At 46.2% G+C, this 144,179-nt stretch overlaps 1 protein-coding gene and 1 pseudogene across 1 annotated transcript; both read right to left on the bottom strand.

Moving 5' to 3' along the window:
• Window positions 1-8,405: 8,405 nt before the first annotated feature.
• On the bottom strand, window positions 8,406-9,815 carry LOC149348161 (uncharacterized). Its single transcript, XM_089585753.1, has one exon. The coding sequence runs from the start codon at window positions 9,813-9,815 to the stop codon at window positions 8,406-8,408; it is 1,410 nt and encodes a 469-aa protein (XP_089441879.1).
• Window positions 9,816-40,313: 30,498 nt separating this feature from the next.
• On the bottom strand, window positions 40,314-126,002 carry LOC149348160 (uncharacterized; annotated as a pseudogene).
• Window positions 126,003-144,179: the final 18,177 nt, after the last annotated feature.

Genomic DNA, 144,179 nt, shown 5'->3' with positions numbered 1-144,179 from the left:
CTCGCAAAATTATCTGTACACTTCGTTCACTGTTGAACGTCCAATGCCGAAGACGTCAGCGACGGCTCTGTCCTCTGCGCACGAGCAGAGCTTGTACAAGGCGACTGCGACGCGTTTTTCTACGGGGATGGGCTCGCGCATGTTGGTAACTTGTCGCTCCATTGCTGGCCGGCAAACGTCGACATGATACCGAAAGCTGGTCTCCGACACGCGAAAAGACTGCCGGAAGTGCCGGCTACCTAAACCTGGCAGCGTGTCTTCGAACCAGCGCTCGTTACGTGGGTATGCCCAGACCTGTCGCCGCACTGTGCGCCGGGACGAGGCCAGTGCTATTAGCAAAGCGTTGTTCGCCAAGAGACGCCGTCTTATTGCGCGCACCCTTCGCCTTGCTAGCGCTAGGTCTGCGGTCGATGACGAAACCGCAGTCATTGCAAGAGCGATTTCAAACTTCCTCTCGACGTCGCGTGGGTCGTCACTCATCTTGACGGAGATCGCCGAACACAAGGCACAGAGAAAAACGTGAACAGAATCGCAACGATCGCAAGGCCAAAGAAAACAGAGGAAAAGAAGCAAAGGGAAGAGCCGAAGAACCAAGCCGAGCCAGTTGAGCTCAGTGTGGCCAGCGCTGTGATGTTATGCTCTGTGCTTGGCAGGTCATGCATGTCATTATTGCAGTTGAAATTGCGTTGATTCAACATAATCATGATATAAAACAAGTTTCTTTATGATAATATGTTACACTGCTGTATTTTCATGTGCATTGAAGTCTGCAATTTTAATCCAGTTTTTCACCGATGAGGGCGCTAAAATCGTTTTCCAAAGGTCGTTCCGCGACCGTGTAGCACGGGCGAACTCCCTTGAAGTAGTGCTCCTTTGGTAGCGTAATGGAGCTTTAGTTCAAAGTACCTTTACAGTGCCCGTGTGACAGGGATATTAGAAACTCTATGGTCGCGACGCCTCGCGCGACGGCGCGAGCTGGGCGCCCGTTTCTCATCTGCTGTGACGTCACGCACCACGTGGCCATCCTTGGTCACGACGCCTCGCGCGACGGCGCGAGTTGGGCCCCCGTTTTTCATCTGCTGTGACGTCACGCATCACGTGGTATGACATGGAGGTCACGAAAGGTCAATGGTAACGACACCGCCGCGCTCGAGGAGCTGGGTAGGGCTATTTTAGTATGCTTCGCATAAAAATTCAAGGGGTACTTTGGCTATCTACAGTGCATAGAGGCAAACACGTTTTTCGCACCACATTGACTGCCTCTGTGGCCCTGATGACGTCATCACGTCACATATAATCAAGTACTAATTACTAAATGACGGCAAATTACTAATTAATCACTAATTACTGATTAATCACTATATACTAATGAAATGGTATTAATGACGCTTATGCCTCGGTTTGGTTTGGTTTAAGGGGTTTAACGTCCCAAAGCGACCGAGGCTATGAGAGCCGCTGTAGTGGAGGGCTCCGGAAATTTCGACCACCTGGGGTTCATTAACGTGCACTGACATCGCACAGTACACAGGCCTCGAATTTCTCCTCCAAAGAAATTCAACCGCCGCGGCCGGGATCGAACCCGCGTCTTTCGGGCCAGCAGCCGAGCACCATAGCCACTGAGCCACCGCGGCGGTTCGTCTTTAGGAGTGGAACGCGACAGTGTGTTGTAGGGCTGCCACGGGGTCCACGGAACGCCACCATCCGTTCGGCGCGATGCCTTGCCCTTTGAACGCAAGGCTTTTTGGGGAAAAGAAATTCCGCAGTAAATCTCTGGCACCTCGGTGGACACCCGAACCGCACCTTACTGGAAGGGAGGAAGTCGGAGTGAAAGAAGAAAGAGATATAATAGCCGTAGCAAAGAAAATGAAAATTCTATTTGAGGAAAGGAAATCACGCAGTAACTGTCTCACATATATCGGTGGAAACCCTTCACAAGCGTGACACCTCTGCTGACAAGCTTCGGCTGACTACCTTCTCTCGACAACGATGAGCCATTAAAGGCTTTCGCCTTAATAAATGCGAAATTGCGACTTTCGTCGCCAAGTACGAACAGAAAAAATTCAGGGGGGCACTTTGTTGAACAAAAGTGCGGTGACACGAAAGCCTTAAGCGCGGAGTTGCCGCTTGTGGCACTGATGTGTGGTTAAGATGTTAAGCTTCGCCTCTAAGAGTGGAACGCGACAGCGTCATGCAACGCTTCAAGGCAGTCCACGGAATGCCATTGCCCGTTCGGCTCTGCGCATTGCTCGTCGGTAAATTGGTTTTTAAAGACAGGAAATGCATGTCTCGCATATTTCGTTGTACACCTGAACCTCGCCGTAACGGGAAGGGAGGAAAATGGCAGTGAACGAAGACACCGTATTCACTAGACGTGCCTTTGTTATTCCAAAACAAGGAGGTTATATAACCTCCTTGTTCCAAACCGTCGAGCTCGCATGGCGGAGTGGTTGGAGTTGTCTCGCACTCCGGAGAGCCTGGTTCGATTAACCAACTCGACCAATTTCCTACTCGGTTTTATTTATTAATGCGAAAGCAATACTGCTCCCAAGAACGGCCATTGGCGTAGCGGCGGCCACTTGGCACGTTTGACTTTTAGATTGACCCCTGACGTCATATCATGCCTAGTGACGTCACAGCGTGACGTCATACCAGGAGCGAGAGACGCGCTACCAACTCGGATCGTCGGGTAACGGCGGCCGCTTGGCACGGCACGCCGCGCTCCTCCCGCTAGAGGCGCTAGTGACGTTATAGCGTGACGTCATACCAGGAGCGAGAAACGGCCTACCAAGTCGGCTCGTCGGGTAGCGGCGGCCGCTTAGCACGGCGCACCGCGCTCCTCCCGCTAGAGGCACTAGTGACGTTATGGCGTGACGTCATACCAGGAGCGAGAGACGGGCTACCAACTCGGCACGTCCGGTAACGGCGGCCGCTTGGCATGGCGCACCACGCTCCTCCCGCTAGAGGCACTAGTGACGTTATAGCGTGACGTCATACCAGGAGCGAGAGACAGGCTACGAACTCGGCTCGTCTGGTAACGGCGGCCGCTTAGCACGGTGCACCGCGCTCCTCCCGCTAGAGGCACCAGTGACGTAATGGGGTGACGTCATACCAGGAGCGAGAGACGGGCTACCAACTCGGCTCGTCGGGTAACGGCGGCCGCTTGGCATGGCGCACCACGCTCCTCCCGCTAGAGGCACTAGTGACGGTATGGCGTGACGTCATACCAGGAGCGAGAGACGGGCTACCAACTCGGCTCGTCGGGTAACGGCGGCCGCTTAGCACGGCGCACCGCGCTCCTACCGCTAGGGCACTAGTGACGTTATGGCGTGACATCATACCAGGAGCGAGAGATGGGCTACCAACTCGGCTCGTCGGGTAACGGCGGCCGCTTGGCATGGCGCACCACGCTCCTCCCGCTAGAGGCACTAGTGACGTTATTGCGTGACGTCATACCAGGAGCGAGAGACGGGCTACCAACTCGGCTCGTCGGGTAACGGCGGCCGCTTAGCACGGCGCACCACGCTCCTCCCGCTAGAGGCACTAGTGACGTTATGGCGTGACGTCATACCAGGAGCGAGAGACGGGCTACCAACTCGGCTCGTCGGGTAACGGCGGCCGCTTGGCACGGCGCACCGCGCTCCTCCCGCTAGAGGCGCTAGTGACGTTATGGCGTGACGTCATACCAGGAGCGAGAGACGGGCTACCAACTCGGCTCGTCGGGTAACGGCGGCCGCTTGGCACGGCGCACCACGCTCCTCCCGCTAGAGGCACTAGTGACGTTATGGCGTGACGTCATACCAGGAGCGAGAGACGGGCTACCAACTCGGCTCGTCGGGTAACGGCGGCCGCTTGGCACAGCGCACCACGCTCCTCCCGCTAGAGGCACTAGTGACGTTATGGCGTGACGTCATACCAGGAGCGAGAGACGGGCTACCAACTCGGCTCGTCGGGTAACGGCGGCCGCTTGGCACAGCGCACCACGCTCCTCCCGCTAGAGGCGCTAGTGACTTTATAGCGTGACGTCATACCAGGTGCGAGAGATGGGCTACCAACTCGGCTCGTCGGGTAACGGCGGTGGTGGTGGTGAAAAACTTTTATCGTGCAATAAATTTTTAGGCGAAAGCCTTTAATGTCTCATCGTTGTAAGCAGCAGTTCTCGACAGAAATGTCACGCTTTTCAGTTGGTCGAAACGATCGTGACGTCACAATGCGCCAATTTCAAACGGGGCCAATTGTACTTTGGCTAGTAACCAATTCAAGGGATCATATAGTGATGCTCCAAGTAAGTCGGACTGAGCTTAGTTAATTCCTTAATTACCAAATTAGCGTAATTAACCTTTCTAGTCGGGCCATATAAATAAATAAAACCGAGTAGGAAATTGGTCGAGCTCGGGAATCGAACCCCGGTCTTCGGAGTGCGAGACGAGCATGCTATCCACTCCGCCATGCCAGCTCTTTTTTTTTTCTTTATTGCATGGAAGAACTTCCGTAGAAAGGAGGAAAACATCAATCAGATTGGTTCGCGACTCAAGTTACCGGGCTGCTTAATAGGAGCCCGCCATAGCCCTAACTCACCACTGCATCCCCATCAAAACATCAAAATTCAGGGAGGCACACACATGCATCTAGGCACGGCAGCCAGCTTGGAGGTTCTTCGCGTGCAGCATATACACTCCTCACCAAAGCACACTGTTCACGAAACACAGATTTGGACGATCTTGGTGGCTCGGCATGCCTGTCCATTATACGGCTTTTCCAAAGACTGAATAGTCCCATCAACACAAACAGATCATAAGGCACAACAGAGTTTTTGTCAACAGGCAGAAATCTAATAGTGTATGGTGTAATTTCAATGTCCTTCTTAAGAGTTCGTTGAAGTATGTCCCAAAAGAACATGGCATCACGGCACAGGATGAAGCAATGATCAATTGTCTCAGGCACGTTACACAAACGGCAATTCACATTCCAGGGTACAAACATCCCCTTGTCATTAAGAAATGTCTTGACAGGCAGCGTCGCTGTATGTAGTTTAAAAAAGAACGTTTTAGCGGCTGCCTGAATGCCCATCCGCCTAACACGCTTTAGAACACTGATGTCCAAAGACCCCAGATAAGGCTGCCGATACAATGGTGTTGGGAACAAAGACTCAGTGAGAGCCAGGGTCATCTGTTTTCTCGAGAGGCTATACAGGTAATCTAAAGAGAAGCGCACAGTGAGGAAATTGAAAGTGTCAGCAACCTCCTTAAGGAATCCCCATAAAGTCCCCTCACGAGCCTGCACAGTCGGTGCGAATAAGTAAGGCAAATGAAAACTAAGCCGCCTAATGAGCACAGCCACCAGAAACGGGTGGTTTGCCGATTTGAAAAAGAAAAAACGGGAAACAAGTTGATGCACGAACAGGTGAACAAGGCCCACTCCACCACCCTCTAAGGGAAGGAACAAGTTGTCACGCCTCATGGGCTCCCATTGAGAGCGCCAAACGAATGTTGCAAATATTCTGTGTATTGCTTGCACCTTCCTCCTCGCACAATGCAGGACTTGAAGGACATACGCGAGCTTTGCAAACAAAAATATGTTACAGACCTGCGCCCTCGCAAACACTGAGAGTTCCCTACCGCGTGTTCGCCAAATGCAGCCGGTACAGCCAGCGATGACAGCGCCGCCCACCGGCAGGTAGCAGCCACATTAAGGCTGGTTATAAATATTCATTCAGAACGACAGCTTGACAACGCTGCTATGGCGCAGTGGATTAGAGGCTCGTTTTGCGTATGGAAGGTCGGCCGTTCGACTCCGCTCTCTGTACTGTAGTTTTATTGTTTTTTTTAATTTCATTTTTTTCAATTATTTCCCTTTTAGGTCGCAAATCGTGATGCTTAGTGGCATATAACGCCGTTTAAGAGGATTTATTATCCCTTTTAGGTAAGGCTTAGTGACAATCTTCAGTCACCGTGATCAATTCACCGTGGTTTCAAGCCTTGTGGCTGTACAGGCTGCAGTTGGCGAATACGCTTCCCTACCCATCCAAGCCTGTGTTTGCCGCCGTAGAGAATACAATTTGTGAATCCCAGTAGGCTGTACTGTTGCGAACTTGATGCAGCGGAACGCCTAGGTACTCAAGAGGGCTACAGTCCCAGCATATGCCACCAAACTGCCTTGGCTTAGTTCCCCAATAACCCAACCAAAAGCCTTTGGATTTCTCTAAATTAAGAGCCGCGCCTGATACATCGCAGAACTGTTTAGTCAAGTTTAGAGCCTCAAGTACACTCTTTTTGTCAGAACAAAAGAGGGCGACATCATCAGCGTAGGCTAAAACTTTAACTTCACATTGAGCCAGAGAGAAACCGCGGATAGCTGCGCTGTTAATTATACTGAGACAGAGGGGTTCCAGATATAGGGCAAACAACAATGGAGACAGTGGACATCCTTGACGAACAGATGCTTCTAGTGGTATTGGTTTCGTTAGCTCCTGATTAACAATAACCCTTGTATAGGAGTTCTTATAGCACAGCCTTATGCCTTTGAGCAAGACGTCACCAATATTTGCATTCTCTAAGACCGCGAACAAGAAATCGTGCCGAACTTTATCAAACGCCTTCGCCAAGTCAATTTGAATCAGAGCTACTTGGCCTGTCTCATCTGATACTGTCTCTAATACTGAACGTGCAATGTGGATATGTGTTTGAATACTGCGGCCTCTAATACCACAGACCTGATGCGAACCTATCAAGTCCATAATGACGAGCTGCAGACGACTGCTAAGAACCTTGGCAAAAATTTTGTAATCAACATTGCAGAGGGAAATTGGACGATATCCCTCAACAGTTTTCAACCGATTAGTATCTTTGCTTTTGGGAATTAATATTGTGTGCCGAGAATAGAAAGTGGGAGGCAGGCCACCCACATCATAACATGCTTGGAAAACTTCCATCAAAACAGGCACTAGGCAAGGCGAAAATGTTTTATAGAATTCGCTAGTAATACCATCTGGCCCAGGAGATTTCTGGCTCTGCAGGGCAGAAATGGTTGATTGAATTTCATCCAAAGTGATAGGTCCCTTCACTATAGCACTCTTCTCATCGCCAAGTCGAGGGAAGTTTCCGAGTAAGGAACTGTAATCGAAACCCTGATTTGGATCTTCGCAACTGCCAAACAGCTTCCGATAATAGTCGAAGAAAGCAGCAAGAATACCAGGCGCATCGCTGTATGTGCAATCACCATACTGAATTTCCAATATTTCCTTCGCAAGAGCATTCTCTCTTTCATCACTCAGGGCCCGTCGAGAAGGTTGCTCATCAAGAAACCTTCGGGACCTAGATGGTATCAAGGCCCCCTTATATCTTTGTGTCGCAAACTGTTGAAGCTCTGCTTTTACGTTATTAATCTCATCGAGATAGGCACCCGGGCTTACCCTCTCTAGCTCATGTAGCTCCGTTAGGGTGCGCCCAAGCTCACGAAGGTGGTGTCTCTTCAGGAAAGCGATTCTTGCTGAGGCCTCAATTGCCAAGTTTTGATATCCTGTTTAAACAAGTCCCACTTTTGAAAAACGGACAGATCACGGCGTGACCATACGTCCTTCAAACAAGTAGGTACAGCACACTGATAGATTTCGTCTGAGAGCAGACAGTTATTCATCTTCTACAATTCCCATCGAGGGTGAAGTACATGCCGAGTGTACCTCCCTATCTGAAGAGACACCATACAGTGGTCACTGAAGAAGATGGGCCGCACCCAGTAGCTAAACACACTTGCTAACGCGTCTACAGAAACGTAAATTCTGTCAAGGCGAGCATTAGAGGAAAACTGAAAATGAGGGAAATGTATACTGTCGCCTTTTTCCTGTCCCACATCCACAAGACTATATTCAGAAACCAAGTCGGTAAGTAATGCAGCACTAGGGTCGTATCTCTTACATACCACTGATCGGTCCTCATCTCTACAAACGCAATTAAAATCTCCCAACAATATAATTTTGCGGTCCGTGCACAAATGTTCAACTAATGACAGAAAGAAAAGCCTTCTATCGCGCTGCTTTGTGGGGGCGTAAACACAAATAATCCGCCACTGTACACCTGAAATTGTGAGATCACAGCATATAAGTCGCCCCTCGTCATCTATGCAATAAGACATGGCTGTCATCTCTAGCGTGTTCGCCAGGAATAGCATACAACCTCCGGATAAGCCTCTCGCGTGGCTAACAATAATGTTGTATTCCGACAAAAAAGGCTCGAGAGCAGCTGCTGTCTCTTCATCAGAGGACAACTTTGTTTCCTGGATAGCGGCTACACACACACTCCATTTCTTTAAGAGATGCCGTACCTGCTGTTGCCTCCTACGATTACGCATACCCCTAACGTTAAGGGTAGCGACTTGATATGCGGCGACGCTCGCCATTTTTGGTGCCAGTCTTAACAAACGCCATCCCCTGGAATGGGGTGGCCCGCCTCCAAATTGGCGGCCTCTCGGGCAGACATCGCCCTCCTCTTTAACACCACCCTTCCCATGGCCTCTACACATTGTGCCTTGTGGTCAGCGCCATCGATACACACCTCGTCAGCATCTTCTGGACGTTTCAAAGGGGCGGTGCTGTCCATGTCTTCCTCTGAGACAGCCAAGGCCTCGGCCCACGAACCCGAGGGGAGCACATCACTCGCTGCCACACTGACAGCCGACAGAGAACCGGACACGCCAGACATCGACGCCACACACGGCTCACCGTTACCCTCCAACGACGGAGCAGAATCAGCAACAGAGGAGGATCGGCGAGCATTCACTGGCTGTATCGCCTCGACTGACTCCACAGGAGGCATATCCGGACGTTGACCTGTGGCGACGAGGTGTTCCTGTGTAGCAAGCACAGCAGTCTCTGTAGAACTCACAGGGGGGCCCGGGTCCGGCGGTTTTCGTTCTGGAGGCGCGGATGCTAGATGGCCAGTCGCTTCAGATTCCGTGTTGATTTGAGGTGTTGAAGTCTTCTGTTCCCCATCTATTCGATGCTCACGACTTAGATCTCCGGTCGCGTCGACAACCTCAGACACATCCATGATGTGTTCGGATGCCACGTCATCTTCCCGTGACCACTGGCCTTGACGCAGCCTGTCAGCGTAACTCAAGACACAGTTCTCTGCAGTATGGCCAAAGCGTCGGCACTGGGTGCATCGAGGCGTGCGACACTGGCGCCGTACATGCCCAACCCGGCTGCATCGGAGGCACAGTGGAGGTCTCCCTGGGATAAGGACTAATGCCTGCACTCCATAAATATTAAGTGTGTGTGGGATTGTGCTTGCTGACACTCCATCCTTGAGTGTGAGGGAGATTTCACGGTTCGCCGTTTCCATATGCTCCATCCCTGGGCACCGCCACTTTTCACGCTCCACAGACTGAACCGTGCCATAAGGATCTAATGCTTCCACAATCCTCCGGTGTTCCATATAGCGGGGAAGCCAAAGGAGCTTAACCTTGACGTTCTTAGTATCCGGGTCAAACACCATGCACCGCAGTCCTTTGACAGGAAACTCCGCTTTGTTAACAAGCTTCTGTTTGGAAGAACTACTCTCGCAGGTAACCATCCACACGTGGCTCATTTCGTATTGACCAATGCACAAAATTTCCCGGAGATCCAATATCTGTGCGAGTGCGTCACGGAAGTCAGGTGCTCGGTACGGGCGTCCCTTAAGGTCAGCATGCAGGAAAACGGTATTAAGGACAACATTACCGGTAGGCAATCGGGGAAGTACAACTTTGTACGAGTCCGTAGTGTCCTGAGACGTCGGTAGACCTCGGCCAACGGCCGATGCGCTGGTTCCAGCTAGGAGCATGTTGAAGCACAGCCGCACAGAACGGCTTCTTCCTCTTCTTCCGCCATGCCAGCTCGATGGTTTGGAATGAACCAAGGCGCGTCTAGTGAATACGGTGTCTTCGCTCACTGCCATCCTCCTCTCTTCCCTTCCGGCGAGGTTTAGGCGTCGACCGAGATATGAGAGACAGATTCATTTCCTTTCCTCAAAAACCAATTTACCGTCGAGCGAGGCGTAGAACCGAATGGGCGATGGTGTTCCATGGACTCCCTGGCAGCGTTGCAAGACGCTGTCGCGTTCCACTCTTAGAGGCGAAGCGTAACATCTTAACCACACATCAGTGACCGCACTTTACGTCAAAAAAAGTGCACCCCCCCCCCCTGAATTTTGACGGGTGTCCACCGAGATATGTGAGACAGTTACTGCGTAATTTCCTTTCCTCAAATACAATTTTCATTTCCTTCATTACGGGCCATCTTTGTCTTTCTTCTTTCACTACCACTTCCTCCCTTCCTGTACGGTGCGGTTCAGGTGTCCACCAAGACGACAGAGAATTACTGCGCCATTTCCTTTCCTCAAAAACCGTTGCGTTCAAACGGCAAGGCATCGCGCCGAACGGGTGGAGGCGTTCCGTGGACTGCCTCGCATCGCTACAACACGCTGTCGCGTACCACTCCTAAAGGCGAAAATTAAGCGTCATTAATTACCATTTAATCAGTGTTCAGGCATTAATCAGTAATTAACCATTAATTAGTGATTTGTCATCACTTAGTAATTAGTACTCAATTACATGTGACGCCACCAGTGCCACAGAAGCAGTCAAAGTGGTGCGGAAAACGCTTTCGCCTCTACGCACTTTAGACAGTCAAAGTGCCGCCTGGGTAGGCCCTATTGGCCCTTACCCCTAACAATACTAGGGGGAGCCCTTATTCCGGGGCCCCATTGGCAAGCAACGCCGCCCGCGTCCGGTGAACCAAGGCCTTTTGGGTCTTCAGGTCTTGACAGCCGAGCAGGGACGCCTCCCAGTCCTCTCTGGTGGGGTTGGGGTCGCTTGGGACGGCGCGCCGCGCTCTTCCCACTAGAGAGCCGGCAACGGCGAGCGGAGACCCGCGCCGAGTAAAGGCAGCCTCGTACAATTGGCCTCGTTTGAAATTCGCGCACTCTGACGTCACGACCATTTCGACCAATTGAAAAGCGTAACATTTCTGTCGACAACTTCTGCTTACAACGATGCGGAATGAAAGGCTCCGCCTTAAAAGCTCAGACATAAAGCAACAGTACAGAGAGCGAAGTCGAACACACAAAGAGAAATTTATTGTGTACAAACAAAACGCAAGCATACATGCTTAATTCCACGACGGCTGTCTAGAAACTTCACAACGCAGAAATTCGTGTCGTTTGGTCACTCTGCAGGAAACGCGCAAGTTCGCAGGTGTCATTGAGGGTTGTTGAGAGAAACAGCCTTTCCTGTGCGGTTAAACAGTGAGATTTGAAAGCGGAAAACCTCATTCTGCAGACTGCGTTGAAGCTTTAAACAAGTATTTTCCTTTCATTTATTGAGAGATTGCCGTCAACACAGCGTTCGTGTAACGAATAAGCTATTAAAGCCATTATGAGTGCAGAAACTCATGTCAGAAAAAGTGGTAAATTGGTAGCAACGGCATGTTTTCTATATTTTATTTGTCTCCACTACATTTAGCTTGCTGCGTGCGGGACACCTGAGAAAGAAAAAACGCAATCTGATTTATCAGCAATGGCCTAGAGTAAACACAAACTCCCTTTACTAGGCTATACAAAGTTTAGCGAGGGCGCCCGGAAAACATGTATATGCATCACATGGGAGGGGGACACCATGGCCACAGCATGTGTTCAATACAGGAAAACAACATTTGTTCTGCTCTAAGGAAATATGTTGCATGACAGTCCGGAAATCTCAACGAAAGATTGGGAAGTAGTTTAGAGCGAAAGCTGCAAAATCGATTCCAAAGGAAGGAATGGCTCTTGTTAGATGCATGTTTCTGTTTATGTCTCCAAAGCTTTATTAATATGATTCATAGATGATTAATATGATTCATAGATATGAAACACGCCACTACGGCGTCTCTCATAGCCTTAGTCGCTTTGGGACGTTAAACCCCATAAACTAAACCAAACCATCATAGATGATTTTGCGTGGTAAAAAAAAAATGGGGTAAAATCCTTCGCCGATTCCGTCAAAGCTAAGAAAGACTAATAGATTTATCGTCTCACCCTGCATGCGAAACCTAGTTCCTGGTATAAAATAGAAGGAAATCGGAAGAAATTGTTTTACGCAAATATCGCATGCACCTCGATCCTTAGGTTGGTTGGTTTATGGGTTTTAACGTCCCAAAGCGACTAAGGCTATGAGAGACGCCGTAGTAGAGGGCTCCGGAAATTTCGACCACCTGGGGTTCTTTAACGTGAACTGACATCGCACAGTACACGGGCCTCTAGAATTTCTCCTCCAAAGAAATTCAACCGCAGCGGCCGGGATCGAACCCGCGACTTTCGGGTCAGCAGCCGACCACCATAACCACTGAGCCACCGCGGAGGCGCGATCCTTAGGTACGTGGGCTAACAACTTATTGACTTATGAGAGAATCGAGTGAGGGCCGCCGCGGTGGCTCAGCGGCTATGGTGCTCGGCTGCTGACCCAAAAGACGCGGGTTCGATCCCGGCCGCGGCGGCTAGAATTTCTTTGGAGGAGAAATTCTAGAGGCCCGTGTACTGTGCGATGTCAGTGCACGTTAAAGAACCCCAGGTGGTCGAAATTTCCGGAGCCCTCCACTACGGCGTCTCTCATAGCCTTAGTCGCTTTGGGACGTTAAACCCCATAAACTAAACTAACTAGAATCGAGTGAGGCGGAGTGGGGAAGAGAAAGCAGGTCGACGGCGGAACATAGGGCAGCTCTAGATGACTGGGCACTTTTGTGCTTGGGCGACCAGTCAGGCACAGCCCCCTGTCGGAAGCTGTAGCTCCGGCTGCGAGCTGCATTGAGCAGCCCCCCTTCGCTCTTGATGCTCTGACCTTTGCCATGGCGGCTTTGGCTTGTCCGGGCAATTCAGAAAGCAGTAGTTAAAGTCACCTCTGGTGCTAGGACTCAAGTGACACCGTTAGTTATAATGGAGAGAAGGAAAGGGGTCGTGACTGTGCCCGTTTGAAGTATGCGCCACAAAACCTGTTCGCTTTCGAGAAAATATGTATATGGTTAAGGGTACATTAGGCGGGAATTTCTATAAAACAGGTAGGGGTCATGGCAGTTGAGACGTCGATACCTGTGAAAAACAGGTAGAGGTCGTGGCTGTTGAGACGTCGATACCTGTGAAAAACAGGTAGAGGTCGTGGCTGTTGAGACGTCGATACCTGTGAAAAACAGGTAGAGGTCGTGGCTGTTGAGACGTCGATACCTGTGAAAAACAGATAGAGGTCGTGACTGTTGAGACGTCGATACCTGTGAAAAACAGGTAGAGGTCGTGACTGTTGAGACGTCGATACCTGTGAAAAACAGGTAGAGGTCGTGGCTGTTGAGACGTCGATTCCTGTGAAAAACAGGTAGAGGTCGTGGCTGTTGAGACGTCGATACCTGTGAAAAACAGGTAGAGGTCGTGACTGTTGAGACGTCGATACCTGTGAAAAACAGGTAGAGGTCGTGACTGTTGAGACGTCGATACCCGTGAAAAACAGGTAGAGGTCGTGGCTGTTGAGACGTCGATACCTGTGAAAAACAGGTAGGGGTCGTGGCAGTTGAGACGTCGATACCTGTGAAAAACAGGTAGAGGTCGTGGCTGTTGAGACGTCGATACCTGTGAAAAACAGGTAGAGGTCGTGACTGTTGAGACGTCGATACCTGTGAAAAACAGGTAGACGTCGTGACTGTTGAGACGTCGATACCTGTGAAAAACAGGTAGAGGTCGTGACTGTTGAGACGTCGATACCTGTGAAAAACAGGTAGAGGTCGTGGCTGTTGAGACGTCGATACCTGTGAAAAACAGGTAGAGGTCGTGGCTGTTGAGACGTCGATACCTGTGAAAAACAGGTAGAGGTCGTGGCTGTTGAGACGTCGATACCTGTGAAAAACAGGTAGAGGTCGTGGCTGTTGAGACGTCGATACCTGTGAAAAACAGGTAGAGGTCGTGGCTGTTGAGACGTCGATACCTGTGAAAAACAGGTAGAGGTCGTGACTGTTGAGACGTCGATACCTGTGAAAAACAGGTAGAGGTCGTGGCAGTTGAGACGTCGATACCTGTGAAAAACAGGTAGAGGTCGTGGCAGTTGAGACGTCGATACCTGTGAAAAACAGGTAGAGGTCGTGGCTGTTGAGACGTCGATACCTGTGAAAAACAGGTAGAGGTCGTGGCTGTTGAGACTTCGATACCTGTGAAAAACAGGTAGAGGTCGTGGCTGTTGAGACGTCGATACCTGTGAAAAACAGGTAGAGGTCGTGGCTGTTGAGACGTCGATACCTGTGAAAAACAGGTAGAGGTCGTGGCTGTTGAGACGTCGATACCTGTGAAAAACAGGTAGAGGTCGTGCCTGTTGAGACGTCGATACCTGTGAAAAACAGGTAGAGGTCGTGGCTGTTGAGACGTCGATACCTCTGAAAAACAGGTAGAGGTCGTGGCTGTTGAGACGTCGATACCTGTGAAAAACAGGTAGAGGTCGTGACTGTTGAGATGTCGATACCTGTGAAAAACAGGTAGAGGTCGTGACTGTTGAGACGTCGATACCTGTGAAAAACAGGTAGAGGTCGTGGCTGTTGAGACGTCGATACCTGTGAAAAACAGGTAGAGGTCGTGGCTGTTGAGACGTCGATACCTGTGAAAAACAGGTAGAGGTCGTGGCTGTTGAGACGTCGATACCTGTGAAAAACAGGTAGAGGTCGTGGCTGTTGAGACGTCGATACCTGTGAAAAACAGGTAGAGGTCGTGGCTGTTGAGACGTCGATACCGGTGAAAAACAGGTAGAGGTCGTGGCTGTTGAGACGTCGATACCTGTGAAAAACAGGTAGAGGTCGTGGCTGTTGAGACGTCGATACCTGTGAAAAACAGGTAGGGGTCGTGGCTGTTGAGACGTCGATACCTGTGAAAAACAGGTAGAGGTCGTGACTGTTGAGACGTCGATACCTGTGAAAAACAGGTAGAGGTCGTGACTGTTGAGACGTCGATACCTGTGAAAAACAGGCAGAGGTCGTGACTGTTGAGACGTCGATACCTGTGAAAAACAGGCAGAGGTCGTGACTGTTGAGACGTCGATACCTGTGAAAAACAGGTAGAGGTCGTGGCTGTTGAGACGTCGATACCTGTGAAAAACAGGTAGAGGTCGTGGCTGTTGAGACGTCGATACCTGTGAAAAACAGGTAGAGGTCGTGGCTGTTGAGACGTCGATACCTGTGAAAAACAGGTAGAGGTCGTGGCTGTTGAGACGTCGATACCTGTGAAAAACAGGTAGAGGTCGTGACTGTTGAGACGTCGATACCTGTGAAAAACAGGTAGAGGTCGTGACTGTTGAGACGTCGATACCTGTTAAAAACAGGTAGAGGTCGTGGCAGTTGAGACGTCGATACCTGTGAAAAACAGGTAGAGGTCGTGGCTGTTGAGACGTCGATACCTGTGAAAAACAGGTAGAGGTCGTGGCTGTTGAGACGTCGATACCTGTGAAAAACAGGTAGAGGTCGTGGCTGTTGAGACGTCGATACCTGTGAAAAACAGGTAGAGGTCGTGGCTGTTGAGACGTCGATACCTGTGAAAAACAGGTAGAGGTCGTGGCTGTTGAGACGTCGATACCTGTGAAAAACAGGTAGAGGTCGTGGCTGTTGAGACGTCGATACCTGTGAAAAACAGGTAGAGGTCGTGGCTGTTGAGACGTCGATACCTCTGAAAAACAGGTAGAGGTCGTGACTGTTGAGACGTCGATACCTGTGAAAAACAGGTAGAGGTCGTGACTGTTGAGACGTCGATACCTGTGAAAAAATTCAGGGGGCACTTTGACTGTCTAAAGTGGGTAGAGGCGGAAGCGTTTTCCGCACCACCTTCGCTGTTTCTGTGGCACTGATGGCGTCACATATAATTGAGTACTAATTACTAAGTGATGACAAATCAAAATTAATGGTTAATTACTGATTAATGTCTGAATACTAATTAACTGCTAATTAATGACGCTTAAGCTTCGCCTTTAGGAGTGGAACGCGACAGCGCACTGTAGCGCTGCCAGGAAGTCCACGGAACGCCACCACCCGTTCAGCGCGACCCCTTGCCCTTTGAACACAACGCTTTTTGAGGAAAGGAAATTACGCAGTAACTGTCTCACAAATTCAGAGGGGCACTTTTTTGACCTAAAGTGTGGTCACTGATGTGTGGTTAAGATGTTAAGCTTCGCCGCTAAGAGTGGAACGCGACAGCGTCTTGTAACGCTGCCAAGGAGTCCATAGAACGCCATCGCCTATTGGGTTCTACGCCTCTCGTCGGTAAATTGGTTTTTGAGGAAAGGAAATGTATCTGTCCCTCATTTGTCGGTGGACACCCAAACCTCGCCGGAAGGGAATGGAGGAGGATGAGAGTGAGTGAAGACACCGTATTCACTAGATGCGCCTTTGTTCATTCCAAACCATCGAGCTGGCATGGCGGAGTGGATAGCATGCTCGTCTCTCACGCCGAAGACCGGGGTTCGATTCCTGAGCTCGACCAATTTCTTAATCGGTTTTATTTATTTATATGGCCTGACTAGTAAAACTAATTAGGTTAATTGGGCAATTAAGCAATTAACTAAGCTCCGTCCCACTTACTTGGAGCATCACTATATGATCCCTTCAATTGGTTGCATGGTTACTAGCCAAAGTACAATTGGCCCCGTTTGAAATTCGCGCACTGTGACGTCACGACCGTTTCCACCAATTGAAAAGCGTGACATTTTCTGTCGACAACTCCTGCTTACAACAATGAGACATTAAAGGCTTCCGCCTTAAAACAGGTAGAGGTCGTGGCTGTTGAGACGTCGATACTTGTGAAAAACAGGTAGAGGTCGTGACTGTTGAGACGTCGATACCTGTGAAAAACAGGTAGAGGTCGTGGCTGTTGAGACGTCGATACCTGTGAAAAACAGGTAGAGGTCGTGGCTGTTGAGACGTCGATACCTGTGAAAAACAGGTAGAGGTCGTGGCTGTTGAGACGTCGATACCTGTGAAAAACAGGTAGAGGTCGTGGCTGTCGAGACGTCGATACCTGTGAAAAACAGGTAGAGGTCGTGGCTGTCGAGACGTCGATACCTGTGAAAAACAGGTAGAGGTCGTGGCTGTCGAGACGTCGATACCTGTGAAAAACAGGTAGAGGTCGTGGCTGTCGAGACGTCGATACCTGTGAAAAACAGGTAGAGGTCGTGGCTGTCGAGACGTCGATACCTGTGAAAAACAGGTAGAGGTCGTGGCTGTCGAGACGTCGATACCTGTGAAAAACAGGTAGAGGTCGTGGCTGTTGAGACGTCGATACCTGTGAAAAACAGGTAGAGGTCGTGGCTGTTGAGACGTCGATACCTGTGAAAAACAGGTAGAGGTCGTGCCTGTTGAGACATCGATACCTGTGAAAAACAGGTAGAGGTCGTGGCTGTTGAGACGTCGATACCTCTGAAAAACAGGTAGAGGTCGTGGCTGTTGAGACGTCGATACCTGTGAAAAACAGGTAGAGGTCGTGGCTGTTGAGACGTCGATACCTGTGAAAAACAGGTAGAGGTCGTGGCTGTTGAGACGTCATACCTGTGAAAAACAGGTAGAGGTCGTGGCTGTCGAGACGTCGATACCTGTGAAAAACAGGTAGAGGTCGTGGCTGTTGAGACGTCGATACCTGTGAAAAACAGGTAGAGGTCGTGGCTGTGGAGACGTCGATACCTGTGAAAAACAGGTAGAGGTCGTGACTGTTGAGACGTCCATACATGTGAAAAACAGGTAGAGGTCGTGACTGTTGAGACGTCGATACCTGTGAAAAACAGGTAGAGGTCGTGGCTGTTGAGACGTCGATACCTCTGAAAAACAGGTAGAGGTCGTGGCTGTTGAGACGTCGATACCTGTGAAAAACAGGTAGAGGTCGTGGCTGTTGAGACGTCGATACCTGTGAAAAACAGGTAGAGGTCGTGGCTGTTGAGACGTCGATACCTGTGAAAAACAGGTAGAGGTCGTGGCTGTCGAGACGTCGATACCTGTGAAAAACAGGTAGAGGTCGTGGCTGTCGAGACGTCGATACCTGTGAAAAACAGGTAGAGGTCGTGGCTGTCGAGACGTCGATACCTGTGAAAAACAGGTAGAGGTCGTGGCTGTTGAGACGTCGATACCTGTGAAAAACAGGTAGAGGTCGTGGCTGTTGAGACGTCGATACCTGTGAAAAACAGGTAGAGGTCGTGCCTGTTGAGACGTCGATACCTGTGAAAAACAGGTAGAGGTCGTGGCTGTTGAGACGTCGATACCTCTGAAAAACAGGTAGAGGTCGTGGCTGTTGAGACGTCGATACCTGTGAAAAACAGGTAGAGGTCGTGGCTGTTGAGACGTCGATACCTGTGAAAAACAGGTAGAGGTCGTGGCTGTTGAGACGTCGATACCTGTGAAAAACAGGTAGAGGTCGTGACTGTTGAGACGTCGATACCTGTGAAAAACAGGTAGAGGTCGTGACTGTTGAGACGTCGATACCTGTGAAAAACAGGTAGAGGTCGTGGCTGTTGAGACGTCGATACCTGTGAAAAACAGGTAGAGGACGTGGCTGTTGAGACGTCGATACCTGTGAAAAACAGGTAGAGGTCGTGACTGTTGACACGTCGATACCTGTGAAAAACAGGTAGAGGTCGTGGCTGTTGAGACGTCGATACCTGTGAAAAACAGGTAGAGGTCGTGCCTGTTGAGACGTCGATACCTGTGAAAAACAGGTAGAGGTCGTGGCTGTTGAGACGTCGATACCTCTGAAAAACAGGTAGAGGTCGTGGCTGTTGAGACGTCGATACCTCTGAAAAACAGGTAGAGGTCGTGGCTGTTGAGACGTCGATACCTGTGAAAAACAGGTAGAGGTCGTGGCTGTTGAGACGTCGATACCTGTGAAAAACAGGTAGAGGTCGTGCCTGTTGAGACATCGATACCTGTGAAAAACAGGTAGAGGTCGTGGCTGTTGAGACGTCGATACCTCTGAAAAACAGGTAGAGGTCGTGGCTGTTGAGACGTCGATACCTGTGAAAAACAGGTAGAGATCGTGGCTGTTGAGACGTCGATACCTGTGAAAAACAGGTAGAGGTCGTGGCTGTTGAGACGTCGATACCTGTGAAAAACAGGTAGAGGTCGTGACTGTTGAGACGTCGATACCTGTGAAAAACAGGTAGAGGTCGTGACTGTTGAGACGTCGATACCTGTGAAAAACAGGTAGAGGTCGTGGCTGTTGAGACGTCGATACCTGTGAAAAACAGGTAGAGGTCGTGGCTGTTGAGACGTCGATACCTGTGAAAAACAGGTAGAGGTCGTGGCTGTTGAGACGTCGATACCTGTGAAAAACAGGTAGAGGTCGTGACTGTTGAGACGTCGATACCTGTGAAAAACAGGTAGAGGTCGTGGCTGTTGAGACGTCGATACCTGTGAAAAACAGGTAGAGGTCGTGGCTGTTGAGACGTCGATACCTGTGAAAAACAGGTAGAGGTCGTGGCTGTTGAGACGTCGATACCTGTGACTGTGAGACGAAGGCAGGTCTCTCTCAGCACAGTTGATGAGTGCTCGAGTTTGGATGTGAGCGGCCGTGTTGCCTGGGGGTGCTCAACGTGCAGCTACCCAGAGGAGGGCGATGAGGCGATTAGGTGTGCATGTTTGTGTGTGTGAGGGGGGTGCGGAATTATTTTGAAGCCTTTAGCAGCCGTGGAGTAGATTTTGGAATTGCCATTATTATTAATTGCTGTTTTAGAATCTGAGAAAATATATTCAGCCGAGGGGTGTGCAATCGCCAAGACAATGGCTGCCTCTTCCGCTTCCAGGAAATATGTCGAGTTTGAAATGTATGAACTGTCAATCGCGTTTTGGAATTCGTCTACGACGGCTAATTGTAAAGCTAGTCGGTTGGAATATTCGACCGCGTCTGCGTAAGCTCCCTTCAGCGGCGACGCCTTTAAGGAATCCATGACAGGAAAGCAATAATGCCAGGGATTCGAATGGGTCTAATCACTTCATGACTGTCATCCCCAGAATATTAGATGGGTGAGTACGGCGAAGAGCTGAATAGTCTCCTCAGAAGAAGGATATTTCGAGGTGCATCAGTTTCGACACGCAGTCGGTAATGAAATTGTACCGCCATTGCTTCGTTAGCCCACCAGCATTTCCGATGCTGTATACACTAATTGATGCCCGTACAAACGTGGACTTGTTTAAAACTTCTGATTTGAAAGAAATCTTTAAAAAAAGGCCATCCGGGCATTCGGCACACTGATGCAGCCATCCAACATGAAGTTCCCGTTTAGGCCTTGTCGGCGCTCGTCAGGCGTCTAATTATCGGCAAATGCGACGCCTTTCTGGTATGCGGGCAATGAATGCGGGAAAAACCCCGAGGTAAGCGTATTCTATGTATAATATGCGGCCCCAGCGTTTCATAAAAGCACTGTTGTCAGTGCCTTTCTTCTTCGGTAATGATGTTAATTCTTATCGGCAGTTTATTTATTAGCGATTACAGAAATCCACGATGCAAGCTCGTTCACAACGAGATGATTCAGCGATTCAGGTGGCGTCGAATTTCAAGCCTGCGCTTGGGTGTTCACTGCGGCGAAGAATGATAATTAGGTTAAACTAAAAAAAAAAACACCACTGGATGTTATGTCTTCCACCTGATCTAAAAAAAGCATTATAGTTGTAGAGGCAGTGAAATAAAGATAAACTGAGTAGTGAGATAAATAATTTTTGAACGCCGCCGGACTGCACTGTGAGCAAAGTAGAACTAAAATTACTGACTTAAAAAAAACGCAATTATTTCGTACATAATATATTTCATAGTCATCATCAGCCTGACTACGCCCACTGCAAGACAAAAACCTCTCCCATATCTCTCCAATTACCTCTCTCCTCTGCCAGCTGCGGCCACCCTATCCCCGCAGACTTCTCAATCTCATTCGCCCAACTCCGCTGCCCCCTACCACTCTTATTTACTTCATTTATTTTGAAAATAGCGCCGACCAGTATTGTGGCCCTAGCAGGAGTGACAAACATGAATAGATCGTACAAGCCATAGAAAAATAAAGTCCCCCGCAATAATTACAAACAGAGGCAATGCAATGGCATAATATACAGTAGCTCAAGTGGCGGTAAAGGACAAAATAGAAGTTTAAAGTGATCTATACATCAAGGTAGTAAAAACATCTCCAATACAGCATGAAAGAAAAGTCTAAACACACGAAGTCAATGGATTATACCATTAACCAAGTAGATATTGCTACAGTGCAGGTATTGCCCTCCCTTGAGGGATGTCTCATAGCTGTGTGCTACTGCCTATCTCATTAACGTGAGAGTGCAGGAATGCACAACCGGTGAGCGGTTATCGCGGAAACCATCGGAATGGTGGTTACCTTTGAACGAGGAAGGTAAAGTGAGAGCGTAGGATTGCGTAACCAAAGGGTGGTTTCCACGAGGGGCATCAGTATGGTGGCTTGGTGGTTACCGAAGGAGGCTACGGCTACAGTGCGTGGAAATCCGAAACCGGAAGGTGTTTAGCACGATAACCATGCTGAGGTAGTTACCATTGAAAGAGGGACATATGGTGAGAGTGCAAGAGGACCCAACCGGAGGGTAGTTGCCGAAAAAAGGAGAGGATGTGGCGTGAACAGACTTATACACAACTGCAAAAAAATACTGGGCCGGTTTAGTCTGCTTCTTACATGTTACAACATCCGCCTCAGAATGCACGCAATAAAAAAGCGCCTAATCTGAACATTTATTATCCCCACCGGGCTCCGTGTTTCAAGTCGCTCTTACCACTTTGTACCAATAAGGACGATACAAAGTGTCCTGTGTCCGACCACCCCTCTACTGACGAAGCTCCATTTTCCTTGCTCATAAATTGTCAACGTCAAAGCTACATTAAGACGCTGCTCAGTGTGGATGCGCAAAAAATAAGTAATCGGTTACTGTCATCTCAAACCTAGAAAGCTGTGTTAACACTTGCCTGTCGTCGACGGCTTATTCAGTGCGGGATTGCAGAATAACTAGTGAGAATAATGAGTACGCGAAAAGGTCTACAACTGCAACTTCCTTTTTTAGGACTTAGGACTTCCTTTTTTACGTTTATTGGTTTCTTCTCTTTTTTGTAGGCAATCCGGCGCTGAGGCCAGTTTCCATTGGATACGCACTCTCTGTAACTTCTGTTCTTATCTTTATCAGCTATTTGGTTCATTTTTCTGGCATCGATCTGTTCACATTTTCGGTTTGCCTGCACAGAGAAAATTTCGCCGACGATGTTTCGCAGTACCAATTCCTCACGCATTTTCGGATGTCAATGAAATGCGCCCGTGCTCAATTTCCCAAGATAGCATGCAGCTCTTATTCAACAAAAAATACTAGAAAAAATGACTTTGTTCCTTCAGGTAGCCCCCTCGTACAAAGAAACGCTGGCGGCAAAAACAAGTGGCCCGTGAGCAGAGACTCCTAGGAGATTGGCACAACGGTGTTGTCCCTGTTCGTGTTTTTTTTTTTATGTGTGGCGCGTTGAACTCCCCCCCCCCCCCCACTTCCCACCCTTGTTGCCAGTGCCCCCTTCGTTGCCATGGGCCCGATATTCCAAATCGCGTGTCATTCTATTCGAGCTCTCGTCGTCGCATCTCATCTTGTCACAATGGGATGGCGGCTTCCAACATAAGACATCAGCTTCCTTCACTCTGTTACTTTTTTTATGATTCAAATACGTCGGGAATTTTCTGCTAACATTGTTGCCGATATTCCGGGCTAGCACCTCCGTTCTTTATTTCCTTCCTTTCTTCACTTCCTCTACCGCCCTCATTTGTATTCGCCGCATTCTGCACACGACCATTACCCGCACCGCGATCATAAATGACGTGCTCAAAATACTGCTCTGCACGCGACCTACAATCTTGGCCTGAAGCCATTTGTTCTCGCTTTCGTCATCCGTTGCAGCGGAACAGCAAGGCTTTGCGGGGACACGGACCCCGTCGGCGAGGTTACTCGAAGCGTACTAACGCACCCCCCCCCCCTCCCCCCCTCAAATTCTTCATTGTTGGTCTCCCCGCCTTTCTTTCCTCCGCGTAACTCCCCTGCCGTGCCAATATCTACCATCTATCATGCGCTGTGTACCCAACAAGAATGTAGGTTTTGTTTATACCCCGCTTATCTAATTATTCAGCGGCTGCTTGGAGAAGTAATAAAGAAGGTATGTTGAAGAAAAAACAGTGCAAACTGGAGCAGCTGGAAAGTGCAGAACACGTTTAGTCTCGAATTACAAAAGACCACACGTAGAACCCCCATTTATGAATGAGGACAACAACAAATAAACGAGCAGTGAAATGATGGAACCCGTGCGCTTGAAACATGCGAAAGCAAGCGCGAATTCAAGAAAAAACAAAAACGAAACAAAAGTGCTTCAGGGGTCACCTATTAAACATACAAAACCCCTACAAGCAATAATTTCAGCTAGATTGAACACAACCAAACAGAAAGGTAGAACAGCTGTCAGATTCCTGAATAAGAAATGGACGACAAAAGAGCGGCCGGGTTAAACATATAAGATAAAACGCGAAACTCTCATTTCGCTTAAGAACAGCTGGGGTCTAAACCTCAAGTTCTTCTGCGTCAGTCACCTCCTTATACCGCGGAATTTCGCCTTCTATTCTAGTAGTGCTTCTTCGTTTGCTTTGCGTAAGTGTTTCGCAGTTTTGTTTGCAATGCGCCGTTGTTCGAGACGACACGAGTATTTTACGGATATTTTCTCTCTTTTCTAACCCGGGCAGCCTTAGCACGTTATGAGCAATAAATTCCAACATAACTGCTTTTTCCGCTTACTTTTACGCATGAGAGCCGTTCACTATTCGATAAGGTTATTGTGAAGATGAAAAGGCCGATGGAAGTTACGAGGATTGTTGTACATCAGTAAAAGGCCACTAATCTTATCTTCCTTCAATCCGGTTTAGAAGAACTTCAATCAAGGAACAGCAAAGGAACTTTAGCGGCTGTTTTTGCGCAAAAGGCACCTTTTGTTAACTATCAACGTCTTAACCAACTTCACGTATAGGTTGTACACAAAGCAGGACAAAGTACTCTCCCACTGACCTCTAACTAACCCTCTGCTTGACCACTTGCGGCCACCCTATCCTCACAAACTTTCACATCGCTTCCACCCATCTGGCACTTTCCCGCCCCATGTTACTCTTTCTCTTTCTTGGAATCTACTTCGTTACCTTACGGGATCATTGGTTATTTTTCACAGCGTTGCACATCCCGCACAACACCACTTTGTTGCCGCTACTTCAGCTATAGCATGTAATTAGCTAGCGTCTCTACCGTAATCCACGTTGCTATTTTCCATTTTCTTAACGATCATCTATTCATCATTCTTTCCTTACCTCACGGTACCATAGCGCACCCATCTCCCCACACTATTCTCTTCTCCGCCGCCAGGGGAGCTGCAGCTTAAGGGTGTAGGAATGCACCGAGACGAAGGCAGTGAGCGGAATGCACAAACAGCGCTGTCTCCTCTGGACACAGCATAATGACGCATGGGCTGCTATTCGCGGCCTCAGAAAGGCCTTGTAGCCCGTTTTTCCCCAGTGCAGATATGAAGCGGAGGCCTACACGGGAGGCGGGGGAGTGAAGCTGCAGCTGCCTGCTTGCCTGCCCAATGGCCCCTACGTTAACGGGCGACAGCGAATGGGCCCGGCGTAAAGCCCCGACCAAAACAATGTCACGCATCTCATCACCTGGTGTTTCCATGGCCGCATGCATCGTGAATTCTCTTTCTTCTCACCCAGCTCTGCTTTGTCATTTTCGTTGCCTGCATATCACTGCGGTGAATGTCCTTCACGTCGTCGTGGTGCGCGCTATTCGTTGTGCAGCAAAGCTGTGAGCCGTTGAGGAAGAAATTCAGTGAGAGAGTGAGTGACGGAGTTCGTGAGCGCTATGTTGAGGAAGGGTGAAGGATATTTTTTGTATGTTATTCCTTTTATATTTTCTTACTTTTGCATGAAATACGTTGCATCTTTACACCGGGCGTTTCACTTAAGATGTCCTGGAATTTTCATAAAGAGGCTAAGGCAATGTCAGCGGTGTAGCACGTCGTAATACAGCTAAAACGTAGTAACTGGTACCCTGGTTCCATTTTTTCGTTCATGTTTTAACTATTACCATTAATCTTCTTTACTGAGAAGCGGGTAAGCCAACGTGAGTAAAATTGATACCACTTTTTAGAATCTATGAAAAGCGGTTACCCTCGGAGCTGTGGCCCAACAAATTATGGCCATTAGGATCACTGACATACACTCGATGGGTTGCTTTACCCGCAAGCTTCTCGAAAGCACATATAACTATTTTGGCACGATGTTGCCAAACTTTGTTGGGCTGCACCGCCAAGGATAACTGAGTTTTCAAAACTCTACAAACCGATATGGGTATTACTTATTGTAGAGTGCACGTCGCTAAGTAACTAGACCGACGGTAAGGGTAAAAAAGTTTACTCAGTATTAGTTAACCAGCGTATTACTGGGTAGGTCTCAGCTGCCTTCTGTTGTGCCACACCACAGACATTTCCATGCCGAAAAGAGCTCTCCTCTAACTAAGAAAGCCTTTTTTCTTGAAGTTCAGATCTTAGGTGAACCATCCGGAGTTTATCCTACTTCTATGATATTAACCTCGCTCTTACTGCAGTGTAAATAAATAAGTTAACAAATAAATAAAATATATCTTACAGCTTTTTGCAGAAACACACAGTTTCGTTCTCTCTGTAGAGAAAGAGTGCCAGCTCTATGCAGCAGCTGGTATTAGCCCTCTAAATTCTACTTATTCTTGTTGCGCTGCCTTCGAAGGGACACTGACTTTCGCCAAAAGAAAACTGGGACTAGTAAGCTCTCACGTTGCACATATGATGAGGACGAATAACAGAAAACGTTCCAATGCTATTTTCAGTGCCGTTCCACTATCTTAAGCAGCACTTTTACGCGGGGGAATAAAATGAAGCTTCGCTTCCTCAAGAACTGCTGCTTCCGTCGTATCCAATTGCTACAGTCGGAATAAATTACACAAGTCCTAAAACCACAGCTTTTTTCAGAGGCTGGATTTCCAGATAAGTTCCTCTTTAGAATCTGAATTACTCTTTTTTTTTTACTTTCTCATTTCGCACCTCTTTCTTGTTTGCTGCGTTCAGAACTGCTGCTGCGACCACTCAGCTAAGTGCGCGTACCTTTACCAGTTCTGCACGGCCGAGTTTGTTCTTGTTCACCTCCATGGTCGCATAAAATTAACTAACAAAAACCGCAGCTTCTGCTGTGCGTTTTCAAAATAATTTTTGTTTCTTCGTTGCACATATCTTTCTTAGCGCGCTCTGGCAGCGGCTATAGAGAGGAAAACCAAACAGACTCTTTGCAGAGGGCACAGGGCCGCTCTTTTAGTCACGAAGTGAATGGCCACTTTGGAAAGAGCACTTTCATGTTCGGAGCCTAAATTTCCAAACAGCGGTTTTTAGACATTGGCCTTCGCACTCGCTGCCTTTCACCGAAATCAAATAAATGGAATTTTACGGCAACAGCCACTTGCAAGTCTCCGTTATCATTAGCATCCAGAGGCATAGCTGTCGTATAAAAAGAACGATTTTTCCAACTTCGAAGCTCCCAGAGTTTCAAAAGCCGTTCACTGGAAATTTATTTCTGTAGCTATTTTTTACATGCACACTTGAACACCACAGATCGCTTTTCACTTGTTTAAAAAATTCTGCAGAAGACTTTTATATACCTTATGCTTGGCGCATGATGGCCTTGGGTGCCTATGTGCCATTAAGCACAACGCAACACACACACATGCACACTTTGTTTCACGTTTCACGCTTTCTTTTAATTAGCGGGTGCGGGTTCGAGAAAGAATATTCCTCACATTAATTTACATTACCCTGTTGCACACTAGCATCAATTTGTCTTTCCCATTGCACAAGCTTTACATGAACAGATATATTCGATTTTTTTGTTCCTTATGAACGGCGCCCTTCAGAGCTACAGCGGGGAATGATGTGAGTCGTAAAAGTGTTCCCGGCTACGCTCCCTTCTTTTAGCATATTTTCATTCATTTCATTCGTGCAGCAGCATTTTTAGTGCGAAAGTACTACTTTGGTTGGGATAAAACCCAACCAAGAATCTCGTGTGAATCATCGGAGTAGCTAGATCGGAGGAGTGCCACGCCATCTGCCGCTGACTGGAGACATCATGAGAAGATCAAGAGCGAAAAACAGCGACACTAGTCGCGAACTGTACTCTTGTGTTTTTTGAGGGACTGTGGTCCCTTATCGTGTAACCATGGGGTCCAATAAAATTCTCTTGAGGAAGAGCGAAAAACACGGTTGCGTGCACATGCAGATGTCAGAAAGAATAGGCCAAGAATGAACACATGCTTTTGCACGTCTACTCGGTTTAACTACCTTCAAACCCTGCCATTTTTTTTTACTTTTTCTTTCGACATTACTTATTTCGTCGCCATAAAATGTGTGTACATCGTTTTCTTCTTCCTCACGCGAACCTAACTTTCACGAGTGTGCAAGCTTATCACCGAGTTGACCTCGCCGCAACGACGTTAGCAGAGCCGCCGGAGTGGAACAGGTGTATCCTTAAAAATTCAAGCTGACATCGAAAACAAACAAACGAGTAGAAAACTGGACAGGATGCAATATTTTAAAACTTATGGAAAGGTTTGCCTGCAAATGCGGCAGCCGATGAAAATTTATTGTCGCATAGAGTATGCGAATACCGAACCTCAGCTGAAATTAAATTCCTACTAATTTATCTATGTGCATTGTTGCATGCATGTTATGTTATTACGACCACGCGTGGGCCCGGTGCGTTCATTAATGTAGGGGATGTGTATCTCTGATTACCGTTTTCCTGATTTTTAGTATTATTTTATTTTTTATTTCTGAGCCTACTGTCTACCTCTGCTTGAGGGATCATCAAAAGATTGATCTATTCAATTATAGATAGGCACCCAGCAAACAGTGCCTAAAAGAAAACAGCGCAAACACAAGAAAAAGAGAGAATGTACAACGCAAGCGTTGAATTACAACTGAAGTTTATTGGAAAGGTGCACACACTTATAGTCTCCAAGCAAGCTGTCAACTGAGTCAACGTCACGGGCGGTGTAAAGGGCCGCGTAAAAGCAATAAATTCTTAACGCTATAAAAGATTTTAACAGGGAAAGATGCCTGTGGGAAAACTGATATGAGAAAATGAAAACAACAAAATGCAGGTGAAGGATGGATGATGGGCATGCGGTTGGGTACGTTCCTCTCTTTGTCCTGTGTTTATGCTGTTTCCTATTAACCGATGTTAAACCAACTAGCTCGCAACATCACCTAGCGAACACTACTGGATGCTTCAGGAAGACAATTTGTACCTACACGCTGTGGAAGAAAGTCCAGAGGACGTGGTGCTGGTGTAGTTGGTCCGTTCTTTGGAGTGAGACGGCGAGCGCAGGAAGACAAAAATTGCAACGGAGAGATGACACACCCGAGCCTGGCCGATGTCTGGCCGATGTGCATGTCGCACTAGTGTGTGCGTGTCCTCTCCTTTCCAGTGTTTGTCCTCCTGTGCTCGCCATACCGGCCCCTGTTTATATAACGCCAAGAAATGAAAGAAAGGAAGATGTCAGCGTGACCAACAATTATAGGGCTGGTATTGGGCTTTATGCAGTTCGCACTTAGATAAAGATTCTATTTAGCTACCCCTTTCTCCTCTATAAGCATTCATAGGATAGACTCAATATCTTTCTTTTTTGCATTGAGTTTATCTTTGCTCTTTATATACTATAGCATGCATATTTTAAGCCTAACCTTATGATAATCTGCATGCTTTTTCCGCTGTTTTTTTGTATATTCAAAATAAATGAGCGCAATGCTCGTTCTCTCGTAACGCATGCCCGCTCTGATATCGTTTACTGTTTTCTTAAGGTGCTTTTCCTATTTTTATGCGAAGCATATTACTAGAGCTACACTACAGCCCGTCGAGCGCGGCGGTGGAGCTACCATTGACCTTTAGCGTGAGCACGTGACACCACGTGACAACATGACGTCACAGCAGAGGAGAGATGGGCTGCCGGCTCGCGCGGTCGGCCGCGGCGGTGGAGGCTCCACATCAGAGGCGCAGCGGCTGACCACGTGACAACATGACGTCACAGCAGAGGAGAGATGGGCTGCCGGCTCGCGCGGTCGGCCGCGGCTGTGGAGGCTCCACATCAGAGGCGCTGCAGCTGACCACGTGACGCTACAGCAGCGGTATAAAGCTGAGCTTGCCTCGCTCTCCGGGCACTTACGAGGCGGCCAGGTGTTGGGATGCCGCCTAGAAGCAGGGCTGATTTGAACGAGAAGCGAAAGCTTCAGCGTGCCACAGAGACCGATGAAGAGCGGGATGAACGTCTGGCTAAGCGGCGTGCTCAATATGCGGCTCGGCGACAACGTTCTACAACAACTGAAGAACAAAGCGAGGAACTTTACCAAGCCTAGCCATCAATATGCTTCGCATATGACTAGGCTAAACCTTAGCTAAGCCTCAGCCATTTTTTTTAGTTGCTGCTCAGTTAACGTTCTCTTTAGCCTACGCGTCGTTGACACAAATAGATGCCTATGTTTAATTACTTTATTCTTGCTTCACGCTTCCGTCGTCCCTCTTCTCCATCTTTTTTTCTTGCACCCAGTGCAAAAGATGCAAAAGAAAGTTTTTTATGCTAAGCTCCACGTCTCTCTAGCTGTAGGCACAGAGTGCGCGAAAAGTTTTCAGGCCATAGGGTCAGCTTTCCAGCAGGCTATTCTGACACTCAAAACGCCTTTGAAGCCACCAAGACTCACCGAGATGGCAGTATTTTACTTGCCCTCAGCACAGATGTTTTGCCTAGGGTTGTCGTGAACGCGCCTGTATAGAAGCTGAAAATCGGAACCTCAGGGCAGGGAACATTTGACGCATTGTGTACATACTTTACGACTGCAATACCGACTCCCACTATAATGCTGTTTTGTGATCGCTACTGTTAGCAAACCTTCACTTCTTTTTGCGGTATCTACAATTATAAGCTGCAACCGACTACATCGCGTAGATTACTATATCAAAGATAACTGGCGCAGATGATGTGTGCCCGTTCTTCACTCAGGAGGTATACTCAGCCAGTACTTGCGGCTACGCCAGACGCATGACATCTCACAAAGCTTCCTGTAAACAAAACCACAGAGCAGGAACAATCATTAAAACAGGATATGTTGTCCTTAGATATTGAAGAAAAAGTATAGCCTTTTCTTATCTTTTCAGAGCGAAAAGCGGTACTCTCCGCACGCAAAGGTGAAGGTCGAAACCGCCTGAAAGTCACCTTCAGCCAGGAAGATAGCTGAAGATGGAGCTGTGACGTCAGATCACGTGCCTTGGTCTCCACTGCGCCGCAGCTGCGCTCGCTCCTCGTTACTGCTTCCCTCGCTTTGAGTAACCCCTGTGCCACTGCTCGCCGAATCACGTGCTCAGAGTGGAACGAGAAAAAATAAAAAGTGGCTGTCTGGCAAAGCCTCGCTAGACGATATCATGGCTAAACAGCGTGCCGGGCCCTCGCGGCAAACTATTTGCAATCGAAGGCAGGCAGAGTCTCATCAATCGGCTGTTATGTAGCTCGGAGACAAGCGGCGTTACAGCGAAAACCTGTGACGTACGATACAGAGACGGATGAAGAACGAGAGCAGAGACTGGAGGAAAGTCGTCAAAGAGTGAGTCAACGTAAGGAGAGAAAGCGCTTTATGGAGAAAGCGTAGCAGAGCTTGGCGCTCGTCTTACTTGGTTCATGGTTAAAGAATGCAGCGCGAAAAGACAAGGACAAACGAAGAAGTGGACAGGACTGGCGCTGACTACCAACACACTTATTCAGAGAAACGAGCAGCTTTTGTAATGCCATCCAAGACCCACGTGACCAGATAAAGCAGCAGGCGTGGGAAAACTAACACAGATACACATCCTTACACAAAACATCGAAGAAACAGCACATCGAGGCGACGCAACGTCACCCCCGTACCAAAAAAAAACTGCATGACTGAATGACCAGGAAGGGCCAAAATAAACCAGGAACAAAAAAATGAATTATCGAGTATTGCGGTCCACTCATCCTCCTTGTCTTTTCGCGCTGCATTCTTTAACCATGACCACTGACCGACAAGCCCAAACAGCCACTTTAGTGGCTTGGTTCAGCCGGGTTCATCCACAGCCAATTTTGTCCTATTGCTACTACTGTCTTTCGGTAGGCAAGGACTCCTCAAACTGCCAAACACTGCTAAGGTCCACGTTTAATAAAATAATTAAAAGCATGTTCTCGCAATGCACATTCAGTCGATATTCGAGAAATCCTGACGGGAGTCTAAGCATGCATAAAAGATTACTTGCCCTAAATTAGTCAGCAGTTCAGTACCAACGTAGGGAAAAGGGTTTGGTGAAGGAAGTGGCCCAGCTGAAAACATGCAACAAGGACGATTTTCGACCAGGAGCAGGAAAGGCTCATGCGGGGTGATGGCAGTTGCATGGAGCCTGGGAAGAAATTGTTTGGAAGAATATTGCTGATTATATAAGCCATGAACAGAGCCAAGGCTCCGTTCATTTCAGATGAGGCAAATGTGATTTATTTCCGTAACTACTGGCTGCTGCACTAAATTATGCGCCCCTGGTGGATTATCACGCTTCGCGGCAATTCTCCTCCTCCTTGCGTGACAAATACACCACGCATTCCCTCCATCAGCTCTGGACATGTTATATCACAAGTGCTTTTCTACCATGGTGGGGTCTTTGCCATATTTTTAACACTCCTGCCTGACATAGGAGGCTGCTTACTGCTCCTATGATTGGGGTTTTCGCAGTAGCGTGTTTGAAGCCACTTAAATCAAATACGCAAACAAAGCAAAGCTCATTGACAAATATTCCAAGCCTGCTTTGAAAACTTCTGAGCAAGCAGTCCGTGACACGGAGTGAAGTTTGCTTCGTCAAACATAAATAAAAGTAATATACTCGTATATAGCCCAGAAACTAGTCTTCGTGTTATTTCAGTAGCACATAACAGCACTCTATCGGAACTTCGCTACCCCATTTTCCATTTTTTGCCTATGCAACGTGCCGCTATGCACAGCATGTCAAGTTCTGTTCTTTTCACATAACTGACTGCACTTTCTTTGTCATGAAAGGAATGGCCTTTGCCTGCAAGTAACCAGCCATGAAAAGCATTGCCACGCTTCAACGGCCATTTTATATTTATTGGTGCAGCGTTTAACTCTCGCTTTCAGCTATGGCTTCTGACAGCTCGTTCAATGCTCGCAGAGGTGCTGACATATATCAGTTTCCCCACCGCAAAACTTTTGCATAGAAAATTCGCATGCATTCCATTATCGCCTACCGTCGAGTGTCTGCATGGATACCGTGCCTCCGGAAAGCGAACAAACGCACTGGTAAAGAAGAACGAGAGCAGGAAAAGCCCGAAAAGAGCAGGCATTCAGCTGAACAAGCACGCGGTAATGAAAAAATACTGAATGGCTTTATTCTCTTATCGGCACCCTTAATTTTCTTTTCCTCATTTTTGCTGTCGTATAATGCAGCCCAGCGCCTGGCGCAGTTCTCCTGGGAACATCACGGCAGATGAATACAAATGGCGCTTTCAAGAAGGCGGCCCTGGCGGCAGTTGGGGGCACTTGCGCAACGCGCTAGCCAACAGCTGCCGCTGTAGTTCGGTCAATTATAAGTTATGGAAAACCACCTGACGTCGCGCAGCCTTGCTTTAACTGCACTCATTTGTGCATTTTTGGCCTTGTTTTTATCTGTTCACTTTGCTTCTTTGAATTCACTGAAGCTGTTCCGAAAGCGGAGTTAAACTCCAACAGTCTGCTTACTCCGCGTTGTACACTAACGGCCATTTTATATTTATCGGTGCAGCGTTTAACTCTCGCTTTCAGCTATGGCTTCTGACAGCTCGTTCAATGCTCGCAGAGGTGCTGACATATATCAGTTTCCTGCTTCCATTAAATCTCAGTCTGTGCAATCGCCGACCTGCATCGTTATAGGAACTTCAAGCGTCGTTCCCGCCAGGCGCGTATTACCACAGGCAGGGAAAAGGCCTAGGCGAGTCCTCGGAAGCGTTTGCTGTTTCAAAACTCGCGGGTAGCGATTAGAATGCACGGCTACGGACAATGACGTCATACCGCTACACCTCGCTCGTTTCTGGATCATTGAGAAAAAAAGGGTTACGACGAATGAGGTCATATTCATATTTCTTTACTGTTCTGAAACTTTGACCGCCTACACTGCACTATACACGGAGGCCCAAAAGAGCAAACCACGCCACCAACCATCGCCGCTCCAGTTACAATTAAACAGAGGGACACCCCGTCGTCGTTTCTACTGCACATAAGTGCCATCTGTATGGAAAAAGGCCTAAAAATCACACTTACGAATAACTTCCGCTTACACCCAGTCGTTCTGTGAATGTCTCTCATCTGTAGCATGAGATGCTGAGAAATAGAGTGCGCGGATTGAATGCAATAAGTAGGTGGAGGACCATCGAGGAGAGGGCTTTAGTTGCCAACAGCCAAAAAAAAAAAAGCAGGAGTAACAGCAGAAGTATTTTCAATGAAGTCTAAGGGTTGCGTGGATAGCGCATGAATTACCACCGGGCTTGAAAGCAACGCAGAAATGTTAGGCATTGGTGCGCAGTTCCAGCACTGTTCTCTGCTTTCCACAGGTCATCCTGCATTTACAGTGTTCACGCATTGGCATAATTGCAGTTGTATGCATTGCGACACATTTCCGGTGATTTGACAACGTTCGCATCCAGGAAGCAGTTGCAGCTAAAGTGACTAAAAAAAAAGGTGGTATCTTTTTTTCTTGCCATGGAAAGGCACGAGAATATAAATGCCACACTGTGCCTCCTTTCAGAGGCTCAACTTTCGGAGCACTGTCTGATAATTATTACTGCCACGATTACTGTTGAAAGTGTCCTCGTGCATTTTGACTCGCATGATGGCTTCTCACGCATATACGCCTCATCTTTGGCTGATGTAATTCGCCTAGGTGCTCTCATGGGGACAAGAATAGCATTGCTTTAATGTTGCAAAAGCGAGTAAGCCACAGCAGGCACTGTTGAAGGATCCCCGCGACGATCTCTCCGTTATAGCACTTCTCATCTGCCGCATTGGGAGTACTGCACTGCCTCAGTTCAGGTAGTTTCCAACAAAACAATTGAAGTTCAGTTCAGTTATTATTCCAGTCATGTACAATGGCCGAGGAGACAGGCAAAAAAGATCGCCAATGCGGCTTTACAAAGCTCTTATCTTCCGTAGTAGTTCGACACGGCGACCGGCGATAGAAGGTTGCAGTAAAAAAAATCAATAATTAAGGAAGAGAAGACATGGCTAAGCAATATACATATTATAATCACAATAACTCACCAGTAGTCTCTGTACAGTTTACACAAATGCACAAAACAATACTTTACTTGATCACATCGGTGCCTTTTTTTTCGAAGGTCGGAATATATTCGTCCTCGTGTAGGACGATATTTCTGATGCTGCTATATGAAGCGGAGCGAATTGATAGAATAGTGAATGTGTGTCTGTTTGTTCAAGTATGACAGTAATAAGTATATTAATGTTTTAAACTCGTAGTTTGCGCGTGGATAAATCACGTAGCAGTGTTGATGGTATCTTAATTGCCTTCTGAAGAAAGGTATTTTAACGTAAAGTAGCAAGGTACTGCGCGTGGATAAATCACGTAGCAGTGTTCATGGTATCTTAATTGCCCTGTGAAGAATGGTAATTTAACGTTTAGTAGCAAGGTACTGCGCGTGGATAAATCACGTAGCAGTGTTCATGGTATTTTAATTGCCCTGTGAAGAATGGTATTTTAACGTAGAGTAGCAAGGTACTGCGCGTAGATAAATCACGTAGCAGTGTTCATGGTATCTTAATTGCCCTGTGAAGAATGGTAATTTAACGTTTAGTAGCAAGGTACTGCGCGTGGATAAATCACGTAGCAGTGTTCATGGTATTTTAATTGCCCTGTGAAGAATGGTATTTTAACGTAGAGTAGCAAGGTACTGCGCGTGGATAAATCACGTAGCAGTGTTCATGGTATCTTAATTGCCCTGTGAAGAATGGTATTTTAACGTTTAGTAGCAAGGTACTGCGCGTGGATAAATCACGTAGCAGTGTTCATGGTATTTTAATTGCCCTGTGAAGAATGGTATTTTAACGTTTAGTAGCAAGGTACTGCGCGTGGATAAATCACGTAGCAGTGTTCATGGTATCTTAATTGCCCTGTGAAGAATGGTAATTTAACGTTTAGTAGCAAGGTACTGCGCGTGGATAAATCACGTAGCAGTGTTCATGGTATTTTAATTGCCCTGTGAAGAATGGTATTTTAACGTAGAGTAGCAAGGTACTGCGCGTAGATAAATCACGTAGCAGTGTTCATGGTATCTTAATTGCCCTGTGAAGAATGGTATTTTAATGTATAGTAGCAAGGTACTGCGCGTGGATAAATCATTTAGCAGTATTCATGGTATCTTCATTGCCCTGTGAAGAATGGTATTTTAACGTATAGTAGCAAGGTACTGCGCGTGGATAAATCACGTAGCAGTGTTCATGGTATCTTATTTGCCCTGTGAAGAATGGTATTTTAACGTATAGTAGCAAGGTACTGCGCGTGGATAAATCACGTAGCAGTGTTCATGGTATCTTAATTGCCCTGTGAAGAATGGTATTTAACGTATAGTAGCAAGGTACTGCGCGTGGATAAATCACGTAGCAGTGTTCATGGTATCTTAATTGCCCTGTGAAGAATGGTATTTTAACGTAGAGTAGCAAGGTACTGCGCGTGGATAAATCACGTAGCAGTGTTCACGGTATCTTAATTGCCTTGCGAAGAATGGTATTTTAACGTAGAGTAGCAAGGTACATTAAAAATACAATGTTACTACGTACCCCATATTTGTATGCAGGTAGCTGAGTCACCCAGTATAAATGAATGACATTTATATTCATGATGCGTCATACTGAAAATGATGGTCTTGCATTTTACTCGTAATTTACTTTCATGATGCAGTAGAAATGCCATCAATTAGTTTTGCACTCCTGTTCCGACCGCCTGCGTTGCTAAATGCTGTGGTTACAGCCGTCACCATGGATTCACGCGCCTCGTTTAGTGTTAGCGCAGAATGGTTGAATGCAAGAATTTGTACGAGGAACATTTGATTTATTTCTTTATTCCTTTCTTTGCTTCTCTTTCTTTTGTCAGTGCACGTTAAAGAACCCCAGGTGATCGAAATTTCAAGAGTCCTTCACTACGGCGTCTCTAGTCGCTTTCTGACGTTAAACCCCATAAACCAACCAACCAACCAACCTCACTCTTTCTTCCTTTACTTTTGTCTTTAGTTTCCTTTCTTTTCTTTTATATTTTTTTTATTTCCAGTTCTTTGTTTCTTCCTTCCGAATGGCGTTGCCACACTCAGGGCGGCAGCACACATCGTACTGCCGACTGCTGCGCGCCCTGTACAGCATTTCCAAGCTACAACACAAGAAGGTGGACTGCCAGTTTGCATCTGCAATCAGCGGAGCCCAGCGTTCCGAGCATTTCCAGGACGAGCAAGGAAAATAAATAGAGCGAACCAGAAAGCCTTCCTGTGTCACAAATGCCGACGGTCGTGACTGACTGAACCCCTTTAGAAGTCTTCACACCAGAGTTCTCGCTCAACTTAAACATACCCCAGTTCACGACGCGCAAAGAGCCTCATTTAACGTAAATTTTTTTCTATTTAAAAGTGTTGTCTTCGTCCAGGTTTGATGTAAGTTCCAAGCACCACGACAGCTAAAAAACGCTATTTGGTACGAGCGCTTGTTAGGTTGTGCCTACTGTTGCACCGCTAACAATCTCTGTTTGGAACAGGCTGTTTATCTGACCTCAAATTTCGCGAAACCAAAAAAAAAAGGGTGCCTTCCGGTGCTCCATGCACTTTGAAATAAATTCTTAAAATGGTGCTGGAAAGCTTTGTGCATAGAAATATTTGTAAGCCGTGTTTTGTGCCGAAGCTTAACCAGCCTACTAGAACACTGCAGACATACCCAACAATTCTGGACGAAAGCATTTTTGAGCAGGAAACCCTTTCTGAACGCAGTTTTTTTCATATACTGTAAGATTTCGCCAGTATCCACAGATGTTCGGAGGGCAGTCTTTCTGTTTTGTTTTTTTTATTAACGCTCTGGAGATACCCTCTCGCTTGTCCCTGTTGCTGCGCTGTTTTCTTCAAGATCAAGCGGTTACCACACAATTTCTCTGTTTTGACTCAACTAGCTTACGGTGGAGACCTCAGAAACAGCGTGGAGACAGCGCCTATAGATCCCTTCGCTCTACATGGTGTAGAGCACAGACAATGCTTTTTCTATGTTCCCGTCGAAGTAGTATACAAAAAATGCAACAGATCCACGAAGGTGGAGTAAGGTTGTGCATCACCCATCGTTGAACTACAACAAGAGGCCGCCACAAAACGGGGCCGCCAGTAGGCAGACACCACGCTTTGAGAGTCCCTATAAAAAGGTGGAGTTCTTTCGACGCCACCGTGTACTCTTCGGAATCCACCCTGCTTCCTCTTCGGCGTTGAACCTCCAAACCTCCCTCTCTATTTTTTCTTGCCGATTCAATCCGAGCGACCGCGTGCAAGCTGTCTCCAGGAATATCAATTTCCTGCAGGTGTTCCCGAGTGTCCAATTTCGTTCTTGGATGGATGAAGGTGTCCAATGCAAACACAAACGGCGAAAACATGACGCCAAAAACGAGAATGCGTCGTCTTCTTGAAAAGGAGTTTGCTGTACCTCAGAACATTTTTAGAAGACTCGTCTTAGAGCCAAAAGGTTTCTGGGCTTTAAAAGCTCCTACGCGCAAAAACTGGTGGATGCCCCAGGAATAGAAATGGTAGTAGGTCAGTACACAACAGAACACGGCATTGGTAAGCATTACATTGAACCTTTTCTGGATTTTATTTTCATCAGAACGGCGAAAACGCCTGGTTTTTGCAGAAGAGTGGAGATACCGGTAAGCAATTTTCCCATCTCATCTTGAGACATGAAAGAACTAAGCTCCAGCAAGTGTGCACCGTCGCAGCCTTCCAGCGCCCACGAGGAAGTCAGTCGACATTTCCTCCTCCTTCAGCTCATCTCCTCTGTCAATGTATGGCCTCCGGGTCTAATGAAAGGACTCCACTTCCTGTCTTGAGGTATTAGCAAGAAATTTCCTCGAAGACCCCTGTGGGAAACAAGCTTTGAGAGCGTATTAGGAGACGTTGAACGAGGGGAAGCGTGTCCTGTAATGGAGAATTTTGGCAAGAAAGTTCGCATTACACTTTGCGGGAAGACGGAAAACCGCCGCCCCTTCTCATTCCTCGAAGATGTGCTCATCTCACACTTTCTGTGCGGGAGTGCCTTTTTGTCTAGGCGGATAACAATAAATCATGGATAAAATTACCATGCAAACGGAAAATACTTTAAGCGCGTGCTTGAAAGTCAGCACAACCACTATTCCGGAAAGTGCACGGGGAGTAAACGCATAAATGTAAGAGGGGATCGCACATGTGAAAAACTCACGGCATATTAGAATGATCTCATTACCCGCCACTGAGCTGGAGCCCTCAACGCGGCCACCCAAGATCCACAGGGACAAACTAGGCAAACCAAAGAGTCATGCCAGCATATTACTAGCTCACGAAATCGGGAAACCCGGAGAATTGATTCAGCTTCCTTCTGCCATTTCAGGATCCTTGGTCTCCCGCGATGTGTTGCAAAATACCTCACGTGTCACTTTATCCTTGCTGTTCTCTCTAATAGGTCTTGCCGTTGTTTGTCGCCTTGTGTACTTAAGTGGAATCAAGCCATTGGAATCGTCAGTGACACTACATTCAGCAGCATGCTTACTATGAATGTAGAGAACGGCATATTCCGCACAGACGGTTATGTAGGCAGAACGAAACCGAAAAAAGAAGGAGTAATTGAGCGTAAGGGATCTCTAATGCTAACGCATTGCACTCTTAAGGGTAGATGGGGCGTTATGAATTGGTGAACGAAAGAACACTGTCCGTATCTGCGACGTGACACGCAAGAGAGGACCCAAGGCCACCGAAGGGAACCATTAACGCTATCGCTTCAAACCCTTAAGGCGGAGCTTACGTGTCCCCTCATGTTTTGTCATTCAAGGACGGAAATTTCGTGGAACGAAGGAGCAGAAAGTAGGCGAGACTAGCTGATGGCATACGCTGAAAAATATCACACGACAATTTCTATACTCTGGTATTCAGAAAACATTTAAGATTTCTTGTTAATATTTCTTTGGTCTCCGTAACGGCGGCGCTGCGCTTCAGGCTCCACGGCCCTAACGGCGTAGTCTCGCCAGCGCTGGCACTGCGCTTCAGCCTGACCGGAGGGATCTTTGTGGCACTATTATACGCCGTTGGCTGTTCTCAGCTCCTTCCTTTAAAAAAAGAAATGGCGGGCTCTCTCGCATTCTGGAGCGGATGTAAGCATGAAATTCACCGCACGAAAGGCGTACCGTGTTCTAGGACGGCTGATAGATATTGGAAGCGGCCCACTAGTCTTGGGAAGCGTTGCTCACTAGCCAATTTTCTGTCATTTAGCATTTATTCACGAGTGACAGCACACCCGGCTTTCTTTGAAAGTTTTTATGTATGGTGACCCGCGCTACCAGCGCTCGCTACGTTCCGAAAAGGGAGAAGAACGCTGGCTACCAGCCGCAGTGTCTCAGTGGTTAGGGCGCTCGACTACTGAGCTGAAGTTCCCGGGTTCGATCCTGGCCGCGACGGCTGCGTTTCGATGGAGACAAAACGCAAGACGCGCCCGTGTGCTGCACGATGTCCGTGGACGTTAAAGATCCTCAGGCGGTCCCCAGGCGGTCAAAACTATCCCGGAGCCCTCCACTGAGGCACTTGTTCATCTCTTTTTTCTTTCATGGTGAAAACAGCGCGGGAAAAGCGAACGGACGACGAAAGACACAACACAAGCGCTGTCACACAGCGCACAGACGCACAGACACAACACAGCGCACAGGGCTTGTGTTGTGTCTTTCGTGTGTCTATCGTCGTTCGTTCGTTTTTCCCGCGCTGTTTTCACCATGAATCATTACCAACTAGCCCAAATCGCAGCCTTAATTAATCTTTTTTTTTTTCACTCCCAACCCTACTGAGAGAGACAGAGAGAGAAAAACTTTTATTTAAGAGAGATTAATTCGCAGGAGCCGTGTGGTCGACGCTCCTAGTCCAGGGCTCCGCTGGTGGCAGCTGACTTGCGGACTAGATGGATGATCCAGGCTTCCTGGTCCATGTTGTCGCTGGTCAGGGCCTTCTCCCACTGCTTGTGTGTGGCACTATTAACTTTCTCCCATCGAGGTGTGAGACAATTACTGCGCCTTTTTCCTTTCCTCGAAAACCAAGTTTTAGTGTTTCCTTCGTGTACGAAAACAAATTCGATTGAGTCCAGCCAAATTCGTTTCCCATGCGGAGGCGGCCCATACAATTTCGGAAGAGTAAATATCGGTCATCGGTCTGTTGATCACCTCCGCTGCCGCATGCCCTGAGAAGATATTGAGCCCGACGTTCGCCCGAGCGAGTGTCGGCGATGCTCAAGGGGGACAAATGGTGCGGGCTCGGCACTTAAAGAGATGACACTCAAAGCAGGGAAGAGTGACCGCGGAGTTTGGTCGCAAAAAAAAAAATGATTTTACTCAAGGTAACAGCGGCAAAATAAAATCGTTCTATGCATTTTAAACAACTGATGTTTACATATTCACACATAGCCTCTTGCCAATTGTTGAAATAACGAAACTCTCAGCGGGCGATCTGAATTTGGGCTTTGGGCGTAAACAACCAAAAAGGCGGTGCTCGTGGCTATAGCATGGAATGAAAAGTGTCATTTCACGGGCATTCTGTTCATAATGTTCCAAAAAGATGGCAGCAAATATGTAAATGAGATTATTTTTGAGGTGCGTGTTTCTGGGCCTGTTTTTGTTTTTGGTGTTCGCAGAGTACCACACGCCACAAACGTCCACCGGATGAGTGTTTTGGGAAGAAAAACTCTTTGGGAAGAAAAACCACAAGTTGCATGGAAGGTGATAAATTATGTTTAGGTCGCCAAAATAAACATGTTATTCCTGACAGAATAGTACACAATAACCGCGAGCTTATTGGTAAAGAACTGGCTGATCATTTCAATAAAGTGTTTGTCGATATTGCCGCAGAAGACAGCTGCCTTCCTCCTGTTCAGCCTACCGACAATAGCCCTGTAGAGAGTTTTGCTCTCCATTTAATAACTGAACATGAAATTTACAGCACATTTATGAATCTAAAGAACAGCAAAGCCCTGGATATAGATAACTTACAGATTACGCCCGTAAAACACGTTTTGCAGCATATCGTCCCGGTACTCGCATACATATTCAACCTTGTTATAGAAAAAGGTGTATTTCCTACTGCCATGAAGAGGTCTAGGGTATCCATCATATATAAAAGCGGGGATAAAAATGATGCGAGAAACTACAGACCAATATCTGTAATACCTGTTTTTTCAAAGGGTTTGGAAAAAATAATATCTGTACGATTAACCAAGTTTTTGGACACGCGTAACTTGCTCTCAGATAATCAGTTTGGATTTCGAAGGGGACGATCAACCGAATCTGCACTTCTATCACTTAAAGAATTTGTGTTGCAAAATATTGATCAAAAACTCTTTACACTTGGTCTCTTTATTGACTACAGTAAGGCTTTCGATTCTCTTGATCACAACATTTTAATATTTAAGCTCACACATTACGGCATTCGTGGCAAATCTCTTGAATTACTTCGGTCATACTTAAAAAATAGGACTCAATGTGTTCACCTTGGCAATCATAAATCTTCACCTTTACCAATATTAACTGGTGTACCACAAGGTAGCATCTTGGGCCCATTACTTTTCATCATCTATATAAACGATATTGCCCATATTGACGGGGGGGGGCTAAATTTATCGTGTACGCAGATGACAGCAGTATTTTGCTATCAGGCAGTGATGTTAATACTCTTATATCAAAGGGTAATAACGTTCTTGAAAAATTAATCTTTTGGTCACGATCAAATAAGCTGAAGATCAACCCCTCAAAAACCAAAGCAGTTATTTTTCGCGCTAGAAATAAGCTAGTTAAAATTGAGCAAGATATCCGCTGCGAAGGCCAAATTATTGAGATTGTTGAAGAAATCAAGATACTTGGCATAACATTTAGTTCTCATCTTATGTGGGACTCTCACATAGATAACCTCTGCAAAAAGCTTTCAACAGTTACAGGGGCATTATCACGTTGCCGTTCTTTTCTACCAACAAAAATAAAACTACAAGTCTACAATGCCTTGTTTGCCTCCTACACTAACTATTGCAATTTAGTTTGGTTGACTACATCACAAAGAAATGTCCAGAGGATATACGTACTCCAGAAAACAAAATATTCGTAACATCGCCAATATAGACTTCCTGTCGTCAACAGCAGAATATTTTCAGTCCTACAATATAATTAGCATCAAACGTGCTTACGAGTTTCGAGTCCTGCGATCATTTTATTTAGCAATGGATTCTTTCAGGCATTTCCTTAAGTCATTAGCCTCTTTAGAACTCAATAAAAACACTCATACACGGAACACTGATCCATGGTTCATACCTCGTTTCCGCACAAATTATAAAGTGCAAACACTTCAGCATAATCTTCCAGTCATTCTAAATAAATACAAACACATAACTAGGCCTACACTAAAACAGTTACTTGACCAATTCTTGTCCACATAGCTGTACCTTTATTTACAAATTATACCAGATGTGCACAAGTGTACTCATTTTAGCTATAATTGTATAATGTTGGTTTCGAGATTGTGTGTATTATGTGCCTTTTCCTAGATATATTACCGGTTAACTATTTGATGGATAGTTTGTTCATGCTATTATTTGCTTAGCCTTAATGTCTTTTATTTTTTGTATGCCACATAATTGTATTTCTAAAACAATATGTGTAAATTTCCTTTGAAGTTATAATCGATACTTCGTTAATACTGTTTTCTGTAAAACTGGTGTCAAGCTCTAAAATGTAATTCTTGTTAATATATGTTCTTGTTAATGTATATTTTTCTACTCAGCTATTATCGATGTTTGTAGTCATATATTGTGTGTTAAACATATTTTATTCTTCTTTCAATATTCTGCATCGTAAGGTCATCGCCTACTGCCTCGTTGGTGGTTTTATAGGCCTTTGTCAAGCTGTCAGGAACAGCTTTTTGCCTATGAATCCGCCAGAATCTTTCTGGAAAATAAAATGAATTGAATTGAATTGTAGCACTAGCATGGGAGCGAGCTTTATGGTAAAGTCAACAATTGGTGAAGCTATACACGATCCCACATGCCTTAAGACAAATCGGGCAAATTGGCATGCGTGGCTCTATGCCACATGCTCAAGCTTGTCTATGCCACATGCTGAAAACAGGAATTAGCTTATGTAGGAGAAAAAAAGGGGGTAAACCTTTCCCTTGCGTAATCGCTTTCGCTTTTATGGGCACAGTATGCTGTCCAAGCCCTCGGGTAGATTTCCATCACTAAAAAACATCGAATGGTTACGGTTGGTCAAGGAACCGAATTCTCTCTTCCAGACATGCGAAGTTCCAGCAGTTATGAAGATTTTACCCGAGTTTTCATCCTTCTTGGTTTACCAACCTCAGGACCTCCGCTGCCGCTTTTAAAAGCCGCCACCCATTGCTAACTGCATCAAGCAACTATGCTTTTGCGGTGGGAATATGTCTCCGTTGCGAAGAGTAAGCATTCCATATATTTAGTGACCAAAATCTACTGCAGGATTTCGGCGGCATACCTTGCCCCTAAAAGACAGTGCAAAAAAGGACTCCTTAGTATATTTTTGCTCCCATGTGTACTTGCACAAACCAGCGTTCCGATAAGAAATGTTCGAGAGTTTATTTATCCCTCCGTTTACGTAGGCACTCTCTACATTTGGCCGCTTCACCTCCGCCCAATAAACAACTCGTCGTGATCACCCTCCAACAATCACCTACAGTATGGAAAGCATAAGGAAGATAATTTAGTTTTATTTTTTAATTTTGGTGTAGAAGAACATGAAATTAGCCTCGTAATCATTTTAACTGCGAAAAATAATTGAATAACAATAAATATTTATAGACTAGAACGCAGTAGAATGTCACATTTATGGAGTAGAATGCCATAGTTTCCGTACTTCTGAGTTTCATGGACCTGTGCAAGTGAAATAATTTGCAATGATCTGAAAGTGGTTGCATTAGGGCAGGGCAACTCTCATCCTCAGATGAAAAAAGCCCAGCTGAAGGATTCCGCAATTCTAAGGGCACGCTACTGCACCCTGTACGCAACATGAGGAGACTGCCCTCCAATGACACGACTGCGTCGCCCCAAAGAGAAGGAATTTCAAGCATGGATTAGTCTGAGGCAGGGAGGAACGCATGATATTCAAGATCAATGCGACTAAAACAAATAAGCTTCGTTATAAGTAGAAAAAACTCCAGTATAAATGGGAGAACACAAATAGCATTCAGCTGTTCATTAGTACACAAGCATGAGCTATAATATCTTTTCTTAAGAGCGATCTATTTTCTTAAAGAATTTCGTCTGGGCAAGTATTAAGCATAGAAACGTCATTCTTTTCTGCAAACTACCCGTTACTGTAGATCTCTCAAGTTGAGTACCTGACATGGCTCACGTTTTGACCGTAAGCGACTGGTCCCGTGTCACTATTACTTTGCACACTTGAATTATGAAACATAAGGTGCACTCGCCTTTTCTTTTACCTGTTTTCTTTCCTTGTTTATGCACGTCCTAGAATTGTGCCATTATCGCACACTAAAAGATATGATCAGATGTAATGAATAAAGCATATAGACGCCCTCGGCGAGTCCACAAAAGCAAAGCAACACACTTGGATCAAACAACCAGAGCTTCCAGCCCGAAAGCAATGCCGTGTCATTTCATTAGTGGCTCCCACGATGAAGCGGCCTTCGTGCACGGTCTTCTCGCTCGCTGAGGCGCAGAAATGCTGTTTGCATAAGGAGGATTAGTATGCGCGCCATCAGCGGCCGTTATGGACGCCACGATATTACGTTGGTCAGAGGAGCAGGGAAAGGAGACGCCCTGAGAAAAAGGGTCAGAGGGACGTCACAGCTCTCCTGCAGAAAACCGGGAAAGGGGGGGGGGGAGCTGTAATTTCTCTCTCTGTGCCGTGCAGTTATGCAAAAACATAACCTGGCGCCAAGCAAACCGAAAGACAAGAAATGCCACTCTCTCGGCACGCAAGAACTGCTGCCGATGAACCGGCGCATTTGCTGCACCACTGATGACGATCACGATTCGTCGGCGCACGTGAGCATGAGCCAATCACGAGCCGCTCTAGCGTGAGGATATTTCTACGAATCCTGCCCCTCTTGCAATGACAGCTGGCGCTTCCTCAGGGCTGCATCGTACTCAGGGTGCGGAAGTAGTGGATGGGCGCTAGATCCTCTCCCCGCTCGTCCCGTCCTCTCACCTAATCAGCTTTCGCGAGACACCTTCGCTGGAGCCATGCGGGTGCGTAATTGCTGTCGCTGTGCGCTTTGCATGGTCGTGGCTGACGAAGCGGGCTTCAGCGGCACCGCAGCTATTCCATGCGAATATATAAGGGTGAGAATTCGAACGCATGGTTAAATTGTTTTGTTAAGTTTAACGACTGATATAGATACAGGCTATGAGGGATGCCGTAGTGGAGGGCTCAGAATAATTTTAACCGCCCGGGGTTCTTTAACGTGCGCTGACATCGTACAGTGCACGGGCCTCTAGCATTTCGCCTCCATCGAACTGTGACTGCTTGTTTCGGGTCGGCAGCTGAGTACCAACACCACTGAGCCACCCCAGCGGCTTGAATTCGAGCGTAAATATATACAGGGTATCCCAGCTAACATGGACAAAGATTTAAAAAGAAATCTAAGCATTCTTCATAACTGGAATTGCGTGGATGTTGTTCGCGTTTATCTAAAGTTAGAGTACCATTTGTTTCCTCGACCTACTTGAATAATTAGTCGAGATAAATTAATTTACTTTTTGAAATGTTCAGGCGCCAATAGGAAAGTTGTGAAGCTACACAAATATTGTCCAACCAAGGAACTTCCAACGAGATTGACTTAGCGTGTTCGTTTTTAATATGAAAAAATGAAAGCCCATGGAGTTTAAAAAATACCACATGACAGCGCCCTTCATGCGTCTGAACGCGCCGCTATTACAGCGCCTTCATCCGTGCTTTGTAAAAACGTCGTCCACGCCGTGCCTTCTCTTCGCTTACGAGAAAGGGCTTCAACCTTTGCTTGGCCATGACATGACCGGCAGCGGCTCCGAAAAAGCGCTTCGTCAGCAGCCGCTCGCCGATGTCGCGGCAAAGCATAATTACTGCCGCAGAAACGGGAGCCGCGCTTTCTTTCAATTGCCGCCCGAACCTACTGGCGCTGATCTTGGAACCATGCGATACGCGAAGCTCTGTCGTAGGCAGCCCGAAAGGAGCGAAGCGAGTGATTTTTTTGTCACAAAGCACGAATGGGGGCGCTTTGATTGCGCCGCATTCGGGCGCATGGAGTGCGCTGTCACCTGGTATGTTTTAAACTCCGCGGGCTTTAATTTTTCCCAAATATAAACGACCATGCTAAGTCGACCTCGTTGGAAGTGCCCGGGTTGGACAATATTTGTGGAGCTGCACAACTGTCCTAGTGACACCTCCTGAACGTTTCAAGCTATATTTAAAAAGTTAATTCACTTATCTCGACTAATTATTCAAGTAGATCGAGCAAAAAAAATGGTACTGTAACTTTATATAAACCCTAACAACATGCATGAAATTTCAGTTCTGAAGACCGCTTAGGTTTTTTTGAAATCGCGGTCCAAGTTAGCTGGGACACCCAGTATAAAGGCATGCGAGTATAAACAGTCTAACAGGTAGCAACATGTGTAATTTGAAACAAAAGCTCAAATTTCTTGTGCGATAGCAATCACTGCTCTCTTCTTTTAACACAGTGCGAGAGGAAAACCTGTCCTTCTTTGCAAGAGACCTAACGAATATCTATAGTGATATTTATTTGGGTAGCTTCGTTTATCAACATCTAGACACCGGTACTCATGGCTGCGCTGTTAAGAGGGGCTATAAAATGCCAGTGAAGGCCGCCTATCCATATAAGGTAAGCGCACAGGATGTAAGCTGTGCTTCCTGTAATGATGTCGCAATGCTTCCAGTCACTTCCCTCCAAATGGCATCCAGAAGACAATATATTTCCCCTACCATAGCCTCGAGCGCGTATGTCTTGCTAATTCACTCAAATGATGATTTGCAATGCGTGATCGATCATATAGACAGGCAAGGCAGAACGAAGGGCAAAAAACTGGCTAGCGGTTTAGCATTTCTAAGCAAGATATATTATGTGAAAGCGCAGTTTTTTTTTTTATTACGAAAGAAATTCCAGTTGCACTTTCAGCCCGTCGCGTAGCGAGGCCGGTAGCTACCATATTAGCATATTGGATTGGATTGGATTGCATTGTATTGTGTTGGATTCAATTGTATTGGATTGTATAACCGATGCATCACCACAAGTCTAACCACAAGCACCACCACCAGCTACACTACCAACTGAACCATGGCGTAGCTACGGATATTGCTTTCGCAATTACCGGGCTTAACCAGGCTAAGCCACAGCCATTTTTTCAAGTCGACACCACCGCCATGTATCTGAAAGCGCGATCGGGGGGCCCACTGACCAAGGGAGCCCGTTATGCGCATCTTCAACATTTACACCGCCAATGCGTATTTATTCATTGCACGCCGGCGGCCAATCCTTCGGTGCAGCATTTCTGCAGCAGTGTTGTCAACGCCAAAGTGTGCTGCTCTAGTGCCGTGTTTCTCTACAACATTGCCCACGCCAACGCATGCAGCGCACACCTCTCTTTCACTACCACCACATATCTGAAAGCGCGAATATTATTTTGATAGTAGTATTACTGATGAAGAAGGCCGACCGGGATTTGTACCAGCGCCTTCGCGAGCAGACGAGCTTGGCTTCCTGATCGGCCTGTCACCGCCGCGCCTCACGCTATTTCTTGTAATTGGTACATGGCACTTTCAAGCCACTCAACCGTTGGCTTCAGCATTTTTCTATTAACGTTCTACACATCAAAGACATGACAAAAGTGCAGTTACTGCCGCACACGTGGAAAGGAGCGTGACGCAGGTGCAAGGCCCAGCTGTGTTATCGGCGGCTGCTTTACTGGTCCGCACGCGAAGGTGTCAAGTCGGGCAAAGCAAGCGTACGCGCCGCTGGGGCCGATGAAGAATGAGCGAATGTTACTGCGCGCCAACCGCAAAAGCGACAATGATGCCGAACACGTTGTGCAGAGAAGGAGCTGTGCGCGGCCGCTGCTCGAAGCTGGAAAGCAGCCAGTGACGCTATGCGCGTTGCCATGCTCGGAGAACAGAAGTCTGCGAGCGCGGTGGCTAATCAAGCAGCAAAAGGAGTTGCTTCTGCTGTCTATGAGCCATCCTTGAATGAGTTGTGCCTTTCCAGCAAGAGAGGTGGGTGGCGACGGATGGCTTAGTGGCTTAGGCGTAGGCCTTGGCAGCGGTAGGTCGTTGTGTTGAAATCCACAAAACCCCACTCCAGAGTTTCACAGTAGTCCTGGGAAAAACCCGGATTCACCACTGGTTGTCTGAAAGAATATTAATGTGAAAAATTCGTGGCTGTCACACTACAGCTAGCGCTCAAGCGATCGCGTTCCACATTCGCAACCACTGTGTGATTTTTTAATTGTAGAATGGTAAGAAAGGAAGCAATAAATTACAAATATAGCCATTATAGTTTTTATTACCTCTGCCTGTTTTACTAACGCGTGCTTTAGGCACGTTTTAGTAGATAACGGGCCTTGTTGGCATTTATAGCCGACACCGGCCTGCATATCTACATATAACTTTCTTATACCTAAGGGAATATTTGCGTAAAAAACAAAAATCTGTGATAACCATCATCATTATCGGCAGCACTACATGGACTGCAAATCTAAAGCCTCTTCAATATCTCTGTATTGGCAAAAAAAAAAACACACTCTTTGTTTTCATTCCCTTTTAGTTCCGCTCCTTTGAGCATCGCTGTTCGTGCCTTTATCGAACGCTCGGTCAGCTTTCATTGCATCCCAAACTCTTTGTTCAAGTCTAGCCCGTCTGCTGTTCACGTACTCTGGTTACTGAATGGTCGACTTTCAATATTGTTTTTCTCCCGTCTTTGAGCTCCCATTGCCTTTGTCGCATTTGCGTTCCGTTCTGTATCTGGGAAGTCTCTCTTCTTCCTTTGTCTCACTCGATTATTTTTCTTCATTGGTTGGTTGCCGGCAGGCCGAATGAGAAGAGATAGACATATTCATCAAGGAATGAATTTGAGCTTGCTTCCCCGGTAGCATGTTATGATTGGTGTATTCCATTTTTAGGCATCCTAATTTCGATACCGGTGTGGGTGCGTACTTTATGACGTTCTATTTCAATTCCAGCTTAATTTATTGTAACTCCTCGATTAGAAAAAAAAACATCTACCAAAGAGAAGCACATTTAACTCCTACATCACGGAAGTCATCAAGACACAAGCAGGTAAAATAAATTTCACCATATAACGCAAATACCGGTTTATGGTGTTTAACGTGCCAATGCGACTCAGGCTATGGAGACACCGTAGTGAAGGGCTCCGGAAATTTCGACCACCCGGAGTTATTTAACGTGCACTGATATCGCGCAGTACACGAGCCTCTAGAATTTCGTCTCCATCGGAATTTGACAGCCGCGGCCGGGATCGAACCCGCGTCTCTCGGGTCAGCAGCCGAGTGTCATCATCACTGAGCCAACGCGGCGCCTATAATGCAAATACCAAGCTTACATTTTTGGGTATTTCTTATCATATACAACTAAAAATCAGTTCGCCTACGTTCATTGATTGTTGAGTGTAAAGATGCGCCACTTCTGTCTTACTTCAGTAAAGACGTTACCACTTTCGAACTTCGTTTATGCCCATATTTTTGTAATGCAAGGTTAGCTGGTCAGCAGTGTCTACTGCACTATATAAGAATGAATGAATAAATGAATGACTGAATCCCCCGCCGCGGTGGATCAGTGGTTACGGCGCTCGGCTACTCGCCCGAAAGAAGCGGGTTCGATCCCGGCCGCGGCGGCCGAATTTCGATGAAGGCGAAATTCTACAGGAAAGTGTGCTGTGCGATGTCAGTGTATGTTAAAGAACCCCAGGTGGTAGAAATTTCCGGAGCCCTTCACTATGGCGTCCCTCATAGCCTGAGTTGCTTTGGGACGTTGAACCCCAATAAACCAAACCAAACCAAACCAAACCAATGAATTAATGAATGAATGAATGAATAAACTTTACGCATTGTTTATATTTTGCCGTCTTTCATCCTTCCACATCCTGCCCACCCATATCTACAGGCCATATCTAAAACCTCTACAAGGGCATCAAGTATCGGGGCCACCAACAAGGCCACCTTTTGATTTCTTCATTGCTGGTTGCCCCTAGTAGTTCTTCAGAGCACAGCGGCAGCGGTAGACCAAAGGACGCGATGGCAGCCTTGTTTTACGTCTGTTTGGTTCGAGCCGTGTTTTTCCACTTCTGTACTGTGGACCCAAAGAGTGCCATTTCTTTACCGCCTCGTTTCGCTGTTCTGGCAGTCGCTGCTCCTCTCTTTGAGGTGTTTTCCAGTGGCAGGCTTCAATAGGAGTCTCTGCATTACTGCATTGTTCTCTTGCCCAAAAGACCTAGCCTATTGGAGTGGCACCCATCAACTGTCATTTCGCTCTTGTGACCCTCAGGGCAATTTTTGTAATAGTTTTTCCTCTTTTTATCGTGGACAGAAGCAACGAAAACAAAACCACGAACAACCCCAACATGCTCGGTATGTACTTATGAAGGTTTTTTTTTATTATTCTGCACACGTAAAGACCCCTCGCTTAATTTTCTCTCATCTCAGACTTTTTTTCTGGTCGAGCCTTCGATGCCAAAACAAGTTAAACGTCAAAGGCATTCTTCGTCCGCTTTTCCTCCCCAAAACAAGTGTTCGAAGAGAAGGCCAAGATATTTTCGGCGCCGTCTTTGTTTGCTTTAGCAAAAAAAAACAAAAAAAAAACATTGGAACCCTCTTCAAAGCAAAGTTCGATCTAAGTGGCTCTGGAAGCTTTTTGATCTCTGCAGCTGCAGAATGCTCATCTTGCCTGTGGGGCTTCACACCCCTAGCGTGGTTTTCTTTTTCCTCTACTTACTTCCCTTTAGCTTCCGTATTTATTTTTGTTTTGCTTTTTTCTCATTCCTGCATTCTCTTCTTTCTTTATCTTGATATTATTGAGAAGCGTTGAGACGACCGTCTCTTTTTTGCGCCGCATTGGGTCCGGCACCAACTTTTCTCGGAAAGTACCAAGTGGTACTTATCCAAGAACCATTAGGAGTACTCATTATTAGATTTCATCAGCGACACCGTTTTCTGCAACACTGGTTCTTCTTTTCCTAGGCACTACTCCAGCCGCCTAAGCTTAACGGAACACGTAAATCATAAAAAAAAAACAAATAAGAATTTTTTCATGAACGCAGTGCGCCGCCTGCATAAGACCTTCCACACTTTTTCCCCTATTTTCGTGAAGTACTCCCGATAGCACTTCGAAAACCCTTTTTCAAGCCAACTGTGGCGGCTTTCGGTATTTCATGGATGTCTATAGATGTTTATGGAAGTGCACGAAAATTATTTGAGAAAAAGTTGATCAGTTTGATGATTATGCATTAATCTCACAAAAAAGAGCTATTAAGTATTTCTCGCCCTGATATATATCTGCGTTGGGGTTAGGGTGCAATTTACAACTTATATTTGTTACAGCTGGCTTTCGACAAAGAAGCCATGGTGTTCGTTCTAGCGCATTTCCTTAGGATTCGCTTGCGTTCCTTCTGCAACAATAGCACAATAGCACAAGCAACGGACAGCCCGTTCCGTCAAAGTAGAAATTTTCCAATTTTTTTTCTCCCAGACATGTTTATTATACCGTATTGCTTCAAGTACGGATCTGTTGAACGCTGATGCCATTGCTGAACAGTGACCTTCGTTGTTAGAGATAAATCTCCGTGATTCTGTACGCAACAGCACTTTGTTTGGAATTTGCGTCTGACGTCAAGTGTCAGCGCTTAGACGTGACGGCAGGATAAGTTCACACAATTTTAGAGTGCACGTATTTCGGCCAATGGTTCGCCGGAAGGCTAAGTATCGTAAGATGAATGAAGTCTATCAACAAAAAAAAACGCAGTTGTATCTGGAAATGTAAAGTTACGTCAGTAGGAAAGAGTGCCAATGGTTCGCTGGAAGACTAAGTATCATAAGATGAATGAAGTCTATCAACCAAAAAAGAACGCAGTTGTATCTGGAAATGTAAAGTTACGTCAGTAGGCAAGAGTGCCAATGGTTCGCTGGAAGACTAAGTATCATAAGATGAATGAAGTCTATCAACCAAAAAAAAACGCAGTTGTATCTGGAAATGTAAAGTTACGTCAGTAGGCAAGAGTGCCAATGGTTCGCTGGAAGACTAAGTATCATAAGATGAATGAAGGCTATCAACCAAAAAAAAACGCAGTTGTATCTGGAAATGTAAAGTTACGTCAGTAGGCAAGAGTGCCAATGGTTCGCTGGAAGACTAAGTATCATAAGATGAATGAAGTATATCAACCAAAAAAAAAAAACGCAGTTGCATCTGGAAATGTAAAGTTACGTCAGTAGGCAAGAGTGCCAATGGTTCGCTGGAAGACTAAGTATCATAAGATGAATGAAGTCTATCAACCAAAAAAAAACGCAGTTGCATCTGGAAATGTAAAGTTACGTCAGTAGGCAAGAGTGCCAATGGTTCGCTGGAAGACTAAGTATCATAAGATGAATTAAGTCTATCAACCAAAAAAAAACGCAGTTGTATCTGGAAATGTAAAGTTACGTCAGTAGGCAAGAGTGCCAATGGTTCGCTGGAAGACTAAGTATCATAAGATGAATGAAGTCTATCAACCAAAAAAAAACGCAGTTGTATCTGGAAATGTAAAGTTACGTCAGTAGGCAAGAGTGCCAATGGTTCGCTGGAAGACTAAGTATCATAAGATGAATGAAGTCTATCAACCAAAATAAAACGCAGTTGTATCTGGAAATGTAAAGTTACGTCAGTAGGCAAGAGTGCCAATGGTTCGCTGGAAGACTAAGTATCATAAGATGAATGAAGTCTATCAACCAAAAAAAACGCAGTTGTATCTGGAAATGTAAAGTTACGTCAGTAGGCAAGAGTGCCAATGGTTCGCTGGAAGACTAAGTATCATAAGATGAATGAAGTCTATCAACCAAAAAAAAAACGCAGTTGTATCTGGAAATGTAAAGTTACGTCAGTAGGCAAGAGTGCCAATGGTTCGCTGGAAGACTAAGTATCATAAGATGAATGAAGTCTATCAACCAAAAAAAAACGCAGTTGTATCTGGAAATGTAAAGTTACGTCAGTAGGCAAGAGTGCCAATGGTTCGCTGGAAGACTAAGTATCATAAGATGAATCAAGTCTATCAACAAAAAAAAACGCAGTTGTATCTGGAAATGTAAAGTTACGTCAGTAGGCAAGAGTGCCAATGGTTCGCTGGAAGACTAAGTATCATAAGGTGAATGAAGTCTATCAACCAAAAAAAAAACGCAGTTGTATCTGGAAATGTAAAGTTACGTCAGTACGCAAGAGAAAAAAATGCCTGTAACGCTGTGAAAGTCCTTTCTCTTTTGAAACAGAATGTCCGATTTCCGTCGCACCCGTTTAACTCTGCGCCTCAAGCCAGCAGTTTCTTAACAGAGTCAACCGTACAAGCAAAGCAACTTCCCTTCTTTGATATCAATAGTAATTGTGTCTGTATGTCAGAAAAGGATGGAGAACGGTGGAGAACGACTTTATATCGTATTTTCAGCATGGTTCTATGAAAACGCGGCCTGTTACAACGCGCCTTCATGTCGGCGTTCCAACTCGGTCTTCCACTTCTGTTTCTGTTTCTATTTTCCTCGATATTCTTTCGGCTGATGCCACTGAATTTACTGCTTGTTTTCTCGGCCTGCGTTCGAATTCCGCTGGGCTACAACACCCGGAATTCCGCCGTCTGAGCTACTGGTGGTGCAGAAAAAAAAGTAAGCCTTTGATTACGCATGCGTCAACTTCATCCTTTTCAATTATCTCACATGTTTCTGTCGCAGATTTGGTATGCGTGCGTTTTTTATATATATCAGAGTTACTTTATAGACTCCCGTTTCGTTTTGTTATTTGTCGCTGTAATCTTGACACGTGCGTTGCTATTACAGGAAAAGCAGGAAGACTGGGGGAACGAAATTGAGAAACGATAGTTTGACATATCCTTGGGCACTGGTACCGTCCAAAAAAGAAGTGATTAAAACCTTGAGTGTAATCACTGCAAAATGCAGTGCTTTGCAGTCTTTCAGCAGGTAGGAGGGAAAAAAAAGAACCAGATTTCCAAAGCTGATGGCGCTATTCTCCCTGTACGAAATCCTACAATTTGAGTTTCACACAAAAAAGAGCGTAAGGAAAACTGTATAAAAGAGAACATGAAAATATTGTTCGATCAATGCAGAAACCTGCAAATGATGATAGCTGCTGTTTGAAGGAGCTAGAAGGTGACTGTCTGAAGGAATTTGTTCTTCTCAAGCGACGGCGACGGCGACGACCACTAAACCCAAAACTGACATTTTAATGGAACGGAGAGCATATGTGCGTTTCTTTGCCCGCTCTTTTCTTTCCTTTAAGATTAGACTTAAGTCACTGAACGTCAGACTTTTATTCACTAAGAACTGTGCGTCAGTGCGTTAACTACTCCGCCTTGCGAAGCATACACGCAGGAGACGCATCAAACTGGGGCGACAGCACCCGTAGCAGATGACCTCTGTAAAGAGAAACGTCGTCATTACGCTGCGAAAAATTCAACATAATGGTAATGCGAAGTTTATATTACAGTGAGTTCAAAGCGTTGACTTTACTTTTCGGTATGATTTTTACCTCTTGGCTGTCTTCATTGCCTCTGTCGTAACCATCACCACGAGCGTCAGCCTAACGACGTCTCGTGCAGCACAGCGGCCTTCCAGTATTCCTCCAATTAATCCCGTCCTTTGCCAGCTGCGGCTTCCTTTTCACCACAAACCTCCTTATCTCATCCATCCACCTGACTCTCTACCGCACACTGCTGCCTCTCTTTTGTCTTGGAATCCACTCAGTGACCCTCGGGGACCAATCGTTGTCTCCGTTTCCTTTTGCACACATCGCCTAGCCTTACACATGTCTTGTTCTGAGTTTCAATTAGGGAATAGCTGATTCGCGTTTGTTCCTGGCCAGTTATGTTTCATTCCTGTGGCAACGCTGTTATTATATTTTGTTTCATTTCTCTATGCTTTGTCCTCAAGTTAATTAAAGCCTTTTCACCAGCCTCCAAATTGCTACCTCTTAGATCAACACTGCGAAGATACAACTTTCATACACTTTCATCTTGATGGGTACCGGTCATCTGCTAAATCGTTGTCTTTAAATACCTGAAAAATGCCGTCCACCCGACAGATGTCCTGGCCAAGCAGATCACAGGAAGGAAAATGGCCGACAAGGTCAAGCCATAGAGTTTCTTACTGCTACCTAGAGGGAAAGCTGGCAGCCCGTCTATGGGAGTTTGCATGGAGATCCCTCGAGACCACTTCAGCCACCATGGGCGCTCAAGGCATCATGGGGCGGTGAGCTACCGACTGCAGAACTTCAACTTTTGGCCAAAAAATAATGCAAAAATAAACGCTATTTGATAATCAAGGATGTCTTAACGTTCAATATCCTGTCTGTAAATTGCAACAAACGAGCAGAAAAGCAGTTCAGTGCAAAGTTCGCCCAAAATAAGGGATGGCTAGCTCTCCTATTGGGCAAGTAATGAACGCTACAAAAACTAATATTTTGTAATTAACAGGCGCACTTTTAAACGTAAATATGTTTAAAAAAATGGTGTTGCTTAAACACTATAAGAGGTTTGTAATGGCATTTCAGAAAAGTGAAACCTTTTATTGGCGTCGTGTGTCGTCGCGTTTTCACTACTATGGGTTTTGCCCACTGCGTTCGCGCGAAAGTCGTCTGCGCACACACGAACAACGTTTTCAGAATGAAACATCTTAGTAGTGCCACTCCATGTTCCCGAAAAATAACGACTGTGCCGCAACAAGTAGCTCACCGCCCCATGATGCTTTGGGCGTCCATGGTGGCTGAAGTGCAGCGCCGCCAGCTTTCCCTCTAGGTAATATTAAGAAACTCTATGGGTCAAGCCGACGACAACAGCGCGGCCCTCTCTCTCGCGACCACTGGCACGGTGCCGTGAGATTAGGCTGCGGTAACTCCCAGTGGCACGACGCTGTGGTGGTTGCAAACTTGCTCCTCGGTACAGCATTTCTTTTTCGTCCTCAAACACTTTCATTGTTATTTTCCTTCCTCTTGCCGAGAGGAACCAGCACTGCTCTCAGTCCGTCGGGCGTCGACGTTAGTTCTACTTCTCTGGGGAGCTGCATCGGCGTGGAATAGGAGGCGTTTAGAGGTGTTCTCGGCCTCAGAGCCCCAGATCAATAAGCAAAGCGGTCAGACGCTTCAGCTTGAATACATGTTAAATATGTAACTGCATTGGATGGAAAATACACACATAATAAAAAAGTAGCCTGTGGTCAATGCATTACTGGCTTCGCAAGCTGCTGACTCACTCACTTTGTTTGTTCGCAGACTGGACCACGTCGCTACATCCACGAATGAATTGCGGTCCTTAATTAAAGGACTTGAACAGGGCCGCGGCTAAAATTTTCTGAACATATGCCTCTTAAGGAGCTTTTTTTTCCCTTTGTATTATTTGGCATTGGTTTGTATCTTCGTTTATCATGGTTTACGTGCAGCTTGGGGACGTTAAAAATCCACACCATCACTCTTCGCGAGTCCAAAGAGCTCGAATGCACACCTGAGTGGCCCCACAGTATCACAATAACAATAACCGACTTCTATATTGGCGACCGTCATACATTGTGTGTTCTTTTTGGTATCCTTGTTCCATCGCACTGGGTTAATCGGTTCTACTTGGAGCCGGTATACAAATATAGGCCCTTAAGTATAGGCTGTGGAAGAGAAGATGAGACTAGCGACAAAGGAGGGCGACGAACCAGCTTACTTCAACTCATTCCAGAGTTTCAGCAGTAATGCGCCAAAACGGATGGAGTCATGGGAGCCGCTACCCACGATGTGAAGACTGTCCAACTTCCACTCCCCGGTGGCTAATCGCTCCTCTCTCGAAGGCGGCGAAGCGAGAACTGAAGAGCAAGGGCGTCCACTATGGGACGTACAGGCTTCAAAGGCGCCGACTTCTATCCTGCGTCCCATGCCTGTTTGCTTTTTTTTTGTGTACCTAACTGCCAGCGCTTTTCAGCGTTACACAGTATTGTGCTGCAAACCCCGAAACAGCGCTCCTAAGCTTGACAGAAGTGCTGGAAAGAACGTGATTCAAAAACCAGCAGCAGAAGGCGCGGCGAACTAAAACCGACTCTCGTTGACAGGGAAGGTTGAAAGGAAAAAAACTTAATCAAAATTTGTGCGGGCAGCGGGGTGCGCTACTTTGGTGCGAGCCTACCACTTTCCTGCCGTTGTCGTAACATTAATCCAGCCGGATACACAGTTGCACAGTATTTATTTTAACCGACACCGGACATTGTTTTCATGACGAGATGAAAATATATTTGACGGTATCTCAAATCCACCTCGAGTAAGTGCATTACTTTCAGCCTTAGTTTCGCGCTTTTTTTCCAAAAGACAGAGAGGCCAGCAAACAATGCTAGGCCCTCTTCTGCGAGGAGTTGGCACGTATTTCAGCTCAAATTTCACTTGTCCGCATTATATCAAGGTTTCATAACTCACTGATTATGAGTGGCACCATGAGCCTTATTTCACGTATCCATGTACTGGTGCAATGAAGCATGGCTGTAGGCACAGCCACCCAATACCGAAAACCTTTGTTGTGGTTTGCTTTGCCTGAACAATTTTCTATCCCTCCCCGTTTCCATTCTTTTCATGTAACTTCGCAGCAGACGCCAATTTTAACCACCCAGCCGCTTTACTACAATAGCCGGGCCACAGGACATCACTTTCGCGAGGCAGTTCAATAAGGCAGTAAGAAAACAAACCCAAATAAATCAAGATCTTTGGCCCGAAGCTTCTTTCTTAATGGTTAACGCCGAACAAGAAATAGAAAGGACAGGTAAGCTCCGCCTCAAGGGTGTGGCGCGATAGCGTCTATGAATAAATGCGCATATATGCGGAATAAAGGTTCATATATGTGGAATTATCATCATAGATAGCTGGAATTCCTCATACCGCTCCTGGCGCAGTGGTAAAGAGTTCAAACAATCCGACACCGCCCCCGGCAAGTGGCTGTTTGAAACACAATCCCCGGTGGGGGCTTGTGAGACTGACGTTGTTCTTTCTGAGCAAACCAGGTCTCGCGAAAAATCATTAATTTAACTACCATGTGCCATGGTGGGAAGTTCGCGCACAATCCGGTGGGCAGGTGGGGATGACGTCACAAGGTCAACACCGCGTCACGTGTCACGTTGGTCGCCTATTCCTCTTTCACGCACGCTTGCAATGATCACGTGTTAATAAAAATAAAAATTGCTCTGTCCCCACTGCACATATAACAACGGGCTTAACCCAGTTTTAAATCTATACTCAGGCGGGGGGGGGGGGGGGACTGGAAAATTTTGCGTGGCTTTGGGATTAAACCCTCATAAATTATATTATGCACGAAGAAGAGAATGGGTTGAAAAAATAACATTGCCCGGCACACGGCGCTTATTATCCACTGAAGGAAAGGAATTTTCGTTATGGAAACGAAAAGCAAACAAGGGATGAAGGCGGTCCCTCTAACTTTAGCCTGACAAAAATGTTCGCCACACATGCATCCTGGGAAAGATTACAGGGCAGTTAAGACTACTTACGAGCTTTTAAAGTGAAATCAGTTTTTATTTTTATTTATCCAGTTTAAAATCTCTTCTCTCCCTATCTAATGACACACCTCCTCATCAGTATACAATCGTAATGGAACGCAGATACTTGGTTCACGTTTGATTTATTGGTTTAAAAGGCCTTTACGTCCCAAAGCGACTAATGCTATGAGAGACGCCGTAGTGAAGGGCTCCGGAAATTGCGACCACCTGCGGTTCCTTAACGTTCACCTTCAAGAAGCAACACGGTTTTGTGTATCATGGGTTGCATGCTAACCTCGCGACCTGGAAGTCCTGGGTTCGACTTCTTGGACCTTCGACAGAAATTTCCTATTACTTTGATATCACGGTGACGCCATCTAGTATTTTTGGGACCACTGCTGCCGACGTCTGGCTTTGTTGGCGATGAGCCTTACAAGGCTTTCGCATTAATGATAAGTCGCGCTGTTTGGAAAGTCTGAAGAAGACGGTAAACAGGCTCCTTGGCTGTGCCACCGAATCTCGGTAGGCTTACAGACAGCGCAAGAGCAGAGCAGCACACCATACTGTTCTTCAATTTTCTTAGCGACTGCCCACCATCTGACAACGCACAGCTTACGTCGTAGCAGTCGCAAAGTGGTGCTAATTTTAATTTCACAGTGAAATTAGCGGCACTATTGTGATAGCCGGCTAGCATGACCAAAATGTTTTCTGTGGTCATTGTACTGCAATCTAATTATGCCTAAGGATTTGCGGAAGCACTCCTAGAGCGTTTGATTTCCTGTATAATCATGCTGCGAAGGCAAGTAATTCATTATTCAGAGTACAAATTGTTTCCATCAATCCCGTCATATAATTACAATTGCTTTCTAAGAATACGACGGCCTTTAGTTCTAATGTACCAAACTCTCACACTCAGCACTATGTCTTCAAGCCTTCGCTTTTACAATATAATTTTTTGCTCCATTAAACACACTAAACAGCGGTATATTGATACCTTTATAAGGGGCGTATGTCCCTATACTTGAAACTTCCAGTTATGATGAACCAAGTGTTACCGTCCTTTTTTGTTTCTTTATATTGCTGCAATGTGAGTTTTCTGTTTGATTTAATGGTTGGAACAACCTGGCAACTCCAGGTGAAGCGTCCCTAATGTGGCTCGCTTTCCTCATAATTTTTTGGCCTTACAGAATGTATGATTCCTATGCAGATTGCAAGTTTTTTTAGCCAAGCAGCACCTTCCCTTGAAGTCAAAAAGACACGTCATGCACCCACATTTGCCGCCATCGGTGATCCGCTGCATTCCATCACGTACAAACACACTTCATCTCCGTTTCAAAACTGTCATCGGGTTTCCTTTTACCTTCTGCAAAAGGCGTTTCCTCCAACCTGCAAAGGAGAACGCTGCTCTTCTGGTTGTTTGTGCATGGAAGGCATGTGTCTCACGCCTCCGTGGTAAACAACTCGAAGAAGACTTTGCCATAGCCCTTGTCGGCGGTACCTCGCGTATCGGTGCTTATACTCCTTAGAAAAGAGTGAGCAGAGTGAGTAAGAGAAAGCAACGAAAAGGAAAAATGCATAAACAATCTGAAAAGCGTTTGAGAGAGGCGGGCTGGGGCGATAAGAACATCGGTGCCATAAGAGCCCGGCGCTATCATCTCTAAGGTTTTTATTTCATCCCTAATGTTTCCCTAGTTCTGCCTCCGTTTTTGTTTCCCTCAAGATTGTTTTTACTTTCACTCACCTGTAGTTCCCCACGGTTTACTTCTTTGCCGTACTTATTCCGTCAATATTTTCTTGCCTCGCTGTACTTCTCTCGCTCTTTTATTCGTCCCTTCCCACCTACGTTCTCTCTCCGCAGGTTTTCTTATACTCTCATTCCTGTTCCAGGATTTTCGTGGTTTGTTTTTTTCTTGCGTAGTTTTTTATTTTCAAATTAATGCAGTATCAATTAGCCCCCCCTTCCCCCCTCCCCCCATCGCAGACTGCTGTAATTCTCTTTTTCTCGTACCCTATTCACCTTGGATTTGTCTTTTCTTACATGCTGTGGTTGCTCCTCTCGTTGGTCGGTCCTTTCATCTTTGAATTCTCGCTTACTTTCTTTGTATCTACATTGTGGTTTTATTGGCTCAAATTTTTTTCGCTTTCTTCAGCGCGTTACTTGATTTCCGAGCATTTTTATACAGATCGTATTTCTCCTCCCCTTAATAGCTCTCCCGGGACTGCTCCTTTTCTTTTTGTGTTTTCATGTCCTCGCTCACTTTATCTGCATACCCCTTTAGCGGGCCTCGTTTTTTTCTTGGTGCTCCCTCCTCAACCACTCAAAGTGCCACCTACTCCTCGCAAGCACTCATCCCCTTTCCTTAAACAGTGGTTTCGCCCCTCGATATCTCCCACCGGAGTACACTGCAAACAAACGAATGCATCTCGTCAGCCGCGTCATTAATCCTTCCCTTTTCTTTTTTCCTGATCTCCATTTTTCCCACTCAGAGTGTTCTGGGCGTAAGTGATATCCCGAAGAGCTGAAACTCTGCTGGAGCCCACAACACGCTTCAAAGCAACAGCTCAGTGCTCACACGCGTCCCCAAGTAATTAGGGTTGCGGTTAACCCTTCTCTCTACAGCACGCACGGTGTTGCGAGCGTTGTCACTTTCTTTAACTTTTTCTTTTTTAGGCCGGCAGATTAGGTTACTTATTGAAGCGGTGTCGACAGGAAAGAAGCGTTGTGTAAGGCCGACGCCGTATTGTCCCCAGGGTTTCACAAATAGGCTTCAGTTGGACGCAACGTAGTTCATCTCGTTACCCAAGACGGGAGGGCCTCACAAAAGCGGCTTCTCTAATTACCTCTGCATGCGTGGACGCTGCGCTGACCTATGACGTCATCATGAAAATGCTCCGATGGCTTTTCAGCCTTGACTTTCGCGTGGATCTTGAACGCCAAAAGCCCTACACGGTCAATGTAGACCCAGTGTGATTAGGCTAGCCAGTTCACACTAGGTGCCAGTGTCGTTCGTTTAGAGCATCACATCTTAAGGGCTCTAAGCATAGTAGAGCAGAACGTTCGGCCAGCTGGTGTAGCGACATATTCAAGAAAAACTTTGCGCAGATTAACGCAAAACGGAAGGAGAAACACGCACACACACAGGAGCGCAAACTTGCAACTGTATTCTCGGAAACGATGCATCCCCTTATGAAGCAGGAAGGGCGCAAACGTACAATATCCAGTGCAACACGTGTGGGAGCCCATTGGTGCAACCAATATAGCATCAGTGATAGGCACAAGACAATTAATACCGGAACTAAGCGGAAATGCCCGGAAACCACGAACAAGGATCCTTGCTCCTTGTTCCTTGAACGAGATAGTGGGAAGGGTTCTACCAGAACACCATCGAACCACAAAACGGACACTGCATAAGAATACTAGGGATGGTCATGTAGCCCAAGGGATTTGAGGAAGGAGTTTACCTACGAGAGCGGCCGGGGGTTGAGTGTGCGCTGCAGGAATCATCACTTTGTCGTTTTTTTTTCAAAAGTAGGGCAGAGCAAATGTCTTAGAACTTTTCTAAAGCGTATGCTTGCGCCACCAGTAGTTTGTACCTCTTAACAAGCCTGACAACGATAATTGCCGTCATGTCCTTACTGCTGCAGAATGAAGCTATGTTACCAGTTGCGCACTCATCGATGTGGAGTCCCAACATCAAGTTCTTGTCCTCCAATAAACAACGATAGCTTAGTACGTGCACGGGCTTTGGCACTTCATATGCTTCCTATGTATTTGTACCATCTCTAAGCTCTGTGATATCCCATTTATTACCGTCTGGTTCCTAGAACAGCACTGCTGAACTAGCTTCACTGAATAACGTTGCACCCTTAAACGTCGCCACGCTCGGTTTGCAATAGAGGCTTCTCTTTTGTCTTAACTCTCACCACAACCTTGACCAGTCACTCCGCAACCGCTCGGTACTGAGGCCTGATGGTTAAGTGACGCAATCATACATTACGCTGTGGCCAATTACTACAGCAGGATGGCCAAATCATGTTCCAGTAAGAGTGTGCTTTCCTGACTCTTTTTGCCGGGATCAGCCCGCTCCCAAGAACTGGTTATTGAATTCCATAAACCCAATTCCACAAAAAAACCTATACAGGATTAAGAAAAATTTCTGGCTATGTGAATTGGGTCACCACGCAAAGCTTTATTCCTAAAATTTTGGGTTTCTGGTCATGACTGGAGTTCATATGGAGATTTGAAACGCTTCAACACTGCTGAGAAGAGAGAACTGGAAAGGTGAAATCGCTGCCTTATACTGTGATTAATCTTTCAGGTAATTGTTTAAGTTATCTAGATGCGTCGACTGCTGGCCTCATCGCAATCTATGTTTATTCTTCCACAATGCTGTTTTGACAGTACTGCCGCATGTGATAGTGTTGGTCAAGGACTTCAGCCTATGCGAACTTTCTGTTTAATAATCAAGAAAAATACACGTTTTCTTCTTATAGGGCATACTTTCAACAAGTTCGTTGCTGTAAGGCAACTTAGAAAGTTACTTAGAAAGTCTCTCAGTAACGTTCAGAGAAAAATTCACGACCACAGCTCCACAGCTTGTGCATTCAACCCTCATCAGTTTCCGATTGATGGCGACCTTCAGTCCTTCCGCTTAATCAGCGAAATATTTAGTCGCTCTCACTTTCTTACATATCTTCTTAGCACATCTCGCCTTCTGGTGATCCATCCATCATCTGCTTTTCGAAGGCATCCTCCTATGCCTGGAGCCGACGGTTATCTCTCAGGTTACCGCGCCCTGCGAAGTGCTCCCTTTCGCCCTTCTTCCTTAATCCGCTTGGCATAGAGGGTAAGTTTGGCTAAGCGCGGACGCTAACAATATGGGCGGGATCCTTATTTCCACATCAGATAAAGCGAAGGTCGAAGGTAAATTTTGTGTGCCATACGGAGACCGTCTAATATATGACTTGCTCTATGGTCTTTGAACTTGAAGGAACAAACTTTTCGTCAATTCACCGAAGCGCATCATACCTGAAGCAATGTTCGTGAACTGGCTAGAAACCAAACCTACAGCAAACTGTTATGAGCTGACGCATTTACTGACTGAGAGCCATGTACTGATAGCGCATGTATCAAAACCTAACCGGACCAAGACCTAAACTGTCCTAGCAGTAAACCACACCTATTGCGAACTGCACGAAATCACGAATTGCTAACCTTAAGTTTTACCGGTTGTGTTTACAACTTCACGTAATCTTAACTGTACCGAATGAATGCCTAACCAAATCTGCGGTGAACTGATCTGAATTCACACAATTAGTGACTATTCGCTTAGTCAGCTTTTAAGGCCTCCGTGTAAAACCTAACCTAATCACGGCCACAATTATGCCGAACTGTCATAAAGCCACGTCACAGGTAAAAGCCTCAGTCAGGTCAGCTTCCTCCCGGGTAAGCACAAAATTAGTGAGTGTTTTTTCCTATGAGCTTAGGTACGGCGCCAATTTTGACCGATGGGACTGAGGACGGCGCACCGCCGATCCTTAGCATTTCAGTGACAATCTTCAAAATCTCATCTTAATCCTCTTGAATTATTAGAGGACACCTTTATCATGTTGCTCCCAGTGATCGCGAAGAAACGGAAACATATTAGAGCTGATATATTATCAAGGCTGCCCTAACCACTTATTCTCCATAACGGAGGCCTCAAAACAACGCTTCGCTTTCGAGAGGCCCTGGGTGTCTAGGCAGATGCTGGTTGTAGGTCGGCTTCCCCGGTGTGCCCAGCCGGTAAGTGCTACGCTGCGGGCTGCGCGGATGCCGCAGGCACCGCATTTATGAGGAGCGAGCTAATAGCTTTCAACGATGTAATAAGAAACGTAACTCCTTTCAACAGTAACCTTCCGGTTGTAAGCAAGACTTTGTCCCTACCATCCCATCTTGTTGCTCCCTCCAACACCCCCAGTAACGGCCGGTCCCTCAGCGGCGTTCCACACTACCCGACCATTATGCGCTTGCTACGGAAAACAGATGCTGCCCGCTCGAATCGACCCACGGCGAGATCGCTTGGCGGAACGCAGATGAATCTAGGCCAGTGCGCGAACAAGGCCCGCAACGCGCAAACATACGCGCCGAGGGCAACGAAGGAAGGCCTGGAGTGGGCAAGCGCCAAGGGCCTTTCCGGGGGACACCGCTATTCAGCGCTAATGGATGTCGCTTACAGGCCGACAAGACCTGTACATCCCGCTCGACGCCGGCTTTGCTCCCCTATCGGGTCCCTTGGGACAGGGGCCGGCGGAGCTCAACTGTTACAAAGCAGCCGCCAGAGACTGTGGAACGACGCACAGTTAGCTTTTGTATTCTTCTCTCTTCTTTTTTCCATAGACATGCCCGATGTGCGCCCTTTTTTGCGCGGGTGGTGGTAAGATACAAATAGGCTTTTAACCGGAAATGGGAAGATCGCTGCTCTCTGCATCCCTTGCCTCTGCGGCACCCCAAGGACAAACCTTCCTATTACTTAATCGAATGCGATGCGTTTAGGAAGGCATTCAGCATCATGGCAATAGAATAAATACATCTGCTTAAGTGGCCTTGTTCCACTTTTGTAATTTTATTCTACTCTTACCTTCGATTCAGTGACGCACACTTGCTAGCTCTAAACAGCAGTCCACGGGCGCGTAAACACCAGGGTTTTCCGTACTCCTACTTAAAAAAAAAACGAGAAAATGAAGGTCTCGTAATTTATATGTTCTATTATGCACGGCTCCTTCTGCGTTATGGCCAGCACTTTATCGAGATTAGTTCATCATAGTGAAATCTGCTATATATCGGTACACAAAATATACTCGTCTACCTGTGTACCCTTGTGTTTTCAATTACCCTGCCACTGTGGGTCGGTAGTTAATGTGTAAGCAGTTTCTTCTTCGAAGTTAAGGTTTGATTTGTTTTTTGTTTATGGGCTTTAAGATCACAAAGCGACTCAGGCATGAAGGGCACCGTAATGAAGGTCTCGGAAAATATCGGGCACCTGGGTTCCTTTAACATGCACTGACGTCGCACAGTACACGGGCCTCTAGAATTTCACTGCATCGAAATGCGTCCGCCGCGGCCGGGATCGAACCCGTGTCTTTCGGGTCAACAGCTGAACTCCATAACCACTGAGTCACCGCGGTGGCTGTCGAAGTTAAAAGCGCAGTGAGTAGACATTTTTAAAGATTATAGTCACACACGCCGAGCTGGTTGAACGGCACAGAAAAGGTACCGTGAGAAAAACTGGCCATTCCTGTCCTTTAAGAAATGTGAAGCGAAAACATTCTGCTAAGACCGCCTGCGTAGTTGTACTCTTGACCTCTGAGAAAAACACCAGAAACTGCGTCAACTTTGTGTGCGTGCTACCACGTGCGTGCTTGTATGTGAACGTGTGCATATTTCCGCGTGTAGCTAAGCATGACGATTCATGGATCTTGGTTGCATCTAAGCCAAGCGATCAAATTAGTGCTTCCGGATTTGTCTTTCACGTAATCATTCACATCTGTCTTCATTGTCAGCCCTCCCTAACTGAGTTTATATTCCCTGCAAAGTACTCGTCGAGTTCTACGTACCGGCCGCCTTTACGCCGGATGTTTCCAGACACGATTCGACAATTTTAATGAATCAGTCAATGAATAGCTTTTACTTTAGCCAACACAAAAAAGTACAGAAGAGTGCGTATTGCCTTTTGCTTTTTCTTTTAAACCCTCGAGCAAGAAAACATGGTTTGGCTGATAAACATTTTCGCTTTTTGAAAAACAGGAGTAAACTGTAATTTTAGAACAAGCCAGATTTTCCCTGTCTTGACCACATAAGCAGCCCACATTAATGCTGTCATATGAGATCAATTCAGACGGTTCCTCTAAGTTGTGCAAATCTCCAATACACAGCCTATGCGTCCTTTATGTCTCGGATGCCTCCGGGCAAAATTAACATTTTATAGGAGGTAAGCGCTGGAGTTTTAGTGGTCATGGGCGTGATCGTGACGATTATGAGGATGGAGATGATGTTAATGGCGGTGATGGTGATGTCGGTGACGATGATGTAGTCGTGGTGTTGATAGTATTGTTACTGCAAAACTAAAAAATGGAAAGAACATATGAGTTCCGGCTGCGGAAACAGTTATCACTTAAGCTTAGAACTCGATCTGCAGCCAGCGGAAATAAAATGGACATGAGAGAACGTGGGAAAGGCGCACAAACAAAGGAGGGAGGGCTAGAGAGCATAGGGGAGAAATTTCTAATTAAATACGGAGCCACATGCACGCAGACATTCACACAAATGAAAAGAGATATGAACGCTCGCACACTGGTGTCCTGTCACTGTTTAAACTGCACAAGAGCGGCAACATAAATCTATGCACACCAATATACACAAAATCCTACGAACTGTGTTTACACGGTTGGTTTTAATAATTACATATTTAGTATACGCGATGTACACAACCTATGTGCACGTATTCTGCGCCGAACTGGGGAATTCCCGCAAAACATTGGACTATACGTACACACAATGTACAGAAACCGCATGCGTGCCGTTTTTTATCCCGTTCAATCACGCGGTCCGCTCGCTGTGCGCTAGCATCCAGAGAAAGGCTCCCAACATCTTTTTGTCTATAGACAGAACACGCGGAACACCTTGTCGATGCGTGGCTGCCGCCGAGGATCCAACGGAACAGCATGCCTGTATGCTCACAGGGGATGCACGAAGGGTCGGTCAACACTATGTGGTCGCGGGTGCGCACGTAACCCCTCTGCCAAAGGAGCGTTGTCAGAGTTTCCAAGATAAGTCCAGCGCACTGTAAGCCTCGAACATCTTGTAACGCGGCTATGCCTGGTGGCACAATGTAGAAATAGGTGTTTCAAAGTCTCTGTCGTTCCGCAATCACGGCACACTTTGCTTTCGCAGTTCCATGATACGCCCGTCTTTCCTCGGGCCACACACTCCAGTCACGCACTGGGAGCATCGGAGCATCCGGGAGGGCACGATGTGTGGGTCCGGGTGTTGTCGACGCAGATGGTCATGAATAATTATACACGCGTCTTCCAACGGAGAGGGAGGCGGCTCGGAAGCACTCGGTGTGCGGTGGTAGTGAGTTCGTTGGCCTACTCGCTGCCCGTGATGTCTTTAGTAAGCGGGCACCCCCTGCGCGCGAACAGCATGGCCACGCTGCTCGAGGCGCTCGATGCATTAGCGGGACGTGAACATTAGCAGGAAACAGAGGCCACAAATCTGCAGGCGAATGAGGGTGGTGCGGCAGTCGCACAGTAGGCCACACCTGGGCGGTTGCGGATACAGGCTGGGGAATAGATCAAGGCTCAGACGAATACCCAGTAGCTTCAGCGTGGTCTCGAATCTCCTGGACACGTCAGTCTCACGTCAGGCTCCTGGACGAATCTCCTGGACAGGAAATTTTAGTTTATACCTAAGCGGAGATTTGGTAAAGAGTACCATGGCTAATGCACCTTTAGCCTCTCGTAAAGTGGTGCCAAAAACTTATTATTCCCAAGCATTTCATGGCTGCCAGGACCGTAGAAGGTGGAAAGAGAGAAATCTCTCCAACCAGACACGTTGAAGTTGAAGTTTATTTCTATTTCTGTAAGAAATGAGGGGGCCGAGACAAAAAGTGAACGTTAATTCACTTGATGGCGCTCGGGCCCCATTACATGGCAAAACAGCGAGGTGTCGGTAATAACAGTTATACCAGTACATTTACCAGACATTGTAGCTCTTACTACACATAATTCAGTTTTTTTGTGTGTGCGTATTAAGGGTAAAGGCACAATGTGAATGATAAACATGATGAGCGAATAACAGCAATTGTGCATAGCAATAAACCCACAAAAATACAAAAAGACATAGGAGGAACACACTGCAGGAAACCAGAAAAAAAAGCACCAGAAAAAAAAAACATTTGGCAGGGGGAAGCTTTTTACAGACGCCAACGGACGGTTTTCGCCTTCATAGCCTTCCTAAGGCTACCGCACTGAGAGAGCGACGAGATTTCAAAGACAGGGCCGCGTGCGAGTCGTGTCTCCCTCTGAAGCGCGGACAAGGTTCAAAAAAGAGCGACGGCAGAGCGCAGCGAAGCTTCTCCGCCAGAGACGGCTCAAGTGATGGATATTTCATGAGCACAGACAGCGAGGAAGTGGCAGCGCACGAAAAGGCGCTCCCTGCGAATCTTTCCGAGAGCGGGAAGGCAGTGCTGGCGCCCACGCTCGGCACACTTGCAAAGCTCCCATGGCCGCTGCTGGCGATTGTGTTGGATCAGCTATGGAGCAGCGTCTGCCTAACGTCTCCCAACTTTTTACAGACGAAGGCGTTGAATGACAAGACCGATGGACAAAGAATAACCAATTGGGAAACAAACTAAGACTTTACTGTCTCTCTTTCAATGCTCCTCGGCTGCAGTCCTGACTTTTCCTCTCCTTCTATTACAGGCACAAGCTGAACCTCTAAATATGGGATTTTATTGCGAAAGCAACACTACTTGCACTTTCACGCCTTTGCCGTGCCGCGGCGGTGACCACCATTGACCTTCATTTGACCTTGATTGCATTAGATTGGATTACATTGGATTAGATTGGATTAGATTAGATTGGATTGGACTGGACTAGATTGCACTGGATTAGATTAGATTAGATTACATAATGTTAGATTAGATTACATTGCATTGGATTGGAAGGAATGGATTGGATGGGATTGGATTGTTTTGGATTGGATTGCATTGGATTGGATTGCATTGGATTGGATTGTATAACCGATGCATCACCACAACTCTAACCACAAGCACCACCACCAGCCACACTCCCAGCTGTACCATGGCGTAGGTACGGATATTGCTTTCGCAATTACCGGGCTTAACCAAGCTAAGCCACAGCGAATTTTTATCTCCCAGTAGCCTCTCGAAAGAGATATTCGAACTCAGCTCTTGAAAAGGAAGGTTTCTGGGGAGGCCGTGAGGGAGTAAAAACGAAAAGACAAGAAGGAAGTGAAGCAAAGGAAGATCACATTTGTTAGAGCGTTTTTGCAGGCTAGTTGGCGCATTACTGAAATTGGCTTTTAGAGTAGGAAGACAGCACAGGAAGGAACAAACTTGACAGAACTGAGCGCTATCCTGTCAGGTTCGTTTATTCCTTCCTGTTACTGTCTTTCTGCGCTAAAAGCCAATTCCAGTAACGGTCACAGAATACGAAAAGAAAAAGGTGTCACCGAGAATAGCCGGTCACTGAACGCGTTATTTGCGAATTGCAGATAACTGCCCTATGCGCTTTCTGGAAGATTTGAAGATGCTGCCTCTTTTTTACCAGTACCTTACGAGCGTCGAAGAAGGAGTAGCAGAGCAGCACATCTTCAAGCGATGCGGCGGACAAGACGAGCATACGCACACGCGCACAAAGTGAATGTTGTCTCCACGCCTTTTCGACACGCCTTTGCGAGCTTCACTGGCTAGGATACTCCGTCTGTTTTAAAAGCTTCTTTCACCTTATCAGTAGGTGGTCGGTAACCAATGAAGAAGGTTCAGACAATGAACAAAATAATTTCATACAAGGACACTTTTCCTTTCAATCTGCCCTGCTCTTACACTGCACCAACCAGCGTGACTGGTATCGAGGTTACAGGTGGAGAGGTGGTGCTTGAGCTCCTAATTTGGCCGAGGATTTAAGTCTAAACATTGCTACATCGAATTCTGCCGCACTTACAGCTCCTATGAAGACAATACAAGCGTCGTCGCCTTCGGGTCGGCAGCAGCGTTACTGCCAAAGAGGCATTCAGAGCAGGCTAAATAAAAAAAAGCAGCCCGTTACGAGATTTCCAAGCCCTGGCCCATGACTTAAGGGCCGGTAAAGTGGTGAAATCACTTCGCAGTATTTTCTCGTCAAAACATGCGCGCCTCAGCAAGTCACACTAACTCCAGAAACGCCTTCCGTCTTGCGTGCGCTTACAGCAAATAGTGCCCAGTTCTATTTTACACCGTCGCCTTTCTACACTTTCTTTTTGACTACTTTGCTGAAAGAACGGATGACATCAATGACTGCAAATGCCACCATTCGCGCCTCTATCGGGTATAAATGAGTAAGTAACATGTAGGAACACTGTGACGGATAGCATAAGCACAGCAAGAACAATTACGTACCCCTGGTAAAAAGCTAGATCCAAAGAGCACAGCTCTGAATCAATATAGCGCCTATGGCTTCTTTTGAAACCGAAGACCTCATCACACGCGGTTCGCCCAAAGCATTTCAGTAGCGGCGAAATGTAGGGAAAGAAATCTGGTTTTGCAGAGAAGACCTTTTCTACGTCTAATTGCGTTGCCAGCCCACCGCAAGCATGCAGCCTCTGGCTTTTCATTACATGCCAGACGAGGCGGGGAAGCTGCGTTTTACACTGGATATCACGAATAAAACGAGAAATCGGAAAGAACTTCTCGAAATCGGGAGGCAGCATACCGGAGAGGAAGAGGTCGTAGGATTCGTATTTCCCCTCTCTGGTCGGGCGCGAAGGAGCGTGCCGTGTAAGAGTAGGCAGGCTCACTCAGATGGCCCCGCACGTGCCTCCAGCTCGGAATGTGCGCAATGGAATGTGGATAATGGGGGGGGGGGGGGGGGCATTTATTACGAGGCGTCAGATCCATCGCAGCGGCTCCTTCTTACCTCATTCGCTACGAGGCACCGTCGCCTTTTTCTGCATCCCTCTCTCTGATCAACTTTTCGCCCCTGAGATCGGTCGCTAATAACTTTGTTGCCAGGTTTCGTGCTTCTTTGTTTTCTGGTAAATGTTCGTTTGCCCCGAAACTGTATGGCCTAGTAGCTAGCTTTCTGATTCGTTCTCTCCTTCTTTCTTTCAGTCTCTGCTTATTCGCTTCTGTTGTTCCTTCTTTCTTTTTTCCCTTTTCCTCCTTTTCTCTTTTCTTTTTCCATCTCTTTCTTTCCTTCAGTCTTGCTTTCGTTCCCTTCGTTTTTCCTATTTGCTTTTGACTTTGTTTTCTTCTTTCTTCCTTTCCATAAGCTTGGATGAAGGATAGCCGAGCAACACTGGATAGAGTATACCTTATACAATATTTCAGCAGTACGCTCAGAGGGCAAAAGAAAAGTAAGTTAAAAATATATTGAAGCCACACAGACATAAATATATGATCTAGAAAAGATCTGACAGGGTCAGAATATAACATGTATGTACGTACAAATAGCCCGGCGACCAGTCGAATATATTTCTTGCGCACGCAGCATCTCCACCAGCGACATCAATACTTTCTTATCCCAGACACACTTCGAGCCTTCCCCTTCATCTTTCGGTGCCTTTTTATCTGCTTTTTTTCCGTATGAAAGGAGTTTCGCCGCATGTTTTAATAAAGCCCAACAAAACGCACTAGTATTCCGCTCTATATGCCTCGTAATTCCAAATTCACAAACTTCACATAGGAGCCAAAAAGGAAGGGAACGTAAAAATATACGTTGGTCCTAACTTCGCGGCGAGCGGCAGCATGAAAAAGTGATGAGTGCCGAAAATAGCACGTCGTGTCCGACACGGGAATAGTGCGGGTTCACACACGTGTTTGCTCCTTGAGCGAGGCACGGAAAGACAGGCATTGAACCTTGTCAAGATAAAACAAGGAAACAGCCAATACTCGAAAAAAATAAGAGCGGACATTGAGCAGGCTTGAATTTGCGAGCCTACATTCTCAGTGTGAGCACAACTCCAAATAAAAAAAGGAAAGAACCGCAGGGAGAACGAGGAAATTTCGTCTGCCCTGTGACACCTCTGCTGCATTATACATTTCTTTATCTAAAACGGTCATAAAACGGGATACACTCCAACATACAGATTCCTTACAATGGATTTTTTGATGAGTTCGTTCGGAGTGTCCTTTTCTTTTCTTCAGGCGACATTTCAGTGGAATGACGGTCGTTTCGGGCAACACGTCTCAAAGCGCCAGAAATTGAGCAGAATGATTTCCCTCGGCTTCCTTACGAGAATCCAAGTGCGAACAGGCCTTAGAGACAGCGTTCTAGGAATTTTTCATGGTTCATTCTGTCGCACAATTCTTGATTTTTCTTTTTTTTTTGCAGTTGCTAGCAAGCGTGTTTTCCATTTTGCAAATTTCACTCCACTGACATCATTCGCGTGGCAAGATATGTAAAGCATTTTCGCTCTTTAATGCTTTCTTCAGGCAAGAACACGTCGGAGTCCTTTCCATCAAAAGCCTCTTTCAGCAACTGCGTCCTACGCACGTAAAAAAAAAAAGATCGCCATACGTTAAAGAAAGAGGTTTACACCGCATACAGACAAACACAGCAGGAAACGGACAGAACAGAGCGCTCTGTTCTGTCACTTCGTTTCTTCCGGTATTTGTCTGTCTGCGCTGTAAACCTCTTTCAGTATGCACCAAGTAGCCTGCAATAACGTTCTAGCCAGACTTTAGTCATTTCCTAGAGGTAAAAACGCAAAAATACAGTTGTAATACGCCCTACAAATCCTCAAAAGCCCAGAGTCAACCACGTCTACCCCCCGCACAAGCATTGCTCTAGAGATCCAGAATGAGTTTACGGGATGTGAATTTAAAAATTATACGCCGATTGCGTTTCTGAGAAATACGATTTTTGAGCGCCGCTGCAGTACTCGAACCAGTGGCGATCGTATGCGTAGCAAGCAGTGCCCAACACAGGCGACTCTTGGTTTCTACTCGGGCATCACGCACAGCGTTTCGAAGCCGATGAGCCTCGCCTGGGGCGAACGGCCAGCTCGATCGCAACAGTGCTCCGCGTGTGCCCATCCACGCGGAGCACTGTTGCGACCTAGCCGACGGCGAACTCGCGCAAAGGTGCAGATGGCACGAAGCAGCACGTCGAGGTCCGTCTTCTCGTGCGCCACTCTGGATCAATTCATGAACTGGTTAGATGCAGTGGCATTCCGCACGTACGTGGCCACGCGGAACCGTGTTGCCTCTAAATGTGGTTGACGCTTCACATACTAAGGCCGCCGCGGTGGCTCAGTGGTTATGGTGCTCGGCTGCTGACCCAAAAGACGCGGGTTCGATCCCGGCCGCGGTGGTTGAATTTCTTTTTAGGAGAAATTCTAGAGACCCGTGTACTGTGCGATGTCAGTGCGTGTTAAAGAACCCCAGGTGGTCGAAATTTCCAGAGCCCTCCACTACGGCGTCTCTCATAGCCTAAGTCGCTTTGGGACGTTAAACCCCATAAACCAACCAACCAACGAAGCCTTTACATACTCAGTTACCAGTTTCCTAATTACAGGCGTTACGTTTTTTGTTATCACATGCTGTAAACCACGGCTACCCGGATCATCACAAAAAGAGCTTGCTTGTTTCATAATAGGCATGCAGCAAACACCAAACGTGAAGCAAAAAGCTGCTGTTCAGCAGCTTTTCGTTTCACCTCTCCATGTTTTGAAGAACAAACTTGAAATAAACCGCATCCGTGTCCTTATTATAGCATGCTTGCGAAAGACGCCTACCAGTAAGCCCTGGAAGCCTGTTCCAAAAGAATGTGAGCCAGGGTAGTTGATCTGTTCTTTGGAGGGAGATGGGAAGTTCAGGAAGGCAGCCTTTGTAACTGAGACGGCACACACAAGATCGCTGTGTGCGTCCGATGAGCCCATAGAGCTTTCCTCTGTAACATGTAGCAATCGTCTAGTTTTCAACGCATCAGCGTTAAAGGTACCGTTCACCAAAAAATCCGGTGTCTATGTTGTAGGCGTGGGCGTTGTAAGCGAAAAATGAAGAGCATGGCTCCGGCAGGTGGCCTCCAGTGAGCAAGCTAGGAGGCAGGTCGCCTACCTTGGTAACGCGATCTTGCGGCGTCATCCCAACCTGCCTACCGGATAGCAAGCACACTGCCCAGTATGGTAGGTGGCCGTTAATGATCGGTCGCTCGGGGAGAGCAACCTGGGCCGCATAGGCCTACCGATGACTACACCTGCCATCGTACGGAAGTGGCACACCGCCTAACCTTTGCACCATTGCGCCAGGAGAGCTATTAGGACTCCCAGGGATTTAGGAATGCAAAGTAGGGAAAGACCATCTGCATATGTGTGATTCTGCCAGAGCTTAAGTTTTATTTCGCCGTACATTGTCCGGAGCCTGCTTGATATTGAGAACCGCAGCTCGAGCCAAAACCGAACTGCAAACCAAAGTGCCAGCACACCTAATCCACATTTGGCCCAACCACACTAAATCGGCCACCATTTTTTCTCTTTCTTTTTTAACTTTCTTTCTGATGCACGTTTGATATAGCGGATACGGTGTCCCTTCATACAGGGTTTAATGTTCAATTATTTTTCTCTTTTTCCTCTTATTTTTCACCATTCCTTCCTTTCTTCATGACCACTGCGCCAGGAGAGGTATAAGGATTCTCAGCAACCTATGACTGTAAAGAACGACTAATTCTCCATATATCGGCATTAACTCAGTAAAGCCATCGCGTCATACCTTTAAGGCGGAGCTTAAAGGGCCACTGCCCACCCCCGGGCAGCAGACACTCTCTACCTCTCTTTGAGCGAGCCTCCTCTCCTTCCATTCCCTCCTCGAAATTCTTCTCTCGAGTAGGCTCGGCAAGGCAAAATCACCCCTTCCTTCTCCGATGTAAGCCGGAGGCGTGGTGTCTGTGTAGTGCGTCACAGGGGCTACGTCATGGCCCCGCCTTCAATAGAATTCTTTTCTTGGTTTTTGCATTTTCTCCGCACACTGAGCGATCGAGAGGCGCGATCGGCTCGACCACCTAAACTTGTTAGCGAGCGCATCCTTTCATACATCTGTTTGTCATTCCCAGTTAACGAGCCACCTTTTCATTTTTTTTTAGGCCTCCCCACCGCTTCACGAGCGGAGGGGCGGAAGTCGGTTCTGTTCGAAACACACGGCGAAGTGCGGGCCCGGCAACCGCCCGTTTGCTTTTCTTCATGTGTTTGTGTTCTGTGTGTATGTGTCTTTTCTCCGCTCCGAGGCCCATGTCGTTCATTGGAGTCGAGGCGTACGCAAGATGCATGGAGGATAAGCGGCTGTCACCCAGACTTCGCGCACTTTTAGTGGGAAGCTCCCAGACACCCTTAGAGCGTGTGGGGGTAGCGGTCTCGGACTCAAAGGAGATGCCCTCGACTCAGCGTGGCAAACTCAGCGGAGACCAGCCACCAAGTGACAAGAGGTTTTTGGGCGTTCGGTGCCCAGCTTTCGCTGGTCGCAAGCCAGAGAATGGGTCGGAGCCAAAGGTTTACAAACAAAACAAAGTTTATACAGCAATTGAGACGATACAGAGGATTACACAATCACTCGTACAAACACATACCAAGTGATTAACAAACAATGCAATTCGTGCAAAGTTAAACCCGAGAGAGAATGCAATACAGAGGCAATATTGCACCTAAAGTGCACTAACACAAGAGAGAGAGGTAAACAAGCAAAACACAATTTGTTCACCGGGCACTGCGGCAGTCCGACGACCAGAGTTCCATGACGATGCCGTCCCGCAGACTGGCCACCGTTGCCTCGTTGGTCCGATGCTGGCCGAGTGGTGTTTTCCCGGGAGTCGAACGGGCGCGCTTCGATGAAGCTTAAACGGCGGTCCGGACTGACTGATAGCGGTCAACGTCCTTCTTTATAGGCTCGCTCTCCCGTCTGTTTGTTGTTCGCGCCCGAGTAGGCGCGCACATACACGCAGCATTGGCAGTGCTGTCTCCCTTTCCTCTTCTCACCGGCCGCGCGTCCCCATTGGTCAGAGGTCGCGGGTCGCATCTCGAAGTTTCGAGCGTGTTCTTGAGTGGCGCCGACGCCGACGGGCGAGGGGGACGTGTCTTAGTGCACGCAAGGCTACGCCCTTTCCCCCCGTCAGCTGTAGAACCGACTCGTCTGTTCCAGAGAATTCGGCGGGGATGACTCATTTCCTCGGCGCACGCCGCGGCGGTGGAGAGAGAGGCATGCTTTCGGCGGGGGCTTTCCCTCTCCCCCGTCGGGCTCGCGCCGGCGAGACGCCGTGCGCGCGGCGGTTTTTCTTTGTTTGTTCCTAAAATGCGCCGAATTTTGTGACACTGCCCCTTCCTTTAAGAATATTGTGTAACAATATTCACAAACCACAAAATTCGCGCGCACATGCATGCGCTCACAAAGTCAGTGGCGAATGCCAGAATACATACATCAATACTTGATGCTTTAAGATACATAACACAGTGCAATAGACAGATTGCACTCCAAAACTTCACAACCCTTCAAAACACGCCGCATTTCGGCGGTAGAATTCGCGCGCACATGCATGCGCTCACAAATTCAATGGAGAAGGCCAAAATACATACATCAATACAATGATGTTTCCACATACGTAACTCAATGCCATGTTCACAATACACAAAAACACGCCGCGATTGGGCAGTACAGTAACACAAGGCTACAAACATGGAGCACGCAAATACAAGCCACACTTTCGCCTATACTTCCAAGTTTGGCCTACAGAGTAGGTTCGGGACAGGACTGTTCCCCTCAAGCTTACAGTCGCGCTTTTAATTCTCTTACGCACGCGACTCTGACCTTTCTTTCTGTCGCGAGCTCTGCTCTTCTTTCGCCTCATGCTGAGGCTTCTCTTCCGAACGCGGTTTTGGCTCCGCTTCCTGCTCGTACTCCTCTCTGGTTCTGCGGCCAGACTTCGAGCCCTTCTTCTTTTCCTGTGGCCAGCGCGTCTGTTGCGAGCAAATTTAACGCCAGTTCGCTTACGACGGCGGTGCTTCAGGTGTTTGCTCTCTTTTCCGTGTGCGCTCTTCTGTTTCCGTTTGCGCCTCCACACTGAGTCCTTGCTGTAGGCTGGGCTCGTTCCTTTGAGCTTCTTTCTGACTTTGCTGCGATGTTCGGGCAGCTCGCTCGCATTCGGCTCGGCTGTCTTCAGCTTGGTTCTGTCTCTGTTCATTTTCTTCCTGAATTTTCTCCAGGGCTTCTGCTTTTCGGCTTCACCTGCTTTGGTGGTGTCCGACTCATTTCTCTTTCTTTTTACTTCCTTCCGAACTCTTCTTTGGGCTGAGCCCGGTTCACTGACGATTGCGTCATCCGAGTTGTTCTCTCGCGATGCAGCCACTGGTTCAGCTCTCTCTTCTTCTTCGTGGACTGAACTATCCTCTCTTTCCAAGTCCTTTTTCTTCTTTCGGAGCCTTCCTTGTGAGGGGCAATCTGAGCATGGCTCATTAGCCCTTGATGACTTATTCTCCTCACTTTCGCTCAGTGTTGCTTCCTCAGCTTTCTCCGATACTTTTCTGAGCTCCTCAGTTTCAGTGCAGTGGTGCTCCATTCCTTGTACTGCACTTTCTCCTTCCTCAGCGGGAAGAATTTCCTCGTCTTCCTCATAGGCAGAAATATCTTCGCCTTCCTCATCGGGAAAGCTCTCCTCGTTGCTCGAGGGTTCACTCGGAACGGTTTCCGTGTTTTCTCTGAGTGCGCTCTCCTCAGCTATGATTACGTCGGAGCATTCGTTCTCTTCGACATTTGACCGCTCTATCTCGCGGTCTCTACTGCAACCCTCAGGCGTGCAGCTCAGTGATTTGTCTCTGGAGCTCGAGCTTCTTTCGTCGTCTTGAGGCAACTTCTTTAAGGCACACTCTGACTGAGGCGTCAGGCTGGCCTTCTCCACAGTGCCTACTACCTCGGTAGCAGCTACGCATTCAGTTTCCTGAGGAAGCGACACTCCGGTCAGTTCTTCACTCTCTGTGGTTGCAGCTGCAGGCACAGACTGTTCCACAACCAAACTTTGACTTGTGGAGCTAGCTACAACCTCTTCCGTGGTTGCCGAGGAATTAATTTCCTCTCTCTTCCACCCGGCCTCTACGGGGGTAAGCTCCACAGGCTTCCTGACGTCGTTCAAACGCCGAATTTCAGCAATCTTCCTCTGAATGATTGCCATTTCTATTTCAAAAGCCCTTTCGGCCTCTTCCTCGCGCCTTTTCCGTTCTCTCTGTTCTTCTTCTCTTTTCTTTTGCCTCTCTTTCTCAGCGGCTTCTCTAGCGCTCTGTCTCTCTCTCTCTCTCTCTTTCTTCTCGTTTCCTTTGCCTCTCTTTCTCAGCGGCTTCTCTAGCGCGCTGTCTCTCTCTCTCTCTTTCTTTCTCAGCTCTGTCTCTTTCCTGGTCCACCCATTCTCGCAGTTCGGCTCCGGTCATCCCCATCTGGAGACCGGCCTCTACTAGCTCCTTTAGCTCCTTGAAGCTCATGTTTGGAGACCGAACTCTACATTCAAGGCAATGAATACCTCTCCACGGTGAACCTCACTAACCGCTTCGGCGCGGCACCTCACAATATCGCTCTGCTGCTAACACTCGTTTACGATTCTTAAACTCCTTCCGACTCTTTCTCCGTTCTCTGCGCTTGCAAACACCAAACGTCCTGTCGCGGACGCCAGAGTATATTGTCACCCAGACTTCGCGCACTTTTAGTGGGAAGCTCCCAGACACCCTTAGAGCGTGTGTGGGTAGCAGTCTCGGACTCAAAGGAGATGCCCTCGACTCAGCGTGGCAAACTCAGCGGAGACCAGCCACCAAGTGACAAGAGGTTTTTGGGCGTTCGGTGCCCAGCTTTCGCTGGTCGCAAGCCAGAGAATGGGTCGGAGCCAAAGGTTTACAAACAAAACAAAGTTTATACAGCAATTGAGACGATACAGAGGATTTCACAATCACTCGTACAAACACATACCAAATGATTAACAAACAATGCAATTCGTGCAAAGTTAAACCCGAGAGAGAATGCAATACAGAGGCAATATTGCACCTAAAGTGCACTAACACAAGAGAGAGAGGTAAACAAACAAAACACAATTTGTTCACCGGGCACTGCGGCAGTCCGACGACCAGAGTTCCATGACGATGCCGTCCCGCAGACTGGCGACCGTTGCCTCGTTGGTCCGATGCTGGCCGAGTGGTGTTTTCCCGGGAGTCGAACGGGCGCGCTTCGATGAAGCTTAAACGGCGGTCCGGACTGACTGATAGCGGTCAACGTCCTTCTTTATAGACCAGATTTTTTTACCCTCGCACGCAGGCTGCGGACGCGCGCCTACTCTCGACGCCAGTCGCCATCTGTCGGCGCGCGCGGCCCGAGGGACTGCGGGTCGCGCCGGCGCCGCGCATAGAACGCATGTTTACGTGTTCGCTTCTGCCGTTTTGTGCTCCATCACCTAACGTAAGAGGGTGTGTGCTGTGCGTCACTACTCACATTTTCCCTCTTCCAGACAGTACTGCGGTTATCTTGTGAGCAGTTACTCGTTAACGTGACATCCGAGGGTAGTCGACCAGGTATAGTGTACGGACTGGAAACCGGCACTTCTAAGCAGATTTCTGCGCTGTCGTGTCGTTTGTCGTCGCCTTTTACGTGCGATATCATCTATGATAATTTTATGCATCAGAATGTAGATCTATTGATTTGACTCAGTGGAGTAGTAACTGGATAGGCGAGCTGCAGACTGAAGGTTGTCCCCACGGAGCGCGTGTTTTCGATCACCATGTACGTGTTCGGCACCCTTGCGCTGAGCTTGCTCTTGTTCCCATTAAACACATTTCATGCAGAGGATTGTAAGCACGACCGCTACCGATTTCAGCTGCTTTTTCCCCACGCATGTTAGAGGTATCTGGGGAAAGGTTTATCTGTAATATCTTTCTGCTGTTGGTATCTACCTTAGCTTCTCAGCGACTCAGGCTATGAGGGACGCCGTAGTGAAGGGCTCCGGAAATTTCGACCACCTGGGGTTCTTTAACGTGCACTGACATCGCACAGTACACGGGCCTCTAGAATTTCGCCTCCTTCGAAATTCGGCCGCCGCGGCCGGGATCGAACCCGCGTCTTTTGGGCCAGAGCAGAGAGCCGTAAACACTGAGCCACCGCAGCGGTGCGGTATCTACATTATTCATAGGAAAATATGCGCGATTTCATTACATTTTCCGCACTTAGCCAAACGCCTACGCAACGCTCTCACACGCGGCGAGAGCTCCTGAAAAAATAACGCGACTTCGGACCTCAGAATTAGTGAAAGCTGGATTAGCTGCTCATATCTATTCAAGCTTTTATAAATTAAGCGGAAGTACGTTTTTATGCACCAGGTTGCATAAACCATGACAAAATTTGTTTTCTGTTGGCGCTGCGACTCAGTTGAGCTCACAGCGGTAATTGGTTGATAAACTGGCGCGGCGACAAGAAAGCCGTTTGTGGAAGGGGGGGGGGGGGGGGCTTTATGGCCGGCACGAAGGAATAAGAGTGCATGGGAATTGGAACTGCATACTAGCCGCACACCTAATTCTTGATATTGAATAAAAAGTTTCTTTGCGGTGGAGCACCAAGACGGAATTCGATTAAGCACGAGCGCGTTCTAAGCGCCGGCACAATTAACTTGAATGTCAAACTAAATGTCATTAAAACGCGTCAATGTTATCGCTTTGATAACGTAAATACTTCCTGCAACACAGCCACGCAGCGGAAGTATGCTCGACAATGTTTTTTTAGCGCCCGAAGCGCGGCTATATGCAGGCGCGGCCGCGGAACTGCCGCAGCCCCGCAGTCCCCAACGAAACGCCCGACGATAGCGGTCAACGTCCTTCTTTATAGGCTCGCTCTCCCGTCTGTTTGTTGTTCGCGCCCGAGTAGGCGCGCACATACACGCAGCATGTATGTGCGCCCCCCCCCCCCCCCCTTATGTAATGCCCAAACCAGGGCCCTTAAGGGATAATAAATGATGATGATTGACAGTGCTGTCTCCCTTTCCTCTTCTCACCGGCCGCGCGTCCCCATTGGTCAGAGGTCGCGGGTCGCATCTCGAAGTTTCGAGCGTGTTCTTGAGTGGCGCCGACGCCGACGGGCGAGGGGGACGTGTCTTAGTGCACGCAAGGCTACGCCCTTTCCCCCCGTCAGCTGTAGAACCGTCTCGTCTGTTCCAGAGAATTCGGCGGGGATGACTCATTTCCTCGGCGCACGCCGCGGCTGTGGAGAGAGAGGCATGCTTTCGGCGGGGGCTTTCCCTCTCCCCCGTCGGGCTCGCGCCGGCGAGACGCCGCGCGCGCGGCGGTTTTTCTTTGTTTGTTCCTAAAATGCGCCGAATTTTGTGACAGCGGCGTCTGTGCGGAGCGGTCAAGCGGGCGAGCGAGGGAAAGGCTCTGCTGCACAACTACCTTGTTTTGGGGGGCTCGCATAGAAGAAAAAAAACTGAGAAGGGAGCGCGCACGCAGAGCGTCTTGTGACGTGATCACGGGGGGGGGGGGGGGGGGGCGAACCAACTCCCTCAGTTTTACTATTTTTTTACTTTTTATGGCTAGGGTTCAAGGCTGTCGCCGCACGCTCCCTCCGCAGTTTTTTTTTTTGTTCCTTCATGCGGGTTTGTAGGCATGAGCCAGAAAAGAAGGCGCTGCGGAAAGCGTTGTGCAGACGACGCGACGCCAAGGCTACGCCCAACCTTCTCCCGTCAGTCAGAACGATGCACCAATGGAGTGCCTTTAGCGAAAGTAGCCCCCATGATGTCAGCGGGGTTCAGAGTAGTGGGCCTCAACCAACTCCCTCAGTTTTACTATTTTTTTACTTTTTATGGCTAGGGTTCAACGCTGTCGCCGCACGCTCCCTCCGCAGTTTTTTTTTTTTTGTTCCTTCATGCGGGTTTGTAGGCATGAGCCAGAAAAGAAGGCGCTGCGGAAAGCGTTGTGCAGACGACGCGACGCCAAGGCTACGCCCAACCTTCTCCCGTCAGTCAGAACGATGCACCAATGGAGTGCCTTTAGCGAAAGTAGCCCCCATGACGTCAGCGGGGTTCAGAGTAGTGGGCCGGGCCCGTTTTTGTTGAAGGAAAGAACGAGCGGGCTTTGATTTGAATTTGCGCAGCTTTTCGGGGCGCGCATGGCTCTAGTATTTTGCAGAGGTTATCTTCGATGCCTCATCTATGCAGTGGGCTTGTTTTTCAAAAATGTCCGGACCCTGGGCAGTGGCCCTTTAAGTGTCCACTCCAAATGAAGAATGAACGCATGCTTTCGCACGTCTACTTGATTTAACTACGTTAGACCACTACCATTTTTCTTTACTCGATTTTCACCAGGACTTTTCTACTGACCACTGGCTGTTCGCGAAATATGTGCCGCCACTTACAGTACGCAGAAAGACGTGGTTTTTGGCCCCTTGGTTCTTGGCATCCCATGGATTGTTTGAAGCCACTTCAACCGTACACGGAAACAAAGCAAGGTACGTCGACAACAAGGCCGCATGTCGAAATTATTTTAAAGAGCCGAAGTTTCCTTCATCAAACATAAACAACAGCAATTTATACAAGTCGAGAAGTGTATGCTTGTGTTAATGAACGGGCGCCTATGACTACCCCACCGCGATTTCTTTTTAATATTTTTTCATTCTTGCGTCTCTAACATGCAGTATCGAGAACGTTGTAAGTTCTTGTCTTGTTTATTTTACTGACTGCACTTTATTTTTCATAAAAAAAGAATGAGATTTACGCGCAAGTAATGAGCCATGAAAAGCATACGCACGCTTCAACTGTAGTTCTATGGTAATCAGTGAAGCGTTTACCTCTTGCGTTTAGCTGTTTCTTCTGATAGCGCGTTCACAGCTTTTCAAGCCTGTGACGTATAGCGCTTTCCGCATCGCAAAACTTATTGCCTCGAAAATTTGCATACATTCGTTATCGCCGACTTTCGAGTGTTTGCATGCATTCCGTGCCTCGCGCAAGCGAACAAGCGCTCCGGTAGAGAGGAACTCGAGGAGGAAAAGTTTGAAAAGAGCGGGCGCCAAAGTCAACAAACTCGCGCTAATGAAAAACTATTGAAATTCCTTACTCTCCTCTTGGCATCCTTCTTTTAATTTTTGCTTTCTTTTATGTCGCGTCATTTAGCACCGGCGTCGAGCGAAATTCTCTTGGGAACAACCAGATAGATGAATACAAAGGACGTCCTGTCGATGGCCCCCGTGGAGGCTGTTGTCAGAACTTTGGCAGCTCCCACTGTCATTAAGTAAATTGTAATGCATGCAAACCACCTGCCGTTAAGCAGACCTACGTTAGCTGCCGTCTGTTTTGCCTTTATTTTCGCCTTTTCATTTGTTTACACTTGATGCCGTTCCGAAAGCGGAATGGAATTCAGCCAGTCTGACTACTTCGCGTTATACGCTAACGGCTTTAACTTGCTTCCGCTGAAACTCAGTCCATGCGTTCACCAACCAAGCTCGCCATTCAAATTGCTGACGTCGTTCCTACCACATGAGCATTACAAGACACAATGGAAAGGACTACTGGAGTCCCCGGAAAGCGCTTGTCGTTTGAAAACGCCCGGGATGCAATTTAGAACACGCCACCACGAACAACGGACCCAGACCGCTCCCTTGGCTCGTTTTTTAATCGAAGCGAGAAAAGGCTCACAGCGAACGAGGTCCTATGTAATCATTACTTCGAAATTTTAACCACACGTTCTCCTAACTGCCTTTCAAATGTGGGCATATACGAAGATACCGAGAGCTTCAAGGCTCGTTTCTAACGATCGGGACTGCTGTTAGGCTCATTCAGAGGGATGCACCGCCGTCGTTTTCGTCACACATAAGCGCCAGGGGTATGCAGTGAGCAGTTCCAATGACCTTTATGACATAACTGTGATTAGCATGTGTCATTGTGTGAATGTCCCTCATTCGTAGTATGAGCTGGTAAGAAGCAGATAGCGCGCAGTGTGTAGTGAGTACAGTGAGGCACAATAAGGCGAGGTGCGAAATTGCCTGGCTGACTGCGGCGAGAAATAAATTATAAGCAACTGCACAGATATCTCTAATGTCGAGTAAGAACTGCGAGGGGTAGCGCAGGCATTACCAACAGCGTTGAGAATCATGCAGAACTGCTGTGCCGCACGCAGTTACCGCTTTTTCTTTCTCCGTTTTACAGGGTCTCCTACATTATTACTGCTCAAGCATTGACATAATCGTAGTTCTAGACCTTGCACCATAATTTTAATATATTTTATATCGCTCTCTAGTGTGCTGGAGTTAAACCTAAGTTAAATTAAAGGAGATGTATTTTTATGTCACCACCAATTCATCCAGACAACGAGCTCTACACCACGGATCCTTTGAGAGATGCAGCTTTGATGACACTTTTCGTGAAAGATATAACCAAGATGGCGCTACCACGGTGACAAAGAATACGCACAAACGAGCGCTGCTCCTGCCGTTCGTCCTGTCATTTGTACGTCTTCTTTGTCCCCATCGGTCGCACCGTCTCTGTTACATCTTTCAGCCTGAACCAACTAGCCCAAGCAAGAGTATTACTTGAACACTATAAGCAAACAAATACGATTAGTACAGTCATGATTATAGTCAATCGCCCACATACGGATTTAGACATGCGCGATAGAATCGCAAGCATGTGCGCGCCTTCTTTGGCTGATGTTGCAAGTTTTCTAGGTATTCTACTGGGGGCAAGGATAGAATCCACTTGAATGTTAGGCCGATTGTGCCACAGCAGGCGCTTCTGAAGAGCCTCGGTGAAGCACCCTGTTCCTGCACTATACACTTGGCGCACTCGACATGATCAGATTCCCCTAGACCTGGCCTGTAAAGAGCACAGCTTGCTTCCATAGAATAGTGGGCATGATTCATACAAACTACACACAAGAGATGTCCTGCTTCACGAAACAAAGCGCATCATGCACACAGGCAAGGCATGAATCAATTTTAATGATTTACATTATATTATCCATGTCTCGAGGTTCAGAGTACATGACTTACATAAAGAAGACGCCGTTCACGTTGAAATTCGCTAGAAAGCCGCGCTCGCATCACACTAATCTAATTAATATGCTGGACAGAGCAAATGTTTTTGTGTGAGTCACGAATTTGTTTCCCTCTCTCTCGGCTCTGTCGTTGTTGATGTTGTTCTCCTTGATGTTGATGCGGAGTCGTAGAGGGCGGGTCTCGTGAGTGACCCTGGGGACGTGCTTCGCTACTGGTGAGTTTAGACAGGTGTGCTGGTCTTCGGATGGTGAGGCACTTGGAAGGCTTTCTTCAAGAAATTATTTATTACAAATGTATATACAACTTATTTACATATGCCGAGTGATTTCGGCCTCTCCACTTTAACTAAAAATAAAAACTTCAAAACTTCCACGACTCCGGACCACCGCTGGCCACCACACGGCCAACCCGTCCGGCCGCCGCTCAACTCGCGTCTCCAACTCTACGCTCTCGGCCCCTGGACCACCACCGGCCACACACGACCGATCTGTCCGGCTGCCACACACCCAACCTCGGCGCTCTCCTTCGCGCGCACCCATCTCGTCACATTCCCGCCAAAACTCCATCCTCCGCCAATAAACAATCCTCCCGCCAAAACTTACTTTTTAGCCAATAGACGACTTTCCCGCCGTCGTTTAGAAGTAAGAGGTCACAAGGCAAAAGACAAGTAAACAATATAAAACACACACCTCGCTGTAAGCAGCCATGGCTAACTAGAAGCTATTACAACAGAAGGAAACAAACACAATTCAAAACACACGCTCCACTGTTAGCCGCTCTGGCCAGCTAGCAAGAACGAAAACAAGAACAGCGCCAGTCCACCCCGGCCGTCCTGTCGTCGTCTCGGGTTTCGGACCGACTTCCTAGAAGAAACCATTCCCCACTCGCTGGGGCCGAGAAGCGCGACCCTCGCACGCTACGCCGTTTTAAGTCCTTCTCCTTTTGTCTGCGCATTCCCCTGCTCCCTTTCGGCGACACTCCTCACACTTTACCACGACGCACGCTAGCTGCGGCGTGACACCTCCCCCCTTCTTCTCAATTCTTTCCCCCGACCTTTTTTTTTTTCGCCAGTTCCGAACAAAGCAAGCTTCTCCTTTAGGCTGCCTCAAGCCGCCGCCTCTCCCTCTAGTGCGAGAAAGCACTAAAGCTTCCCCCCGAGATACACTCCGAGATACACTCCGAAAAAGAATACAGGCATGCAAGTACATGAAAGCAAGGTACACTTCTACACACCACACCATACGCCACAAGATTACATTTTTCAAGTGAAGGTTAATGATACAAAAATCATGAATGCAAATAAAAAGGAAAGCAACCACAACAACAGTCCACCAAGGCGAGCCTCGAACATCGCTGCTCTCATGTCTCGTGCTCAGGGGTTCCTTCTGCTTTACCAGTTCATTATAATCATTCACTGTTACCAAGCAGTCAATTTCGCTCGCCAGCTCCTCTGTCACTGCGCACAAGATGCCCACGGGTAAGCCCCCCGGATCGACTCTCAGCGGCACACACGCGAGCTCAGCCTCAACCTGGTGTCCGAAGGCACCCTTCAATGCGACTTTGCCTCGAGGATCTACCCTTTCCTGCGGCAGTAGTGACCTCCTGACCACGGTGATGTCCGCGCCCGAATCCACTCGTGCCGAAATGAGTGATTCGCCCGAACAGAGAGAAATATCGTCCACCTTATGTGTCTCCGCCTGCTGAGTGCTCGCTTTTGGCTCCCGGTCCTGGCACAGAATTTCAGCGCTGTGAGGGGTTACTTCTATCACTCTGGCTGTAATCTTCCTGACCTCCGTCTCTTGGCATTCTCGGGCCATATGCCCTAAACGGCCACAGCGGTAACAGAGGGGTGACGCTGGGTTCTTTCCCCTATCCTGCTCCCATTCCCTGCTGGCAGAATGCCCCTCCGTAGCAACATTGCGGACACCCATATCTCTGTTTCCGATCTTTACCTCTGCTTCCCGACACTCCCTAGACATGTGACCTAGTCGGCCACAACGGTAACACTGGCGTGTCATCGTATGTGCTCTAAATGGCGTATACTTCACCTCCATGGGTTCTCCCCCACGAAGTTGCGACGCCTCCCCCTCTTTTCTACATCCTTCACCGCGGGCCGTACTCATGCGCGGAACGCTAGCCCCAAATGATTTCCCTCGGCTGCTCTCCACCGCCTCGACTACTTCTGTAAGTCCGTCGATTCTAAGCCAATTTTTGTTTTCTTGAAGAGCTATCTGTCGGAGCGCGTCGTTAGACAAGACCTCTTTCATTTTATCGACCACTACCAGCTCCATCAGCTCCTCAATTTCGGTCACTTTTCTGCTGCTGATATAATAAGAGTAATAACTGCGTAGTCGGTAGCCGAATTGGCGCCAAGATTCTTGCGGTCCTTTCTTAGCTGTGTCAAACATTCTTTTATATTCCGCCGGGCTTAATCGCAACTCCCTCAAAATTACCTCCTTTAGCAGTTTGTACTCAAGTATCTCCTTTGTTCCACTTTGCATCGCCATCGATCGCATGCGGTCAGTGAGGTATGGAATCAGGGTGATAGACTGCACGCTTTCCGGTACTCTGAAGGAGTGAAAAAGCATCTCCACAGAATCAAACCACCCCGGAATAAGCGACTCATCTTTCGGCATTCGAGGTAGTACACTGCTCAGCATTGTGGAGTATTTTACTGCTTCTTTCCCCTCTGACAGATCAGCTGTGCCTTGCCTGCGTAATTTCTCTGTCTCAAATTCAATTTTGGCCCTCTCTAGCCTCATTTTCTCAATTTCTATATGAATTTGCCTATTGGGTCCAGATTGGCCGTTTTCCGTGCTTGTCTCGCTCATTTCCCCAGTAATGTTACTATCCATCTCTGGCGACAGTAGTTTACTCTTTCCCCTCGTAAGCATAAAGCACAAAGTTTGAGAGCAGCGCTGTTCGCTCACCGTTTTTCTTTCGCTGCCTTCTCTTCAAAGATCGTCAATCAAACCAAGTTCGAGAGTTCTATCACAATGAACTTCACGCTAATACGCCACAAGTCCTGTTACGCAACGCCGCCACACTCTCAAGTCCTCTTCAATTCAAGTCCGTCCTCCTTTCCTTTGTTGGCGTCCACGATTCTTCTTCCCGCCTACATCGGTGTCGAAGCTGCGATGATCGGTGATGATCAGTGAAGATCCTTCTGCTGTCTCTTGTGCTTTCTTTCTTCTGTCTTGAGGTCCGGTTTTCGACTTCTCTTCGTCACCCAAGGGCAAGCGTTCCTTGTGGGGTGACCAGCTCGTCGTCTTCTCAACCTGCGTTGCCTCTGTCTTTCTTCGTTCCTGTCGCAAAGCAGCGGTCCCTTGCGAATCCTGTCGGCTGCGCCAGTCACGAATTTTCTCCCTCTCTGCTCGGCTCTGTCGTTGTTGATGTTGTTCTCCTTGATGTTGATGCGGAGTCGTAGAGGGCGGGTCTCGTGAGTGACCCTGGGGACGTGCTTCGCTACTGGTGAGTTTAGACAGGTGTGCTGGTCTTCGGATGGTGAGGCACTTGGAAGGCTTTCTTCAAGAAATTATTTATTACAAATGTATATACAACTTATTTACATATGCCGAGTGATTTCGGCCTCTCCACTTTAACTAAAAATAAAAACTTCAAAACTTCCACGACTCCGGACCACCGCTGGCCACCACACGGCCAACCCGTCCGGCCGCCGCTCAACTCGCGTCTCCAACTCTACGCTCTCGGCCCCTGGACCACCACCGGCCACACACGACCGATCTGTCCGGCTGCCACACACCCAACCTCGGCGCTCTCCTTCGCGCGCACCCATCTCGTCACATTCCCGCCAAAACTCCATCCTCCGCCAATAAACAATCCTCCCGCCAAAACTTACTTTTTAGCCAATAGACGACTTTCCCGCCGTCGTTTAGAAGTAAGAGGTCACAAGGCAAAAGACAAGTAAACAATATAAAACACACACCTCGCTGTAAGCAGCCATGGCTAACTAGAAGCTATTACAACAGAAGGAAACAAACACAATTCAAAACACACGCTCCACTGTTAGCCGCTCTGGCCAGCTAGCAAGAACGAAAACAAGAACAGCGCCAGTCCACCCCGGCCGTCCTGTCGTCGTCTCGGGTTTCGGACCGACTTCCTAGAAGAAACCATTCCCCACTCGCTGGGGCCGAGAAGCGCGACCCTCGCACGCTACGCCGTTTTAAGTCCTTCTCCTTTTGTCTGCGCATTCCCCTGCTCCCTTTCGGCGACACTCCTCACACTTTACCACGACGCACGCTAGCTGCGGCGTGACACCTCCCCCCTTCTTCTCAATTGTGTGCTTAATATACCATGTCCCGATGTGTTCTATCGCTTTTTACTGCATTGTTAAGCTCCTCTGGTTTCCTCTTCAGTAACGGTCGTCTTTCATCCCATCCTAAGGCTTGTTTGTTCCGCTTTCGCATAATTTCTCCGTGCTTGCAGTCAAGCCCCATTATCACTGAAGAACATGCTATGACGGTTTAGAGTTAGGTTAGGTTAGGTTAGGTTAGGTTAGGTTAGGTTAGGTTAGGTTAGGTTAGGTTAGGTTAGGTTAGGTTAGGTTAGGTTAGGTTAGGTTAGGTTAGGGTAGGTGCTATGACAGAGAAGCGCTAGGCCATATATGTGGCGGTGCAAGTAACGCTGAACTACGGCATCCTAATAAAGTCGAGGACAACTTACTGTGGCTATGCAGTGGAAGCTACGAGAGCAAGACGCGAGGCTTCCACAAGCCCGTCCTTATCATGCACTCACGCGCGAAAAACACAGGCGTGAAAGCTGGCGGCGCGCGCCTGAAGTTTCCACTGCATAGCCAGAGAAAGCTGTCCTCGACTATAGTATCAATATAGATACAGGCAAGTTTGCTTCGTTGCTGCCATCTGTTTAGGCCGTCTAGACGACTGCGTAGCAAGAGCGCCATGCGGCGGGCGGTCAATTTGAATCCCTAATCAGCGAAGCACTGCGTCCTAAAGTTCCGAGGACGAGTGTGAGAAACAAAGGAAGCCATCTAGAAAAGCCTTCCTGCGTCGCAAATGCCGACTGCCATCGCTAACAACGCACCTTTTAATGTGTCACTCCCGGTTTAACGCTCGCTTTAGAAAGCACCTTAGCTCATGGCACGCAGGTACTCTGATTTAAGGTTCGTTTGTTTATTCTTAAAGCGTTCACTCAGTTTAGGGCTTAAAGCTAAACCCACGGCCCTTCAAGGACGGGAAACATCTTACTCTGGCACGAAAGCTTGTTAAAAAGTGCCGAGTGCACACATTCCCTGAAAGACGACCAGCAGAATTTTTTTTTTGTTTCTGCGAGGGTATTACCGTTCACTTCGAACAGCCAACTCATACGTCATCGAAATTCGCACACAAAAATATAAAACGCGCTTTCCAGTGGGTCTATTTATTTAACATAAATTCTATAACTGGTGCTTCAATACTGTAGGTGTAAATGTTTCAAGGATACATGTTTCTTGGCGAGAGCTCAAGGAGCGAAATAGGAAGTTGCTAAGAAATTTTCGTTCAGTTTAAATTATCTATGTGTTCTGCGCATTGTTCCTCACACATCTAGGCCGAGAAATGAGCTTGAAATATGGCAAAGCATCGCATGCATTGGCCCAGCTTCTGCTGGTCTAAGGACTGTCGCGTCACCTGCGAGGGACGACTGGGCGAACTAGTGGCGGACTCAACGGATGAAGCAGAGATATTTTATCCAGGGCTACGTCTTGCTCACATGGGAAGCACCTGCCCGGTGTCCGTTCCCTCGTAGACAGTAGCCACAGCATTTCAGAGGTATTTTTCACATCGCACTTTTGGTCAAAACCTGGAGATGTTGAGTCCTTTGTTATATTGCTTTTTACTCGGAATCTGATCCTCTCAAAAGAACTTCTAAAATCCAATAGAACCGAGTAGCTCTGCCATGATTTTAATCAGCTGTAGTGGTGAAACTCGGGTATACAGTGCGTGCCTTTACCGCTTCAAATTTTCTATTCCTTTAGCGGATCTAAGGTCGGATCATCGGATTTGAGTAGGTTATCTTCGTATGGGTCAGTGGAATTACGAAAGCTGCCGTAGAACATTTTTTATATAAACCGGAAAAAATAGAGCCAAGCTTTCCAAAAATCAAGTTCGCACAGTTCAAGGTTTGGCCGCCCGTTGGTTACTGTTAGGTAGAGCATAATAGCTGGAACAAGTGACTCGGAATACTAGTGTGCAACACGAGCGCTTGTGTTCTCCATCCTTTTCCTGTGTCGTTGATTTTCACTAATAAGCGCTTTTAGCATACCGGAGACGTACGTGCGTAGACGTGTACCGGTTTACAGGATGTCTACTGCGCATCAGCAGGAACTGCGCGTGCGCAGCCGGCGTCCAGTAGACCGGTCGGTTTACGTATACGTACAGTCTTTGTCAAGAGTAACCAGGCTGCATGGTTTGCTTCTAGCTTGTATAGTGCAGCCCTTGTGGGTTTCCTAAAGACCAAAAGTTGTTGGAAGGTAAGAAGAGCCCCAGTACTTACCTTCAACGACCATTTCAGCCTCAGGGACGCTGTAAGGTCTCCACTGCACGAGATAGAAGCAAAACATGCAGCCTGGTGACTTTTGATAAAGACTGAACGTACAGCCCCGTGAAAAGTATACAGCCCAAGGGGTTCGTGTCTAATCTGTTTAGCGTGGTTCCCTAGCACATCTAGCAGTCGAAAGCTTGGGACGTTTGAGGACGCGAAGCCATTCCTCTTTGGAGAGATTGCGGTCGCTGATGCATAACGGTCAACTCGGAAGGCCTCAAAAGAAAACCCCTTGGGCTGTATACTTTTGACAGGGGGCGCACGTCTCCACTATGCTTAAGCTGTCTAATAATCTACGTTATAGTGGGCAAATTAGCTCACCTCTAGGTTATGTCGAATGATAAGTAACGCGCATTCTTGCCCATTTCCATGTTTCACATCTGTTCTTTGATCACATTTTTTTCTGCGGAACCAAAGCGAGCCCGGTTAGGGGACTGCTCTCATTGCATTAGGATGCTGCTGGTGAAAGTCATTCTTATAGAAGAGAAAGACGCGGACAATGAGAGGATAGAGACGAAGACTGCGCTGTTCGCCTCTCACCACTGTCGATCTTTGTCTTAAAGTGCTGAGGATATAACGGCGTCTGGGGATGATTGTGATAGTGAAGTTTACTGTAATGGTATGCCTAAAAAAAAGCTGAGTGTCGCGTTTCGGTACGTGTAGACTTCATGGAAAGACCTGGAAGGATTTCTGGGGGGGGGGGGGGGGGGAAGCACTTCGAACACTTTCTGAAGTGACACTAACACGAATCTCTCGCCATACCTGCCGAAGCTTAAACGGGGATTTCGTTACAAACTCCGTTCTTAACTTTTTTAGTCGTTCCTAACTTTATTCAGTTGCAGAGTGCTTTACGTCTCTATCTCTCGGGGAGCACACTTATTCGCGTTGCATAGCAGATCTGCAGAAGCTGCAGTAAGAGAGAATGTCAAGAGCGGGACTAAATGCCTGAAACTAAATACCCGCCAAGTTGACGCGCTTTATGCGAAAGTGCGATGTGAGCCCTCTGGCCCAAGAAATAAAACGTGTGCCGAAAAACGGCACCTAATGAACAGTTCCGGTGGCTCGTGCGGAAGGCTTAGGTTGTCCTCTGGTGGATGACATCGCAAAAAGAAGAAAAAAAAAACAAATGAACCGTGCAGGAGCGAAGGAACCGGAATCCCCGTTACTTGGAGAGCTCTGCATACAGACAGCCATTGCATCCGGCGAGAAATGATCGCGTAACCAGAGAGAGACAGACGGTTCTAGATGTGCAGTTTTGGGTTTCTCCTTTTAGTGATCCAGATATGCCCCCGTCAGGTCGGAGTGCCCGTTTATTCAAGCGCAAAGGGGACACCACACTCGGATCAGGTCTCAAACGGAAGGCTAGCAGCGCTCTTCTGCGCCGCCAGAGAGCGCTTCAGGTGACTGTTCAGACGGGTTTCTGGGATCTAGATGAAAGTCGTGGGTAACAAAGGATCGGAGAGATCAAGGACCCGCTAAGACTTATACATTATTGAAGCCAACATACAGACAGTAAGACAGGACCAAAAGAAGCAATCCTTCACCCACACCACTCCATTGCTGTCATACACACCCTCTGCAGAGTAAATTCGTCTTCCGCAGGAAACTGATGTTATAAAGGCACATCCTGCTTTTAACTTGAGAAAAAATTAAGAAGGGCGCATAAGACTACTGACGTGCTTCCGAGGCGAAAGCACTATTTTTTTATTTATAATTTTCTTGCCTTTCTGATTACACACCAACTCACTAGCATACAGCTGTAAGGCAACGCATAAGCTAGGTTCACTTTATTCTCCAAGGAACAATGCGGTTTATGTGACTTATAGATTGCGTGCTGGCCTCGCGATCCCAAGATCTTCTGTTCAATTACCCCGATCTCCGGATCGGAAGAAATTTTTTTCTTTAGAGATGGCGTGATGGTGGTTTTTTTGGACCACTTTTCCTGGACCCCGACAACGACGCGGGCTCATATAAGGCCTTAAAGATAGCCACACAGCCACAAAATGATCGCTGCTCGTCAGCCCCTTCTTTGGCAAACGTTTAAGCAACAAATAGAAAGAAAGAAAGAAAGTAAGGAAGGAAGGAAGGAAGAAAGGAAGAAAGAAAGAAAGAAAGAAAGAAAGAAAGAAGGGAAGAAAGAAAGAAAGAAAGAAAGAGAGAAAGAAAGAAAGAAAGAAGGAAAGGCAGAAAGAAAAAAAGAAAGGCAGAAAGGAAGAAAGAAAGAAAGAAAGAAAGAGAGAAACAAAGAAAGAAGGAAAGGCAGAAAGGAAGAAAGGCAGAAAGAAAGAAAGGCAGAAAGAAAGAACGAAAGAAAGAAAGAAAGAAGGAAGGAAAGAAAGAAAGAAAGAAAGAAAGAAAGAAAGAAAGAAAGAAAGAAAGAAAGAAAGAAAGAAAGAAAGAAAGAAAGAAAGGCAGAAAGAAAGAAAGGCAGAAAGAAAGAAAGGCAGAAAAGCAGAAAGAAAGGAAGAAAGAAAGAAAGAAAGAAAGGAAGAAAGAGAGGAAGAAAGAAAGAAAGAGAGAAAGAAAGAAAGAAAGAAAGGAAGGAAGAAAGAAAGAGAAGGAAAGAAAGAAAGAAGTTAAAGCCTGTGGCTCGCAAACACCTCGGCAGCGCCTACGGGGTCGCCTGTAAGTCTACGCGGATAGCATTGCAAGCAGAAGTCAGCAGTCACGCCCAGCCATATGTGTAATGCCTGGACTTAGTCGAGCCCCGATATATCGAACCCGCATATAGCGAATTATTGATTTGTATCGAACAGTCAAACCACCCGCTTGAAAATCCCATGCAAAAGCATAGCACTATCCTTACTCTGTTAACGGAACATTTTATATACCGAATCGTGCACCGCATCACATAAGGGCTACCTTTACTATCCGAAGGGTTCTATCCGAACATTTTTCACATGCGGAGCCGGATCGACTGAGCAACCTTAGGCAGCTGCTGGCAGGGCTGACGCTGTCAACCCACGTGACGAAGTTCACTATATAAGAGTGTATAGCTTGTGTTTCTGCACTGTTCTCAGCCTGTGGAAGCGTGCTCGTCTCTAACCTTGCAGCCACACAGGTTACTTCAGGATCCAAAACTTGGTTAGCTGTATGACCTTTCCAGTATAGCCTGAATAAGCCAAGAGTTTTTTACAAAAGAAAATTATATGAGTGATCGGTTTATTCAAAGCTGCTTTCAGCAAAAGTAGAAGAGATCACGTCAACACCCCCAAGAGGAGTGGAACCCAGGAACTCCTTTAGTTCTACAAACTGTATCTCACTAACTGGGCTACAGCAGGGGATGTTTTGCTTTCTGACTCCGAGCTCATTTCAGCGCGAAAGCACTGCCCATCGTTGTCAAAGCCAGCCAAAAAATCTCGTGTGAAGCCTCGGAGTAACTCGGGTAAGCTCGGGTTAGTTCGGAGGAGCGCCGCATAAGCTGCAGCCAATGGAAGAGTGACCTTTTGGGTGACCTTGGCCAAACCTACCATAGCGACATCCCACCATAGCCACATCATGCATAGCATAGCCAAGCATTTATAGCACAGCATACCTCTGCCCACACAGGGTCACCGTAGTGGACACTGTCTACAAACTAGGTGTCACCCCTAGTCTACCTACTAGGTGGCACTCCTAGTTGAACATCCCAATGACGTCAGCATTCACGTGGTTTAGTGATTTAAAAGAAGGCGAATTAATTTGTATACATCAGCCTACGCCAGGATGGAGAGTGAGGCGGCTCCGTCTAACATGTCTCAAGAGGAGTGACGCCCGTTACGGCGCACGAGTTGCTGCGGGAAAGAAGACGACGTGAACGTAAATGCAGCGATCCCGAAGATGCGGCCAAACGGGAGGAAGAACTTGCGAAGAAGCGACGGAAACGACAAGACACAACTGACAAGGATAGACTGATTGATGTCTGTCGAAATGCTAGCATATTACCACTGCATGGCACGGCATAGCCATGTACCAACAGCATAGATAAACGTATACTCACGCGAAAATAAAACCAAGAGCAAAACCAAATAGCTGAACTCAAAGCAAAATAATGAGCCCACCACGCTAAACACATGCTTTCACGCGTCTACTCTGTTTAACTACGTTAAACCCCTACCGTTTTTTTGTGCGTGGAGTAAACCTTGTCAGTATTGACCAGGTCAGCACCCAACCACAACAGAATGCGACTCGGGCGCCTCAGGGCGCAGCTCCGTAGCGACTTCTGTAGATGGCGTTACGATACACTCAGATGCAAGGTCCCCCTATACTAAGAAGGCAGCGCCAGTCTTTCACCTTGCTGCTGACCGACTCGCTTTCATACCTGCTCTCTATACTTTCGTGTGGAGGTGACAACACCGTGAACAACAGACGACCTGAATGAGGTGGCACTGAAATGAACTCTTTCTTGGGCTGACTTGCACTAAAAAAATGAGCATATCGCGGCCAGCAACACGTGCAAGCGCGCTCAGCAATCCTTGAATAACAGAATCCGCACCACTTTCTACCGCACTCAATTTTGATGGCGAAAGTCTTTGGGAATAAGGTGCGGGAAACCTAAATCAATCTCGAACTTGGTGGAAAGAATTTCATGCGTCTACAATCTTGCTAGATAATTCGTGTCGCCAGTCGCGGCTAAACAAAGTGATAATTCGGACTGCCGGTGGATTGCAGTATGAACAAACAAAAATTACATAATTTCGCCGGAAAATTCCGTCTCTTCGCCCTATACGATTGACCTAGTGCACCAGGGCTATCCATCGCACGGTTAGCGGTTGCTTTTATTTCACTTCGAAAGGCGGTAAATTCTTCACTGCATGAACGAAACACGGCCGGCCGTGTCCCAGGTTGACACGAATGATTACGCACTAAGCGGTATAAATATTTGCACCAAAAGCTCATAATAAATTTGGAGCAAGAAATTGACGGAACTTCGTGAATTTTAAACGCACCGGCAACTTTTGAGTTTTATTATGGGAGCGCAGAACAAATAATCGGCAAGAGGTTCGATAAGGAAATAAGCAATACAGATAAACTTTAATCAGAGGCCCTTGTAAAACGCTTCTTCTGCCTGGGCAGCGGCTGACAGACGCTGAGTTTCCTTTCACAGCCATGTCGACAGGTGACGCGTTGATCTTATTACGGCTGCGATAAAAGCGGCGACGGAAAAAGCGTGGAAAATGGTTCGATGGATATGTAATAGTGGAGGGAAAGAGGACGGTGAAAAGCTTAGCGTGTGCCCACTGTATTCAGCATTCCTGACAATTTTTTCCTAAAGGGTCGCCTAACCACTGCGAGTCACTCAAGCATGCTTGCGGCACATTAAATTTTCAGTTGTGTTAAATATTAACACCTACCAAGAACGTTCACAGTATTGTGCTTGGACAAAAGGAAGTACTTAAGAGTTAACTTATTTCTCTTTATCTTTTAACACATTCTGGGAGGCGACGGAAAAACGTTTCCGCCTTTAAGAACTGACCGACCATTTCTTTTCCAGGATAATACCGAGATCTCTGAGTTTGCGTTCAAATGGACGAAAGGAAGAAAGAGAGTTATAGCCACCTCTTAACTGTGGATGAGAGGTCATCAATCTTTTCTCCGGGATGAAGGCGAAGAAAGAACGATCTACTAACTTCGGCTAATTTAACCCAACCAGTGGCGCCGCAGGAGGCGTCTGGAGAAAAATGAAACCAGGGAATTTGCGGAACCCACGAGGACGATCTGAAGGACGGCGTGAAAAAATGCAGGTCACAAAACGGAGACAGCCGTTGCTGTATCTGAGCGGCTCTTTATCACTGCAGAATGTAAGAAGCCGTGAGAGAAAGCCCGCAGCAAGATATAAGCTGTACGAGAAGGAAGAGGATAGAAAGACGAAGGGCGAGTGAGGGGAACGGTACAGACAGCACGAAGCGAAGGTATTATATGCTCTGGCTGCTGCTCTGAAGCGACGGCGCAGCTCTGCAAGGGTGGCACAGCAGGAAATGGGTGTTCGTGTCTCTAGGAGCTGCGGTGGTGCCATGCAAGGAACCCTCCCCTCCACCCAACCCCCAGATTAATGACAGCATTCGAAACAAAGCGTTATGCGTTAAGGTGATGTGCCGCTGGTATTCTTCGTGTAACCCTGAAGCGTTCCGAAACTATTCCCCTTTGGTTCTTTACTCTCTCTCCACTATCTCTTTCTGGCTATCCACCATTTCCTAGTTGCGTAATCATGTTAATGACAACTGTTTTTTTTTTCATTTTGGTGTTTTTGCCCCCTTTTTCCGCAAGGTCACGCCTTTCCGTTTATTTTTTTGATGCGGCGATGGCGTTAAAGTTTCTTCCCCATAGTGAATAGTGTTTGTAGTCGGTGTAGTATGTGGTCCCGAAATCTTTTCTGTTCTTCGCATTCTAAAAAAAAAAAGTTTTCGAAGTGAATTAGGGGTTTTAGGCGCGTGTAAGAGAGGTTTAAGGAATATAAGGAATATATGCGGAATTAAAGGGGCAGAGACTGGCCGTTCTCAAGAATTCCGTCTCTGGGGGAGTGATTACCCCTTCGGCACGGCAGGTAGAAAATGGCGGAATGATGTAGGTTACGGTGCGAATATGGCGAAAAAAATCTGCATGGTTATTTTTAATTTTTTTTTTTGAAGCTGCTACTGTGCACACTGCTGTATAAGTTCAAAGTTCCTCTATTTCATCACCTACGCGCAATAAAGCACGGGGAGCCTGAAAGATATTTTTTTTAAGTGACTTATAAACGAGGACTGTGTGCGCGCTTCCATTGGGTGGTCACCCAAGGACTGTGCCAAATTTTCTTTCCAGCCTTCATAAAGTCTGACTTTTCTCGAATCCTCTCTCTCAAAGGTGAGTGCATAAGCATAGGCACTGTTTTCCTCATTCGATATTTTTAATTTCGTCAGCTAAAAAAAATGTCAGCTTGATAACCAAGCCGAGTTATAAACTCACCTATCATACGAACGCTTCAGCCACTTCATTCTTTGTATTAGTTTTTAAAGACAAAATTAATAAGAAAGAATAAAGGCGCTTTGATTGCATCATTAACAACGAAACCGTCCACGTCCCACTACGTCGTAACCTGAAACTCCCGCGCTCACTGGTTCGTCAACGAGAATTCTATCCAGGTGGAATGCGGTACTGGGTGTCTTGTGGGAACCTGTCCTGAGTGCTCTTGAGGGTGAACGATGTGAGTGCACGATAAAGAATCCCAGGGGGTCGAAATTTCCACAGCCCTTCACAACGACGTCCCTCACAGCCTGAGTCGCTTTGGGACGTTAAACGAACTCTAACTAAACTAAACTAAGCGCGTAATTACCAAGCACTTTTTCGATGCACAACCACACAATCCAAAACGGTCAACACAAAGATACAAGTAGGCAATTACAAAGAACTTGTGCGTTTTATATGCTGCTGTTCTAGATGACAATAAGTACCAAAACAGACCTCTGGTGAAACGTAAAAAAAAATACTAGTACAAATTTGACACATCCGAGAGTAGTTCACGGAATTGTATTCAGCAAATACAGGAAAATTGGGTCAAAAGCGAAAATACAAAATCACATCAGTGAGTACAGGTTAAAAAAGTATGCAATCTGTACATTCATGGTTTCGGAAATTTGTTACCTCCTATGGTACACTATCTTAAACCTCTTTACTCATAAACTGAATAAGAAATTTGCATTAACATTACAACCATAAAGCTGCCTTGCCCAATTTGTTCATCGACTAGACGCTCTAGTGGCAGTGGACAAAAATGTAGGACTACTTTCACGTCAAATAATTGCTGATTTTATATAGTCTTTACGTTAATGGTCCTATCCTGAACCTTCCTCAGTGCATTAAGAAGAAACGTTATGAACTTCTGCGGCTTTCAAAGCAGCGCTCGCGACGCTCTCAATACTAGTTCTTCTGATGGATCCCTGGCTGATATAACAGACTCCTGAAAGCCAGGCTATTCAAGCCATGCTCCAATTACCAGAGCCATACATGTGCTCTTGGCCTAAAAAGATCATTCTTTTCGTACAGCGTACTCTTTTCGTTCCGTATGAAGAAGTTATCGACGGACCCACAGTAAATACGCATCATTCAAACAGACACCATTTCACCAACGTGCCGCCATTTGCACTAACAGAAAGTAATTCGAGAAAAATTACACCTTTCATAAAAGAGTGTGCAGAAGAGGATAGCCTATTCCGTTTACAGTCCCGTATAGGCGTATTGGTGTTTAGAGTGAACTATTCTCTACGCTTCGAAATACGTGTATCGGGAGGGATGCCTTAACTTGCGCCACTGTTTCTAAGCAACTCGTAATCAAATATTACTAAAGAGAGCACAGCCGATTCCAGCAATCAAGCTTTTTTCGCCAACTACATCTCTTTGCCATACATCTCTTCACAGGAGAGCAAAAAGTCTTTATCATGATTAATCGTTGAGTGCAAACAAAAGTCGTCTAATCCATGCGGAAAAAAATTTGACGGAATCCTATTAACGCTTATACTAAAGAAACCCAGGGCAAAAGGCAGAAGAGTGTTTACGGTTCAAGGTTGAGGGCGGTTTAACGTCCCAAAGACACTCAGGTCATGAGGAACACCGTAGTGAAGGGATCCGGAAATTTCGACCAGCTGGGGTTCTTTAACGTGCACTGACATTGCACAGCACACGACCAGAAGAATACGAAGTGACTCAAATGTTTCGTTCAATTTTCTAACTAGAAGATTATGAACGCGATAAGGATAAGTTCGGGCATATTCTCGAGAGAGAATTTGTTTAACAAGAACATATGATCCTTCATGATCAGGTCATGACGCCCAGTAAGTGAGTGCCTTTTCAAACTTCCAGATCACGTAATAGAAGTAAATGTGCCACGCAAGCGGTGCCATGTGCTTTGGCACCTATCATAACCCACTGCTTGTCCGTGGAATATAGAAACTCGGAAAGATATTTCCCTGCCTTACTGAAGGACGGGAGCTTAGAAAAACAACGGAGCATAGTGTAGGTGACACTAGTTGAAGGTGCGCAGTAAAAGAATGTCGCATGACGTGTACGATGTTCGATAATGAGTCATTGGAGCGCAGCTGCTTTGATACTATTCACTCTACTTTCACGATGCAGGCGGTGCCCTTAAGCCGCCACGCTTCAAACGGCGGCGTTTTGGCGGGTGACGGCGAATCGCTTCTACGTTTCTGATAAAAACACAAAGTCTTGCCAGAGTCCGGAACGCACTCAATGTTACAGCTTTCACTCTCTAAACAGTTTCAAGAGTAGTTAAACCGCAGCTAATTTTTTTTTTACGAAAATCAATTGTCCTGTCAGTATGCATTACCGATTATCGCTACCTTCCTGCGTTTTTTTTTTCTCTGCTTGCTAACTGTAGTCCAACTTCTACGTCTAAATCAAACGCAAAGTATAGTATGCGTCTGCGTTTCAATGCGATCGTAGTGTCCGTTATTTTTCAATGGAGGTGGTGGTGGTGAAAACATTTATTTGGAAAGGACAGGAGATATGTTTGGATCAGTCTGTAAGGGACCTATCCTTGGAAGCACCCAGTGGCGGTGGTCGGCGCCCGGGCGTCCCGACTAAGGCTTGTTGGGCCTGTAAGTCGTTGCAGCCGAGCAGGATCGCCTCCCAGCCCTCCCGGGTTGGGTTGGGGATGGGGGGAATGGCCAGGTTGGAGGGGCAGGCCCACACCATGTGACAGGTGTCAGAAGACACCGATATAAAGGACGGGAAGTTACCGCTCATTGCAGAGAGCAGGTGTTCGCGAACGTTTGGTTCTTTCTCTTCGCCAAAACCGAGAGCGTTCTTCAGTGACCACCATGAAAAGCTTCTTTCTTCTTTAAGGCGACGTGACTTAGTTACAATGCCAACATCGTGGCTGCTGAACCAACAAACGGGCTAGGAATGCTCTAAATCTATGTTTCTTTGTACAGCACATAGAGTGAGATTCCCCAAAAGAACAAGGTTTCACAATCACAAGCGCCTCGCTTTATTGACGAATGTACGCATGCAAACTGTCAACCAGTGTCGTGCAAGTCACCCAGCATTTTCACAAAACGTTCACGTGAAACATGCGACTTTCAAAACAGTGTTTTTTGTACAATTCAATATATAAGTTGCTGGTCTACATTTTATTTCAAAGTGAATGTCGGCTTTCATGCGGTATCGCCGCTCATGTCTGGTTTGACTAGCTAGAAAGAATCGCGACAACCTCCTCACCCATCATCTTATGTGAGGGTTCGTACATCCACCACCAGACACCAAAGGGCCACCCGAACTTGTATTTGTGACTGCTGTAGGCACTAACAAAGGGATCAATTAATAAAATTCCCTGCTCTGGTATTACTTATGTACTATCTTGCTTATTATAATTTTTAGGGGGTAAAATGAGATCGTTATACCCCAATAAATTTCCTACTGCTACTTCTTTATTTTCCCTGTGGGGCCCTGAAAACAAACTGAAAGTCTCTTGTACTGATAGGCTTCAAGGTTTTAGCGATCAAGACGCCGCTTTCTGGGAAATAATAGTTTTTTCCAGCAAGAAGAGGCCAACAAAACTGAACATAAGTGTCGCCGCCGCACGCTGTTTTCTCGAACTATTTGTGGTGACGTCAGCGCTCTCTCTCTCTTGTTTTTAGTAGCCGTTATCTCAGGCTAGACACCACCGTTAATCACTTCTGACAGGTGATAGCGGAGTCCTTTTCATTGTCGATGTCAAGTATCTGGGCAGAGTGGCGAGAAAAAATTTACTGCCTTAAAATCAGATTTTCTCATATATATGTTCATCTCTGGAAGCCAAGCTACCGACTTTTACTCGGAACAAAAATTCTATCACGTTGTCCCCCGAGTCCCTATGATGGTCCAGTTTTAAAAAAGGAACCATTTTTCACCCTTGAAGCCGGTATTTTTGCTCAGTTCTTCGCTCCATGAGTTTTCGAGGCATCTGCAAATGAGATTACGGCGCCTTCGTAACCGAATCGATCACTTCTTTCACTTTATTTTATATTCTACCTTAGCCTGAGTTGGCGATGCTTAGTATCGTCCAGAAAGAACCTCTAAATCTCGCAAAGGTTCGTTCGACCGGCTCCCTTCGGTATCTTTGCAGTGCCTCTTCACTGCTTCTTTCTTCTGTTTTGTAGGTATTTATTTTTCAGTCCCTCTTTCTTTCTTTGTGGGTGTTTCCCAATGCTTACGCTATTCCGTTCTGATTACCTCTTGCACTCACAGTTCAAAGCGGATAGGAGACGGCGGGAAACAGGAGGAATATGATGGTGACGTCATCAGCTCTGTTTCTGTTCTGCCTCTATTCCTTTCTCTGTTCCTACATAAATATTTTCTTCTTCCAAGGAATCGTGTTTTTCCGTACGTCTAATCGATGCCCGTTTTCCCAACCTTCGTTTTTGGTGCTTCGTTTTGAGCGTTGTGAGCTCCTGTATAATCTGTCGTTTCTTATCTACGTTATTGACTTTGATTCGAGTACGCTCAAAAGCACCAAGTGGTGTGCGCAACGTATACATAAATTCCGCACTTTTCATCAAGCTACCGTGAATATCTGAGAAAGCACTCGGTATGCAAAATGGAGACTGCGGCAAGAATCGCTCGGGTGGAAAACAGCAAAGTGGAAAGGAGTTTGCAAAAAATTGAAAGACCGGGCCTTTATCAATTTTGCACGCATTGGGCTGCTTTATTTCTGGTTCCCAGAAGGCAGGACGCTTCAGTGCGGAGTTGGTATTGAAGCAGATAAAGGAGGAACAAGCTCATTATAAAAAACAGCGAAAGCAATACGATACGCCAGTTCACATCGGTAGGACAAGAGATCTATGGAAGTGTAATTTGAGTACCGCATTTTATAATCAATTTAAAACTGAAAGGACAATTTTAATGCTATTGAACACAACCTTAGGCACGAGAAAGCATCAACAAGTGAAGTCCTTGTGGCATGCAACGTAGCATCGTCTCTGAACAAAAACTAATTGTTTTTGATAGCCTGAAATAAATCATGTGCACTAGAAGTAGCAGCTTCGTAAACCTTCTTCAAATGCGTAACTGTGGACGGCAAAAATTAATTCTGCATTTTTTTTCCCTTCAATGAAAACTATCTATGAAGATGGGCTATGCGCAGTGAGATATGAGCTGAATTATACCCGAGATCTGCAGATTATAATAATGTATGCTACTGATGCGAGGAGGATAATTTTGGGGCGCAATTAGAATTTCTACAGGCGAAAATTGTATCTATGGTCATTACTACTACAGTCCCAGATAGCCGTTAAGAATAAATCTAATTAAAAAGACAAAGCTAGCGCTGTATAAAATTTCGTTGCAGCGTCGTCACAGGGGGATCTACAAGTATACCGTTGTAGTGGCTTACATAGCAAGTTTGTTTCATCTCTCTCTCTTTAGTCCGAGAGGACCGGTCCACGAAGTCCATAGAGGCACAAGTTAGGCTTCTAGTAACATTTCACGCCCACTATACCGACCAATATGACTCCTGTAAACTAACTCACAGCATTTATTTTTTTTGTCAGTAGGACGTACCTTCCGCTGTATTTCCGCTGCTACTACACGCCGCTGCTTCACAGCAGGTCCTGGGCTCGATAACAAGAAGCGGTAGCCATTTCTCTCTCAAGAAAGCCAAGGCATAAAAAACTTCTGGCTTAGTCGCCAGCCTAGTTGAGCGTATTGTGACTAAACACCCCTGGCGTGATTTCTCTGCGCCTACTCGTTGAGCTTCCTGACTATGGCCAGGGCTTAACTGGGCTTTCCCATTGCGGACTTTCCAGAACTTTCTGAACTTGGAAGAAACGCAGAATCACGTCATGTTTCCTTGGATGTCCTTCTCGTTTTTATACCTCCCCCCCCCCCCCCCCCCCTTAACCCCTTAATCTTTCTGCTACACAGAAAGCTTATTGCACGCCCTATGCACGCTTTGGAAGCCGTTGCACCATTGCTTAAAGGAAGCATCGAAAAAACTAGCATCTTCTTCGGTGTTTCTACTTAGGCAATCATTGATGTAAAGCTACACCCACAATTTAAATCGACCGCGATCCGGGACACACATTCTTCGTTCCAGAGCTTTGAGTGATCGGTTCCTCAGAAAAGTACTGCGTCATTTTTATCAGGCATCCGCCAGTCAGTATAAAAAGCTCCATAAAAGGCAATAAGGAAGCGCGTCGCCAGAAACATGCAGGGTATGATCATGTCTTCCAACCTTTTACGGCCTGCTTGATTTTCTTTTTCTTCCTGTTTACTTCACTGCCTACCTCAATATCCTGCTGCTCTTTTTTTCTTTCGCTTGCTTTTTGAATCTGATCCTCTTCTAGTAGGCGCCCCCATATTGCCTCCCCTCATCCACCCATGCGAGTCATTTCTTAGGTGAACAGAACTAGCGAAGTCATGGCGAGACTTCCGAGGTTCTTTGGTTTCCTCCGAGCCGTATTTGTGGAGTAACAAGCGATTGCTCCCGGAGGGTGGGTGCTACTGACGCGTTGGGGCAACGCGAAAGAGATGAGTTGGAAAGGAAAGAACACAGATAACCGATAACCTTCCAAGAGCCACGGAACCATAGAATGAGGAACAGGAGAGTAGTAGGGAAAGGGAGGAAAGGGGAGGGCGCCGACCCAGTGGCTGCCATCGTCTCGTGGAGACGAGAGTTCCCTTCCTTCCGAATCGGGACATAAACCACGAGTGATGAAAATTTCGTAGCATCGAGGCAAACACGGCGGCACTGTTTACACGCAGCGCCCTGGTTATGTACTGAGACCGCGTTATTACGGTTCGAGCAGGGGACCTCTACGTGTAGCGACAGAGGCGAAGCGACGAGCTGGCTCCTTTACACCCCGCGTGCGCAGCTTCCATTCCTTGAAACTCGGCTGGCGTTGAAAGTTCTGCACTTGTTTCGAAAAGCTTTGAGTACTTCGGTGTCGGTTCAATGCAATGAGGCGCACGAAGCTGGAAATCTGGTCCAAGTACTACAGCCGCTGCACAGTGTAAGTCATAACAGCTCGCATCACGGACGCAATGCACACTCAGTGAGGATTCCATTTCTCTTGATCGTGGGACAGCATTCTAACTCAGTCTTATTAATCAACTTGCGTCTAATTATTACATAAATTCTATATTATTTCCCTGTTCAGCCGAATAATTTATCTAATTTATTGGTTTATTTTTTTACTGGTAATTTATTTATTTGCCTATCGACGGAGAGATTTGTTGCTTGATTGGTTGATTGATTGACTAATTGGCTTACTGTCTGACCGACAGACTTATTTATTTATTGTGTATCGATCCGTCCATTGACTGATCAATCGATTCGTGAATACTGTGATCCAGGCTATTCGCACTAACCTAGTCCTCCCTTGATCGCGGATTTTCTTCAGTTTTTTTTTTAAATCAGGAATGAAGCGCACGGTTTCTCGCGCGTAGTCCTACGGCATATGCTGCCAAGCAGAGGTAAACTTCCTGATATGTTTTTCAGCATCAAAAAAGGAAATGATTGTGTACGCGTCTTCTATAACCTCGTGTACAAAATAAAGCCGCAGTCTTATGGGCATCCGGTCAGAAATTAGTTGATAGTGTGACTTTGAAGATATAAGTATGAGGTTGTTTCCGAATAAAATGAGTAGCGAATCTGCGGCTCTCCCAATACTCTAACTCGTACTGGTGTTTATAATGCGGTAGTAGTAAAACCCTTACCAAGAAGGAAAATCTGTCTGCCACAAAATTCTCCCGTTGGCTGAAGGGAAGTGATTTAAATGCGCCAACTACTTCTAATGCAGTCGCACTGGCAACACTTAAGGTAATTAGGTATCGCTGCAGTTTTTTTTTTTTATTCCCGCAGTGCCTTTGCCAAAAATGAGCGACTGCATTGTGCAGTCTTAGACTACTCTTACCGTGACAAAAATCTGGGGACGAATGCTGTCCTTAGCTGCGCCATCAAGTGGGCATCAGCGAAGGAGCTAACTCACAATAAGCCAATTTATCATTAGGCACGCGTCGTTACGAAATGTCCGCACTGCGACTCCCGAAGTCCTCCCTATGCAAATACCAGCCATACATTCTTGCTGAAGAAATAATACTACTGTTCAGAGAGCAACAGAAATACAGAGCCGGTAAGAAGCTTTGGAACGCGAACAGAACGAAAAAAAAAAAATTGAGGACAGTTCAGCTCCGCCGTAAGTCTGTGAGGCGATAGCGTCTATGCGATAATGCCCACAAAAGCAAAATTGATCATTCTGTGCTTCACAATCATAGATCGTTGATAGTCATAGATCGTTGATAGAGCCCGTTTGCTGTCCCCGAGCAAACTATCGCGACCAGTCATTGAATCAACTCAAACTTGTAACGGTTTCCTCCCAATCTAGTGGGCACATTGGCACGACATCACAAAATAACATGACTAGGTAGCCCTCAGCCATCTAGGTTGCTTTTCCGGTAATTTCTAATGCATTTCTTGCTCACGACAAAGGACACCAACGACGACGCCCTCTCTTCTGCGACAAGGGACTCTTAACGTGTTCGCGTTAACACCGAACATTGCTAACTATCCGCCGAGTCAACTAGTGCTAACAGCAATGCTATAGGCAACGTCAAAGTCAAGAATCCGGCGTCAGAGATCAAGGTTATGGGTCTCTGTTGCTTTTTTCTAAATAAGTGAACATTGGGAGCACTGCTGGTTTCCAGAGCCGCTTTCTTATATGCAATAGTCTCTTTTTCTTCATGTATGCGTAAATCAATAAAAGCTTCACTGTGCCTCACTCGGTATTTTTCGCATAGGGAGGCGGCCCTTACAGTTTTTCAAGTGCAAACACCGGCCTTAGGTCACTCGATCGCCCCCGACGCCGGCTGGAACCGCGCGCTCGAGAGCATATCGAGAGGCATTCACCCGAACGAGTCCCGGCGATGCGTAAGCGTGACAAATGGTACGTGCTCGGCACTTAAAAAATGACACTCTAAGCCTGGCAAATTGACCACGCAGCTTTGTCGCAGAAAAAGCAAAATGATGGTACTCACGATAATAGCCGCGAAATGAAGAGTACTGGACGCGCTTAAAAAGCGATGAATATGTAAAGTTACAAGCGTTCCAAATGGGTTGTGGCCCATGGTTGAAGAAATGACACCCTAAGCGGGCGAACTGCGTTTAGGCTTATAAGGCGTGGAAAAGAAAAATGACGGCGCTTATGGCGATAGCCGCGAGAGAATAGAGTCTTTCGCGCACATTCTTCCAATAATGCTCAATAAAGAAAATAGCGAAAAAAAGATATTGAGCTGTATTTTATTGTGCGTGTTTCTGGCTCCGCGTTTCTTTTCGATGTGTGGAAAGTAAATAGATTGTTGTTACGATCAAAAAAGAAGTTAGCTGACTCATTTATCTTTCAGCATACGCAAGCATTCACTTCTTTCGGCGGGCTCATCTCCGCCGACTGAAGACATTTGCACACCGCTTAATAATTATCCACTCCGTTACCCTTAAGGACCAGCGGTTATTTTGTCTTCGCATTACATGCCCTGCCCAAGCCCACTTCTTCCTCTTGATTTCAACTAGGATATCATTAACGCGCGTTTGTTCTCTCACCCACTCCGCCCGCTTCCGATCTCTTAACGTTACAGCTATCATTTTTCTTTCCATAGCTCGCTGCGTTGTCCTTAACTTCAACTGAACCCTCTTTGTTAGCCTCCACGTTTCTGCCCCATAGGTGAGTACGGGTAAGATACACCTGTTTTATACTTTTCTCTTGAGGGATATTGGTAAACTGCCATTCATGATCTGACATAACCTGCCATATGCGCTCCACCCCATTCTTATTCTAGTTATTTCCCTCTCACAACCCGGATCAGCTGTGACTACCTGCCCTAAAAAGACATTCTCTTACTACTTCCAGCACCTGGCTATCAACTGCGAACTGGGCGGATGAGATTAAGAAATTTGCGGGGATATGGTGGCCGCGGCTGGCGAAGGACGGGGTTAATTGCAGAGACATGGGAGAGGCCTTTGCCCTGCTGTGGGCGTAGTCAGGCTGATGTTGATGATGATGATGATGATGAACAATTATCATCTGAAGCGACGTGGACTGGAACGCAGTTTTTTCGTAGTTTACAATTTCTTCACCGTGTGCGAGAAAAATATTCGGTAAACATCTTAAGATCGTTACATTCAGGCAGGGTATGAAGTGACGTTATCACGAGAAAAAAAAGCACTGCTAAAACGCTGTAAATATCTCAAGGCATCCCTCAAAATCTCTCCGCAGCACAAGAGGATTTTTCTATCACATGGATGCTCCTCCAGACGAGTCGGAAGTTTTAACAACAACGACAGTTTCAAGCAGCTTCCATACAGCCACCCCGTCCCTTCCCCTAGGCTTGTGTGTTCGCGGTGGTTACTTGTTCTTACAGAAGAACGAATTAAAAATTGCACCATTCAGTCTAGGTGCAGTATTTTTTGCCGATTCGCAGTGTCCTTTTTTTAGCTTCCCTTGTCAATGCTGACGCGCATTCTATTTACTCTGGAGCTGGCGAATGACTTTGCTTGGTTGCTCAATGAACATGGAGGTCAGCTAAAACACGCAGGCTTCTTTATTTCCACAGGTAGCTCCAATTATAAACGGAGCGCACAAATAGCATTCAACAATAATTACCCCAGAGGTACGTGCGACAAGCACAAGTTCACAATTTCTCTTCAAACTTTTATTCTAGGCGTGTAATACCCAAATGGCTTCCAGCATCACTACACAGATAACGACATAAGTCATTCTTTTGAGAAAAGTGACCACTGCTGCCCATCATTCGAGTACCGCACGCAGGTTGCTACCGTTTCCATCATAAGAGACTTGTCACGTGCCACTATCATACCAGAAACTAGAATAATTACATTTAAGTTGCGCTTCCATTTTCTTTTACCTTGTAACGTTGCCTTCTGAAGCACGTAGCACGACCATGGCAATGACGCGCACTAAGAAATCTGTACAGATGGAACCAGCAGAATAGAACAAATACGACCTTGAGGAGTGCTTACAGGTAAAGCGAGGATCAGGAGGATCAAACAGCCAGTGTTTGTCAGCCCGAAACCAGTGCCATCTCGCATCATTAGTCGCTCCCACGAAGAAGCAGTCTGCATGCACAACCCCCTCGTGCAAAGCAGCAAAGAAATGCAGTTTGCATGAGAGGGATTATAGTTTGCGCGTCCAGTGAGGCGGTTACGGACGCCGCGTAATTGCGCTCGTCAGAGAGAGGGGGTAGTCAGAGATCTCTTGCAGTATTCCGGGCAGGAAGAGAATGGGGGGGGGGGCGGGATTTGCGGCTCCTGTAATCGACCTCTGTGAACCGTGCACCCTGGTAAAAGCTGTATGTGGCGACAACCAATCCGAAAGACAAGGAAAGCAACTCTTCGCACGCAATAACAGCTCCCGATCGGCTGGTGCATTGGCTGCGCCACTGACGACCACCGCAATTGGGTAGAGTACGCGAGAAACGGTCAATCACGAGCTAGTCACGTGTACGATTATTTCTATCAATCCTGCTCCTCAGTCTACGGGTAGCCGGAGCTTTCACAGCGCTGCATCTTTTTCAGGGGGCGTAAGAAGTGTGTTGGCGCTTGGTCCGCCCTCTCGCCTAATTAGCGTTCTCGGGTCTTCTGCGCTAGAGCTACGCGGGTGTGTAATTGTCGACACTGAGCGCTTTGCTTGGCCTGACTGACTGGGAAGGCTTGAGTGGCACCCCGTATATTGTGTGCGAATATATAAGTGTAGGAATTCGATCGTAAATGCATACGAATGCATGCGAATGTAACTCTACAGTTTTAGAACCTACACTCAGCCTTTATCCAAGTTGCAGAAAAAACACCAATGCTAACCATTAAGACACGTAATCAGAATGCAAAACGAGCTCTATCCTTCCTTATCTTTTGACCTTCCTTGATTGAGCAGCTGGTTTTAAGTCAGGTATCAAACAAGCCAAAAACTATATCATATTTATCAAAGTTCCTCAAGCGCCAGCGAATTTACGCACAGAAAAGTCGAAGGAAAAGGCTTTGATTATAAGTTTCATTTCAGCTGTCAGCCTTTTGTTAAAACATATAAAGAAGGTCACTTGTTTCGCCGCTACGTGGCACTAATGACGCCTTTCTGCGAGCTCTGAGGGCTAATCGGGCTTCTTCGTTTTCTGGAAAGGAAAAAAAATTAATTACCTGGGACGGAAAGTTTCTTGCTTCAGGAACTGCATCGCAAACTGCAAATTAAATTTTTCGCAGCATAATGTAGGGCTCTGAAAGGGATTCAATTTACTTACTTCTTTCTTTGGCATTTGCATTCCATAGTCTTCTTGGGAACATCGTTTCAAGAGTCCTTTTGTAATGTTAACTTCTTTGCATGCCTTACATCGTCTGAGAACTACCCGACAGGAGTTCGCAGAAGTCATGCCATTAGTTCTAATTACCCACATTTGTCAAGTTAAGTGGCTTTCTCTGACGAACGGACGGGCGAATTCCCGTCACTTCCTATTATGTTTCATTACCTTTTCTCGGCATACGTAAATGCATGTAATTGTGTAAGCCTGAAGGAGCATTTTCGCCTAGAGTGAGAAAGTTCTCCATTGAAAAAGTGATTTCATTCCACCCTTAGCCGTGGTTTAACCGTTTGGACAAATTTTTTTCACTCCTAGGGTGAAGTAGAATCTAAGTAAATATTTTCGTCCATTAGCCACATTATTGCCCATTGTTGTGATAGTGTAATCAGGTCCTTTTTATTAGAAAATCATAGTATCCCGCTTCACCAAGTGGACTTGAAATGCACTTAATACTTCATGCTCTTAAGGCTCAGAACGTGAATTGCTGAAAATATCAATACGTTTTCACTGCTTCCCGAAAGTGGGAGTTACGTCTGTATTCACAATATTGGTTCACAAGTTCGTTCGGGCTTTTTTTTTTTTTTATTGCGAAAGCAATACTACTCGTCCTTTCAAGCCTTCGCGTGACTTGCTACTACGAACTGAAATTACTACGAACTGAAATGTGTTTTTCCCAGGAATTTTCAACCTGCTTGTTATGGCGACGTTATCGAGGTGCAAGGCAAGGCAAGTGGCACTCATGGAGGAAGGGAAGCTCAGGTGAGGCCCTCGCTACCCGAGATGCACACCAAAAAGTGCGCCGGAAGTCACGCGCTTTCGCAAGGACTAGTGGCAGTCTGGCCAACGGCGCAGCCAATAGTAACGTTGGCCGAAGCGGTGTGGTCTGCTACATTGCCTGCTGCGCATGCGCAAACGCACCGACACGATCATCTTATCTCTGCCGCCCTTCTTCATTTCGATGACAACCGGCTACTGAAAGTCTTTTTCAATACTACCGCTTCGATGTCGATGTCGACCATGACGACGACTACTCCAAAAACGCTCTGCCCGGAAATCTTCACACTGACAGCTATCGTTGTAACCTGCCTCAGTCCAGGCTATCAGCTCAACCCCTAAGGACACCTCACTTTTCAGGCTACAGCTGTTTATGAAACGCCTTCTGCCACCATCACCCGCAGCTCCCGGCGATCACACGAAGCTCTTCCCCATGATACGCTGACCACACGGGTACGCAGCCCTTGCCACGCGCCTCGTGCATCCTTCGGGGTTTTTTTTTTGTTTGTTTGAGCAACCAAAAGGTGCCGTAAACTGCCTCACTTCACAGTGGGAATCTCAACCCGGGCCTAAGGTAAGGAAAGAAGGTGAGAGTGAAAGAAGAACGAAAAAAGAGGTGCGTAGTGGAGTGCTTCGGAACGTTTCTACCACCTCGAGAGATTAAACGTGCACGTACACCCCCCGTCAAAAATATGCAGGCCAAGCTGTTTGCTTGTGAGGCCTGCAGCATGATTCGTTATGCATCCTCAGTGACCATAATGTATGGAAAGAGGAATGGCGCTGGTCCTCAATGCTCCCAAGCTTTGGACTGCTTGATGCGCCAGGGAGCCACGCTAAAGAGCTTCGAAGCAAACCCCTTGGACTGTATAGTTTTTACTGGGGGTGTACATAGCACAGCACACTGATGCATTTGTGTTTCGCCTTTTCGATGGAGGCGAAACACAAATGCATCATTGTGCTGTGCTATGTCTGTGCATGTTTAAGATCTCGAGGTGGTAGAAACGTTCCGAAGCACTCCACTACGCACCTCTTTTTTCCGTTCTTCTTTCACTCCCACCTTCCTTCCTTACCTCAGGCCCGGGTTGAGATTCCCACTGAGAAGTGAAGCAGTTCCGGCAGTAAATTTAAAGCGGCTGATATTGCCTGCAGAGACCGGAGCCCATTACCGCTTCATCTGCATAGGGAAACTCTCATGTTAGATGAATCAATAGCGCACCACTCGTACTCGCCACCCCTGGCGGCTGCCGCGGTTGGGCACAGAAGAAAGCCAGATCCAGGCAGAAAATCAGTAAACTGCCCTCTTGGTGGTCTTTTATTGTACCTTGGTTATAACCTTCACTGCAGCCAGATAAACACCAAATAGCAAAATGCTAGCCTCGTCTTCCCTTTCAGAAGAGCAATGAGGCTTCCCTCTCACTGGTCGAAGCCTTCGCTCTCTCAATTTAGGCATTCCATCCGGCTCTTTAATGGGGCGATCCACGACAGCAAAGTTTTTTTTTTCCGAGAAAGAGCGTTAGCCGTTGTGGTGGACGGTTGTGGGAACCTCGGGTTTTATCCGTGCGCCTTCAAAAACGCTTTTTTTTTAAACAACACAGCTCTTTTATGTTGCGTTGTTATTAAACTTGAGACTAAAACAAAAACACCTTTGTTTTTTAAATATTTTTTTTTATATGAGCCAATTTCACTCACTTTTTATGGGGTCGAAAAAGGAAACCGCACCATGCTAACGAACCCAAAAAAGGGCAACTTTGATGCTGGTGCTGGTATATCTAATTTCTGTTCAAGAGCGTAGAGAGAACAGGATGTACATTATAATGTAGGCACAAAAATATTAACTCTTTACAAATACGCGTAGCTTCTTCTACACTCTGTGCTTCAGTGTCTTTTTTCTTCATACGCATGGACAGCACGATGATTCAGTTACACACCAAATGCACTTTTAGATGCTCAAGTAGGTGACACGCCTAGCACCACAACCACTCCCCGCAGACTGCAAAAATAGGCTGTCGTATTTCCAAATTGCATGATAGTGAAGTCTGTATTACTAGTAGCAACACCCCTGGCGTACAGATGATGTGCGGCCGCTTATGGTTGCCGTCAGAACGTCAGCTGTCGTGACAAAAACCACCGAGATCTCTTGGTCATATTTCTTCATAAAATGATGTTGTTGCACAAGGAAGACCACGTCACATGTTTTCCCAGGTCACATGGCAAGTGATCTCGTCATTGAGAAATTTCACCCATTAATTAATGAAACGCTCACGACGCATTAAAGAAACGCTCACGTCAAACAGAAGTTGGCCTGTATCGATTGGGTACAGCGCTCTCATCACAAAGAGACCCCACCTACTGAAAATGGTGCTTGTATAGATCAACACCAATCTACGACCTAAGCAACACTAGGTGGCACTGATGTCACCGGCTGGGACGACTAGGGGAAAAACCGGGGAGTAGCGACTAAAGGAATACACGGACGCAAAAGTTTTCGAAGCAGTTTTATAATTTCACAGTGCACATGTGATTTCGCCTCTTCGTGATGAGCAACCAAGTTCATCCTAGAACAAATTCTGGAAGTATGACGCGCTATTTCGAAGATGATGTATATTAAAAAAAAAAAGACAGATACTCAATTTTTACTTTCAACAATAACTGAATAAAGTTAGCCTCACCGTCCCTTTAAGCCCTTTATACATTACTATGGACGCCTTGCAGATACATGACGCACCAAGCAAATGACACTGGAATTCCTGTCACATATGTCCTGTCATGTTCTAACATACTGCATAAACGTCGCTTAAATATTTTACACTTTTACGGACCAGGTCAAGCCAGAACTATGCTAGAACTAGCATCTTCAGCGGAAATCAAAGCTGGGATTTGGGAAAGTTGGTACTGAATCATTGTTCCCGGGCTGTTGAAGAAAGAATCTTCAAAGGGATTCTGGCTCAAAACTCGTCAAATGCGCACGTGAGCGTTTCTTGTCATACGCAGTTTTCAAGGAACAAGAACGTACAGAACAGCGAGATAGGGTTCAAGCTTCCGCAAGCGCTATAGTCAGGTTGCACTCAACAAAGTTGACTGAGTTTAGTCGAATTTCGTTAAAGAAAAATATAAATCACTGTTCAGTTGAAGTAGAATCCTGCAAAATTCCTCCATCGCAGCTCACATCTATGCGTGTTTGAAATAATGTGCATTGAAAGCAGGCAAGCACAAATGCCAAAAGCACAAATGCATTTGTGCTTGCCTGACAAGCGCTTGTCAGTCGTCGTATGTGTTTCTTCTCGGTCCTTGTCTAAGTTCTGCTCCCACTTCATTTATATCGTGAACCTATATTCGTCCTTTATGCAACAGGACGCGTTTACAACTTCAGCATGAGCTTGCCTATGACCAAAGACAATGACCTTAAATACCTGGCGCAGAGTGCATTAACAAAATTGGATATTTTCTTGCCTTTAGCGGGGTGGGTTCGGGGGGAGAGGGGGAAGAGAAGCGTAAGGTCGTGTATGAAATAAAATGCATCGTAGCCTACCTTTCACCATACATTCTTGTCTTCTGACAGCGTCTTTCAGGTATATACGTCGTATGTGGACTACTCCATTTAATTATTTGTATAAGAGGCTTCGATAGCAAATAATTTCTCCCGCCCCTTAAACAAAACTCCCTCGAACGCATCTCCAAAACTGAGATCTCGGAAAGCTAAACGGAAGCGTGTGCGCACTTTAATGACTCCATTTTCTCGAGCACTCTAATTGTCTAGTTCCGGTGGTCGGCCTTCTTGTGATCTTGATAATTCGATATCGTATCACCAGGCTTCTTTATGTACTGCGCACAGGTTTGGTAAAAAGTTGCCAAGCCACAAGGTCACCTTTTGAGCAGCCAGTAGGGCACGTACGGAGCCTCTGAAATTACCAAGTTTCTAACGAATGAGGAGGAGATCCCTCCGCAGCCTCCAGTTATTATAGGCTTCATGGGCGTCCTATGAGCGCTGTTAGACGGCTACAAAGCCAACACTGTGCACTGGAAACTTTTCACCCACACTGTATTTTTCATTGCCCTAGCATCATGTTTCTTTCCATTATGTTTTTTTTTAACGTTCATTGGTGTTTCAACATTTATTTGAACCCCACTTTACACCTTTAAAAACAGCTGCTAAACAAACACGCTGGGCTTGTTTAAACTTTCTTCCTAAATCAACGTGAGGTTCTTAGCTTTTTTTGTACATTCGTCAAACCATAGTTTTTGTGGGCCTGAAAAAAGTCTCTTATTTATTTCCGTGACAGTAAACTCCGCAAAAATAAATGAATAGCTGCATATAAACTACACCACTAAGCAGTGTCGACAAGTAAGGTAACAAATTCACCGAAGCTGTGGTTTATCGCTGACATCGACCAAGAAGACAATGTAGTCTTTGTAAAAAAGTAACCAGGCTGCATGGTTTGCTTCTCATTTGTATAGTAGAGCCTTTACGGCTTTTCCTGAAGTAGAAAAGTTCTTTGAAGGTGAGGACAGGGGTTCTCCTTACCATACAGAAATTTAGAGCTTGAGGGCTGGCATAACAGTTTAAATACACGACTGAGAAGCAAAACCATGGAGCCTGGTTATTTTTGACAAAGACTGTACGTAGTGTTGCGTCAGAACTGTTTTTCATCCTCGTTAATGCCCCTGCAGGGTGTAATTATTAATGGATGATTGTGGTAAGGATCCCAGGTCTAGTTAGCTGCCGCTATGTAGGCAGCTCTTAGGTGACTACTTCTTCATTATTTATATGAGCCCACCAAGACACGCATGCAGGGAAAAATCCTGGATTAGCGTTTTCTGATATTTCTTAATTCGCTCGTCGTGAAACTGGAACTGTTCCCGACTAGTGCCACCAGACCGCTGCTGATTCTCAGGCTTTTGGGAGCCAGCACGGCGGGCCCGAGCCATAATGTACGCCAGATGAGACTGAAAACAACTTTGCTGCATCAGCTTAAAAGGGAATAAATCAGTATTAAGTGCATTCAGATTCTATGTTCAGTACGTGACATTGAGGTACAATGTGCATCTACTAGGATTAAGTCTATGCGCAGTACAAAACGGTAGAGGGTTAACAGCTAAACTTTACAACTGAATACGTATTTTGGTAAAACGTGTAATCCGAACAACTAAAACCGGCGTGCACACGTGCCCACCGTTCTGGCACCGCGAATGCCCCAAACAATAATACTTGTCATGTGCCGACCTACCTTCCTGGAGCTGGTGCATCAGGTGAAACCTCCACCCTAGTTTTTTTTCTACATTCACTCCCATCCCGCTGATAGTTGGAAATATGTTAACTGTACTGTATTACTCTCATCGGTACTGGAGCTACTGTACAACGCATCGCGTGCACTGCAATAAAATGTTTATTTAGCATCGCTTTGGCTCTCGCGCAAAGACGCCCAGACTACAGCAGGTTAAAGAAAAGCTCCAATCGGAGTAGAAAACCCACTAATTATCTTCCCAAGCAAATAAAAAAATACCCATGATTTTCTTATTAAGAACTGAATGGTCATAAGATCGTTGCCTAAAGGCTCCGTATAAACTCTCCCTGTGGGCATACAAAACATTCCCTCTGTACCCTGTACCATTTTCTTAAATGGCCTAATAAATATTTTCATTTACGTCGGAAAAAAAATGTTCCCTGGAAGGGCATAAATTTTCTATTCCCTCCTGACGGAATAAAATCAAAGTACATCAGGGAATGGGATTGAGGACAAGTAATTTTACGCCCATCTGAACACTATTTCGGATAGGTTCGTGTTAAGTGTGTTGCGCAGCGTGGGAGATGTATCGTAAGCAGCAAGATGTTAGCGAGATTGGCCCAGAGTCGTAGTGGAGGTCCTTGAAAACTGCTCCGAGCACCGAACCCGAGTGCGCATGTTGGCATTTTGGTTACAGAAAACGCCAATCAGCTAATTTATCAAACTCATCGTAATCAGCGATAAAGCGCATCACAGAGCAGCTTACCTGCAAGCACGATATATTAAATTTTTACGTAATCGATCTTTTACGTCTTTTGTGCGAATGTATACCCCACTCCAACGTGTTCTCGATATATGTCGAGGTTCAGCGCGTCATTCTTTGTTCTTTTCTCGACACGAAATTGCGTTACTTGTTCAAATGTTGTGATTTTACAGAGGTCTTCTATGAAGTGTAGCTGCGCATTCACTTCCATTTACTTCAATGTCTAACACAGAACCTCCATTAGAAGGGCGGCCGGTAAAAGCTGAACATCGCTCCCAGCACCAAACGTGAAAAGTGGTGGTAAGTGAAACAGGAGCGAGCACATTTGCTGTCAAGAAATGGGTGGCTGATCTCGCTACACCCAACGAGCCTTTTATGTTACTTTTCCGAAGGATAACATAAGAGAAAACGGCACACTCTATCACCTCACGATAATCCCCATGTCGCCTGTTTTTTGAAGTTCTGCCGGGAACGAGTTTTCTGTCTAACTTCACTGCAACACCGCTGTGTTTTTAGTGGCCTTTTTTTTGTCTCCAGCATCAACGCAATGTTTTTTTACCATATTTTTAATCTGCGCCAACTAGATCAGCGGCTCACTAATTTCATAGCAAGAGATTTGTGGTAGTAACAGTTAATTACTGCGAATTTAAAACACGACATGTAACAAACAATGTTTTTCTTGCACGACAAAGCACAGAAAAATGTTGATTTGATATTGCAGAAGATTAAATGAAGAGGTGCGTAGTTACGACGATATATTTCATTTGCGAAGTACTGCACGAGTTAGCTATTCGAAAAACCGTTCACAGTTACCCTCCCTCTTCCATAAATCTTTTAAATGAAAACGCTCGTTTAATTGTTGCCTTCAAAATAGAGGTCGGCTGCAGATACGAAAAAAAAATGAAATTAAAGGCTGTACTGAAGAAAACAAACACACCATCAGGCAGTATTATCTGGCCAAAAATCGAGGGCAAAACACGGATTGAACATTTGATGACAACAACATATGTTCTTGCCACAAGCAAAACTATCATGCTATTAGCACCTCATGGAAAGAAACTTTCAAAATATACCCAGATAGGATCTTTTCAACTGGCAGAAAAGAAAAAATACGCATAAGTGGAACACCTCAAAAGCTAACATTTCCAAAGTATTCAGACGATTATCCATGCTCGGTCGCCATCTACAGCTGGCCGTGTACTGTTCGCAATTACAATCCGGTGAGTGCAAATCCATGTGTGTATCAACTCAAAGTCACTCTCTCTGACTTCGTTACTTGATTGTTGTTCGAAAGAAAACACTTTTTTGTTTTTTGACCTCATGCCCTGTCATGGAAGATAAGGCTGACAGCGCGCTACACATCTTCGTGCATCTTGCTATCATGTTCTTGTTGTTGATGATGATGATGATGATGTCCTCAAGTTTAATGGCACATACCCACAGCGGGGAATTGGCCAGGGTGCATGTGCAACACGCATCTTCCTCTTCATTCTTCTGAAGTGCACACATGCCTCGATGCTTCCTTTTGGTTGGTTGGCCTCAAGTAGAATGGCACATACCCACTACGGGGGAGTGGCCAAGACACATGCGGTGAACTGTTGGAAGGATTAGGAGCTTTAGAGGAAAAGGATTATTAATAGGGTATAGGCTGACAGATTGGACGACGCAACGAAAGGGGTCCTGTTAGCTGGGAGATCGAAGATGGGACGAAGGCTTTATGTGCAAATTTGAATGCATCATATGGAATGGTTCAATTTTGTAGGGTATAGGCTGACAGATTGGACGACGCAACGAAAGGGGTCCTGTTAGCTGAGAGATCGAAGATGGGACGACGGCTTTATGTGCAAATTTGAATGCATCATATGGAATGGTTCAATTTTGTATTTACTGAAAGAGAGACGGAATTAAAAAAAGAAAATGAAATAAAATAAAATTAAATTAAAAATATAATAATAATAATAATAATAATAATAATAATAATAATAATAATAATAATAATAATAATAATAATAATAATAATAATAATAATAATAATAATAATAATAATAATAATAATAATAAATGAACTCTTTGATAATCAGAAAAATGAAAACAAATAGAAAAATAAATAAATAAAATTTACATTAGCATGGGAGTCGCTGTGTTTCTAGAAGAAATTTTTGAACTGTACAACGCGCACTCCTGTTGCTTCGTCCAAGCGAAGTAGCGCCAAAGGAAAGAACAACCTCAGTGGTCACAGGCAGACCCAGCTGGTGAAACGGAATTTCTAATAGGCGCCTCCTCAAAGAAGAGAATCGGCGGCAGAACAGCAGGTAGTGATCCACTGTCTCAGATCTGTGAAGGTAGAAATTTAGCAGAGGAACTCGGCATCGCAAACGCGTGAAAGAGACCTCCAGTCTGCGCGAACTCCAGTCCTTGCTGCTCCAAGGGTGCAGAAGGTGCTTATATTCGGGAGATTAAGTAAGCGCCGAGGCTGAAAATTCCTGAAATATTGTGTAACTGCGAAACCTCACCGCAGCTGTATATGCGCAGGTTGGCAGGACAGCAATTATTGGGCCACAGAGAGAGGCCCTTGCTAATGAATCAGCAACCTCATTTAACTGAATGCCCACATGACCCGGTACCCAAAGCAACCTTACCGAATTTAGATGGAGCGGGATCAGCTGCTTAAAGAGGCGTAATGCCCGAGACTCAGAGGGTGATGATAATGAAAAGCAAATAGATAGAGAGTCCGTCATAACCATGACTTGGGAAACGGCAAGATCTAATTTACGTAAGGCTAGAATGACAGCTAATAATTCGGCCAGATAAATTGGAGTGAAGTCAGGGAGACGGAGAGAAAAGGACCATCCCAATGCAGGTGAAAAAATGCCCACACCTGCCTTTTCACGATCCTGCGAGGCATCGGTAGCAATGAGAATATGAAAAGGAAAGGACCTTAGGTGGTCCTGTAACAAACCGGGAAGGAGAGGAAAGGGCTGGAGCTTGGCATACGATGGGAAAATGTTATCAAATGCAATCTCGGCTGAAGGTGAGATGTTGTGCAGTGGATGGATATCTGTGAGCTTAATGTTTAAGGGATCGAGGAGAGACTGCACGAAACATATCTGCGGAGTATGCAAACGAGACCAGGTAGCATTTAAAAAGACTGCGGGTTGACTAAGAAATATTACATTGGATGTGTGGAGAGGAGAGTCGCACAATTTTAAAAAGGTTTGGACTGTTAAAAGGCGAAATCTGGCTAATAAAGATGGAATTCGCGCCTCAAGGTACAGGACAACATTAGCTACATACTTTGGAAGTCCCAAGCAGAGGCGCAACGCCTCACGCTCCAAGAGCACAAGCGGTCGAAGTTTATAGGCAGGAGCTCCTGAGAACAAAACACATCCGAACTCCAAAATTGGGCGTACATACATTTTATAGATCAGCAGAAGTGTGTGCCTTCTCATCCCTGACCTAGCACTGCAAAGCCGACGCAGGATGCCGATGGCCCGAACTCCTTTTACAGAAACTTGCTCAATGTGAGCCCGCCAGGAAAGAGTAGAGTCATATATCACTCCAAGATACTTCACTGTTTGAACCTGAGGAATTATATGATTTCTATAAGCAACGCAGATATGTACAGGATGAGAAACCGGGAAGACCAACAAGGCGCATTTGTTCACATTGAGGGACAGATGAATACTTCCTAACCAGTTGTCAAGAATATTGAGGTAATCCTGCAAGATCTGATACAGAGAGTGAATATCTTTTGCAGAAGCAAAAAATGCAATGTCGTCAGCGTACACATAAGTTGTCACATTATGGATGCATGGAATGGAGCTTAGAAATATGTTAAAAAGAACAGGGGAAAGAACTGAGCCTTGCGGTACACCTCTTGTCTGTCGAAATTTCCTTGAAGAAACACCATTTCGGCAGCAATAAAATTCTCTGTTTTCCAGGAAAGCAAAGATCCAGGCTACGAAATAGTTTGGGAAATTAAGGACCTGTAATCTGTGTAACACCATCGAGTACTCGACGCTGTCGTAGGCTTTACTGATATCCAGAGTGACAAGCGCGGCGAACTGTTTAGTGCTGCGAGCTAATTTAATACGGCTCTCAAGGTCAGTATGAGCACACCAAATCGAACAGCCCGGCCTGAAACCAATTTGACAAGGATTCAAGATATCATTTGCAGAAATGAAATACATGATACGACGAAGCAGGACCCGTTCCACCAACTTCACTAAATTCGATGTTAATGAAATCGGGCCTATGTTGTCAGAAGTTAAACCCTCCCCTTGTTTTTTAAGTAGTGGAACTATTTCCGCAAGACGCCACTCATGGGGTATCCATGGACCTTTAAGGGAATGGTTAACCAGAGCCAATAGATCTTCAGGAGATTCGGTAAACAAAATTTTAATCATAGATGTAGTGACCTTATCGGGGCCAGGAGCCGCTGGTGATAGGCGCAGAACGATTTGCGAAAGCTCAGGCATAGTGACCTCAATGAAATCACTTGAGATGTATGAGAATGTAGGTGGAGAATGAAGTGCAGATGTGAATCGACGTTCTAGGCCACCCGCAATTCCCTCTAAGGCCTTAGCGATGTCAGCAGGGGATTGAACGAGGGATTCAATATTGACAGCCGGTGGAATCACTTTCCTTCTCCTCATAAAATTAAACAAGGCCCGTTTATTCCCTGACTGAGAAAGGAAATCATAATGACTTGTAATATACTCCTCCTTCGCGCGGGAGATAGTGCGCTTAAATGTTGCTGCGACATACTTATAACCTAACCAATTTTTTGGACATTGATTTAGGAGGAGTTTCTTCCAGGCTGCTTTCCACCGTCTATAGGCACGCGTGCACTCTGCATTCCACCAATTATTGGTGATTGCATCCTTAGATCCTGTGACAATGAATTGAGACTGTTGTCTTGTGCGTTCCAACACTGTGCATATATGTGTAGCTTTACATTCAGAATTTGTAGTGGTGTTTCGGTCCGAATCGATTGTGAGAGCTGATTTGATGGTGTCTTTAAAGCGACTGTAATTTATGAAGGTGCGCTGTTGTCGTTCGGGAAGAGTTAAGTTACACGCAACCCTGAAACTAATCGGCAGATGATCACTGTTTGTCGCGCAGTCAACAGGCGCCCAAGACGTGACAGAGACTCCTGGGGAGGAAAAAGTTAAGTCTAACACAGACCGGCACAGACCACGTACAAATGTAGGCATTCCTGAGTTGTTGCAGACTATGTTGTTGTCGCAAACCCAATCAAATAGTCTAGAGCCGAAACAATCTGTTTTAAACCCCCCCCCCCCCCCCCGTCACGTGGTGCGAATTAAAATCCCGAACTAATAAAACCTGCGATCTGCTGCTAGACATCAATGAGTCAAGGGGCCGAGTGTCATGCACACCTGAAGGGAAATATGCGTTAGCTACAGTAAAGGGCTGTTGACCTGGGATATTGAGATCAACCGCAAGTATTTCGCACAGACTGTCCGCATACTTAAAAGAAATCAAGGCCCTGTGACAAAACTTTAATGAAATCAGCAACAACAACCCTCCCCCTCGTGAAGACCTGTCTAGCCGGAACGAACGGTAATGTTTAAGATGATAATTAATATCTGTAGTAAGCCATGTTTCCTGTAACGCAATTACATCCGGTTGAAGTTGATTGCATAGGCATATTAAATCTGTTGAAACTGAGGATATAGATCGGCAATTCCATTGGAGAACACTTAACGACCCTATCTTGGCGGGAGTGCTGCAGCGGCAACTGCCGCTTCGAGAATCCTGGTCTTAGGATTTTGATTTGCATGACTTTTCTTGGACTTGGACTGGTGACAAGATGGATCCGGGACACTCAAAGGAGACCCACTTCGTTTTTGGGCGCGGGTATCGAATTCCATCTCTACACATTCATCAGAGGATGCGTCCTTAACGCTGTTCGGGAGAGATTTTTCAGGAGTCGTTTGTCGCTCATGCTGACTTTGGCCCTGTAGAGCGCTATTGATGTCCACAGATGGTGGAGGAGCAGCCGAAACCATAGAGGACAAGAGCGGAGCGGCGTGCGCTTGCAGAAGATTAGTCATCTGAGTAGCTACTACCTGCGAAATGCACGTGGAAACAGTTTCCATAATGCGTTCCATTGCATTCGCCACTGCTTTTTCAACCGCAGCGGTAATGACTTGTGTCCAAGAGGCGTCCATTGCAGGTGGACATTTGGCAGCCGCACTAGAATAGCATGAGGCTCTATCTTTGACTGCGGCAAAGGCATCTCGTCGCGTGCATCGACGTTTATCTATAATCTCTAGAACTTGCACTTCTTGAGCTCGTGCCGGACAATCAGGACAGTTGGCAGAGTGGGCACCACCACACAGGCAACATTTTTCTTGCTGTTCAGGGCATTCTTCTCCAGCATGGCTTTCGCCGCATGCACAGCATCGTGAGCCCGATTTGCAGGCTTTGGCGCTGTGGCCAAATCTCCAACAGTTCTGACACTGAAGGGGACGAGAGTTAAATGCGTCAACTCGAAACACTAGTGGCCACACTTTGATCTCTGAAGGGCACACTACTCCTGCGAATGTGGCTATGACGGACTCTGTAGGTATTTTCACCCCCTCTACCATTCTGCTGTAACGATGGACCGCAATGACGCCCGCAGACGAGAGGTTCTCCAGCGTTTCCGAAGGGCTCAATCAAGAGTCAACACCTCGGACTAAGCCCTTGGAACATGCTAGATGAGGCGGAATAAATGGGCTCACCGGGTGGTTGGCGAAGGAGGTACACTTCAAAAGGTCGGCGACACAATCCTTGTCCGGTGACTTGCACAATATCCCACCCTTGCCGAACTGCCGCACATCTGTGATTCGCATGTAGTGAGGCGATGTAGTCTGAAGGGCCACCTGCACCGCTTCCGGGTTGTTCAAACGAATCGCGCCTCCATCAGCAGGAACTAAAGCCACAGGAATGCTGGTTACTCCACTGCGAAAAAAGACATCGATTGGGAGCTGGTCCTGTGGAAGAGAGGCCGACCAAGGGGAAAACCCTTGCTCGGGAGAAGAGGTAGACATTAAGCCGTCGTACCGCGCCCAATCACCCTATAACAGGAGCAGGCACAGAAAACAAGAAGGAGAAATTCGGCAAGCTAGCACAACACCGCCAGGTGCTCAGCCGCTACCCCGCAGGGAATTCTGAACGAGGAAGGGCCTCTTCTGTTGCTGCGAGGCGAAAGACAGAAAGGGTCAGGGTCAGGGTGCTTCTTCTTCTTCTCCTCATTAAACATGGCACGTACCCACGCGGGAGGATTGGCCAAGGTACGGTGGTGAATGTCAAGTCAGGTCGCTTCTTATTCGTCCTATCTTGAGCTGGCAGCGAAAGCAAACGATAAAGAGATGTAATGAAGGCACCTAGACAGCTGCAGCTTGGTCTGTTCTCTTTCTGTACCTGTCATCGTGGCAAACTGGAGTCCATGTAATCAGGCGCCATAGAAGAATGATACTGCACCCTTGGCTCCACGCTGCACCTCAAATGAAAAAATCCTTAAGAGGTTACTATCCCAGCACAACGCTAATCATGCTACATTTCACTCGCTGTCACATGTGGTCGGCGTGCCTAATCTTGTTTTATTTTTTTTTTCTAGGATTTGCTGCCAACGTTTCCTGGGCTGCATTTCTGAGCACACACATTCAGCCACCACTACATATTTTTCTTTGGTTTTGCAATTCCTTTTAAGCTTCTGAATATTTCCAGCAAACAGTGATTACACCGCTACAAGGTTTTCTTTCTACGAGTACTAGAAAGTTGGCTTTTTTTATTGTTGAACGCTTTTAACTTGTCTCTTAAGTAAATTTCTTTTTATCCTCGTCTGGGGTTTTGCCTCCAGCTTTTCTATTCATTTGTGTTTCAAGCAGATGGGGAAACCAAGAAGCCCTTTCTCGCTCTGCAGAAGGATTTTTCCCTCTGAATATACAAATGCCTCACCTTTTTTCTTTCAACGATCCTTTTTTTTCATTCACTCAACTTTTATTATTTCTTTTCCTCCTCACCTGTGGAGAGTATCGTTACTTAAGAAGCAACAGAAGACGCAGTATCACGTTGTCAAGCTTTCTCTCGGCGCAATCATTGCTCAACTGGGCCCACGCAAGGCACAAGCAAAGGTACACGGCTCAGGGAACGCTATGTCGCTGTCATCTTGACTCTCGATAACGTGAGGCGCCACGAAAAAAAAAAACATCGCAGGCAGGTACACGAAAAAAACAGAAAAAGCCCAGTCAGGGCATTTTCCTTCTCCCATGTGACTCGCTGTCAACGATGCATTCATATTGAACACAATGCAGCCACGTCTTTCATCGGCGCCATACTGGCATCATGCCCATAGGCAGCGAGATCGCTGGCAGGTCTACTTTTCTTTCCCCTTGACGTATTCTCTACCGAGTTACAAGTGCCGCTAGAGATATGTCACTCTGTGTCGTCGGCACAACAGCAGCACAAGGAGTGTGTGATGTCGTCTGGATTCACCTCTTACTTTTTTCTCTCTCTTTTCTTCTCTGTGCGAATGACGAATAAGGCGTTTACAAGTGCTTACGCCTCCTGTGATAGATCTAGGCCCTTGGCAGGGAAACGCGGAAAGTTCTTGTCAGATGTCGTTGTGCTCGCTAAGCAAAACCGACCAAGAAAGTGTAATGTATTTCAGGGCGGTCTGCTGCTACTGGGAACAATGCTGTCAGAACTATAACGGCGCAGCTATGGAAGCCTGACATTGCAATATTTTCACCGCCTCCGAGACACTGACATACTTTAATATTTAGTGTATCGCGGCGGCTTGTATTGAAGAGCTGTTTGTGTTTTCGAGCGCGCACTTCATTCCCGTCTGAGCCCATATTTGTATGGTAGAGCCAAATCTGTGTCGGAAGGACGACTGCTGATTTCGACGCTTGCTACTCCCTTGATTTCTGTCCCCTCACTCACGACTATATCCTCAGACTGAAGGAAGCTTTGGATTTCGCTCCAAACACTTTCATTTACTCTACCTTTTCGACAGGCCTTACGACACATGGAAGCCACGAGTGATAACACGCAGTACTGGTTTAAAACTGCGAGAGCTATAAATACATTCATTTGACGCGAATTTCATCAGTAGTGCAATGCGACTCTTCCGCAGATCGCCCAGTGGCGATCGTGTGCTAAACAAATTAATCCTTTGCAGTCAATCTGCCATCGACGTCTTTGTCGTTGCAAGACCTACGGCCACCGAATGAAAATTCAAAGACAGTTCTTTATAGTGAGGTTAAGTATAGAGTGACCAATTCAGCACAGACGGCTATTAACCGAATAAGCATATCACTTAAGTTCCGCCCTTAAGGCGGAACTTAAGTGCCTCCTCCACTAGAAGAATGAAAACCTGCTTTCGCATGTCTACTCAGTTTAACTACGTTAAAGCCCTAACCATTTTTATGTTCTTACCTTGTTATGCCCTTCCCTGACCCTGTCGAAGTGGTTTGCACGTCTCTTATAACGAGGGAGAGGGAGTAATGAGGATTAATCGTTGAGAAGCATAAAGTTCGCAGTCTTCTTTTCGGCAGTATGTGTTTGCTAAATATGTATGTAAAATTCCAATCAGGCCTAATTTCGAATGATCTCAGCAACAAGGGAACAAGTGTTTATTTTTTTTTTTTTGAATATGTTATGTCCTTTTTTGTGTTTTCGACGTGGCATCAGCGACGCGATGGCCTGCAGGTTCTAATTGATTTTTTGCACATTTTGGGCTCGTTCTGGCCAGTGCTTCTTTTCGATAAAATATCTATAGCCGTCAATCTGAGGCTAAAAACGGCCTGACCTTTTACAAAGCAAACGATACAGTGATCCCTATTTTTCTCCTCATGTCTCATCGCATTCAGTTCTTTCGAAACAACCAACCTTCCCAGCTTTATGTTTAATAACACTACTTTGTGTTGCGTCCATTTTCCTTCCACTTCGTCAGCAAAGAAGGAAACTTTCGCCGTCAGCATCTCTCAAGAAAGTGCTTCCCGTATCTTCCTTTTGCGACCGTGTTATTTTTAGTGATTCGAAAAATACTGCACTCTACTTTTCAGACCTTGTGCCACGTGTCGTAGCGGTCTGGAAACACAACGCCGTTCATAACAGTTGTAAGCGCTAAGCACAAACACTAACGTAACAACTAAGCGAGCAGCTCCAGAGAAGACCTGGACCAATGTATAGAAACACATTGTCTTCGACATCAATCTGCTTTTTGCAATTAGGGTATTTTTCGTCTGCTTTCCCGTCATCGTAGCCAATGGCGCCGGACAACTCGTCGGGCAGACCAAGCCCGTGTTCCCTTCAGCAGTACACGCGAACTAAAGGGGTTCGCTTGTATCCATTTCGGTCCGGGCAATCATTTCCTTCCTTGTTCCTTCATTTTTTACCATGAAGGCCAAGTAACGACCGTGCACTCCAAAAGCACGCACCATGCAGCAAAGAGCAAGAAGATGGGTGATACTAGTATCCCGCCAAAGTTTCAGTAACTGTTCTACTCCGGGTAGCAATTACGTCTTCCTTCTTCCCGTTTCTCTGCCCCAGGGATGTTTTCTGTTGCACACGTTTCCAGATGGCTGTTCTCTCTTCACCTAAGTGATTGCTTAACGCTGATGCTACGAAGGCTACAGACGCCATGCGCATCTAACTCCGGAGCGACGCGCACGCCCCTAGCGGTGCCGCGTGCGTCCGGACTAGGACGGCGACGCAACTAGGTCTGCACGGCAGTAACTTGAGCGGCATCTCGCGGTTCGTCGCGCAGCTTCTTTACAAACACCGCCCTATCTAATCCTGTATATAAATGCAACAGCGTTCACCACTGAACCTTCTCTCGTGGTCTATGGGGAGATATCTGCTATAAAAAAAAAATCTTCCCACTTGGTTCACCAGGAATGTCTTTCTGATGCCGTGTTGCCGATGATGGTTGTAACCAGTAGCGGATAATCTCCCGAGCCATTGGGATGAAAAAAAAAAAAATTACAACACCAACTCCCTCTTCATCATCGCGGTCACTGTCAGGGCCCTATGACTCAGTTATTTTCTCAAAAAACAGAAACTCAACTCCTCCTTCGCCTTCGGCAACCTATTTTCTGCGAATTTCGTAACCTCATACTGCACCTGAATCTGTGCATCCCCTGATTGAATATTGAATATTGAATATTGATAATACAGTAAAACTAGTGATATATGCTGATGATAGTACTATTGTTATTTCTGGCCCTAATGCTGATGGTTTAATCATGCATTGTAATGAATTTTTAGCTAAGCTATCTACATGGTCCAAGTTAAACAGACTTCAAATCAATTGCACTAAAACTAAAGCTATTATATTCCGCGCTAAAAACAAATTAGTTGAAATAAATCACACTATAACCTATGAGCACCAAGAAATTGAAATCGTTGACAACCATAAAATATTAGGTGTACATTTTTCCTCGCATCTAACCTGGGATGCTCACATTGATCACCTTCGTAAAAAACTTTCCTCGATTACAGGAGTTATATCGCGCTGTCGTACAGTACTTCCACCCAAGATAAAACTTCAAGTATATCATGCTTTGTTTAACTCTCATTTAAGATACTGCAGTCTAGTTTGGTGCACAACCACCAAAACCAATTTAAATAAACTCCTGGTTTTACAGAAAAAAATCATCCGTTACATAGCAAATATTGAGCCCGTGGAAACTACAAAGAATGCATTTGAATCATTCAATATCATAAGTGTAGACAAGTTGTATGAATTTCGCCTATTACATTCAATCTACTTTTCCTCCCCTGAAGTTACTAACCTTCTAACGTCCTTGGCATCCTTAGAGCGACGAAATATTAGCGTGCAAACAAGAAATGTTGATGCGTGGGCAGTTCCTCATTTTCGTACATTTTATAAGTATCAGTCACTTACCCATAACCTCCCTACAATACTAAACAAATACAGACACACAGTGGGCTTGAACAAAAAACAATTACATTCCTATTTTGTGCAGTTGTGATCCATTAATTTTTGTTTGTTGTTTCCGCGTATGTGCTTTTCAGTTGTTTTATTTTGGTTTCAGTTCATTACTGGTTGCTTTATGTGATTGACATCATTATTACTTGTCACAGTAACTGTTTTATTATTACCCTATTACTGTCTTCCTATGTACTGTTAATCTATTATGTTTCTATTCTTTACGCTGCTGCCTTGTATTGGTCTCTTGGGCCTCGTCAAGCTTTTGTGTAGCTTTTAGCCCAAGAGACCATCCAGTTGTCTTCTGGAAAATAAAGATGTATTGTATTGTATTGTATTGTATTGTATTGTATTATTCGTTCATCAAAATTGTACCCACTCCTTGCAGTAGGAGACAGCCCTTTATGATTCTCCCACAATGCACTCCTGACACAGTTTTCGCATCTTTGGAGGTCGTAAAAATAATTATATTACACAATGCCGGTACCCTTTCTGAACCATGTGACCAGTTCAGTACTTTAGTACTCAACTACAAGCCCTAGATTATGGACCTCAAAAGTTAATAGATTTATCATCAGGAAAATCAAGAATATAATCTTAACTGAACCAGTTTCAAGGTTGATCTCACGAGTGACCCTTCACAGATCTGTAGCTTGCGGGCATAACAAAGGACAGCAACCTTTGTGCCAGTCTGCTGCAACTGATGCGTTTCAAAACTAAGCAGAATCCACACAGAAAAAAAATGACTTTCATTTCGTATCGAGATAAGCTTGCTTTTTATTATTAAAAAAAACACACTTTAAGTTGAAATAGGCTGCTGTCCGAATAAAGTCCTTTCTACCTTTGTAGCTTCGAAGCGTTGCATATTGAGAGCTCTTCGTCTGAGCCTCAAGGCTAGATAGTTATGTTTTGCAACTGCCGTATTTGAGGGTCGGAACTCTCTACATTTAAGGCATCTTTCCCAAGAAAAATGGCTTCATTATTTTTATTTTTCCACATGAATACTTTCAACTCGTCCTCTGAAGTGTCACTGAGTGCGTCCCGTGCGTTTAAATCAAAGGAGTTTATACCCTTTCAAATCCGAACGCACTAAACCGACCGTGCGATAAAAAGCAGCCTGAACAGAGACGAGTCATGAAGATGATCTATGAGGCCATCGTCGTTGCATTGCTTGTCTTGTTTATTCTATATAAAGAGCACTGTTCGCCAGCTTGGAGGGGCATGGTAAATGAAGCGGCCTACGACGTGACAGAATAAAGAAACAGCATTGCACAAGCCTTGATTTCTCCTTCGGGGCAAACGCTCGCACAAGTTTTGTACAGCATGAATTTTTCATGCTCTAACAGAGAATCTCTGTGCCTTTCTCAACCATTTTCACTCTTCCCTGCTGAAAAAAAGTTCTATGATGCAATAACCTCATAGAAGCTTCATCATAGAGTATCGTACAATCTGAATGATATATCATACAATCTGTATGATATTCTATGACATCTCTATGATGACTGTATGATTTTACAGAAACGTATGACATTTGTATGATAATTTCCTATGATTATGTAAGATAAGTCTATGATATTTGTATGATAAACTGCATGAGTTTATTACATCACACAACGTTTTTCAGCAGAGTTCTCTCACTTAACCTTTTTTATTGCAACGAAAGTTATACCTATGACGTCAGTCGAGACGCACGCGCCGGCCCGTCCTCGGGTAAGGGCTGGTAAGGGGGAACTCCCACTGTCGGCGCACTCGGCTCTATACTATAGCAGGCACGGCTGAGGAAAAGCTCGGTGGAAGCTGGAAGGGGAGGGCGAGCCTATGTGGCTTTAATTCTATAGCTGCAATTGCGTTCACTTATATGCCCTTGCATAGCAAAACGGGCACAAAATGCAGTTTCTGTTGAAAAACAGCGCTCCGTAAAGTCATAATCAAGAAAACTTTGCGCAGATTAACACAAGACGAAAGGGAGAAACACGCCCACACACACACACGAGCGCAAGGGTGTGTGTGCGTGTTTGTCCCTGTTTCTCCGTGTTTCTTGAATATGTCGCTACACCAACTGGCCCAACGTTCTGCTCTACAAAGTGCTTTAGAGCTCGAACATGCGGCAAAGCGCTCTCTCTTTGGCGCATTACGCGACCTATCATAAACTTGGCAGTATTGGTTTTTATTTTGCAGTAATTGTTATGTCAAGTAATCCTGCCCAAAGCCATTATCTGTATTCCTGTTTTCCTCGTAGGGGTCGTTGTCCCAAAAATGTTTTTTTTTTCGATGAAATTCTCGTTAAATAATTCCGCTGATTTCTATTAGTTCTTATATAGAATCCCTCAACCATTCACATCACCTCCCAAGCACATTCCGCTACCGTTCAATGGGAAATAAAGTGATGAAAACAACGATGTACCAGTCAAACTGAGAATGAAACGATGACTCTGTTAGTTTCAAGGCTATCGTTCCTTGCGGTGCATATTCTTCATAGAAAAAGACGGTGGCATTCTTTCTGAAAATGCAAGTTTTAGCCCTAGCAATTTGTTCTGCCTGATGTCTTTGCACTTGGATACGCCAAACTTTATTATTGACGCCAGGGGTCCGCCCTTTGCGGCGCTCAATTTTACTGCATGCGGAAAAATATTGTGCCTGCGCAGTCAGAACAAAACAGCTGTTCGTGTGAAACATATTTATGTTCTACATCACCATAATCATTACTAATATAACATGCAAACGAGGAGTTTTTCTGGGAATAATTTAAACACGGTCAAAAATTTTGGGTAAAATTCAGCTGTAATTGCAACTGCGCCCATGGCGATTTCCTTTGAAAAATTATCAATATAAGTCAAATATGTAACTAGCATTTTAGAGTCCATCATGTCACATCTTCTAATGCGCTGCTGCGGATCAAAAACTTGAGCGTTTTTTTCGGTTTTTGTCAACTTGAATTCGCGTTATTAAAAAAAAACTCAAACATAATAGGGCTTTATTATACCAAAGCTAAACCTAAACTGTTTAGCATTTCTTTTCCAACACAATCGAAAAATCACATCACCTGCGTTCACTGACTACTGAGTTTGCCGTTGTTCAGCGAACTACTGAATGATCGCTCCTTTTGTAACCCTCTACTGCATCGGCTGCCAGTTGACTGCAGTATCTGAAAATACTGAATGGTTTCCCTCCTGCCCATTTCTTCCATCTTTTTTTCCCTGCTTCCTGTCTTTCCTCCCTCTCCCTCTCCATCCCCACCGTGCACGCTGACATCCGTCCCAATATAAACACTCACCCCATTTAGTCCCCAAAACAACAGCCACAGCAACCGAGGCCTCCAATGACGCACATCATTGTAGCTCCCCAACGCCGACGTCCCCTCCTCCTGATTTCCTGCATAGGAGCTGCGATAGAACGTCGAACGAGGTGGAAGCGTTGTTGTACGTTTGTTTCATTGCCACCGTGTGTTCCCACTTGGCGAAGGTCGACCCAACGAGCGCCATTTCATTACCGCCTCGTTTAGATGCTCCGGAAATCGCTGCTCCTCCTTTAGGCGTTGTCTGACGGCCCGCTTCGGAGGGCACCTCTGTGCGGATGCCCTGTTTTTATTTTTCTCAAGGCGGCAGGCGTGTTCGAGTGCCTCTTCGCCTTCGAATGGCCCAATTGTTCCGGTCGCCACCAGTACTAATTTCATTTCTCTTTTTTTGCTTCTTTTCTCGCGAACATCGGACTGAGAACAGAGAACAGAGCCGCTAACATCACCAAGACGCTCTTCATGTTCATCCGACGTTTTTGTTCTGATTCCGCACTCACCGACTTTCTATCTCTGGATTTGCCCTCCCTTAAGTGCTTTCTTAGCTCGTGCTTTGCCGCCAAATCGGGTTAAACGTCGAAGGCATTTTTTTTTCTTCTTTCTCCCCGCACACAAGGCTCCCAATGTGAGGCCAATATAGAAACGGTGTGGGTCTTCGTTTTATTTATAAAAAAGAAGCGTCTGCATTCGCTTCAAACCAATTGTTTCAGTCGACCGAAAACCTCTTTCATCTTTGGACCCTCAAAACTGTCTTCATGCCTGCAGGGCTTTTCAACACTTCAGTCGTTTTCTACTGCCTTCTTTCCTTCTTCTCTTCTACTTTCTTTCCTCCTGCTTCCCTTTTCTTTTTTTACACTTGTTTACTTGCTTGCTTCTCTCTCCTGATGCGTCGTTTTCCCATTATGTCAGAAAAAGCTGGGACACGAAAGTTTCTCTTCTTGCTTATTGGACTCCGGTATCGGTACTACTCCAGAATATACTGCCAGCAACCACTAGGCAGGCCTTTCTGACTGCAGGCTCCTAAGCCTTGTAAACCTAACCTTGAGTCAGGACGAAAGCTAGTTCTGTATTTACTTCTAGCTGCCACAGTATTTTCTATGAGCATTTTCTATTTCTTTTCCCAGTTAGTACCCTAGAAGTAAACAATTTGCGGGGCACGTGAACCGGAAAAAAATTCTGGATTTTGTGGCGACAGAAACGCAACAGGTGAATAAGACCTTCAGCGTTTTCCTCCTCTCAAGGGCTGAAATACTGAAGACAGGTGAGCGACAACCCGCCTTCCAGGATACGGTGGTTGGTGCGACTAGGTATGCGACCAATGTTGAAGGAAAAACCTGCACGCAAATCGCTATAAGATAAACTACAACTTCCTTCTACATGGCATGGAATGACTCTCTATGCGCTGTTTGTTATGTATTCTGTGCTTATATATCCGGCTTCGAGATAAACTTAAATTCATTATTGAAACTAACTACCCCAAGTTTTTGACCAGCAAGCCGCACCCATGCTCCTCGCTGTATTCTACCTGAACTACTCGCACTCCTTCAACAAGGCCACCAGACGTCTAGGAGAGGCTCAGGGTCAAAACTTTCGATGTTTATTCTCTGCTGCACACGTTCATTAAAATTCTGATCGCTTTCAGAGTGTGTTCAGGAGAAACTAGTGGGCTAGTTGTCTACACATACCAAATGATTCCCGGCGCACAAAAAAGAGAAGAATACTGACATAAAATACACCACACTCTCATTTGGTGAGAGTGTGATGTCACTGATGTCTGCACTCAACTCCAGTCCTTAGTATCCTGATCTCTTGGCGCGCTCATTGTTTATGCCAACTTGCCTCTGACGTCCGCTGCCATTGCTCGTAAGTGATGTTCTGATGACATGAAACACTCTCCAATAGTATTGATGGGTCAATGTCGTTTGCCGGGAGCTCGAGCATTAGAAGGTGAATGACGTCTAATTACTAAAAAAAAACAATATTAAAAACTAGCATCAACCCTTCGGGTAGCGAAATAAAAAGCCACGAACGCAATGAAAGCCCTTCTTCTTTAAACTATTCCGTGGAATTCCCGTCGCACCTTTTGAGCCCTTTCCGTGTTAAGCCAGTCGCTTCTCAACCGACCCAGCCAGACTTGCAAAATGGCCAGCCAGTCCGATCCTCGAATGGCCAAAAGAATTTTCTTTTTTCTTGTGTCAATGGGAAACGTCTGAGCGCGTGGGGGAAGTAAGGGTGGCAGAGGGGGCCTGTAACTTTGTAACGCCGGGGAACAGTTCGCTGAAAGGCCGGCCTGCGACAACACGCCTTAGCGTGAGAGTTGCTGCCTTGGTCTTTCGCCAACTTTCTCTGGATCCATTTTTTCTTTTTTCAGATCTCCTTTCGGCTCATGCGACAGAATTTGCAGCTCTTTCTTTTGGCGTGGATTCGAAATGGGTCTCGCTGTAACGACAGAACCTCACCAACTAAGCTGTGAGCGGTGGCACAGCGAAAAAAAAAAGTCATTAACGTGGTCAGGCGTGACCTGCCTCTTTTCATCTGCATTCTTGGTGTGTATGCTTGTTTATGCGTTATTTTGGTCTTATGCTGCTTGCTTCGATTCCCTATCAGAGTATTTCTACAAGTGCATTTCTCTTCGGTAAAAAATAGAAGACAAAAAATTCAGGGGGCACTTTGGCTCTCTAAAGTGCTGCAAAGCGAAAGCGTTTCCTGGAGCACTGTTTGTTTTTATTTATTTTTTATTTTTCATGTTTTGTTTTCTTTCTATTATTTACTTTTGCTCCTTTTCTTATTTTTTCTTGTTTTTTATTTTATTTTCATATCCTATTTTATTTTGTTTTCATTTCTCCTTATTTTCTTATTTTTATTTTCCTTTTCTTGACTTTATTCCTTTTATTTTATTTATGAAACCCATGCATTCACTAGATGCGCCTTTATTCATGCTCGAACCTTGAGCCTTCGTGGAGAAGGCCCTGGTTCGATTCCCACCCTCGGCACAGTTTATTTTTAAGCAGTGACGCCGAAAGGCGGACAAATCTGCCGACACGGCTGCCGACGCGTCTGCTAACGACAGCATGAGGCATTAAAGGCTTTCACCTTACAAAAGGCTTCGGGCAAAGCCAGTAAGTTAACCTTGAATGCTTTTTGTTTGCTGCCATCCAGGAAAAGAACAAATAATACCATGCAATGTGCAAGCAACAAGACACTAGGGTCAAAGCAGCATTTTAGCATACACTACGAATAAAATTATACTAAAAAAAAACCGACGGCGTAAGCCTTTCAACTCCAAAGAATCCCATTACTAAAGCTGTTGCAGAGCGCCTTTGAAGCCGTCAGCGCCTTACGTCAAGCAGAGAAGAATAAAAGGGACCAATCTGAAGTAAAGAGGACATTCAATTGTAAGATCACTGCCGTAACCAGCAAATATGAAGAACGTGCGAAACCCGGGGATGGAAACTAGTTCACATAAACCCGTTTTTCTAAAGCGAAGGCGAAGAGCGTCTCTAAACCATCCGAAGCCGATTTCACGCAGCGCAAAGTCGATGTGATTTCGCCTCATTTTCTTTTCTCGAGGGTTTGGCGCGGAATGGCCATAGCTGCCGATGTCATAAAATTCAGCCCACCATAAAATAATATCCAGCACAGCACACTTTTCTTCCATCGAAGACAAGCCTCAAGACACGCGAGTTAGGATTCATCATCGTCATTATCACCAGCTTGACTACGCCCACTGCAGGTTCAAAGGCCTCTCCCATGTCTCTCCAATTAACCCTGTCCTTTGCAAGCTACAGCCACCGTATCCCTGCAAACTTCTTAATCTCATTCGCTAGCCTAACTTTCTGGCGCCCCCTGCTACGTTTGCCTTCTCTTGGAATCCCCTCCGCTACCCTTAAAGACCAGCGGTTACTTGTCTTCACATTGCATGCCCTGCTCAAGCCATTTTTTCTTCTTGATTTCAACTAGGATGTTTTAGCCCGCGTTTGTTCTCTCACCCACTTTGCCCACTTGAGGTCTCCTAACGTTACACCTATCATTTTTCCTTCCATAGGTCGCTGCTTTGTCCGTAACTTAAGTTGAACCCTTTTCGTTAGCCTCCACGTTTCTGCCCCGTAGCTGAAGTGCTCTCAATCATGCCTAAACCCAAACGACGCATCAAAAAGACATGACACTTGCCATGTTTCCTACTGTCTATAAACCTAAGCGCTACTATTTTGCTACCGACAAGAAAGTGCAGAGGTTCAGGTGAAGTATATGCGTCGGTGGTTTCAGAGCGACGAATTCACGCTGCAGTACGGCCCTTATTTCTAGATCCCGTTCATCGCCTGTATTATCATAATCATCAGCGTAACTAAGTCCACCTCAAGGCCACCTTTCCATGGTGCCACCATATTGGGGTGATTGTGCCAAAGTTCCTAATCCCATTATTTAACCCGATCTTCTGACGTAACTGGCCACTTCACACTGCAGTCCGGCTTCTCGAATCTTCCCTTAATTCCCATTCTTTAACTACTTTTCAACAGCTGGACCCACTACCTTTATTATTTAGTTGTTATTTAAGAAGTCTGAATTTTTTCTTTTTCATAATACCAAGTATGTAAGTTACAAAGCCGGCCAAAAGTAGAGATGCGGTAAGTAAATGGAATCAAGAAAGACTAAATACCGGCCATCTTAAGTCAAAATCAGAAAATCGGCACAAGTCAAGTAAATCCGATTGCAAGGTGAAGCAAGACTTGACGATGGGGCCGGACTCATCATCAAAGCTGCCGTGAAACTGAAATATCAATTATTCCTTTTCCTGTCAACGACCAACAAAACAAGCCGCTAAGGGCCACCAAAAGCTCTTGGTAGTATTGCTAGTTAAAGTGAAGCATATTCATCAAAGTCCCAACTTAACCCAACCGTGCGACCAGTTTGCAGACACTCCTCTAATCAAGAATCTCTCTTCGTGCCCGTGGAGACAGACAGGCCCTCTGAGTGCGAAAAGATGGAATAAAAAGATTCCGTTCCTGCTATATTTGGAATACGCTTTGCCTCTCCACGCGTCTTCACTCCCTCTTTTCTTTTCAACTCATCGAAAAGAAAGGCGCGGTAAACGGGAGTGCTGCAGGAGGAGGCCGTTACCAGACGGCAAAGAAAAAGGGTGAACGACCAGAAGGGAAGGGCCGAAAGTGCGCTCGCGGCGTGGAAGATAATGGAATGAAAGACTCTGCTGCCGTCTCTTCCGTTCGTCCGTGACTGCGCCTTCCACTTCACTTGACGCAAATCGAAACAGCAGCTGCGGAAAGCTCGGCTGAAATAAACAACTGCGGACGGGAAAAGGACGCCGGAGTGTTTAGAATGCGGAAAGGAAATAAAGCGTGGAGTATTCAAGAGGGCCGCTTATACGACCAAGCACAGCCGCTGTATGAGGCTCGTCCAGTAAACCTTCTTACGACGTCTGAAATTATTATTAATATGGGAGACTGAAAAAACCTCGGCAGATACACTTCAGACTGCTTACGAGTGCGATTGCGAAAGCATAAAGATCTGAGTCATGCTACATTGCACAATTCCTGAGTCATAATTATGAATACTTTGTACAAACCCTCTACTTCTTTACCTTACGTTATTGGTAATACGTTGCTTAATGTCTGTGAACCATTAGTCATGACTATGAGTATGAGTCATGACTATCCATACTTTGTACAAACTCTTTACACATTCCGTTACCTGTGAAGTGCTGAGTCCTGCTACGTCGTGGTATGTCTATGAGTGATGACTTTCAGGAGTCATAGTACGTTGCCACCTATGTCAAATTGCACTCTGGCGTTCTGACATCATCCGAATTTTGTGTCACAGACGGCGGATGCCGGCTTTTGACGCTAATGGGATATATAATAATTTCGCATTAATAATCGGCGGAGTATTACGGCACCAGTGATAAACAAAATAAGAACAGGCATAATACAACCACGTCTCTGACCAACACCCTGCTTGCGTTATCAGGAATTCGAAGAGGTGACATCACCGCGACGACAGCGAAGACAGTGGACCTTTGACCATCGGCAACCTTGCACAATGTTTTTCTTTTTTTTTTTAATAAAGTTTGTTCTTGTTGTGAGATGCACTGGAATATCAAGTACTGCACTAATGCCCAATGCAATCGGTAATGGCTAATACGGCGCGAGTCTTTATCTTTGTTTCTATTTCTTTCTGAACATTGGGCTGTTAATTATGCTATGTAAAATATACGAACCAGCCAAAATATCTCCCAAAGCAATAGTCTTTCATCCAGCCAGCTTTTAATCGTAATTTCATACCTGTACTATTGTAGCCGATCGCCACATTTTCGCATTGATTTAACTACTCCACCAAAAAAATAATGATAAACAGGACCCAAAAGAAAACATTCGACAGAAGTCTGTCTGTAAGTTCCTGTATTTTACTTGGTTGGCGTCACTTACCTTCTCCTAACAATAAACAGGACCGCATAATAACTTCAACGCGAATTCACCTTTCGAAAATTTTTTCAACACATCATGGCACCTTTTTTTGGATAATACATAAATCTGACATATCTTAACACCAATGATTACTTAGTTAATACTCGTCCCGATATGTAGCGTTTCTTTATATCATGTAACTTGCGATAGATAGCAATTAAAACTACGCAGCTGGCGGACGTAGAAACGAGGAATTGTTTTTAAGAAACGAACTGGCCTAGCACGTCATTCTACTGCAAAAAAAAAATGAAAGCTGAAGCGAGTGACCCACTTTCTCGACCGAGTATTCGCCGCAGCGAACGGAAGCCCCTCGTGACCCGCAGCTCTCCAACGTCGCGACAAAGCTCGACAAAGGAATAAAAATGACCGACAATGTCACGCCGATGATAGGAGCGCCGCCTCTCGAAGACCACTGGTGGAACGCGATATCTCTCCGCAGTGTGGCGCTGCAGTGGCCGGGCGCTTGTCGCGGCACAGCCTTCCATTCACTTCACTCTCAGCCATTTTCATTTCCACTTTTGATCTAACGAAGGAGCGCCTACAGCGAGAGCTTTTTTCGATTCGCCGGTCATCGGCGTTATTTAAACTCCCCTGGGTAGCTGCAGTGCCGAGATTTTGATGTCGAGGCAGATCTGCGGAGTGAAACTTGTCGAGCACGTTACGCATGCCGAGACATATGTTCGGCTTCAAAACCCAGCAATGATAAGACAGGCATTAGGAGGATACAGATTCTAACTGGTGAATACGAATTTCTTACACATACCACGGCCTCGAGCTTAGAGGGCCTATCGAAGACTTCGATGCAAGAAACTAATTAGGAATCTCAATCTTTACACGCAGCTATTCTTGACTGCTCCCTTCGCTATTGTGCTCGATTCCCCAGTTTCGAGAAAATGGGCCCATAAATTAGTTTCATGCGTTGCCTTTCGGGCATACGGAGCGCGAATGAACGCTATATTTCAACATTCACGGAAAGAACAGCTCTAATGAGTTTGAGAATAAATCCTCCTTGAGAAGCTTTCTTTCTTTCTTTGTTTTGTATCTGCATCTCTAATTCTCGGCGTGAAGGTTCCGACGTTAAACACCTCATACTCTAACTCTGACATGTCAATTTCTATTAGTCCAAAAAGCTAGCGTGAGTTCCCTCATGGTTCGTCCCACAGAGCTATGGTCACTACATTTCCCGACCTCTATTTGGCGCTGGCTTGTCGTTAAGTATAGATGGCGGCAATGAAACAAATGCTACAATGAGACAAATGACACTGCTAGAACCCGACGAGCCTGCTTTGACCCTTACGGGAGTCATTACAAATAGGCCGTCGTGTGCAGGGGAGCACGTATGCCCACAATGTGGATACCAACCAGCTTCCACTCCGCGCTGTCGAATCACTCCTTGCTCGCAGGCGGCGAGGCGAGAAGTCGAGGCAAGTGCCAACCAGCGAAGAGACGTCCAGTGTGGAATGCCCCAGCTTTCGCGAATTCCTGTTTCAAGGCCCGAGAACTGCTCTGTCTGCGTGCCCTACATTTTGCCTCCTTTCTCCTGTTATCCCTTTTCTACATTAGATACTTTCACACTCCAAAAGCTTTACTTACACCCTAACGCTCATAAGCTTTACACCGGCACTAGGAAGAGCGAGCGTGCCGGATGGACGACGGTACAGCGAAAACAATGAAACCTTCTTGGAAGCGCAGGTCGAAAAGAAGCAGAAAATATCAATTTCTGCAAGGTATTACTCTAGTGCGGGTTCTCAACATTTATGCTGTCTCTGTCACAATGTGGAACAAGCCGGCTACAACTAGTGCAGCATTTACTCTAACGTAGGCCTAACTCGCTTTTGATCTCGAGCTGGAAAGAGGTTGGAAAGTAGCTCATACTGCACTTGAGTTGCATTACCGAGTACGTTTGTTTCGTGCCTCTGTCGCTATATAAAGAACAAAAGTAGAGTTTTCTGGCATCGTCATTTACTTTAACACGCACGGGTTTGGAGCTTGTCTTTTTTTTTCCTTCAGCAACAGGGACCTCGATACGTTGCTTGTTGCATTTCTTTTTCATGCTGCGGCATTTCAGGTGCGCCACCACAAGTATGGCGTAGATTAAGGTTCCTAAGCTCACTGTACATGAGGTGCAAAATTTTAGCCAGCTTTACTTTTTACGTATCTATGCATGCACACAATAAATTATCGCTGGAGGTATAGACATCCCATAGCTCCCAGACTATGCTCTTATTTTATCTCCTCGAATAAGATCCCACTACTCCGGCTTTGTTTTTGTTGCTATTGCTGCTGTTTCTGTTGCTTGACAGCGGAGCAGCTCCACTTTTAAACTACACAAGGTTTTGGGGTTTGTAAACAAGGTTTGCGCCGATGCAGACGAAGCGTTCCTTACTGATTTTGATAAGCAAAGCCTTCCGCCCAATGTCTGATGAAGCGCTGGTGCAGGTCACGTGTTAGCTTCTCACGTTTCTCTTCAAATAGGAAATGTCCTGGGGCTAAATCCCAGAGTTGCCAGAAAAAACAACTTTCGAGAAAAAAAAACTGTTATAGCCATTCTGCTATAAATGCCTCCTTCATTACCAACAAGAATGGCTAATTAATAAACAGAAGCAAAGCATTCAAAATTTTCGCTTGGAAAGCATGTTTTTACATTTCATTACTCCGAGCAAAATTCTCTATTGCCGGCGCGGTCAAGTTCCGGGTGTCTCAAAATAAAGGCAAAAAATATGGCATCCTGTGACACAAGCCGGCGACCATGCTGCAGTCCGAGAGAGATATTGCCAGAAAGCTGCTGCTTCTGAAAGTATTAATTCAGAATCTAGTCGCGCTCTCAACAACCCGGCCAAACTTTCTCTCGATCATTTTTCCATTCGTATACAGCATGCGAGACAACCTATGGTGAATAGTTTTGAGACAAAATCTCGAATTCGCTGCCTCTACTGAGCTGGCAGATCAATCATGCCAACAATGGGCGTCGAGGAAAAGCACGTTTTGTTGCCGCAGAGAGAAAGCATTTCTTCTGAATAAGGGGGAAGGGGGGGGGGGGGGGGGGCAACGACGAATACTTTCTATGCAAATGCAGCAAGAAAAAAAAGGCGCGCCACGCATCCTGCCAATGCCACATTACGCGCTCTGTATACAGTCTGGGGAGATTGAAAGGCAGGTTTCCCGTCTGCAGCGCTAAATTGCGGAGAACCCACGCTTGTTACAAGACTGAGCGATAAACCGTACTGCTCTTCCATTGTTCACAAGCTTTGCACCGCTGACGTGCGCAGTGGTTACAAAGCGGGACCAATTTGACGGAACAATGAGCAGCGCCGCTGGCAGATCCAGCCAATCTGCGCTGGCTCAACCTCATCTGCAGCCATCAGACTGAAGTTTATTGAAGTCTGCACAGTTGCAGAAACGTTTTCGGAGAGTCTGACTCGCTGTCCAGACGCATCGTTAAGGCGAACATAAAAAGCGCAGAATGAGTGCGCAAATTGTTACCGAGAACTCTGCCGAATAAATGCATTTTCTCCTGGAAAATATTCCCTCTCTTCGCTGCAGGTCTTCAGTGTCTCAAACAATCCCCATAGAGCGTGTTTCACCTAAGACGTTACACAATTTTTTAAACTGGGCTTTTTTCAACATAGCGCTTCTTTCAACATATCATTCTCAGCGGAGCAACACATGAGAAAACATCCAAGATTTGCTAATTAGTATATTGGTTAGCAAATACTGAAAAGTTACATTTTTAAAATTAGGCTCCTTAATTACTGAGAGGCGTGTAGCCCGCTGTAAGTAATAACCATATCAGTTTTTAGAATTTCAAAAACGCAGTTATCTTCGGCGCTGTGGCCCCAATAAATTTTGCGTACTGGAGAGGTTGCTTTGCCTGCA

The sequence above is a fragment of the Amblyomma mixtum genome, chromosome 4 (genome assembly GCF_055824585.1).
Source record: "Amblyomma mixtum isolate Tamu chromosome 4, ASM5582458v1, whole genome shotgun sequence".
NCBI classification, from domain to species: Eukaryota; Metazoa; Arthropoda; class Arachnida; order Ixodida; family Ixodidae; genus Amblyomma; species Amblyomma mixtum.
Note: the sequence above shows the minus strand (reverse complement) of the source record. Positions and strands in the feature narration are given on the sequence as shown.

What these genes read in the sequence shown, in the direction of transcription:
- LOC149348161 (XM_089585753.1), bottom strand. Translation starts at nt 9,815, where the DNA reads ATGCTCCTAGCTGGAACCAGCGCATCGGCCGTTGGCCGAGGTCTACCG.